A 121896-nucleotide genomic window follows, 5' to 3' on the forward strand; every position below is an offset into this window, starting at 1 on the left:
AACCTTACCACCCTTCTCTCAGCCATTTCACTTTGACTGAAGCCACACTCGGAGTGGTGGGATCTCAGGGCTGTGCCACAAACACGAAAAGCTATAAACATCAACTATATGAGTGGTGCAGGGAAAGGAAATCAATTATTTACAGCTCCCTATGTCCTTCCCATTAATGGATGTTATTGTGGGCATCACAGGGACTTGATGATAAAAACTTGATCACGATGCTATGCTTAAACTTAAAGGCAGTGCTGCAAGTCTGGATATGAGCTGAGCTGTAAGTCCCCATGGCTTTCTGAAAAATATTTGAATTACTTCTTACTCATTGTAACGCCAGCGCCAAGGCTTGGTAGTTTGGCCTGGGAGCAATAGAGGTGTGAAGGTTTTTTTTTTTTTTTCAGGATACATGTTGTCTTCAAGCAATTTGTTGTAGCCTTGACAATCCTGTGCCAAACGTATGAAGGCCAAGGGAAATGGTTAGCTCTCCACTGTAGAAAACTAACAATGTTGCATGTAGAATTTTTTGCCCCCATCATCATCAACCCCATAATAGAACAGTGTTTCGCGACTCCTAACCACTTCCAACACAGGTGCTGTTTTTCTGGACTGGGAAACTCTCTGTTATCGGGAGTTGCATGTCTATGACATCGTAATGACCATTTAGGCCATTATTTAGTATATAGTAATAGACAGCAGAATATGAAGTGCACACTCCGTGGGTGACATCATCAGTTTGAAAATGTACATACTGCATTAAAGAGTTATTATAATGAGAATGAAGAAAGGATACAAACCCATTCAGATAAGGGGGTCAGTATGCATGTAAAAACCCAACCGCAATGTTGGCCCAGAAGTTGGTCTGGAGGTAAAAGAAGATGAGGGGGACATCCAGGAACAGCAGGAGAGGTCAGGGGGGGCCACACTGAAGGAAACTCCTGGTGGGAGTTAAGGAATCCGGCCAAAGTGTTAGGAGCCAAGGTTAAGGCCCTGGGACCAGATGCCAGTGAGGCGGGAGTAAGTGCTGTTTTTTATTTAAGGTTTTAATGTCAGTGAAATATTGATCAAAAGAAGAATGAATGAATGTACCTGAAATCCTTTGAGCTGAATTTAACTAAAATGTTCTCAGTCAAACTACATGCCTGCATTTGAAACGCTTACATTAAATTATTTATTTTTGCAACTGTCTTTTTTGTTTTTTTTCCATTTGGCACATCTGTTGCAGATTTTAGGGACCCAGGGGTAGGAGGGAGGGCTGCTTAGAAACCTGCATTTGAACTTCTTGAATATTTCAACATTGCTGTTGCCGGGGGAACCTCACCAAGTCTAAAGAGAAAGAGTAAAATCGCTGCCCTTCAACAATGGCCAAATCCACAGGCTACAGAAATGTGATTCAGAAATGTGATGATTGTTGCCAAACCATGATCAGTCTGGGTATGACACAGAGTTTCATACAATAATTCCGTCTTCATATTTTACTGACTAAGCTCAGAGCTTAGTAGAAAAAAGGATTTTAAAAAATTTGATAAATCTAAGCAGAGTTCTCACATCCTTAAACATTCCTAAACCTGCCATGTTCAAGAAGTGTTCCCTATGACAGGAATATAGGACCTGGCCTAACATGGAGCCAGCAACAGAGCTCCAGGGATCTTCCAGTTGGTGAGTTGTGGGAGGGGTTGAGGTGCATCATGGGATACACATGAAAAAACATTGCATGTAATTTGAGTGACATGGAAGTCCTCTGTCAGTCACTCAAATTGAAAACAAGACTTGCTACATGCACCTCAATAGTTGTAATTCACATATATATTTGTTTTGACATTATTTATTTGTTTTAATGCCATATTTGAACGTATGTCAATGGAATTGTAACAAGGGGAGGGGTCACATTAAATTAATTTACTTATTAAGTGGGTCATGAGCTTAGAAGGTTCGGGACCACTGTTTTACCATGTGTCCCTCTACTAGACAAATCAACCAGCCTTATACATGAATAGCCATCAAACTGTACTAACAATATTCATAAAGAGGTCTGTGCATTCATTAATTGCTTTGGACAGATTGTGCTTTCTGTTAGAGGTCCATTTACACTAAATTAGTGCAGTTGGAATTCTAGTTATAATTGAAAATAAATTTCATTAAATTCAGAAAATGTCATCCAGAACATTAGCGGCATGCAGAGAGCAATTATTCCACATCAACGTGGGGCTTGACTGTCAAAACTGTCTTCAAAAAATGGTATCATTTCTTCAGCAGACACACTTTCTTAACTAGGACAACGTACAGAACATTCATAAACACAGAGCAAAGAGCAGCACAAAGCATACAGCAATAGTAACATCATTAACAACTCCTGTCATTTTCACAAAACTGCAGTGTTGTAATGTATAATAGAACAACCAGTGGTCATTAAAGTTTTCATAAAAGAGGAAGAACTATAATAAGAGGTATTTTTTCACTCTAAAAGTATTACAATTCTGAACTATTTTCCTTCTTTTTTTCTTTTTTATTCTGACCTCTGTCACCCTGAGCAAGAAATAAAAAAGAATGTACTTCACAAAGTTTGTGAATCACACCAAACACAGTACTTTGTGCTTTAGAAAATGTGTATGTGGGGAATGAGCCCATTTTAGCATCTCACCTCTGGGTGTAACTGGCTCCTTTGAGTCTGAAGTTCACAAACAGACTGCAGCCACAAATGCCACTCAGCATTGTTTTATTACAGATTCCCAGCTGTTTTTGTGGCTCTAGTTCTGGACTAGCCTAGCTAGGTGTATACTGTATACATTACTCTTACCACTACAGTACCTTGCAAGTAGGCTTTTAACCTCCCCATCAAGAGTATTTGCAATGTCAGCTTCTGGAGGGTGAAATTTTGCGGTGCTACAGACACATATCTGCTTACCCGAGTACCTGTTACAAAACTACAAAAGGGACGCTGAGGTATGTACTTCCTGGTCAGAAAACAAAATTAACATGCATATTCAGTTTCCATCTTCTCAGTCAACAGAGAGAAGGGCTCTTCCAGACAGTTAATTACCAACCATCACACATCACCTGAAGCCTAATCAACAACATTGCGAGGGTTCTTTTGTTTGTTTTCATTCTGAGCTGGTTGTTTTGGAACACCAGGTCATGATGGAGCACCCTCTAGAGAAAGTCAGGAAGTAAATAATTCACAGATCTAATGCAAGTGTGCCTTGATTTTTGATTAGTTTTTTTTTAAAGTGCTCTGCTGATGCTTAGAATTAATTGCTGCAGTAGCAGAGATAGATGTGTACAAAGGCCAGGGTCAACCAGAGAAATTTCATTGTTTCTTTATTACAAAAGCAACTTGTCTACTGGGCTTCTATTTCAGTCCAACTCATTTACAGTACATTCGTATACTCTCTTTTCAGGGTAATTCTCATTCAAGTGTAAACATTGCATGCAATGCAGTTGCAGTGAATTTCAGATACATGCCACCAAGAAAGGTGGCCTGGTTTTGGCTTCAGACAACGTGCACAAGCTCTTCTTCTCACAGTTCAATGGAAACAAAGCATTTTAATTGAGTTGTACTACATATGTAATGTGCCGTTTTACCTGAAGTAATAGTGCTCTTTCATGGAGTATGCTCACGATAGCGGTGTGATCCTGTAAGAAAGAAGGAGAGAATGCTCTTGGTGTTCCAGGCAGACCTGGGTCAAATACGAATTTGTTTTGAATTCAAATACTTTTTTATATTTTACTGATCTTGTCTGGTGTATTGGAACCAATGAAATACTCTCAAAAAGTGCAAACCCTGCCTTCTGGTTGTATTGGCAGCATCAATTACACCAGGCAAAATCAATAGAGCACAGAAAAGTATTTGAATCCAAAACAAATATGTATTTGACCCAGATTTGGTTCCAGGTGATCAAACCACTCTGCACGAGCATAGGTTTGGCCTGCGCCTCATTTCTGGCTATGTCACTGGCTGACAATGATTGGGCATACTGTACATAGTAGCAGGGGTTTCATCCCAAAGTTGGTTTAAGATGGTTACTGCTACATTAGTTCCTCAAAAAGGGCCCACACAAGCCACCAGCCACCACCAGGCTAATGAGAGAGAAAATGCATCTCTCCTCGAACTGCCACTACATTACAGGCATTACTGTCATAGTTCTCTACTGTTGTAAAACAGCCACTTGCTCACAGGTAGTTGCAGAAGATAAAATTCATTCAGCAAACACAGGTACTTCAGCAGCCAATAGTTCAACCCTAGAACCCCAAGCAGAAGGCCCAATTCATTTCTTTGGTGTTGTAATGCTAAATAAATCCATGGAAGTTCGATTTGGAGAAAAAGTGGTGTATCCCTATTATTATTTTGACAGTTGGATTGAGGGCTCTTTCAGTGGTAAATTTCTTTCTTCTGTAGCACAGAAAAAGATGTGTATTTTCCAGTTTGAAGTGGACTTCTGGCACCACTACTAACCCTACCTCAAGTGGTGGGTTGGGGTGCTGGTCTTGGGGTATACTCATATGAAGATGTATAGCGGTCCAAAACTCCCAGACAAAAAGCATTACAATTATTACTCTACACAATAAAGAACTGTTATAATCATATGAAAACAGATCCTTTTTGTTTGAGTTTCGAACCACTTTATGTCTTCATATGTATATTTTGCAGGTCACAGAAAATCTTTTTTCGATCTATTTTTTTCTAATCAACTTTTTAAGGAAATATTAGTCATAAGAGTGACTGATACACTGTTAACCACGTAACATTTAGATTTTTTTTTTGAGCAACACCGATCACTGTAAAAGACAACACTGACACAACCAGACAATATAAAATATACAATATATAAATATATAAAAGTTTTAAAAAGGTTTTAAAAAGCACAAAGTAGCACTAAGAGCAAAGGAGTGATCAGACAAGCGTCCAAAGATTTATGCGATTTAACAGATCCTTTCTTGCAAATGTTCTCATCTTTGAAATTCTGACTTGTGTAGAATAACTTCAGTTTAATTTAGTATTAGGAAGGGAAGGTGGCATACTTGCAGGTACTGTACGTGTAAACCACTTCAAAGCTACGGTACGTTGGAGTGCACCATCGTCTGGAAGCCCATTTTAAGCAGTTTTCCACTGAAGCGGAACCACTGAAAGAAATCTCAGCCATAAGAACAGCTAAACCTGTACTCCCAGGTTACTAAAAGCAATGCATTGCTATTCATGCTGCCGCTTTGAATCCGGATGATCTAGTTTTCCCTAAACAAAAAAAAGAAAGCTCCCTTCTGGGAATGTTTCATTTTATACTGTAACTCTGCTTATTCACCCACCAATATAGGTAATTGTCACTCTAAGTCTGTTCCACCCCACAGGCCTGCAGTGATGTTTTTTCATATTGACAAGTGTCTTGTCTCTGTCACTTGCACAAACTCTAATCAGGCTGTAACAGGGTGTGATTTATTTTCTTTGTCCACAAGTGACACATTAGCATCTTTGACATGTCTGGTGCACCGTTTCCTTCTTGTTTCGATATTTTACACAAAGTCTTTGACTGAACTTCAGTTCTCGATGGCATTACATTGTTTTCTCTGAGATGTTTTCGTTTACATTTTTCTGCATAGATAGACACACAAACGGGAAGAACGGGCAACACACAATGATTACAAAGAATTAGATTGCGTATCCGTCAAATAAAACATCAAATTAAAAAAGATAGCAAGAGAGGATTATGGGAGTCTGCACTGCACAATATGGGTGTCCTGATGGGGGGATAGCTTCTCAGAAAGACGTGAAATAATGAGTGTGTGTATAAGAGGGAATATGTTTTCTTTCATGAAACTCAGGATCACTGCACCACAGACACTGTATTTTGCTGTGAAGGGTTCCAAGCCTGTCTGGACTGTAGGCTAGACACACCTTGTGGTCCAAACCTCCATGAGGGAACATGATCAATCCCAGAGCCAGAATAACCCAGGTCCCGGCACAAGTTGCTGACAGTGGGACAGCGAGAGCGGAGTGGCAGGGAAGAGCGATTGATTCCGCGGAGCCGGGTGTGAAAGAGCAAACTGCTGACACCGACGCAAGGACGGATGAAGAGCTCGCCGGGAGTGTGCGTGTCATTCAAGGCAGCGCGCGCAAAAGCCTGTTCATCTTGCGCCGGCGAGGACAGACAGGAGCACACTAGCGTGAAGCCCCTTATACGGGCTCCCCATTGATATTTATCCCGGCAGCAAAGTCGACTGACAGGAGGCACGGAAGCCATCTCGTCTGAAACTGTGTCAAAGTCATCTGCGGGCGAGAGGGAGCGCGCCCGTTTCAACAGCGACTTTTTACGACTTCACAGACGACGACTCCGCGCAATAATGGGCGGCACAGCACCTCTTTCAGACAACTGTTCACTTTTAATGACGACAAGTGATAGAAGCGTGCCTGTGCTACCGCTGGGTATCGAATCAACTCACCCCCCATTGAAAGGGCCATTGCAATTTGGTGGTTGGCACCAACTAGGCCAACAGGGGTTTGCATTTCTGAAAGAAAATGTACACAAACAGCATGAGGCTCTGGCTTATTCAATAGAATCTCTACGGGCTCCTTACTCTAATGCCTGCCACTAGTAGGCAAGTAAAATTGCACCTTCGTGGAAAAAAACAGTGATTATTTTCCAGGGAAGAACACAGCACGATTTTGAAAATAGTTTCCTCAGTTCCTGCAAACTGCTATTTTGATTTCTTACATAAACAGAACGTCGAAATGAGATGAAAAGAAGAAACTTTATTTCCTTAACGATTTTCCACCACTGAGTCATCCGTACTTACAATAACACTGGCCCCGAATGTCAGCAGAGGTGCCCGGTAGAACATGAAGATCAGTTTGGTGTCACTCACACAGCTAGCACTTACTCACACAAAAACTCAGCTTTAGGAAGCACAACAAAGGTCCTACCCTCAAAAGCTGGTGTCACAAAATGACAGTCATGCAAGGGAAATGTAAACAAGCTGAGCCAGTCGCTCAGAGACACGCTTGGCCTGAATTTGAAGCGCGTTTCTGTTTGGCCCCTCGGCCGTTAGCTCCTCGCATATGTAGAGTATCCTCCGGTTTGAGCCGGGCTGTCAGATTGTTGGCCTGCGCCGCTCGGCTCGTGGCTGAAGGCTGAGCTAAGCAGAACGCGCTAGCGTGCGTGACCCCCGCCCGTACGATTTCTCACCATGTGGGCCCCATCCATCACGCCGGCCCCAGCAGAGCCTCGAAATACACCGCATTTCCACGCCCGCTAGCAAGTTTGCTCTCCGCACCACCCTGGGACCAAGGAGTAAGGTCAAGTCAAACCATTAGAAGGATAAATATGGACAGAGGATGTGTGTGTGTGTGTGTGTGGGGGGGGGGGGGTTGGTGTGTGTGTGTTTGTGTGTTTGTGTATTTGTGTGTGTGTGTGTGTGTGCGTATTCTGCATTCATACACTGCCTCATTCACTTAACTGATGGCATTCCTCTTTACCGCTCAGGTGCATTAAAATTCCAATATGCAGGACATAAATATAAAAAGCCTGACACCTTTATGCAGTCCGTAATTCTGTCATATTGCGTCTGTTATCCAGGCTTAAACTTCCACATATATAAATGCAGTATACCCATTTAGTTGTATACAAATTCAATCGGTGCTGCAGTACCTCCTCTCAGATGTCCATTCATTTTTAATCGAGAAAAGAAATCAAAGTCTGTCTGTACTACAGCCTGGTTAATATCAAAGCGCGCTGCTCTCCTTTTGAATAAACCATTGCAGTCGGCTGTTGTCTAAAACCTTGAGTCTTATAATAATATAATATAAGTGGGATTTTCTAGAAATAACTTCAAAGTATCAAGACCCCCCCCCGCCCAAACCTCCATTTCTGCCTGTCAGTGTTCTGTTTTTACCTTCTGCCTGATAAATGATGCCCCAAGGCATAAGAAACACTGATGGATGATGGGGTCAAGGGCGCTGTTTTTCTCCCCTTTGTTGTTGCGTTTCCAACTCGATGGAATGCAACTTGTCATCATGCTAAGCAATTAAATCCCTCTGTTTAATTTAACATGCCAGCTTTTCCTCTTTACCGTGTCGCGCAGCCATTTTTCACAATAATGAAAGCAATTCCCTTTTTTAAATGGCTGCACAAAGACGTTTCGTCTGGCTTCCATAACAAATCGGCGATGCGAAGGCACCGCGGCTGCCGGGCGACGGCGGTTTGTTCTCGTGGCACGTTTACGCGGGGTTTCCCGTTCTGAGAGAGCCAATCCTGGGAGTTGAAGAAACGGCTATCGTTATTGCCCATCATCGCGACTGTATCGGAATATGAAGTGCACATTCACGTTCCGAAAACATATGCATTTAGTGTTTAAAGCTTTTTTCAGGTTTTTCATGTTTTTTTTACCTCTTCGCTTTGTTTGTTCTCTTTTTAAAATGGCCACTCCATTGTCGCGGAATAGGGAAAGTGTGTTTTAAAAAAAATGAACATCTCTCGGAAAAGACAGACATTCGATCCTCCGACACACGGCTAATGAACTGTCTGAGGCCTTCCTCTCTCCATTAAAGAAAATGGCAGCCCTGAGCAGGCCGGGGAGATTGCATTATTTGTTACATCTTTTAATGTTGTTTTGGGCCTGCCATTGTTTAGCTTGAAAATAAAGTCTGTGTTTTCACCAGAGAGGTTCGGACTGGGGGCAGAGAGAAGACAGACAGACTAGGGTTTTTTTTTTTTGTTTTTTTTTTTTTTGGAGTGCACTAGGAGGGAGGGGAGGACTGGTGTGTTCAAACCCTGATAAGGCCTCCTATTGCTCTGGGACTCTTGAGTGAAACCATATCCAGATAGCAGGCCATGGTACTGTTTACCAGGACCAGGCCAGAGCTAGACTGGACTGGAGTGGAAAGATATGATTCATATCACCGGATTAGTTACACACACCCCACCCGCTGATACCCACACATCTACACAGACACCAAGGCCCCATACCTTGACATGCATACAGTACATCCACTCATGTTTATGCAAAGATGCACACACTCACTTGTGCACACATAATCTCACATGCCCAAATAGCTTTTATATTCATACAGGACTGAAATGTCGCAAGAGTCAATATTAGCAACGGGTCTTATTGATAGTGGTTTATTGTGCACAAAGAAAATGAAGAAAAGTTCCTTTTAACAAGGATCCCATATGAAGATAAAATAAATAATTTACAGTGTGTGTATATATATATATATATATATATATATATATATATATATATATACATATATGCATATATATATATATAATTTTTGAGTATTGCTGAACTGTTTAAAAATAAAAGAAATACAGCAGTGTTTTGTTCATCAAAAATCATAGCTGACAGAAGCACTCAGCAAATGAAATTCATTCGAAGCTGTCCAATGTCAAGTAAACCTTTTGCCATACATGAAGGTAAGCCTTGTCAGCAAATCATTTAAAAAAATATCTATTACAGCATATCTCTGTAGTAAATTCCACGGGGGAAGCCAGCTTACATTAAAGGTCATCTTTTAGATATGTGTGCACTGTGGATAATGTCAAAATCATTTGACATTTTAAAAGTCAGATGGCTGGAATTTGAAATAATATTCCTCCATTCATTTCCAGCACAATCAATTGGCCAATCAGTCATTTAATTATTCATGTGATTTTGCCTGATGTACTGTAGCATTCTTTCCAAATGATCTGCCAACCAGGAAAACGGAGAAAATGTGAGGTGTTTTATAACTGAAAACTCATAGCTCGATAAGCAAGTGCTGGGATAAAAACAGCATACAGGATCAGGCTCTTTTTGGCACTCTCACAAACACATTTGTATTGTAGCTTGCTCTCTAACGATAAATAGCTCATTCAGAGCAGGGGTAATAGCTTGTCTAAATTTACACTCATTAATTTTGTTGTATTCCTCTTTAAACATGCGCTGTTGCGTCTGAACAAAAAAAAGCCTCTGTCTCTAAAGCATCTCTCCAAGTTGCTTTACAGTATGTTTTATACATCTTTAGTCCATCCTTATCATAATGAACTGTAACCTGGAAACTATAGGTATATAGATAGTTATAGTTGTATATAGTTGTATAAGAACCGCCCTTGATGCAGTGAGGTCCCCATTGAGCTTTCCAGCACCCTTAAGCACCCTTGATGGGGTGACATGCCTACGGATGATGTCAGTGCCAGTTGTGGCCAGGAGCCTTATGGGTACAATGACTAATTGGCTTTGGTGGCACATAGGGAGGGAGGTTTTCGGGTAATATAGGTTGGATACTACCTGCAGTTTGCCCTCAGAAGCGTAGTGCTCCAGTGCAATGGCTGTGAATCATTTTGATTGATATGCTATAGTGTCTTCAAATCCCAGTGTCAAAAACTATGAGGTAACAAGTCATCATTTTCCAAACTTCTGATGTAAATTAATTTGACAGAGCTGATGTCAGGCATTGTATATACACTGTGGTAACTATAGTTCACATCAGGGCATAACAGACACTGCAAACTGTCCAAGAGAATTAATTTAGTTTGAAGCTAATGTGTCTGCAACAATATGGTAATCCAGAATTGAATGCCCTCTAACATAGATATCTACTCCATCAAAGAGGCTGTGTGCCTATTATGAAAATAACCTACATCAACATGAAAGTCTTCATATTTTGTTTTATTGAACACTAGTGCCTGGAGGAGAACAGATGACTATTCATCTTATGCCCGACAAATTCACATCAGCAACACCAATATTCCATCATTCCTGTTTTCGTGAAATCAATTGCTTCAGTCAATAGAACCCGCTTTGAAGAACTACGATTTTTTGAAAACGATAACTAATTTCTTTTCTACTTTTTCAGCACAAAGAGCCTTTGGATCATTCATCTTCACCCATGCCTGTACGCTCGGGCCTTTCATCAACAAAGTCAATTACTGAGAGAATCTATGAAAGGGTCAATGACTTCTAATTAAAAAGATATGTCAGCTCAGTGCAGATGGTGTGATGTCACCTAGATTTGTGCACTGGACACAGCTGAACCAGTGCACAATTCCTCTCTAGTTGTCAATAACAACAATGTCTGCACCATCAGGTCATGTTTTATGGCTCTTCACAATTGGTGTTTTTCCATAAATTTTGCTGTGATGCCCTTTAAGATACCTGCATTCTTTTTTTAAATAGCATAGTTAGGATCATTTGGTCATGATAATTTCTTAGGAAATGTAATTACATCATACATGTTAGATCTGGGACTACAGGGGTTTCAGAACTGGAAGAGGATAAGGGCCATGGTCATGGGTTGGCATTAAGGGTCAAGGGTCATTCAGATGAACCCGATAAAAGTTAAAAACACGTACTCCTAATAAGACTGATCCAACGTAATGAAAGTTATACAAATAATTTCTACACTGAAGAGACAATGTAATCATTTATGTTAATTACCTACAGAGTAAAATATATCTTACATAAAATACATTGCAATATTAGCTAAAGAAATTTTTAAAAGTTACCAGTATTTTTTAATAAGAGGGAGGAAATGGCTGAAGCAAGCAAAATAATGAACAATATGTTTTTTAAAATGAGAACGCCAATGCAGAGACAGGGAAAGACAGTATCTCAGTTACATGTATTTGAGTGTTTTATCATTTCTATTTTATGTGCTTTGAAAGACCCCAATGTAATTTGTATCATGATACTTCACAAAGAAGCATTTCTGTATTTTCAAAGATTCACAAAAACATTGTATATCTTTGAAATTATTTTCACATCACAGTAGTACTTTATCTTTGATCAGGGTGGGGTGAAAACAGATGTATTTTATTTCATTTATATTGTATGTAGTAATTATAATCTTTATTGCATGTGGATGGCTGTAAGGGTAACGTGATTTCAGAGACCATATGTTTGAAAATAACAAACGAAAGCTTTGCACAGTGAACACCACTGTGGCTAATGATGCCGCCCATGAGTGTGGAGGCTGGCTGACTGCAGGGAAGACCTGCTACATCAGAAGAGCTGTCAATTAAGAGACCAGCTGCCTGTTAGGGACTGCCATCCCTCTCCTCTGGAACCCCACAGCACATGGGCAACGACTGTCACGCGACGCCACTTTCCCCAAATGACTCCCCACTTCTGTCCCCTCAGGATGCGGCGATCCCTCTGCACGTGTGAAAGCATCCATTTTGTGTCACGGTTCAGGAAGTTTTGGCAGCTGTGTTCCACTGCAAATTATGACGAAGCTGGCAGGGCCTTAAGGCCTACGTGAGATGGTGTCCAAGGGTGTCACTGTGAAAAGTAAACTTCCATCGCCGAGATGGAAACATATGTGAGAATGCAAAAGGGTGGAAAAAGTAATAAATAGGAATTTGTTTATAGGAAAGTGGACAGTCCTTCCTTCTCCTTTCATTTTTTTTTTTTTTACTTTATGCAGACAGGGGAAAGCAGGGAGGGTTACAGAGGGAGGGTGAATCACAGTGCAGAAAATGCCTAGTGGGGGAATCAAAACCCCCAACATCACAGGGGGATTTGTACATGGTTTGAAAGTCATCCACCCTACGGACTGCATCAGACATCTTGGAAAAATATAAGATTTAATTTAATATATTTAATCTAAATATATTTTTTACATCAGTATACCTCATGCACATTTGTAAAAATGTATTTATCAACATACAGTAAATTTGCAGTAGGCTATATCACATATGGTTAGAGAATATTAAAAAACCAAAGGAAATATATTTTATGTATTTTGCCTTAGTTTTAGGTGTTTTACCATAAGGGTGTAGAAAATTGCGTAATTTCCCATCTAAGTGGGGAAAAAAGTGTTTCCCAGACATTATTCTACACAGAAGAATAGAATGTCTTTGCATGGGTACCAAGAAAATATAAATATTTTCATGGACCTGAGCGTACAGTTAGATCTGCCTTGTCATGCAAAATTACAGTATCCAAACATGGGCACAATAATTTTATGAACACCGCAGTGGTAACTGCGATAATGAAAAATGTTCTGCGGAAAAAGAGAAGCGCAGCAAAAACACTGCGTAAAAAACCATAAACAAGCGCGAGGTCGAGAGCAGAGAGGATCGGCGGAGGTGTATTTATAGCGATGAGATGAGACCCGAATCGAGCCGATCAGCGGGGGAGCCGGGCCGGCTGGGGCGAAGATAAGTCCTATCTGCCTCTCCATTCATCTTCAGCGATGGGAACAGCCTCGCTGGGACATTAATGCATTGCTCTTATTAAATTTATTTTTTCAAGATTATCATTTTATCCCACGCTCGCAAAATGGAGGTCCGAATGCAGAACGGTCCTCACCTCAAACTTCCCCGCGGCCGCCAGACGCGGTTTTCGGAGCAACTCTTCAACGACGACGTTTAATCCATACACCTGATTCCGGCTCAAGTGCTGTAATTTATTCATTGTCCCCGTAGTGCTCTCTTGGCAAGAGGGGTGTGACATCACCGCTTGCAGGCCGTTTCTTTGGCGATGCAGAGATTCAAGCGTAAGAAGAATCAACTGTCCAAAGCTGGGAGCTCATTTGAACTGACAGGCAGATCAAAGGTCAAATCAGTATGAGCTGTGCCAGTTCATGTGCATCACATCAATTTTGACATCATTAACATCATTCCTATGGCCACCGGCAACATGTAAGACCTCCAGGTGTTTTGCAACATGCATTGTGAAATAGCCACATACAGAAATATATGAAGATATACAATTTCAGTGCATTTCACAGGCCACACACATTTTATCCAAGTTCACAGTAGACGTTTGGGGAAAACTTGAGCAGTCAGCATATTGGATGCCTCTCCCTCTCTCTCTCTCTCTCTCTCTCTCTCTCTCTCTCTCTCTCTCTCTCTCTCTCTCTCTCTCTCTTTCTCTTTCTCTCTCTCTCCACACGCACACACACAAGCACATACACATTATCATTCACACCTTGTAACTTGCTAATTGGGTCTGTCAAGTAAATGGTGGGCTCTGAGGAGTCCCCGAGAATGGTCCAGCAGTGAGAAATTCAATTGTAAAAACTGCCTACAGTGTATAAGTTTCAACGTGTGTGGTTGAGCCATTACTTCTCTCTCTCTCTCGCTCTCTCTCTCTCTCTCTCAAACATGTAAGACTGCTTTCACTGTTCATTTTTAACATCTTGAACATCATTTCATGCAGCTCATGTGTTGCTGGAATACCACAAGATGACTTTTCTTTTATGAGGCCAGATAACACTCTAGTCGTGGTAGTAGCCTAGTCTTTCCTAAAAGATTGGTTTCATTTCTTGGTGAATTTCCTATTATCTTGAGTGTTTATTTTCTGGCAGATGTACACACAAACGCATGCATACACACACGCACATACACACAGGCACACACACGCAGACATGCACGCACACACACACACAAACACACACACACATACACACACACGCACACACACACACACACACACACACACACACACACATTCCAATTGCCCTTTTAATGGTATCCAGCACAAATAATTACTTCCGCTGTAATAGTCTACCAGCCTCGCTCATTATAACCTGCTTGCGCACATCCTGAGAGATATTAGCTTGATGGATGCCTTTTGAAATTATTATTATTATTTTTCTTTCCGCATCGATTATCACCGGCATGGTGAGGAAATCACTTTTTAGAAAAATCAAAGAAAGTCTAAAAGGTTTTTTTACTTGCCTAAATGTTAAAAAAAAATCTCCCTTCATTTTCCACTAAAGCCAAGCAATAGAGGAAGTAACATAACACTGACCTAAAAACTAACATTGGTTTTGAATATTTTAACCATTGCATGAAGTTGTTTTTATAGATTCTAGCTGCTCTGTGCACAGTAATAAATAGTATCTCTGCTAGAGTCTCTTTTCTAAATTATGACTAAGGAAACTCATTCTTAAACTTAAACTATGAACTTAAAGACTCATTTATTTAAAAATAGACCATGGCCTAGATTCAATCAACATTTGTCATTTGTTTTTATTTTAATAAATTAGACCATTTTACTTCACAAACCCAGATTGTGAAGTTTGTTTATTGCTGTGTTTCTGAAGAAAAAATATATAAAACCTGAATTACATTGAAAGTACAATTTCAGGAAAAATGTTGATTGACTGTAGGCCCTGGCTTGATTTTTAAAAGATGCAGGATTGCTTTTATTCTCATTTCCCAAACATCAGCAGTGCCTCCACCCATAACCCTTATCCTTCATTAGATTACAAAATGTGGTTGGAACACACCACTTACTTCTTTAATAACTGTTTCCACATTCTTCCTCATTCCCCAGTCTGGAATGCTTGTCTAATACATTCTTACATAGTCTCAATCTTAGGCACATCCTATCACTGTAACTTCCTGCTTAAATTAATCAGCCAGCACATTGGCACACATATGTTCCAATGCTCCAAAACATATGCAGCCAACTAACCATTTATTTCACTCTGTAAACCATCAGCTGAGCTACACTGTTACAATACAGGAGGGCTACGCTACACTATGCATGCAAGCTGGTGAAGGCAGACCACACCGCAGGCGTCCAGTCAAGCAGAGGAATTGCCATTGAGCGATAAGGTGAATACCCTTGTCTGAAGCCAGCCCCACCTTGAGCAGTGCTGTAGCTAATTATGCATCATGCTGCAGTTCTCTCAGCCACAGTCAGTCAGGATTAAATCCAAAACTCTCAGCACTTAGGGTCCCTCACTACAACAGTATCCATGCAGCATTAATGATACGACAGTGGCATACTGTGTGTTAATAAGCCTTGACCAAGTATGGCATCTTGTCAAGTACGCAGTTTATGTGAGTACTGTGCACTTGACTAGGACTGATTTTAAGCTGATCTAGGGCAGGGTATCTGGTAAATTAGTAAATATTTATAACAATTCAAAAGCATTACGTTTTACATGGTGCCCTTTCAAATAAACTGTAATATCTCAAAATAAAAACACAATAAAGTAAAGACCGGGAACTGGCATTGCAGAAAGAATACACGGAATGTCATGAGTGAAACTAAATTATCCTAAAGACTTTGTACTGTGTACAAAAAACCTATGCAATATCATACTCACAGATTATATACACCCTTCTAACTCCCTGGTTCCTGACTAAATATGAATCATTCTTAGTCAGAGAATATTCCAGGCTTAAATGTCCAATGACATCTTCAACAATGCCTTACCTTTAATTTGAACCTTGATTTCATTTGACTGTGAATATGTGAAATTTTTTTTTCATCTTGATCTTTAGAATAATGTGCTGTCTTATCTATTAATTGACTGAAATTAACCTTCCTTGATTGGCATGAGGTGACTACATAGCTTAAGTATGTGAGAAGGTACATAGAGAAATTGAGAAAGCACATTGATAAATGAAATAAATGAAATAAAGCAGATCCATATGTTTGTGCATTTTATACATTGCCACTTTGTTCTGTGTCCTGTCTGGAGAGAGCTGTCATTTCATTCCGTGCCTGCAAGTTTTGCTGCTGTGATTGACTTTTATGGTGGATCACAAAACAAAATGATAAAACTTTACTGACTCGGGGACAGATTTATCGAAGTGACAAAACAAAAATATATGGGTTCAATATTTCAGTTTATGATATCAGTTTTAAAAGCCAGAGCCAACTGGGGGGGGAGGGGGGGGGGGGGGAATACAGTTGGATCCCAGCCAACACAAAAGTCACAGAAAACATTCTGTGCTGATCACGTACAGAGGCACCAGTAAGACCTCTTGACGGTGAAAATATGATGTATTTGGGGGAAAAAAATTACATTAAATGTATATACAGATAATCAGACACATTTATCCTATTGTGACTATTTAACCCATCTTCCCAGGAACCAAAATTTGACAATGAGGATACGGAGGAGGTAGGGGTGTCCTGTACTACTAAGAGCAGGTCCTCACCACACAGTGAGGAGATCGTCTCCGGCCTCAACATTAACATTCCAAATGATTATCTTACGTGCCACAACACAGGAAGTCATTCAATATTTTAAAAAAGCCAATAAATGTAACGACGTAGGAAAAAAATGATACTCAAACAACTTTGTTCCTGGCTTCCAGTTCATGTGTGGTTTACTGACTTGGTGATAACTTATTGTGACGTGTAGGAATTCTAATACAATTAAGCCACTGATAATGCTTATAATGCTGAAACACCTAAACATAAACATCTAAATATGAAAATATAGTAATGTAATTGAAACTGTAACGTGTGTTGCTTACAGGTTTATAATGTAAACCTGATGTAAATGCACTGGTCAGCCAAAGCTGAGCATGTTCTCATGGCACTGTACGAATGGAAACTCAGTCAAAAGTCATTGTCATCAATGTTGCAGTAATTCATGTGAAGTGTTTTGGAGGCTTCCATGACAATTTGGAGGAGGCTCAGTCTTTCAGAGGAAATAAGTCACAGTCACTACGTCAATCAGCTGCTTCCTCAATGATGCAGCCACTATGTTTGCTTGTACCTTGTTATGGTTTCCATGGAAAAAATAAACATGTGGATTGTTCACATGCTTATTCTATCATGTTATTTTTATTGGGAATGTTAGCATTATTCATCAAATAATTTCAATATTTACATTCGGATGATTATTTCTTATACAGATGCATATTCTCAAGGTTTTTTTCATGACGAAAATAATAAACATTTTTAGGGAACTCTCTGGGGAACATTCTCAGCATAACATTATCTCACAACCAAATGGGAATGTAAACAAAATGTTTGTCAAAATTATTGAAATATTTAGTGTTAGCTTGGTTTTTATGGGGTTAAGAGCTCCCATAATTAAGGGAACATAATTCCTTTCAAACTTTATGGGTTAACAGTAGCATTTGTTTATTCCAGAGGGAATTTTAAGAAACCACCAAACCACTTGTGCATGTAAAATATTGCCATTCAGGCCCAGCAGTTATCTGGCCACTATTAAGAAATAATGCATGCACAAATTGCAATTTGCATACACAAAACCGTTCTTCGCTATGAAATAGTCGGTAATATCAGGTAAATGCAGCAAGAACATTTCCGTTTTGCCTAATCAGAGAGGGGCCCTGTTCAATGGCCAGATTAGCTAAAGGACTGTGGCAACAGCATAGATGTGCACTTTTTATATGCAATTCTTCATATGCATATGTATTAGTGGGGTGACCATGTCAAAAGTGGGAAAGGGTTTTTTTTAAAAGTTGGTCATTAAATTTGCCTTTTAGTTAATATAAGTGTGAGCATCCTGTTTGTGCGGAGACTAAAAAGCAGAGCTTTGTATTTGCATTTTGAGCCCAAAATGCATAAATTGATCACCAGTAAAGAGCTTCATAAATATTTTGTTTGGAACTCCAATTGGCCATTGACCAACCACGACTGAACAGGGGGTTCTTTAAGTTATTAACCAGAGGTAAAATAGCCACAGTCTCAAGAGACAAGGGAAAGGAAAACAATACTCCTTAGGGAGAGTATCCCAAAGAAAAGCTCTACACAACCCACGTACTGGGTAAAAAAGAACTAAGGCTTAAGGAGTATGAAAATAAAACTGCCGGAGCAGAAAACGGGGCAACTCAAAGAAAACAGACCTCGAACCGAGGCTGAAAAAGTAAAACCCTAAAGAAAGAATACTGAGCTTAGATTGTGGCACTAACTTGTTGCCAACAATCTAAAAAATCTAAAGACTGTTGTGCTAATTTTATAGCCACAACAATCCAATATCGCAGCTCAGTCCTTTACCTTTACCTTTACCTTTACCTTTACCTTTACCTTTACCTTTACCTTTACCTTTACCTTTACCTTTACCTTTACCTTTACCTTTACCTTTACCTTTACCTTTACCTTTACCTTTACCTTTACCTTTACCTTTACCTTTACCTTTACCTTTACAGAATACCAGCTCTCGTGCAACATAAGTGACACTGAAGCAAAGCTTATCGGCTTGCTCAGGGTTTAAATAGAACACCAACAGGTGCAAATTGTAAAAGGAAATTTGCAGGTGTATAATTCAATCAACTCAATGGCTGTAATAACTGAAGAAAAGGTGCATGAAAAAACCAATGGCCGTAATAACTGAAGAAAAGGCGCAGGAAGGAAAAGAAATGGTGGCATCAGCCAAAACCATGACACTGCGTGCATAGTCTGAAAGACATTCAAACATTAAAAAGGATGTAGATGTAGATACAATATAGAGAGGTAGATCTTCTCTATTGTCTGCATATGAGCAGAAAGGTTAGGACGTGAAGCTGTACAGCAGGTGTACTGTGTCATACTCCTGTCGACACTCAAGTGCTGTTCTAGAATCAAACATATCTACAAGTACTTTCTATTGGACGGGCCCTATTAGACAAGTCCTACAGAGCAGGAATTCCCAACCCGTGGATCAGAAATAATAAAAACAAAAATCACTTGCCATATAACATACATGTATCGTATGGCAGCCACTGTATTTTTTATTATTTTATTTTTTCCATTGGTTCTTTTTGTGTCCTGTGTTCTCATGAATCTGCCTTAGCTTGGCTGCAAATAAAGTTGCTTCCTGGAGACAATACAGATTTATTGTATTGTATACACTGGCCAATGACATTCACAGTTAAACAGTGAATGTGGAGGGTTGCTGAGTGACCTGTCTTGTTAATGCACTGTTCTAGTGGATGGATGGGTATCTAATCCGGACTGGGATGGGAGGGATTCTGTCAGCTGGGATGACAGCACCTTGTCACACAACAGTGACCCTCACTGGTACAATGAGAAATGTTTGTCCATTGAGCTGTACACAGTGTCTTCCTCTGACTCGTGTTTGTGCGAGCCTGACTTACAGTACAAACTGTGATGTGACAAGAGCCTGACATCCCATGCATTGGAGGGGGTTGCATAGGTAGCATGCAGCAATGGGTGGTGGGACATGAGTACGGTTTGCACTCCAAATTCAGGCGAAAGGGAAGAAGAAAGCACAAAACACCCTGCGCATGCAATGCACACTTTTAGATGAGGCGCTGAACCAAAGTCTTGACATATGCTGTTAAAGATCCTTGTGACTTTTTAAAAGGGTAGGGGTGAAAGTCGCACTAAAACTGGCTCCCTACTTCTGGCCAGCTAATCATTCCTCTACATCTGGCTACACAACCCCTTGAAATCTCTTACATGGACAAATGTACCAAAACTGGTGAAGGTTTACTTGTAACGTATCATCATGTCAATATCAATAATTTGGTATGCAGACAGATTGTAGGAGTTGGGTTTTTGCAGATGTATAGAGATGCATAGAGTATCTGTGTATGGTAGAGTATTTGTATGTAAGCTTTTTCAACATTGAAATGTTTTCGCTGAGTGATAAAAATGTTATTTGCAATGCTAGTTGGACATACGGCTTAAAATAACTATGATGAATAACTGATATGGCTGTTGCTCTGTTTTTCACTGCTAAGTATGGGAAAAATATTGTATAAAAAATACTGTAACCTCCATTGTGAACTCAAGGTGTCATAAAGAGAGCAAATGGCGTTATGATGAACACGATTTATGGCTGGAGGGACTGTACATGCATAACAAGCAATCGCATTTTGAAAGCTTTAAGAACATTAACACATATTGATATACAGTGGCACCTTGTATCAAAGCCCACATTATGAGAGCTGTCATGCGTGGCGTCTTTTCCATTATACGGAAGCCTGTGTGCCCCGTGATTCACCTGCGGCCGAGCCTTCCCCTCTCCACCAATGAGCCGCGCGCGGTTCTGAGCTGTCGAGAAATTATTTCGCACTTCGTTTCTGAAGGACATCCATCTGCTCAGCCCCGCTCCCACAAGAGCGCCGGTCTCAGCCTGTTCCTCGCAGAGACACTCATGCCATCCTTCAGCTGGAGTTTTCCGCAGGGGAACTGAACGCGGTTGCGTGCGAGTCCGTGGGTGTGTGTGTGTGTGTGTGTGTGTGTGTGTGTGTGTCTCTCTCTCTCTCTCTCTCTGTGCGCATTTGATATGAAACACATTTTGTACCAATTTACCTCACAGCTCAACGAAAATGGAGCCTGCCCACGGACGGCGGTTGCTCATACGTGTAAATATATCCTCGAGACAGATTATGACTGAACAAGTAATGTGGTGTCAGATTAGATTTGTATGCATCAGAGGGGAAGGAAAACACGGCCCAGAGGAGAGAGCGTCGATCAGGAGGGACATCAGGGGTTAACGTCGTCTCGGAGGTGTTCGAAGGGGATAGGGTCAAGGTTACGACGAAGGAAAATTAAATAACTGTCAATGGGGCATAATTCTCTGTGAGGGCAAAATGCCGAGCCTTGCAGTAAAGGAGGGGTAAATCAGAACTGCCACCTTGGCTTTCCGTGACCTCCACAGCTCTGCAAAGGGTCATCTGTATGCAGGTGGCAGGTGTGTGTGTGTGCACAATGCACACCGCGGAGAGGTGTGTGTAGGAATGACATGGGCCAAGTTTGACCACCCACCCTCTGTGGTGAAACGACCTTAACTTTTGAGGCTGAGGGCTTCTGGAAAGTTCCTGAGTTTCTGGCTCCCACGTCAACAGCTGCTGTTCGACCCAATGCTTTTCAGAAAAGATACGCACAGCTTCAGTAAACCTTTCATAACATTCCTTACAAACATGTTAGCGCCCCCCCCCCCCCCCCCCCCCCCCTCGTTTGCCCCTCGCACGCTCCCTAGGTCCAGGGGTAAGGCATTCAGAGCATTAACCATGCTCTGAAAAGCCTGGAACATGCTGTGGCAAAGCATTCCAGGTTTGTGTGTAATCACATGCTGTAGACGAACGGTCTTGAAAGAAGAAATCTAATGGAGCAGAAGTGGGAATACAATGGAGCAAAATAACCTCGCTGAGTGTAATTGCAGGGCACGGAGCTTCCACAATAGTCCCCTTATTACTTCCTGTCTTGTTCCCCGCAGACAAGCTCTGCCGAACAGAGCATGAGCAATTCAACCTGAACCCCCACCCACCCCACCCCTTGAACTGCAAGCAAAGCAAAAAAACATTTAAAAAATCATTGATCCCAAAAAGCAATATCCTTTGTCCCTCAATGTCACCTGAAAAAGAAAAACGCAGATACTCAACGTGTAACCTACGGACGACTGCTTAGGGAGGGTGGGAAAAGACACTTTACAGGGAAATCGAAGAATTTTTCACTCCAGTAAAAAAAAAAAAAAAAATCTGCAGGCTGTAGCTGTACTTCGCATGACCCCCCCACCCCCCCATTCGCGGCCCCCTTCGGAAGCGGCGCTAATATCGCGCACAGTCAGGGGCTCCGGGAGCCCGCGTGCCTCGCTCTCCCCCTCTTCCAGAGCCATCCCTCATATCGTCTGAAGGATTCCCAGGGCAGGCCACATGGTCGGAGCCATGTATCAATTTTATAAGCCTCTCCCTCAGTGTCCCCGGGCGAGCTCTCGCGCAGTACATCATCCCGGATGCGCGGCCAGCCGGCCGCCCGCTCGCGTGCCCGCCCGGGCGCAGGCGCCACCAGGAAAGGCGTCGCCAACCAGGCGCCACGCGCCCGCACAGACGCTGGCGAAAGTGTGTTTCACACTGCGGCGCTCGCCGTTGCGTGCAGGGGAATGCAAAGAAGCCTTTAATGGAAGGGGGGGGGAGGAAAGGGGGGGAGAATGGAAAAGGGGCCATGGCAGTAAGGATCTTCTCCTGCATCCTTCACCAAGCCTGATTTATGTTTAGGTGTTATTCAACCTGTTAGATGCAAGTAGCTCGTGCGGGTGTGTGCGCGAGTGAGAGAGAGAGGATGTGCGTGGATGATGTGTCTGACTTAACTGATTTAACACAATATTTCCGTCTATGAACACAACTATGTGAGATGTGTGGCGCACGCAGGGGTTTGATCCTGCTGAGCTGTGATCCCTTCTCTGTCACCATCTCTGTTTTCTCCCTGTGAATAATGAAAAAAAGGATGTTTTTTGTTAACGAACTAACCTTTCATTCCCCTTTATTTCACGGGTTTGGAAGCAAGAACCTTTGAAGACTGATATGACTGCAACTGTGTACGTGTAACTCTTATGGTTTTTGCATACCATGTGACGTGCGCATTTGTGTAAAAACAGAAAAGTTGTGAATGCATATGTGTGAGCATCTGAGTACAGTGTGTGTGTGTGTGCATGTGTCTGTGTGTGTCTGCATGTGTGTGCGTGTGTGTGTGTGTGTGTGTGTGTATGTGTGTGTGCATGTGTGTTTATGTGCGTGTGTGTGTGTTGCAAATGTATGCCGATGCAAATGTGTGGTATTTCTACATCATATTATAGAGGTTGATATTCTTACATCACATTGTATTTATACATGCCATTGTAGAAGTAGCCCTACAGAGACATGGGTAAAAAAAAAAAATAGCCTAGCGCAGGTGTAAGATGCTAGTTCACACATGACGACTGACCCGGCTGTCTTCTAAAGGCACTCTGAGGTTCCTAATTAGATGCTGCCTGAAGTTCAAGGCCCTCTTATCTTGTACCCCATCTGTCTTCCTGGCACCTGGTGGTTCCACACCATCCACGCAGTCCATTTTATGGCAGTTCTCCCTTTCACAAAAAATCTTTCACAGTTGCCCTAAATTATGAGTAATGGCGAAAGCAAGGTTGGGTGTATTCCTAATTAGGTCTAATTAGAAGCTCTTCTAAAGGGAACCGACTAATTATTTATGATAATCACCGTAATATTCAAATTCGAGGTATATACAGTATGCCACCTTCAATATGGAGTGAAAAAAAACAAATATACAGTAATGCTATAACAATGCATTACTATACAGTATTTTACGGTGCAATAATAATGCTCCTCCATAGTGTTTTTCAACCTGATATTTAAGACTGGATTTTCAACTTCATATGAAAAATCAAGACAATGTGTTAAGACTCTAATATTCAAAAATGCTGACATGCCATGTTCCAGATTTCTTGGGAGTTCATATTAAATTTCTCTCAGTCCTATACCCAGGAAAATACAAAAAGACAGACAGATGTGCTAGACAATATGTCCAATATAGCATGGTCAAGCCTTCATATAGAAATCGTTCCAGAAAGTAACCTTCGGAGTGAACATTCAGAACCGTGCCAAGAAACGATTTAGGTTCTTGAGTCCTCTCTCCATTTCCATGAGTGTAATTCTGCCATTTGTGTTTTAAAAATGCATTAAACTTGAATAACTAGAATGTGTTTTTAACATATTCGGGGAAAATCTTTTACCATACAAATGGTTTAATTTAATTATTGGGTAAAAGGAGATTGCCAATACCTCGGTATAGTAAAATAGATGACAAGAATTACAACATAACCCATAACCATATTACATATTACATGAGACATTTAACTGAATCAAATCATAGAGAGGAAGTGGGTGTGTATTAGTGCAGACATTCTCCCACTATAAGTAACCGATGACCTGATCACGAAAAAAGTCATTTCCATCAGTGAAGACAGTTGAGAACACACAGGAATCTATTCAGGTCTATTCCCTGTACACATGACATGACATCATTAATCGAAGGTCCAACTTCCAGTGAGTGAGTTTCCCCTGCCAGTACCCATCCCCTTGAAATGACATGCATTAATGTCATTGTGTGACATTTAAGACATTATTAAAAGTCTTTTCCATTAGACAATGAGGTTTTTATGCTCCTCTCATCAACCCCCCCACCCCCCCAGTGGCCTCCAGAATATTACAGTTGCTAAAAGTGGCTGGGCCTCAGTGTAGACTCAGTGCAGAGTTTCCCGAATAGGAATACATTTAAAGAGCTGGGAGAGCCGTCAGGATAATAAAGGTTGAGTTATATGGGTCAGTCTGAGCGTCGGTAATTTTAAGTCGCGGAGCTCTGAATTGGCCTTCACATTCCTAAGCGACTAACGCTTGAAGACGGAAGACAATTAAGGCCCGGGCCGCAGGGGCCAAGGACAGCATTAAAAAACGCAAATGCGTTGGAGAGAGGTGTGGCGCAGTCCGCAGGGCAGCCGACTCCAGGACACGTGCGATCCCAAGCCATGGCTCGTCCTCAGTCGTGGTCCCCTCTTGGTGTTTCCCTCAGCAATCCACCTGCCTAAATGACATCAAAAGTAAAAAAAGGAGAGCGGGCTATCCTGCTTTCCTTTTCTGAAAGTTTATACAAACTCAGCTAGCCTATCTTGGGAAATATTTGCTTCCTTTATACATTTACTAGAAGTGGTTAAACATTCTGGACATTTACAGTGATTCACAATGCGTTTCAAGACCGGGGCTTTCATGTCATTGTCATTTACGTATACGTTTATTTTGCTAGGCTTATATCCAGATGTAGTTTTATTTTCTTTTTTTTCTTTTGTTTTGCTCAAAATCACACATTTATATCTTTAGTTACTGACTGGCGATGTAATACAACACTTAAACGTGTTTGTCACGTGAATTCATCAAATCTAATATTACATAGTTTCTTTGATTTTTCGGTCACAGCTGAGCCACTGATTACATTTAATTAATACATCAAACACACTAATTATGGTATTTGATTGTGAAGCACTCTAAACATATTACTCAATACCTTTTTCAGATATATAACTGCAGAGACATTAACTCATTGTGAAGTCAATATCCTCCAAAATAAAATAAAAAAAATCATTAAGTATTATAAGTAATGGGCTGCCTAATGACAACTCATTAATCACGATAGTCGTTCACAATTATGAAAAAGTGATCTGTTTTTGGTCCCCTAAAGACAATTACTACTGTTCTCACTGTTGGTACATACCGTAGGCTATGTTATAAACACCACCGTAATACATGGACATCATTACAGTTTGCATTTACGGTCCTGAGAACCTTAGCAATGGTAAGGGAGGCCAGGCGTATTAGCTACGTATTTCAAAAGAAAGCCTGTCTGCAGGAATGAATTTGCACAGTTATCTGCACAACGCGTCAACAGCATAGGCTAATCATGCAAAAACACACTCATCCGTTTCTGAAGTGGGTCCATGAGACGCCTCATAGATTTATAATCTTGTAACGTAGAAATAAACACGAGGACTGCCAACAAGCAACCGAAGTGGGACAATCGCGTAAGCAGGTGGAGGAACATGTGAAGACTTGCAGTCTCGCAGAGGCATAGGAATCCATAATTTAGCGGGTTATCTGGCTAAATAGAATGCAAAACAAAATATTCCAGCGTACTGCCATTATGCACCCGCGGGACTTGTTTAATTTAGTCTGCGAACAGTGGCTGCGTTTCCAGCATTCTTCGTCAGGTAAGCTTTTACTGTCACCGCACATGGATTAAATTAAATAAATCCCTTGTGAGCGGTGTGCTGGTATTCATTTCTTATTTTTCGGAAGAGAACGGGAAGGCAGTTTTTAATGCAAGAAAAATAGAGCTGCTGGTGCCGAAAGCTCTGTTGGTGTCTGCGGTTGCTCCTGACTGCTACGTGACCTTTAAGCGCAGCTGTATTCTCGGCTCCCAAGTGAAACGGACATTTTGATCTTTCCAGCAACGCAGTAATTTGTGTTGTGCTACCGTGCGCCTAGTTGCACCGAGGATCGTTATCTCCGTCATGCGCTTTAGTCACCAGAAACCTAAACATAATGACCATTTAAACCTGGTTTGCTTCATTCTTTCACTGCCTTTAATAGAATCCCAATTTTAATTCAATTCAATTAAGCCTTTAATCAGTCGTGGAGAGGACCTTGTGTCGTTGATTGACGAATTATACCTAAAGTATCTCAAATTAATTTATTAAAATGTGCATGGAGATGGAAATCAATTTACATTACCTCGGGAAAAGGAAAGTATGAATCCGATTATTCAAAGAGTTTGTACAGCCGCCTTTTAGCAATCATTAACACGGTGTGTGGTTATCAAAGTCAGACGTCCTAATAGGAAGACTGCTTTGACTATCAATCGATACCTCTAAAAAGAACATGCCCATTAAAGCCCTCTTCACATGTCTTTTTTATTTTCTTTAGAAACACAGACATCAAATGGCTTGAAAGGTACATTTCAAACAGATTGCAGCATGTCTGTAATTTTGGATGAGCATTTCATCCATTTTACGGATTATACGCGCACCACACACGGGTTTTAATTGGCCCTGGCGGGGCTGCTAGCAGCACATCCACGGTAGCTCGCGACAGCAGTGCCTGACTCGAGCTCGGTGCTGAAATATCCCCCTTCGGTGAAGGCGACAGACCGTCCGGCGGCTGCCCGCTGTTTGATGAATAGTTCCCAAATTAATGTGGATGGGTTTTGACTGCAGGGGCTCTGGTTTAATCAATCCTCCCCTCCGTCCCCCTCTCTCCCACCCACCTCCCAGGCCCATAAGTGCCCTAACTCCTCCTGACAGAGACCAGGAGACCGGAGGCCCGGTGACTCCTCACTGCCAGTTAAGGTTGTTTCATAAGCACTCATATAATAAGAATACACCCGCAGTGGCTCCACATGCGTGCCAATTATGTTTATAAATGTGCTCTCGAAATGTGTGCGAAAATTAATTTATGTTAAATTGCTTAAGGACACGAAAACAGTGCCGCGCTTGGGAACTGAACCTTCTGGTTTCAGGGTCAGGCACTTAACGGCTCTGCCGTGCCCCTGAAAGAATTAATGACTTAAATGTATGTTTGCGCCTGTGTGCGTGCGTGTGTGTGTGTGCGTGTGTGTGTGTGTGTGCGTGTTTGTCTGTGTATGTGTGTGGACTGGAATGACATGCCCATGACACTGAGGTTAGTTGGACACCTGTGACTATGGCGACCAGCGCTGGCTCTGTCAGCAAACAACTCACACTTAGCCCAACGCCCAGTTAAAGCCCTTAACAGCCCTAACCTTGAGGAAAAACAGCACCAGAGGGCATCCTCCTGTCTGCCCTCTCTGGAAGGCAAAGAGGACGTCCTGCTTGGATACAGTTGCCAGGGGTGATAAAAGGCGGGGGGGGGGGGGGGGTTCGCCTGCCTCTGTGGAAATTTGCAATCAAAGATGAAAAACACCTGACTGATGGCAGAGCAATGCCATTTGGTTCCCGGGGTGAAATGCCAGCAGTTCTCTCTCTCGGCGCCGGAAAGAAAATACCGAATCTACAGACTCTCAGTGGCAGTCCGTACATTCTCCATATTGCAATTTTCATGACCATGATTTTCATGAAATGAGGAAAATCTTAAAAATAAATAAATAAATTACAAACCTGCAATCCAACCCCCCACCCATGAAGGATACCCAAATGTTGAAATTTCATTTTAATTTTGTTTCTCACTGCTTTCAATGCTACTGTTTTATACATGTGTGTCATTGTGTGAAACTAAGTTTCCAAGCATGCAAATACTAAATACTGTACATTTCACCACGATTCATCATTTTATATATAAGTAAACAAATAACAAGGCTTGCTTTATTTTAAAGTACTCCACACAATAAAAGCCATTGACAGATCTGTGTGCAAGACCATTTTGAATTACTGTCACGTATTTTTACTGTTACTGAGGAGTGAATTCTCATGTGAAAGGAGAGGATTCCTGAAAGTGGCAAATGTAGTATAAAATAATTCAGTATACAGCATTATATAATGCAGGATTTTAAAGTAAGCGATTGCTCTTTTAGTTAAGCCCAGTCATTAGTTTTATACTGTAACTGGGCTTGCATTAAAAGTAACCATTTAATGCAAAGCCTGGAATGCTCAGTGTATCAAAAGGTTTTGATTTTCAGTGAACAACACAATGATTGCTTAAGATCAATGACCACTGATGGTATAAGTGCACAACCATTCTCAATAGCGTAAAAATGTTTTTAGCTTGCTGAGTTTGGATGAGTCATTTCATATGAAAAAACAATCAGACATGGGTGAAAAGGGCCAGAAACTTCTCTTGCCGCTTTCTCTTAGCCACAAAATCACACAGCTTTTGAAGGGCTTCCTGTTGTTTCAACGTTACTCTAATTCAGGACTGGCCAACCCTGTTCCTGGAGATCTACTGTCCTGTAGGTTTTCATTTTTTTAACTATAATTTGGCACCTCAAAAATTTCAAGCTGTTGTGTGGTGAGGTGTGCTTTGTTAGGGTTGGAGTGAAACCCAACAGGACAGCAGATCTCCAGGAACAGACAGCTCTAATTAATAATGTATATCCATCCATTATCTATACCCACTTATTCCTGGTCAGGATGCTGGAGCCTATCACTGCATGCATTGGGCAAGAGGAAGGAATACACCCTGGACAGGTTGCCAGTCTATCACAGGGCACACACACCATTCACTAACACTCATACCTATGGGCAATTTACAGTCTGATAAAACAGTCTCCAATTAGCCTACCTGCATGTCTTTGGACTGTGGGAGGAAACTGGAGTGTTGGGAGGAAACCCACGCGGACAAGGGGAGAACATGCAAACTCCACGCAGAAACGTGCAGGTCGGGCTCCAAACCCAGGACCTTCTTGCTGTGAGGCGACAGTGCTACCCACTGCACCACCGTACCGCCCTTAATAACGTATATTCCCTTACAATCATGGCAGTCGTGCATGCACATTTCTTTTTGTACCACGAGTGGCGCGATTCAAAGAATTTTGTCGACGATTAAAAAGAGCTGAAAAAAAACAGAAATGCGCGGTGACCTTCAACGGGACACCGAGCCCAGGATCGGTGCCTGGGGGGGCGTCCCAGAGCCCCGACCTCATCACTAACCGAAACGACGGGGTGGCCTGCCTCATTAGGCACCGCCGCGCGTTCCGGGCGCCTCTTCCACTCCCGCCAGCCTGAAGGCCGAGTGGCGAGAGGCACTGCGGACCGCTGGGGGCGGGAGGAAGTGGATACGAACTACTCCCCGTCTAATCCTGATAGAGCCGCAAAAAATTAAGCGCGATGAGGAAATCTGGATTAGTGACACCCGGCCGTCCTCATTACTAGTGGGAGTATTTTTTAAAATGATCCCCTCCAGTTCTTACAGGGAAAGTAATTATGAATGACCTTTTAATGAAAGGCTATCGGTGAACTCCAGACTAATGTCAGGGGTTCGGAGGTAGGTGAAATGACTAAGACTTGCATAAGTTCAGTGAAAAGCAGCGTAATTATTCTTATTAGATTTCTTCTTGCAATGTCCCATTTCATGTTTTGGGCAGTGGATGATATCTCTATTCTCTTAGCGGGTTCTAAGAACGGAATGCTCTCAGGCTGGAGCTACATTAACATGTCTACTGAGATCAACATTATATCTGGGGAAGATTCCAGAACAGTTAATCTGTTTTGCCATTCTAACCAAGAAAACACAGCTGTTACATATTTTGTAAATAAACAAGTTCGATATCTGTGCAGATTCTGTTCCAAGTTCAATCTTGTACAGCATATCAGTATGTTTTCAGTTTCACTTTTGGAATATAATAAATGCAAATAATTTTCTTAACAACAGAAATAAATATATGTTTCAATTTGTTTCACAGTGGAAATAAATTAGGTCCAGGCCTAGGTGTCCAGGCCAATAGCTTTGAAAATGATTATTCAGTGACAAAATGCTAATACACATTTTGTTGCCATGCCATACATAACATATATTTTCTATTCTCCATCTGTCTCTTCGGTCTTTTATTTATATAAAAATAAAATTTCAATTAATTCCTTACACATTATAAATAATAATTGATCACATTTGTTTCAGCCCTTTAGATTAAAGACAGTTCCATGGTTGCGCAGTTTGAAGAATTTCTACATTCATACTTTATGTTTTTCAGCTATATTATGTTCTGATAGTAGTCTTATATTCTTATATAGTTAGCTAAGGCTTCAGCATAGGCAAGCACATGCACAAATAGACACCAACATATAATGAAGTGTATGCCTCCTGCCCTGAGACAACAGAAGTGCTCTTTTTGGCTGCATTAGTGAGCTCGGGCACTGATTGGGCATTAGGCCTGGCTCGCAGTTGGCTTTCCAATTGATCGCAAAGGTGTTGGATGGGGTTGAGGTCAGGGCTCTGTGCAGGTCAGTCAAGTTCTTCCACACCATTCTCAACAAAACAATTTCTATATGGACTTACTGTGTGTAGGAAAGGACCTTCCCCAAACTGAATCTTTTAGAATCTTCTAGAAGCGATTGTATGCTGTAGCATTAAGATTAGCCTTTTTGCCAAAATAATAACATAGAGGTAAAAATGAGGCTATCAATTAAATTTTTGTGATTGATGTACTGCACTTTTTTTCTTGCTCTCTCACAATTATACTCATAGTCACACCACACCCCCTAGTAGAACCAACAAATTATAGCTTATCACAGCCCACCCTAAGAAAGCTTGTCTTTGCCACAAAAAAACAGGCACTGAGCTTGAAGGTATAGGGTATTGCATGCAGCATGCAAGCTGGCAGTTGGAAAATTCTAGGGAGATATTGACATTTTCTATGCCCCCCACCCATCCCCACCCCACCCCCCCCGCCCCCCATTATAGAGCATATAGTATAGGAATAGCTACATACTAGTTTGTAGAACACATATATGTCTATTGCCAAGATTAGGTTTCAGAGCAGCAGAAACTGAAAGAATTTTGCTGGCTGAAACCAGTGTGATTTGGATTTTCCCCAATTATTGTTTATTTAGGATTATTAGGATCCCATTACAGAGTGGCAGCTTTTCCAATGTTAAAAAATTAATATTTTTGCTCAAATTCTGATTCTCAATCTTCAGTCATAATTTTATATTTGATGCTGGTGGAATTGAATGTATTTCTGGTGTGTTTATGCTGTGTTTTTCCAAGTCCATTCTCTATGATCGCCAGGTCACTTTCTCTTGAACTGGCAGTCTTCTATTAGCATCATTCTATATACGCTGATCCCCTCCCGCAGGGATGTGTGATCAACGTTCAAGAAAATCTGAATGTGTGAAAGGCAGTTATAAAAAGCAACTGTATCACAAAATTTAAAGTGATGATATGGCTTTGAAGGTGGGGCCTGACTAAAATGTTTATTGTTATTTCACAGCAGTGAAATTCTGGTGGACTTAGGAGTAAACAATGCCCAAACATTTTATATGCCTACCAACAATGTCATTCCCTATCCACTTTAATTCCCCAGGTTTCCACAGTAAAAAAAAAAAAACTGTACTGAACCTTCATTTGACCTTCCTGGATAAATAAGGGTTAAACTAACTAAAATACCCCTGCCTCTAGTGGAATTGGGTTTATATGGGCCTGCAGAAGTGGCAACCTGTAACCTCTGGCCGGTGGGAAAATGAAGATTGGTGCCGAGGGCTAGCGGGGCGCTGGAAATTACGCGGCCTTCCGGGGCTTTCGAATCACCTGCGCTACGTCGCCTTTTTTTTTTTTTGCCCTTGAGCAAGGTACTCTGCCGCCGCAAACGCTGTGATCCTACCCTGGAAATGGGTTATGGAATGCGCGTGATTCTCCTGACAAAACCCGCAGCCAAAGATTTATGCGCGAACTCCCAACTTCTCCGTGTCCTCCACTCATTACCAGAAGACAGGTGTACACTCTGGATGGTGATGAATGCTTTACGAATACAGCTCTTTTGTCTCCCGGCTACGAAACGAGGAAAGTCAGCGTTTGCCCACAGATTGAGGTCCGGGTGATTAAATAGTCCTGTTAGTCCACAAAGTCGTTAAAAACATTAAGTGTTGGGTAATTAATCAGATGCGCCAGCAAATGAGTAATTGATTTGCCATTAAAAAAAATCCTTTCTTCAGTGGTTTGCTCGAGTCGCTATCATTTACTGAGAACTCTTGGAGCGAGCCCCCTTATTTTAGCATACTAATTCCATATCAATTAAACCCTCCATCATTTGGATAAATATTAAGTCATTAATGAGTAATTAGAACAGAGCCAACTCTTATGAACAGGACTCCCTACTGGCTGTTGTTTGCTTTTCATAAAATGAATGGAAAAGGTGTTTCTGTGTGTATGGAGTCTCCCAAATTGTGTTGCTTGCCAACTGTACTGTCTGTCAATCTGCAAAAAAACAATGTTTCGATTCAACTGAAATGTCTTGGTGTTTTATTTTGTATATAGTGCATTGCAAACATGGAGACAGTTGGGGCAGCGCCTGTAATTAAAATTTTCTGGAAGGGTAAAAAATGGACCTCAATGCCCGACTTGATCCATTGAATGAGTCTGCTCCTTAGAGAAAACAAAGCTGTTGTGTAGACAGGAACTAATTGATTTGAAAATGTGATTGTTAATGATCATCCGTCACTCAGATAAGAGTAAGGAAACAGCATGGCTGAATGCTGAGACCTGACATAATCCAGCTGCAAATCTTTCCAGAGAAAATGTGAAAGGTATCAATGGTGAACAGTGAGATAACCCCATCAAACATGTTTCTGTTTTTTTAATAGAATTTACCTTCTTTTTTCCCCTCTTCAGATGACGACTTGTTATGTCGCACATTGGTCATTCCAGGTAATTAATGTTAATAACAAATAAATATTGAATAAAAATATGTAATTATGTCTTCAATTTGATCTGGATTTGCTATAACTTTAATATTTTTGGATCATGACAGGCACAACCCTGGAATACTGGAAGACTATGTGTGATTTCCTTTGGCATGAGTGATGATACTTTTAGTTAGATATGTAAAAAATTCCGAAGTCCAAAATTATTATGAAAATTAATTAAGTAGCATGGTTAGTCGTGCAGGTAAATTTCTTTCGTTGTCACTGTATACTAAAAATTGAACAATAGCTAGAAAGTGACGTTATCATATGAGTTAATAAGGAAACGAGAATGAAATTCTGTATAAGACAAAATGGTATATGACTTCCCCGGCTGAGAGTGACTGATACAGATATTTTATAAGCAGCCTAATGCTCGAGGTACCTAAATAGGTATAAAAATGAGGGAGGGTCAAAAAGATTAAACAAGTAAATATCAAAATGTATTTATATTTTTAATGAATCTAGAACAAAGTTCTGTCATGCTCACAGGACATCATATGCAAACGTAGATAGCCAACAGTGCTTTACCAGAATACAAACAATTCATAATAATAAACTTATTATTACGCTCTAGCAACGACTTGATAATTTGTTGAAATTAATTGGTGAACAAAGTGGTTGTGACACATGTAATGTTTAATGACTATTTGTCTAGATTTTTTCCAAATGTAACCCGCATTGGAAATGAAAACAGTTAAATCCACAGAATGAGCCAATACACGACAGCGCAGATGGTGTGTCAACTTAATGCGCTAGGGAGCATAGCTCATAGACTAACATTAGAAGCACCGTCATTTGCAAATTATTGAATGTCAGGAATATGTTGATAATGCTTTTATTGATGATATAATTGCAATTAATGGAGTCCTGCAAAAGTTTAACATGTCCTGTATTATTAAAACTAAATGGAAAAGAAAATCCATTTGGTGGTCATGTGCGGATTCTAAACAGTGTACTTTCTCCATGCCAGAACATTCAGGGGTCTGAGAGGAAGCTCCAGTAACATGGTCCAAGAAGATGAGAGCAGTGTGACGGTGGAGCTTGAGGACTATTGAAACACTAGAGGGCGTGCTTGCACAAAAACCACATATTGTTGTGCTTACCCTTTGATTTTCAGCGAAGTTCAATGATGATCCGGTTGATTCGCTAGCCAAATGCATCATTCTCTACTTTAGATATCTGGTCGCATTGCAATACACTACTGCCATTTAGCAGACACTCCAAAGTGAAACCAAGACAATCCAAAGTGAATTAGAACACAACAAAAAGTATAGTCCCATATATAAGGTGCAGTACCAAGACAGACAGTAAGAAGTACAGTCTTGATAGACAACATGTCAATTAATCTACTGAGCATTAAAACATACAAACAAGAATAACAGGCTCTTGAAACAGTAAAAAATGTGATCAGGGGTAGGTAAAAGGGCAAGTGAAGGGGTGTTTGGGGCGGAGAAGCAGTATGAAGATGTGGGTGTTCAGTACACATCCGAAGATAGCCAACATTTGTGCTGTTCTGACTATTGTGAGGAGCTCATTCCACCACCAAGGCACAAGAACAGAGACATGACAAATGTGTCTGATTTACTTGCCCTAGTAACTAACCAATGGTCTAATATTTTCAAGATTATTGCAAGAAAGCCGTCTATCCAATTATCCAATTAAGGTGATCAATCTGTATACAATACTGTAGGTCTATTGACCAACTGTGGGAAAATATATTTTATTATGAAGGCTGTAGGAATACCTGATCACATTGTGCATTCAGTAACTTCTACCTAATTAGCGAACAAGCTGGTCAGTCATGTATGGTTATAGCCAGCAATGAACAGTACCCTTATTTTTAATATGCTAGCAAGGAAGCTCTCTATAATGCTAGGTACATGATCTTGGGTATATGATGATATCTATCTTAGGAGTATGATACCTGCCCTGATCACCAACCACTATTATGAACTAGGGAGGAAACTAGCAACAATGATGTGTTTATATTATCTTGCTAAGAAACTACCTAATCAGTACTATTTTACAGACTGTCATCTTAATGTCAATGATAAAATTATGTCTGTGCAATACCCAGACATTTTCTTCACTAGAGGCTGCTGATAGCCTACTGCATGTTGGCCATTGTGTTTTCTCTTGTATGTGTCTTGAGTGTCACAGCTTAAGTGGATTAGGGTTAAGTTATGGGACTTCTATAACGAAAAAGGAGTAAGATTTTCCTATAATTTTTTTTTAAATTATATTAAATTAAAAATTAAAATTATTAAACAAAAAAACATAGATTCTTACACTGTTGCAATTACTGATTCATAAGTAACATATGGCAACATCAGCAATTAGCCATGGTATATTATATAATTACATTTTATCATGATGTAGACCTATGTTTGTCATATACTAAATATGTATTTATGTTATAGATTGTGAGAAATATGAATGCATGTTCTGGGTATATGAAAACTCAATATGATGTTGGCCCGGCTGTTTGCATTTGCTGAATGAATAAGCAGTAAGAAGAAGGGCCGGGTTTATGAAAATAGAACTGACTGTTCTTGGAAGTAGTTTGCAGAAGAGATAGCTGTGGAAAATGCAGCCACGGGGGGCTTATCACAAAGAGATGAGATCGGGTGAGCCCCCCATCTCCGCACATTTTTCAGAGAATGACGCTGGCCTTGCCGAACAGTCACAAGTCCCTCAATGGGTTGGGCCAATGGCATGCTTGATTTGCGACATGCTTGGTGTGCAGTAATCATGTTCAACGACTGCGGTCCGAGTGTACTTATTGATTCTTCTGTTTGGTCGAGCGCATCGTTCATTGATCGCGGCAGCGTTTTTACCTGCCTGAGACTCGCCTCGTCAATATTTTACCCCGATAAGCTTTGGCATAAAACACCAAGTGGGCCTGTTTTATGATAAAAATGTTTTAAATAACTTTACTCACATGATAAGTAGAGAAATGATTGGTATGATACTTTATGTTACTTTTGGTAACAGAATACTGGAGCTTCATAGTAATTAACTGTGTGTGTGTGTGTGTGTGTGTGTGTGTGTGTGATTGACTGTGTGCATCAGTGTAGACCTGGGTCTGTGTGTTTTGTGTGTGCACATGTATGTGTGTGTGTGTGTCACCCCAGGTTTTGATTTTCTCATTTTTCATTTTGAATTGGTAAAACCCAGGTTTAAAATATAAAACTGCAAGAGGGTTTGGCCAGTCAAGTAGGCATGGTGATAAACAAACAGCTAAATTTATGGAGACGTGAATTCACAAATGCAAGGCGTTCTGGGGAGATCCAATGTTTCTGTCATCTTCTTTGATGCTGCTCCATAATGGGGTCCAGGGAGTGACTCTAACAATCTCATTCTTCACCTACCTCAGTTTGGGGCATAGTCCATGTCACCAGTAATGAGGGAGCTCCACTGACTGGCTTTTTGTGCAGTCTTTGTGTGCACTGTGACCTGAGCATTGTTTTTGCTATTCAGTGGGAGCAATTTGTAGTGCTTTCTTTCCAGATTGTGGTATTCTTCGGTAGCGTTGCGCTTTGAAGGGTTTTCTCCTCTTTACTGAGTGCTGAGCTCTCACCCTTCCTTGCTCACGCTCCTATCATTTTTCAAAACTTTTGTTTTATTAATGAGAGAGGAAAACTGTTGTGTTGTTGTCCCCCACCCGATTTAGCTGAGAAACAGCAGGGACAGAAAGACGAGCTATGACTGCATATATTGGATTCAGCAGTACGTCTGCAAATGTCTGTGACATGTAACATAATTAGGCCCCTGTTGAGAGAGGCCGGTATCTGTCATATTGTTCGAAGTAGAGTGGCGATAGATCGCCATCTTGTGGCAAAGGCATGGTTGCACATCAGACTTTTTTCTAATGGGTAGTCGAACATATGTTGCTTAATTATTGCATTTAGATTTTACATTAGACAGTCAGTACAAATAAACTGCAAATAAAATGAAACAGAATGTAGGATGATTTGTACAATAGTATACTGACAGACTTTGATTTTGAGGATAATTGTACTGTTGATGTGCTCCTTTTAAACCAAATTAATCCATGGCTGATTACATTTTAAATAATATCCTAGGTGTCAGGTATCATTTGCTTACGTTAATGTTTAAGCAAAACTTTAATGCCACCAGGTATGTCTACCGGAATGGTTTACTGTAGCCTACGATGCCTTTCTGTTTGCACTGTTCAGACGAGAGGCTGCCGTCGGTGTCGCTGTGTCTATCTATTTGAAAATTCATCCTGGCAGCTACAGACCTTAATCTTGTTTTGAAGGGGAGGGAGATACATGCTTTTCATGCACGCTTGATGTTCTAACGTCCTAGATTCATCGTGATAGAAGAGCGGTGGATTCAAAAGCAATCAGGCATTCTGTCGATGATGCACATATCTTTTTTATCATCTGGGGCACTGAGTCCAGACGGAGAACGAAAGGGGGAGGGAACTGGATGTTGTTGGATTTGGCCTCAGTGCACCAGACCGTAAGAAACTGGATTGTCTCACAGAAAAAAAAAAAAAAACATAAGAACTGGTAACGATGTTGCAGCGATTAATAGCGCAGAGAGATTTTTTGACCAATGTCAGTAGCAAATATGTCGTGCAAATAAAAATAAAAAATGCAAGGAAATGATAGAAAAAATCTAAATTGGTATATCACAAAATGTAAGCTTCAGTCACGTTTAGAAGGCCTGCACGAGGCTCCCAATTCTTTGCGGGAGTAGCTGCAGTAATTAGAAAAAACATGAACTACTATTTAATGTGAGGCATGCTGCAGTACATAAATGACAATGCCTTAGGGTGTATTCAAACCAGTCTTGGTTAGTCCATTAGAATCGAACCCTGTGATTTGGGTCGTTTGGGGAGGTTTAATCGAACCCTGGTACTGACCAAACAACCACTCTCTGGGCCGCTTCGAAGAGATTGTCTCTGGTCGCTTCCGAACTTTGGGGCAGTTCATTTGGCGAGAAGACCGTTCGAACCAATTACAGGAAGCGTACTGCTTACACTGCATATTATTGGTTTAAAACTATATCTTCACTTCCAATTTTGGTGACTGATGAAACTAGCGCTGTACACCTGTACAGCATCTTTCTCTGAATTCCTGAATTCAAAGTGTGACACTGTATACAGATTTTGGAATGTACTGAGATCAAGATTCTTGTCCTTTGTTGTCAGTTGTTGCAATCAGATGTTTGACGGCCCCTGTCAACAGTGTTGATGCCCAGCATTCCTTCTCCCCATTAGCTAACATCACTGACAGGCACTCATCAAAGACTCAAACCTCACAATGTACAACACATTGTACCAAAACAAACTGAAGAAATAAAAGTGGACACATGGCAACCATTTTTTTTTTAGCCCTACTAAAAAAAGCATGCTGCCGGTTGATTTTTTTGAAATGTCAAGCACGTGTTACTGTTGCTACAGTTGCGCTTCTTATTTCAATCATTTCCCTCTGCTACACACAATGTTTAAATGCAAAACTCTTCTTTCTTTTGTAATTTAGTTCGCTTTTTTCAGTTTTCAGTCATTTTTAACATCTGCCCCCCAATATTCAAAATAAAAGTTATGCCTTTGAACCTTACGGAGCTCCATGATGATATAGTGCAGAAACTGCAAAGGCTTTGTTGTTTTTTTACTCACCAACTGTCTGACCAATAACAGAATGACATTTCCAGCCACCTGGCTTTGTTTACAAGCTCTGGTCCACTTGATTTTTTGCCTTGGTGAAAGGAGACCAGACCAATTGAAAAACAAAACAATGTATCATTCTCGCATTAGGTTTGATTAAGGAAATAAACCTTTAGGTGTGAAAGCACCCTTAATGTCCATTCTACATAGGGATGCACATGGAAGTGCATACATAATGTTCAACTGTGGTTTCAGCTTTGCTGCACAGTCCTATTTTGTGGTTTATTAATAAAATATGGCATTTTCTTTCTCTCTCTCTCCCTCTCTCAATCTCTTTCTCCCTCTCTCTCTTCGAGCCTGAACCAACTTGTCTGGAAATGGAAACGAGGTGTTGCACTGGCCTGTGGGTGCTGGCTTCCCAATGTAAATATTTGTGTGGTGAAAATCAAATCTCCAGAGTGTGGTGGGTAGATGGAGCTCGGACCCAGCCACTCAGCACATCTCCTGGATCTGGCCCAGGGATATTGTTTCTCCCTCCGTGGCGGGGGATTCAGCTGCCCTCTTTCACACAACACCACCCACGTCTCCTCCGCCCTTGTGCCTGTTTTCTTTCCCAATACCAGCCAAGATTGCAGTAGCCTATAAGATGGTTTCCAGCTCCCTTTTAAAATGGTGTCAGCGCTTGGAGGAGTGGCTTGTTTGGCTCAATTACAGTAGGTCTCTGATTGGTTAAATTAAGTATGTAAGTGATCAGGTGGAGGGTACGCAACCAGGACCATTGCTTTCTGTAACTCGGACATGTTAATCTGTGTGAAAATGTACTTCCACCCTCAATTCTCACATCCAATAATTCACAACTTCAGAATAGTTTTTGAGGGTTTCATTTGTCATTTTGGTAAACAAAAACAGGCACAAGGGTGGAGCAGCCATGTCTTTCCTTTTTATTGGTCCACTTCATAACTGCAGTACCTGTGGAAATTCTTGAATGTTTTTGCACTATTTTTCTTTTTTACTTTTTTTTACTGTCAGTCTTGGTTCACTGCTCAAGGCAAGAGGAAACACAATGAACATGTCTAACTGCAATGTCAATATGTCAAACCTGTGTCTCACATCAAAATTTGAAGTAGGATTCAGAAGGGGTGGCCAGGAGTTTTGGAGGAATGGTTGCAAGTTCCGTAATTAATATTTTCTAAGATGAAGGGAAAAGGCATTTAGACATGCCCATACAAGGAAAAGCACACGTAGACACATGCGCACGTGACATGCAGACACGCATGCACACACACGTACGTGCACACACATGAATATACATGGAGCTTAAAACATTTGCTCAGGTATTTTCCTCTGAGCTGTAGTATCAGGCATGCATGCAGAACAACTCCCTGTGTGGCCTGGTTCTATATTTCATTCAGGTCAGTACTTAAAGACTGCGCGCTGACTGCAGGCTCTGAATTTCCTCTACTAACAGCACTGTAGCAGGCAATTGATGGATGGCCTTCTTGCAGGATGCTGTCACCTGCCAATTGGCATCCCAGTGCATAGTTAATAGGTGTGGACAAAGACAAGGTACTTTTTCAGAATGGTATATGCGGATATTTCCATACTGATATTTTGCTCCCTTAAATGGGTAGACTGTGTGTAAAAAGGGCTGTATTTCTTGCGCAGATCACAGATGTGGATATATATACCCTCAAATTAAAGCTGACAGTCTGCACTTTAATCTCATATTCATTGTTTTAGGTCAATATTACGAATCTAATGTGCTGAAGTACAGAGCCAAAACAGCAAAAATTGTGTCATTGCCTCAATATACGTATATATGAGTGCTACTGCAGTGCAGCATGTGAGTACTGGTTCCAACCACCTCTTAACAACTGAATGAATGAAGTCACTTTCCTATAGTAGTCTAACAGAAGACATAGATGACACTGCTTCCATGCTTCAGCAGGATGAAACTTTTAAAGAATTTTAATGAGCTGTTATTATTTCTTAATTAGGTCTGCTTTAACATTTAGAGGGATTATTTACCCTCTTAAGCCACATTATGCCAGAAATAGCCATGCATGCCATAAAGAACACAATTTCCATGTTCATATCTGTGCCTATTATCTTATATTGTAAACAATTGCATAAAGAGAGGTAAAACAAATTAAAGACTCAAGAAGTGAATTAATAGGCTCCTAATTGGTGAAAGTGTGGACACCTGGCCACTAAAACAAACCATCTGGAAGATAATGAAAATAATGAAATAATGAATTCAAAGACAAAAGAAATGATTAGGAGTCAAACCTGCATTGTGTTTGTAAGTTTAAGGAAATAATTCTGAAAGAAATTAAACATGTGTTCAACAACCTATTTGGGAGCTTGGTGATTAACCTCTGTCTTTCCTTTCAACAGATATGTTAAATATGTGGTACTGTATAGTTGGTCATAAACATGAGGGAATTATTTCGTGCAAAGTAAGGTACAGTGTGGTCAATTAGTGCAATAGTTATATTTGTGGCAGTTGTTCATATTAACTTTTGGTTTGGGCAATGTACATCAGATAGCGTTGATGATGGCAGGCATACCTACAAGAAAAGCCAAGCACGACTGGCTGTAGTGTCACCAGGGAAACGGAGGGACTTCAGTTGTTGAGCCACCCGTGTCTCCTTATGTACCAGTCACCGGTTCCCTGTTAGGAATAACCAGAGCTGGCCCCAGGGTTTTCGGTGGCACTAAACAAGAATATGTTGTTGTGGCCCCAAAAGCACTCAGACATCACTCCCACCACTTAGCAACTGAATGAATGATGTCACTTGCTTATAGCAGTCCAACAAAAAGCAAATATGACGCTGCTTCCATGCTTCAGCAGGATGAAACTCTTAATGTTGCTTGCATGTGCCTTTACAGGTGAACATGCAGGCCAAGTGGACACACACACACACACACACACACAAAACCCTAACCCTAACACAAACACACACAGGCCCAGTATAGAGTTTATGCCAGTTGCCGGCTCTGCCAAGTATCTTTAGATTCTGGATAATAGAGAAGTAGGTAAATGTAGTCGCTAACACCGATACCACAAATGTGAATTCAGACACTTTTCAGATCTGTGTGTGCGTGCATTGAGTAAATATTCCCTGATGAAGGTCAGTCAAACCTGTAGCTCTGGGATCCAGACTCGTGACCCTTGTGACCCCCAAGCCACGCACGTCCAAGCCTAACCCCAGACGCAGTTATCCAGCCCTGCGATTCGAACCCGTCTCTCTGGGCGAGCCGACGCCGTGTCCCCGTCTCACTCAGACGCACTCTGGCTCCGCCGCCGGTAATCTCCGGCCCGGCGAAACGATCGGCGGGTCTTAGTGTCGGCTTCGGCGATGGAGCGCGGCCGAGAGCCCCGAGCGGGTAAGCGATACGGCCCGGCGCACAAGAAGCCCTTTCATAAAACGGAGGGGGCTCGGTTCGCCCGCCGCGCCAGGAGAGGGGGCCGAAACCAAGCCCGGGTCACTCACGTTTTAAGCTCGCATGTACCCCCCCCTATGCCGCATTACTTCTGCGGGAAACGATCTGTGAAAGGAAGACCGGGCGGGAGAGCGAGACAGAGAGAGAGAGAGAGAGAGAGGAAGGGAGAGAGGGAGGGAGGGAGGGAGGGAGGGAAAGAGAAAGAGACAGGGAGACAGTCAGGGGAGAGAGGGAGAAGGGGATTGAAAGTGAGAATGAGACTGGCAGAAAAGAAGAAGAAGGGGGGGGGGAGAGACGGTGGGGTGAGAGAGTGATTGAGAGGGAAGGAGCGGGAGAGATATATCTGTATCACCTTTTAATGGCGGGGCGCGTGTCATCCAGCGAAAAGCCGCAGGGGGAGATGCTCCGGCAGGCCGGGCCCGCGGCGCAGTGGGCCGTCTGTAATCGTAACCCGCAGGGGCGTGAGTCTATATTGATTGCGCTCATGCAGGGGTAGGGGGTGGGAGGGGTGGGGGGGGGGGGGAGATTGAAAGAGCCGCTAAGCTAAGCGCACGGTCCGCTGAGCAAGGTCCCGGGCTAAGCTCTCGGAGCTGCCCATCTGATACAGGCCTCCTCCTTGTTTAAATGGCCCGAGCCCTTAAGAACAGCTTACTGGGTAGCACTGGAAGGTTCACAGGAGGATGAGTGCAAAATGAGTAATGACACTTGAGCCCCTGACGGATTGCTTGTCACCTCGGTGTTCCCAGTCCCTCCATCACTGTCACCCCAGGCTTTTTTTTTTTTTTTTTTTGTATCTCAGCGAACCCTTTCCTTGTTATATATATATGTATTTTTTTATCATTTTATCCACAGGAAATGTGTTCAGTATGGATGTGAAGGAGGTGGGCTCGGATACAGGAAGTGAGTGCTTTGCAAAGCAGCACATTGTTTCATTACCTGGCTGCCTTTGTTATTCGATCCAAGTCTTTTCTAGGTCACTGGCAAGGGGGGAAATTGGGAGGCAGTGGTGTTTTGTCACCGTTGGCCATCGGTGCCTGAGAACCAGACCTTGACATGTACTGTGATAATGGTAGGGTTTATACTATTTATTTTTAATTTCCCTTATTGAAATCTAGGCCTGTCTTGATGACTGTCTCCTAAAATGGTGTACTGACAAAAGATTACAATGCGATAGCATGTCTTTGTTTTTGTTTAGGCCCAGAAGCCCAATTATTTTAATTTTCTTTATAGGCTATTAATGGAGTAATTTAAATTCATTTTACAAAGGTTGTAGGTAGAAAGTGTGTTGATGTCTTTATTGAGAATTCTGTTCTCTGTGACTGTGCTTTCTGTTTTCTGAATTCAATAAAAGGCGTATTCCTTATGAAACATCAATGTTCCATATGCTTAAGCAGTAACCACACTCGCCACCAGGTCATAATACCATGTACCACAGTGACTTGGCTTCATTTTAAAATTGTGACAGCCATATTTAAATTGAAACTTTTTAAGTATTTGCTAAGCTATCAATTAGGACATCTGTTCCACCTGCTGCCTCCTATAATAAACAGCAAAATGTTTCCACACTTACAAGCCATTGTAAGAATCAGTTAGTATTTGACATGACAATATTCCCTCAAAAGTTCATCATTCACAGCAGATATGGCTTCCTGTCACTCTTGTGTGTGCTTTTGTACATACTGTTTTTCTCATTCAGTGTCATTCTCTGTCATGAGACATGCATGTAAGCATAAGAATTTATGTCCCTAGAATGGTGACAGCTGCCTCCTCAGCCAAGGACCTGTGGCATAGACCGTGTAAAATTCTGATTGATTTGATTTTTTATCACTTATATCATTTACATGCTCTCCTTCTCCTCCACAAGCCTGCACTATGCATTTCAATATGGGACAGAGAGGCTGTTCAGTGGTTTATCAGAGTTTATCAGTTGGCCAATGAATGCTTTTTTGGTTTCGGAATTTTGTGAAAACATTGAAAATCATGATTTTGTAGGGTTGTGAACAGGTCCTTAAAAAGTTTTCCAATGTGGAAAGAAAAAATATTTCTTCAACATTGTTATTCCTGTTCCTGGAAAACCCCTGGAAATGTATGTTTTTGTTCAAGAGAAATTTCCATTCCTGGAGTATAAAGCCCCTTACAAAAAAATCATGTTTTTAAAAACCACAACTGATTAACCACAACCACAACTTGTGAAGAGTACATTATGTGAAATATAAAAATAATCCCACTTATAAGAGGGAAAAGGTAACCTATGCTATTTCAAGTCACATGTTTGTTTTCACATGTGAAAGTTGTAGTTCACATTGGAATAAGTCAGGCATGTGAAAATGTGGAATTTCTAGTAATTTCATCCCTCCTATTTTGTTCTCGCGTGTGGGAATTTTCATTCACAGTTACATTTTGTTTTTAAACTGTCACATGTGAAAACGTCCAGTTGACGTTTCTTTGCACATGTGAATGTTTTAATTCATGTGAAACTGTGAAATTCATGTACGAAAAGGCAGAAGAGGAGCTGTTAATGGTTTTTCTTAGACACTTTGTATGGGATGGTTTATACTGTTAATGCTATAAATTGTTGACAAATAGTTATTACAGCAAAACCATTTTTGGAGAATGGGTTAAAAAAAACAGTGCAAGTGGTAATGAGCCAAAATGCATTTTGTTAAAATCTGTTTAAGCCCCTGTTAGAACGAAACCAGTGGAATCAAAAAAATGTTTTTTGGAATGAAAACCAGCATACATCAGGATTCTCCGAGACTAGGGTTGGGAACCTCAGGGTTAGACTAAGGTCAGACAAGCTAACTCAGTACTTTTCATATGTGCAACATTGTGCCTCAGAAAAGTCACAAGACTGCCTTGTTGTCCAGGGGATACATTTTCTCTGACCTGAAAAAAATTAGGTCAGTCAATTACACTGAGTAAAATTAGTCATGCTTCATTTACCAGTTGACACACATTTGGTTCAGTACAGTAAACTGCACATGGGGTAGAAGTAGAAAGGGATCTGTTGTGTATAGAAATAACAGCAGATGGTTACACGTTCATTGCATGATGACTGAATGATCAGATTGTGCTTGCATGACTATTGGTTACCTTAGTCATCTCTGATTGGTCATTTGAGGTTGCCCCCAATACTGCTGGCAAGCATAGAGCATGCCTGACCAGAGTGGATGTTCACAAGTGACTGTTCTGGTTCTCATGTTGATGAAATAAAGCCATGATATTCGATAGGTACAAACTAGTGTCAGGCATCTCTTAGAAATTGAACCATACTAATCCCTCCTGTGGGTATATAGCAGCATTGTTAACAATTTACCCAGAAGTCCATCTCTGTTTAAGAACATTTATATGAGCATAGAACAGGAAGAGGACTTTGCTAGATGACATAAGGAATGGACCAGTTTAAACTTAAGGTGGTAAAGTACTTCAACCAGGAGCGTCCTGTGCTGCGCTGCTTCATCTCTATATGTATTAGTGCAATATACTTGATAATGTTTCTTTTTACAGTCAGCCCTAAGTACAAGATATTTACCAGGTATTTACCAGAAAGTAAGGTATAATTTCCTTGGAAGTACACATTTACGCTCAGGCTATAACCAAGCTAAACCTTTGATAACTACAAGATAGTCAATTGAATTGATATCTAATAGGAGGGGTTTCTAAGTATTTCAGTTTCTGAGTATTTAACAATTGTTTTAACCATCGGTACTTACCCAATTATGTACTATTCTTACCAGATATTTACCCTGTAAGTACTTAGTACTTAGGGGACTGTAAAAGGAAGCATTACCATAAACTTCAGAACATAAGAACTGGGGATGTTACCTTGACTCCACCTTCAACTCTGTGTAATAGTGTGTAGAAATGACATACAATTCATTCAAAAATGTAGAAAGCACAATTCATTTGGAAGCACCATCTTGTTTCAGAGCAGAGAAGAATACCAGTGAAGGATGGGAAAACCTTGCACCAACCTTCGGGAAACAGACCATGAATGCAGGGTAAAAGCTAAAATCCACTGGGACAAATCCCTGCCTCCACTTAGCGTGCCAGGAGAGGTGAGCCGAGAAGGAGCTCGGCTTTGGAGACTGGTCGTGCCTGGGTGACCACGGCTACTCTGTGACAGTATCGTGTGTTGCCGTCGCCAACAGCTAGCCCCTCCCCCTTCAAACACCTGACTGTCAAGCAAAAAATGTGATGGGGGATGGGAGGACTTGAGGCACTCGTATATGTGCCCCCCAACAAGGACTGGGGTGGGGTTGGCTGATCAGACCCGTTGGTTCTCAGGTTGCCAGCCGAGCACTTGGGTCTAATCCAAAAGGATATGGAGCGTGGCAGCGGGGGACAATGCCCACGGCGGGAATGATCCTCACCCATGGGGTCATGTCCCTATGTGCTTGGGGTTGGAATGTGGGGGGGGGGGGGGGTCATCATTTCCCTGCCTTTTTGAAGTCAAATATAGATGTTATTCTTGCTATATACATTACTTCAGGCATTCAGATTTGAGATCAAAAGATGAATGTGAGACAAAATTAAAGACAATCAGCTTTTATTTCATGATATTTACATGTGTATATGTTTCATCATTTTACAAGAACCAGCTATTTTTGTGTCTCATTCATCTTTTGGTCACAATTCCAAATGCCATAAGTATGTAGCAAAAATGACTAATTTCACTCTACTGTTAAATTGTGTCATGATTTCCAATCAGAGCTGAAACAATAACATAATTTAAGATTTTAATCACAATGGGCCTCATTCACCAATCGTTCTTAAGAATAATTTTCTTCTTAAACCCCACCTACGCAGCTTTCAGGAAGATTCTGACATTCACCAATGTTTTCTTATTTGGGATTTGTTCTTAGGTAAGAACAGAATCTACGCACACTCAAGAGCACACTTGCGCACATTTGAGTGCTGACATGTTTGTGCAAAATAATTGGTTATGGCGTTTTCTTCAGTTTTTCAGTTGTAGAATATTATAGGATTTAAATTACAATAATATTTTTATCATTTATAATATTTTTTAATTATTATTTTCATTATTTTACAATGCATTAAGGTGCCAGGTTCCGCCTCAGAGGGTGGTTGCCTCAGCGGGAGTAAATGATAAAAATCAAACCATTGTAGTGACCTTTTATTTTGGGGGGTTTCAATTATGCGATGTTTGGTCTATACTGCAAAAGCAAATTTTTAAATTTTGAATACAAACTAAGCACTTAAGTAACACCTTTTAAACACATGGACATGTTGAAGAAGAGAACGTCACTAAGGGGGTGACACCAAAATGACTGGCAATAAATTTTTTGTGCAATGTTTTGTGCAGTGACGGGTTTACTCCAATGCAGTTTACTGCCGGTTGATTTAATTAGCGGTATTAATGTGATGAGAAGTGCTTTGTCGTTTGAATGCATAACACGCAATTCCTTGCACCCACTCCCACCAGTATTTTTTTTATTTTTATTTTTTTGCCTCAGATTTGACATCAAACCATTTTTTTACTTCATCAGTTGTGCGCCCTTCTCCGGATACAGCGTTCACTGAACGTGTAATATCATTCCATGCATCTTTTTTGTGTTGTTTTATATCTACTACTAATGCTACTAAATATGACAGGTCGTTTGCTGTTCACTTCCCGCAGCAAAACCTCCACTTCAGAACTACTGAAGTTTTTCTTACGTTTGGAGTCCGGTGCTCCACCTTCTTTAGATTTTCATTTGGGCATTATTGACTTTGTTCGCTCTCAACTTTTCTTTTCGATTTCTGTGTGTGATTTTTGTGTGTGCACACGGCCCTGCAGTCTCATGCCCTTTTATGGGGATTGGCGGGGCGTTTACCTATGCTCATGAGGAACAACTGGCACGTGCTTTACACTTACGAAGACAATGGGATTCATCATTTTAAGAACACATGTGTGAACAATTCTGCGGTTTAAGAACACATCGTGAATCTGACGTAGACGTTTCTTAGGAATTTTCTCAAGAACAAATTTAAGAAAAAACTTATTGGTGAATGAGGCCCAATGTTATCATGTTTAATATGTTTGACTGAGGCATAGAACACTGTGATTGACCCACTTTTCAATGACTCACCATGAACTGACTTGAATATAACGCCTTTTCTCATGGTGACTCACTACCTTGTTATGCATAACTGTTGCTTTGCAGAGAATTCTACATCTCAGTCCAAATGGACTATATTTTGGTCCAAGGAAGTTGCTGAGAAGGATAGGCCCCTTATTTGTAGTATTGAACATCTACTTGGATCTACTGGTTCGGTCTGACATGAAAATGCAAAATCCACTCAGTATCGCTTTTCTGTTTCATGGAATTGTTGAAAGTGTTGAGACTAGATATTTACTGATTAAAGTTCAATGAGGCAAATCTTTGCAACTGCGATTTACTGTCAACTTGTGATAATTGCATATTCCCAAAACTGTTATGATGTTATGCACCCAGCTTAAGCAACACTGAAATTAAATTAGGGCCTGCTACACTATGTGTCAACCTGGACTAAACGTTTGGAGTTACAGACAGTATACACCACACCAAGTTTTAAATAGGTTGTAAATGGTAATAGCCCACATCAAAATCTCTATGATATATGACTGAGTGAGCATGCGTGCTGTTTTACATTAAAGCCATGTTATTGCCCCCCCCCCCCCCCCCAAAAAAAAAACATAAGGTAATGAGAACATTTTATATGTTTGTGTATAAAGGTACGGTAATGGAGTGGTGTTGTCTTTTAGCACTGGAGAAAGCATCCAAGGTTATTAGAAAATAAATCCATGAGGCTGGGGAAATGAACATTTAATTGGAACCACTAATGTCCATTATCTCTGTCATCACTGAGTAATCAGAACATTACTTATTCACATTAGATAAAAATTTGCATTCATTATAACTGACTTATAAAGATTTGTGCTTGTGTTCTAAGCATGTATGCACGTCCCTGCATGAGACTGTGTACTGTAGGCTACATGCCTTTGCACTTGGGCTGTCCATTGTCCACAAATTGTCTTTTGAATGTTCTTCCATTTAAAAATGTTAATTAGAACAGTTTTTCCCAAGTTGGGCCATGGGGCCCCAATGTATGCTTGTTTTTGTTACAGACAATGTCTTGCTCAGTTGAGGTTATTGAACAGGCATTTAAGTTATTTCAATGATTTGGTATCATTTGCTTTGTATTTTAATTCTTCATTATCTACCAGATAATTAGTTGTAGTGGCAAGGTGTCCATACTTTCATGATGAGGAGTCTATTGATTTTATCATCAATTAGGAGGCTATTGAGACCTCAGTCTTCTAATTTGATCAAAAGTTTTTTTTTTAATCTCTTGTTTGTAATATAGCACAATATGCACACTGACTTTTATTCTTTTTGACAAGCATTGCTATTTTGGATATAATGTGGCTTCAGAGGGTTAATAAAGAATAATAATGAATTATAATGAAGAATTAAAAAAAATAATCAAGAAAAATAAACAGCTCGTTAAATGTTTGGGATTTCAATTGTGGTTGGAGCAAAACCAGTATACACATGGATCACCAGGACCAAGTTTGATAACCACTGCATTAGAATATATTTAAAAATACTTCTACATAATTAAAGGCACTATCACCAGGATACACATTTACCAGGATTGTAATGCACAAATCTTGTGCTCTGCAGGAATGCATATGTGGATGAGATGAAGAAAACATGCTCATGCAGAGAGTACACTGGATTCTTTAACTTAGTTATGTCTGTAAACACATGCAAAGTTTCCAAGTGAGTGGTTTCCTGGCTTGGTGGCATATTTACTGCTCATGACAGGTGTTCCCCAAGGCTCTGTACTTGGCCCCCTTTTTCACTTTAAATCCAATTTCTTGGGTCTGTCATCTCCTTCCATTGTTTCTCCTTCCATTTTTATGCTGAAGATACCAAGCATTTCCCTCCATCCAACACTCAGGTCCCACTTTGCATCTCAGCTTGCCTGAAAGATACCTGATTCTGGATGGATGATTGACCATAATCCAAAGCTGAATCAAGACTGATGTGCTCTACATTACCAACCAGTCCTCTCAATTGCAAAACTTATTTCTCAATCTAAATGTTAGATGAGAGTTCACTCAGAGTTCTTCTACTTCAAGAAGCCTTGGGGTAACCTTGACCAAACCTATAACCAGCTTTCTTCTCAGGGGTGCAGATTTTATCTTTGCAACATTTATAGAATCTGCCTCTCCTCATCACTGAAGAACTACCTCTTCAGAATGCATTGTGGTTTCCCACCCAACGCTACCCCATAGCACTCTCATCTTTTTTAGTAATTCATGTGTTGGCATTTCATGGCTTTAGGTCATTTTTTAAATAGTTTTATGGATCTCTTCTTAGGGCTTGTCATGGTTGTAATCTGTATATATTGAGAATTCTTGGTTAGCATACTTTTAGTTAACACACACCAGTGCTTTAGTGATGTTGCATGCATATATTATATATAGTCAAAAAAAACTGTAACAACGGCCAGTAAACTGTTAGGGATCAAGTTACCATGTATGGAATGCATCTACAGAGACAGAACGGTGAATAAGGCAAACAACATTGTGGGTGACCAGAGGCACCCTCTTGCCTCCTCATTTGAATTGTTGCCATCTGGGCGACGATATCGCTCCCCTCTATTTACTAGAAATAGATCCAAGTTCTCATTTGTTCCACAAGCCATTAAGCTTCTAAACGGGTAATGCACTAGCACTTTTTTGTCCCCCATGCACTTTGACCACTCCTTCCTAGTCATAAAGGATGTCCAGCTGGTCTGGGCAGGAGTTACCCCCATCTTAACTATTTATTTTATTTCTATTTTTTACATATTTTACACCTAATTTATTGCAATGTGTGAAATATGTGTATGAGTATGTCTATTAGTGTTTTTTGTAATGTTATGATGAAATGCCTTGTGATTATGCTGCAAACCAATTTCCCCATGGGGACAAATAAAAGTATCTATCGATCTATCTATCTATCTATCTATCTATCTATCTATCTATCTATCTATCTATATACATGCTGGTCTGGGAATGCTATTAGCCAGAATTGGCACTATTAATATTAATCAGGTGAATGCATTTATGTTTCTATACATTTAAAAAATCACTGTGGATAAGCATCAGCTAAATTAATGTAGTTTATATGAAAATGCAAAGGGCCCTCAACTACTTTTCTGTGACATCTGAGCTCCATTTTCCAAATTCTGCAAACCACTGTGTCCTTCTGTGGTATCTTTCCATGAGTTTCACAAAATCCAAATACGTTCCAAACTTTACTTCGATGTTCAGGAGAGGTAATCTAATCATTAATGGTTGGTTCACAGCTTTCAGCCATGATGCTGCAGCTTTAGTGTAGGTTGGATAATTTGCAAACAAATAACTACAACAGAGGAAGAAATTTATTCTGACAATGAGATTATGTGAGGATGACAAGGGACGCGTTCAGCAGGTAAAAATGTTTGAAGGCGACGCAAATTAAAATAAACCACTGTTTGCTTACACCTTTGAATGCTAATTTTTCCATTCAAATGAAACTAATTCTTTTGATGTTAGAATTGTGTTCAAACTGTGAAATTAATTCTGGCAGCCGTAGTGTGCACATTCCATTACATGAAGTGAAAAAATCATTTTTTCGCCAGCAGGTTTACTCAAGGACAAGAAAGAGACAGCTTTGTGTGTTAACGCTGCTTTTATTTACTTGATGCAACCCTGCTACACTTTTAAGCAGAATATGATTATTTACACATAGCTTTTTATTTAAATCATTTGTCATAGACACTTAATTTCTTTCCTTAGACACTTTGAGACTTGAGAATTTTCAGCACCTTTTGAAGCACCAATATTAATACATTAAAAATGTAAAGGTCTCACGCTTTTGCATAACACAGAGAACATTTTCCAAAAAAAAAAAAAAATCCCGTACAGCCAGGTTAAGCTTCTCAGGCACCTAGCATGGCATTTTAGTTTTGAAACAATCAGGTAAAAAGTTTTCCTGGTAAAACATTACCGTGAAACCTCTCTGACCACTTTGTGCTTTAATTGCGTATTACCCTTGTGCAGCATGTAAAACACCTAATAAGCGATATGTGTTAATTTCATATATATATATATATATATATATATAGCAGCACCATTACAAAGGTTCAACCCCATAATCCGATTCTTTTAAATCCACCTTTTCTTCTTAGTTGCCAAAGTGTTTCTGCAGCCAGTTCCACATATTAAATTGCAGGGAGAGGGATGGAAACGAGCGAGGGAGAGCAGAGCTAATCCACTGGCGGTGTTCAGTGACTCCCAGGCGGGCATGGTGGTCCCATACCAACCGTGAGAACTGACAGCAGGAAAGCACCGTGTAAATGCAGCTACTTCATTACAACGAGCCAAAGCAGGAGAATACATGAGCAGAAAGAAAACCGCAGGGCTTGGGAGTGGAGACCCCTAACTGCCACCACACCACGCAGAGGCTGGAGGATACCGGGGTAGCTGGGGTGGGGGTGTCGGGCGCTAGGTCCTCCAATCCCATCAACACAAACCTGGGAAGAGAATGCAGGATAACCGTGTGAGAACTGAGAAAGAAAATAAGTGTTTTTATAGTCCATTTTTTAATTCAGTGAATGCGGCTAACAGCTAGCCCATTGCGTATAATGGATATGCCGGACAATGGCCAACTGTGTCCTCTCAGTCTGAGAGTGACTTAATTACTTAAATGGATTAAGTAGTTTTTTGCCTTTCATGTTGGCATCTGGCCAATTGACCTTGTCAAATAAACCGGTCATTCGTTCATTCACTCACTGAGTCATGAACTCCGTTATTCTCGGATCTGTGTCGAAAGAGCCAGGTAACTAGTGTCACCCGCAAGACAACCTGAACAGTAATGCACCGTTAAAACGCCAGCATCTTCTCCTATAAAAAACTAATCCAACCATCATCTTATCCTCAGCCTTCCTTTAAAAAAAAAAGCACAGAAACTGATCCAGGGTCAGTGGCTCACCTTCACATTCGAAGGCCTGCAGCACGCTGGTGTAGCTGGGCCCCAGCCAGGAGGTGTAACTTCCCATCACCCTCAGCAGCTTCTTGGTCGCGTCATTGAACATGACGTCCGTGTCCCCGTAGGCCGCCGAGCTGAAGAGGGAGAATCCCTGTGTGGCGTTACCGAACGCCGTCTGGTGGAGAGACGGAAAGAGAGGGGGGAATAAAGGGAAGGGGGGAATTAAGGGGGAGAAATGAGGGAGGCAATTGAAGGAGACGTAAAGAGAGAGAGAGCGAGTTAGGGAGATGGAGAGGATTATTGTGAGGACAGATTGGAAGGTAGCGATGGAGAGAATGGAGGAAAAAAGAAAAGAGAAGGGAAGGTTGAGGGAAAGAGAAGTAGAGGGAAACAGAATGCATGGAAAAGGGTGGAATTGGAAAAGAAGGCGGAGAAAGAGGTGAACCGCAACACGGATGGACCCCATGTTCAGCTATCAAATCCTGACCATACCAGTCGCAAAATGTGTCCTGGAATCCCTTTGGGCGTGGCACTGTCGGACACAGTGTTTCCCAATGAGAGAGGGCTGCAGTCGGCAGGGTATCCCCTGCTTTATCACACAGCAGTGATGCATCTGATGGATTGAACACCCGCAGCCCCTGCCTATGCTAGCTACCTGAGTACTTCAATGACTGTGCAACACAGCTGGTGAACAGCAGGATTAAATAAATATATTTGAGGACGTGCACGCTCCGGTGAACTCTCCTGAACTGACAGACATTGCAGCGGTTGGACAGGACTACAAATATGATTGGGCATTCCAATTTCTGAGGGTAAAAATGTAAAATAGAGAATAAGCTGTATATTTAATATTCATTCCTTTCAAATAAGGCAGAGTCAAACAAGCATTAACTGCTGCTTGTGTTGCTATGGGCAACATTCATTCTCAAAGGCTCTCATCTTGCAGTGACTTAGTAACAGTAATGAAAGCCCTGGGATATAGTCAGAATCAATGAGCAACTAAGGCTGTGGATGGTTTGACTTTATAGCCCATTCTGACACATTGTGTAAGAAGATGGAAGCTGAAGATGAGGCAGAAATACACAAAGCAGGTCCTTAGGCTATTGTACTCTGTCCTTCATTGTGAGGATCTATGCAAGTAATTTATTATCTTTTATAAATTCTCACCAAATGTTTAAATTAATTTCAGTGAGGTCAGACTGTTGCTCAACTGCTTAGCTACGCACTGACCTGCACACGCTCCGCCTGCCCCCTGCTCAGCTACGCACTGACCTGCACACACACTATCAGCCCCCTGCTCAGCTACACACTGACCTGCACACACACTATCAGCCCCCTAATCAGCTACGCACTGACCTGCACACGCTCCATCAGCCCCCTGCTGAGCTACGCACTGACCTGCACACACTCCATCAGCCCCCTGCTCAGCTACGCACTGACCTGCACATACACTATCAGCCCCCTGCTCAGCTACACACTGACCTGCACACACACTATCAGCCCCCTGCTCAGCTACACACTGACCTGCACACACACTATCAGCCCCCTAATCAGCTACGCACTGACCTGCACACGCTCCATCAGCCCCCTGCTGAGCTACGCACTGACCTGCACACACTCCATCAGCCCCCTAATCAGCTACGCACTGACCTGCACACACACTATCAGCCCCCTAATCAGCTACACACTGACCTGCACACACACTATCAGCCCCCTAATCAGCTACACACTGACCTGCACACGCTCCAGGAACTTGTAGACCCGGCACTTGTCCTGCAGGCGCACGACCACAGCGTTGGCGGGCACGGTGGCCAGGTGGCAGGTCTTGTGGTCGAAGAGGGACGCCTCCATCCCGTCCGTGCACAGCAGCTTCAGGTCCTCCAGCTCCAGGTCCATTGCCCAGGATTCCTGGTTTTTACCTGCGAAAAGGCCACAGAGACCAAGAAGGTTGAAGGCAGGTAAAAGAAGAGGAAGAGGAAAACATGACAGAGGAGGATTGAAATCATGTCAAATCATTAAAGCGGCAACATGACAGAGTACTACACTAACGAGGGTGAAAAACACGATTTCTTATATGAGCATAAAAAGAACACAATGTCCAAGTCTGCCATTTCACATCCTCTCACATGAGTGGTAAGTCCTGTTATGATAAATCAATAAATGGTAGGCGATTGTGTGTGTGTGTGTGTGTGTGTGTGTCCGTGTGTCTTACTGGCTGACTGCCTGTCTGCCTGTCTGTTTGTCTTTTTGGTGAACAGTAGTTAAAAGTTACATATGTTTAGCGAAGCTCATATAGGTGATGATCTATGGGTCCAAAAAATACCAGTTCCATTCTGTCGCTGTCTGTTAAGCCTAAACATTTAAAGCCTGGGAAAATGGCTTTCACAAAGGAACTGTGGTCCCGCTTTGAATAATTATTGATTCAGACCCCCAGGGTGCCCCCAACTGACACAAGACAAAACCCACAATACCGAAGCACAGAACCACCGGCCTGACTCCAGAATCTATATTAGGATGCAGTCCTTACTTCAACGTGGACAGCGGAATAATCCTCGTTAATGTCGGACGTGACTTCAGGCACAAAACGGGGCACAGGGAGAAACAAAGCCGCTTCTGTGGAACTTACCATTTGTTATATAAGCTGAATAGGACAGATCGTATTAATCAAAACACTCTGAGGCAAAAGGAGCCTTGCATGAACCACTGCTGTCACGGCCGTTGACTCACATTACCAGCACAGGCAATACCAACCGTTCTTGCTCTGTCCGACAAAACAGCAAAAGGCTGCCATCTTGTGTCGTCGAAAGGTACAGCGGGTTTTTTTATCACTTGTGTGGGGTCAGGCACGACTATACTTTTGATGGTTTCCAGCTCAGGACTGACACAAATTGCAGGTTTTTTGTAGCCTATGGGGTTTCCAACTAAGGGGTGACAGAGATCACATTGAAAATGGCATGACTTTTACCATATTGCTGGATTGCACAACCATTCAGGGATAGTATTGCAAAATGAAGAAGGTTTTCAGCCATACATTGATATATTAATATAATCTTGTTCCATAAATACTACTAATATATGAAAACTTTTGAAGGCCAGAAAAGAAAAGCTTGACTTTTTACATTTGAATACAATTTCTCCCCATTTTTCCAAATGTAATTACATTTTTCAGAGATTATTTCCTTACGCAGGAGGCACAGGCAAGTCCAATGTTCATGACTGTGATCAATTTCAATGAACCGCACTTATCAGACAGACAGATTGTCAATGAGCAAAGTCATGTATTCACTGCTGTGTAACATAAGAAATGGTGTTATTTTGTGAATTAAGCAATACAAAAACATGGCAGCACAAATGGCAAAACAAAACTTCTGCTGCACTTGAATCTTTTTTTCTCTCTGGAGGCAATTATGAACCAATGCATTCAGTGTGATTCAAGACCAAGCTCGAAATCGAGGACAGTGTGGTTTTCTTCCACAAGGACCATTCATCAGCAGTGTTTCTTACCTCTAGATTAGGCTGGCAGTGTAGTATAATGGGGAAGGAAGGTTGCAGGCTTGATTCCCAAATAGGACACTGCCGCTGTACCCTTGAGCAAGGTACTTAACCAGCATTATCCAGCTACAGTATGTGAAAATGTTGGACGAGAGCATCTGCTAAATGCCTGTAATGGAATTGATTATGGATTGACAACAGTGGCCCGTGATTATGGATTGTTTTGTGGCCCACAGTACAAAACAACAGGTACATACAGTGGATGTACATGAATTAATACATGTATGAATGTGTACCCACTTTGAGGAAGAACAGTCCACACAACCAAGCGTTGCACGTATGCTTCCGCACACGCGTGACCTGGAGCCACACGAGGGACTCCGGCGCGCACACTCACCCTGCATGTTGTCGAAGACCGTCGTGTGTTTGACGAAGGCCACGTCGCCCAGATTTTCCGCCACGCACCTGCAAGGCAAACGCATCTCATCAGGACCCCGGCGAAGCGCGGCTCCGGGACCTTTTCCCTGCGCGTTTTCTTCCGGGCGTCGAACTAGCGGGCCGCCCTCAAGCCTCCGTCTGAAAGCCGCCGCCCCCCGACGCGGTCGGTCAGGCGGAATGGCGCGACGTCACCAGACCCCCCGGGGGGTTAGGCTGATGAAGCTGACTTTGAACCAGATGTCTGAGTATGGAAGTGTGGATTTGCATTCTTTTCTGTATTTATTTATGGATATTTGCGGATGCCGAGGCAGATGGGGGAAGGTGAGTCACCACGCTTAGCTTAGCCAGGCACCCCTCTGCTGTGGATTTGAAGTGAAACAGCAGAGGACCTGGTCATCTGCCCTTTGACCATCTGTCTCGGCTGAGACAGGCTCCTGTCAAACTAAGCAGCTCGTCGGGGGAGAAGTGCCGTTGCCCCAGCGTACCCGACTCCCCTCGCATTGTCCCTCATGCCCAAAAATCATCCCATGACCCTACCTTTCTTTTTGCTTTTACTTTTCCATGCTTTTCACCCAGATTTAAAATGCTTATTCAGTGTGGACCCGTCCAGTCCCCGCACCTTATTAAGGAAGAGCATCCTCTGAAATGCCAACAGCCTGATGATTGTTTCTTTTCCGCTCTGCAGGCTGACATCTTGTGCAGCCCGAAGGCAGCATTCTGATTGGCCCGTGAGTTGGGGATGCCCTGCTGAGTGCTGACTTAAACCCAGCCTGCCCTTCCTTGGCAGTAGCAATGGCTTTAGAGGGCATTTCTTAAATCTACCCCAACCATGGGTGGCAGTGAAGCAAAAAGTTAGGGAACTTAGCTTGTAACCTTCAAAGGATGTGGGTTAGATTCCCAGCTGGGGTGCTGCTGTTGTACCCTTGAGCAAGCTTACTTGAGTAAAAAATAGTATCCAGCTGTATAAACGGATTGCATGCAATGCAATCAATATAAGTCACTCTGCATAAGAACGTCTGCTAAATGCTGTACGTAATGACTAGCCCTGGGCCTGTAGCAGTTTACACATTTGTACATGATGATGAGCAGAAATGCGATTGGGAAGAACTCAGTTATCTCATCGTTGCAGATTCTGCATATCACCAGTATTCAAACAGTGTTGAACCAATGGTCACAAACAACATAGTCGATACCTCCAGCAATTTTTTCAAATTTCTTAGGGCAAAATGCCAAAGGCAACAAAATGACATAGTTAGCTTTGTCATTTCTTAACAACGTTTAAAAGTGTGGTTTGCTTACAGGAGATGTGAAACTAGCTGTGGAAAAGGGTGCATTCACTCTTATCAGTCATAGGTCTGGCCTTCCAGAGAAGTTAATAACAATTTTTACAAATATTAAAAGAATTCCTTTCACCACCTCAAAGCCCCTGCCTCCCCAAAGTGTCGCTCCCGGTGGTTGTTGGCGCAGATGTGGCGATCGTTCTCGTCCCCGATGCAGGCTTCGCAAAGGTTCTTGGGATTTTTCCCTCTAGGGTCATGTTCTGGGTCCTTTACTCCAGGTACGCAACTATAACCAAAGAATTCCCCCACCACTGCCATCCACAGTGGGCAGGGAGGGGCAGGGGAGAAGCATTACCTCACACAGGTTAAACATCAGCAATGTCCTTCTTCAAACAGATTGCATTTGTGAGTGTATAATTGCTGAAAAACTGTGGGCATATACTGCATGAGAATGTAGAATGGAGCATGGTGTGGTGATGAGGGAATTGTGACTGGAAGGTTGTAAGGTCACATCACGGGGTAAGCACTATTGCTGTAATTTTGAGCAAGGGACCTGGTCTTGAATTTCACCTGCTAAATATCCAGTTGTAAGAAGATAATTAAGTGCTAATGAATTGATGTAATTCATACTAAATAAAGGCATCGCCCAAGCATATGGGTGCGAGAATGATGTGCCTTTTCTACATATGATTTCAAGTTTCCATTTTCTTAACAGATCATCCTCTGGGGCACCAGAGAATATTTCAACTTAGACCTTGCATGTCAGAATCTTTCTCATGGGCATGACAGCATCATCCCAAATGCTGGGATTTTAAACCTGCAGTCCAACAGAGTTCAGCGATATGACCACTACTACCCTGCACTGGCCTCAGGAGAGGAGGGAGGAGGTAAGACAGGGAGGTGGGGGAGAAGGGGGGGTGCTTAAGTTACTTACCTTGGGGGAAGTTGCACTGCTCGTCCACACTGATCTGCGAGGAGTTGACCAGGAATCCGATGGGCACGGTCCAGCCCACGGTGGTGCGGATTCCGGGGTGGCAGGAGCTGCGCTCATGCATCTCCAGCAGGGAGAGGTCACTGGAGGACCTCCTGGCCAGAGCAACCACGTAGTAACTGATGCCATCTGAGAGACAGACAGCGAGGGGAGGGGGAGGGGTGAGAGAGTCTCTGGAATGCACAGGCGATAGTGCGCACTGCACATGGGTGCAAAAATAAAATGTGTCGCACCCTCCTTTATGTCGGCACTAAAAGGTTGAACGTGCTAGAGAAACATATGGGTGACTCTTCATATTTGCCACCTGATTTCCTCTGTTATTTCATATTTGTCACACTGAATGGTTTCAGATCTTTAGACATAATGTGATTTAATAGCAGACAAAGGGAAACTGAGTAAACACAAAACACATTTTAAAAATTATTATTTCATTTATTTAATGAAAAACATTATCAAACATCCATATCACTCGTGAGAGAGTAATTGCCCTCTCAGTTATTCAATCAACTAATTAACCAAATTTAATTGATAATTAGGTATAGCTTATTGATCACAGCCAGGCTTGATTGCACCCAGCCCTATTGATTCTAAGCCTCCCTCATAATAAACCTTACCATCAGAGTGAAGTTGTCAGCACAGAGTTTCTACAAGGACACTATGACATGATCAAAGGAAATACCAGAAGAGATGAGAAAAAAAAGCTGCTGAAATATATCAGTCAGGAAAGGGTTACAAAGCCATTTCTAAGGTTATGGGACTCCAACAAACCACAGAGAGAGCCATTATCTCCAAATGGGGAACACTTGGAACAGTGGTGAATCTTCCCAGGAGTGGCCGGCCTGCCAAAAGTTCTCCAAGGGCACAGCGACAACTCATCCAGGAAGTCACAAAAGATCCCAGAAGAACATCCAAAGAACCGCAGGCCTCTCCAGCCTCAGCTAAGGCCAGTGTTCATGACTCCACAATAAGAAAGAGACTGGGCAAAAACAGGATTCATGAGAGATCAGCCAGGTGGAAACCATTGGTAACTAGGAGCAACATCAATGCTCGTGTCATATTTGTAAAAAAAAAAAAGCACCTGGATTATCCCCATGTCTTTTGGAAACATGTTCCAAGGTCAAAAGTGGAACTTTTCGAACGACATGGTTCCCATTATGTCCCTATTATGTCCATTATGTCATAATGTTGCAAATACAACATTTTACAATAAGAACATCATAGCAATAGTCAAATATGGTGGTGGTAGTGTGATGGTGTGGGGATGCTCTGCTGCATTGGGTCCTGGATGACTTGCCATTATTGAAGGAACCATGAATTGTGCTTTGTACCAGAAAGGAGAATGTCTGGTCATCTCTCCGTGAGCTGAAGCTGAGGTATAATTGGGTCATGCAACAAGACAATGATCCAAAAACACAAAAGCAAGTCCACATCTGAATGGCTGAAAAGAAACTAAATTAAGGTTTTGGCCTAGTCAAAGTCTTGACATGAACCCAATAGAGGTGCTGTGGCAAGACCTGAAACAAGCAGTTCATACTCGAAAACATACCAATTTGTCTGAATTAAAGTAGTTCTGCAAAGAAGAGCAGGCTGAAATTCATCCACAGCGATGTGAAAGACTGATATCAATTTCTAGGAAGCATTTGTTTGCAGTTATTGTTACTGGTGGTGAAACCAGTTATTATGTTTACTAGGGCAATTACTTTCTCACATGGGTGATATGGTCGTTTGATAAGTATTTTCATTAAAAATGAAATTATAATTTAAAATGTGAGTTTTGTGTTTAGTCAGGTTCCCTTTATGAAATATTACATTTTGCCTAAAGATCTGAAACCATTCAGTGTGGCAAGTATGCAATAATAGAGGAAATCAGACAGGAGAAAATACTTTTTCACAGCAAGACAATGCTCCATATGAAAACATGGCCTTATAAGGACAGCATATTTTGTAACAAACAAAAGTGTCATGTTTTACATGCACAGGAGGTTGTGGGACCTGGGCCAGCTGGAACACAGGTTGGCTTGTTTGTGACTGATGGGGGGCGGGGTTGTGGTTCACACAGGGTCACGTCCTGTTCTCTGTACTCTCTTGTTTGCTGCAGTTCTAGCTTTCTGCCAAAACTCACCCTGTCCGTTGTAGGACTCCCCAGCCGCCAACTCCAGCCCATGGCACCAGCCGGCGGTGTAGATGTCGTCAGGGTTCATAGAGGCAGCGTCCGCTGTGCCGTTCTCCAGAAAAGGTAGACAAAGCACCATGACCCTCAATTGCACAATATGAAGCACCCGACTTGCACTCGCCATTGTTCCTGGCTCAATTTCTGCTACAGGTGTTATTCACTCCCACAAAACAACATTTGTTCACACTCAATATACAGTGCTTTGAGGTGGAACAGTGGAAAATAGTTTTATTAGTGTGGATGTTGAAAGAGGGGCAGATGGATAAAGCACTGAATCTGAATCAACTCAAGTCTTCTGCAAAATAGTATCAGGTGGGGTTATGGGTGGTTTACCTATTCATTGAGGTAGCAACCATACCAGGTAGCAAACAGAAATGCAGCTACTCTACTGACAAATTACATATTTCAAATAAGTCCTGCTGTCATGTCCACATTTATCGATATTCAAACCAAGGACATGTCAATTTTGCTGTACCTTAATTTTCACCATGCAGTCTATAGCATCATTGCCCCTGGTGCACTGAAGTTTGCCACGGATGTTTCTGGCTGTGGCATTGCTGGCAAGGTCCTGACATTTCTGCTGTTCCGCATCAGATACTACACACCATGTAACTAAACAAATGGAAGAAAAAATATTTAAAATTAAATAGATCTCAGAAGCCTTCCACTAATAGCTATCTGCTTTTTTCGACCAGACTTCACTTGGCCAAGTAAAAACTTTTTTGGGTTTCTTGTGGAATTTTTACTGAAGAGAATAATATAGACTTGGTTACATTAGATTGATCGGTTGGTCTGGCTTACATTTCATGCAATATCTGTTCATGCCATTTGATATTGCATGCTGTGGTTCAGATTAAGAGACACACTAAAGCAGGGGTGGCCAACCCAGGTCCTGGAGAGCCGCAGGGTCTTCTCGTTTTTGTTTTTACTTGGCTCCTAATTGATCAATTAAAGCAGTTGATTACACAGTTAGCTCTCCTCACATTTTTCTTTGATCTAAATAATTGTTATATTTAAGGTGAAAAAAAAACCAGCAGACCCTGTGGCTCCCCAGGACCAGGGTTGGCCACCCCTGCACTAAAGAAGGATACAACAACTGTTCCCCACATAGGATTCAAACTCACAAAGCACCATGTCCCTAAGCACTATGCCATACTGACATCCAGTAATATATATATATATATATATATATATATTTATGTTATATATTAATATATATATATAAGTTATTATTAATGCAAATAAAAACATCTATGTTACATTATTTTACATTACATTCATTTGGCAGACGCTTTTATCCAAAGCGACGTACAAATGTGCTAACATAGGAAATGTTATTTACTCTTGTATAGGACTAATTAATATCCATGATTGTTCTATGTTAACTGGGTTAACTATTGACATTAATAATTAAGGGACAATTAATTAACTACTAAGGGAAGAATTATTTTGTCAGAATCTATTAAGGGAACTATTAAGGGAACTGGTCAATTAACCAATAAATATCACATTGTTCATTTACTTCAAAGGGGCAAGACAACTTTTAGAATAGTTTATAAAAGTTCTGATTGTTAATTTAATGAAACACGATTACATTAATTCATTATAATTGTTTAATGCATCAATTTTTATATTATATAAATGAAATGTATAAACTCTTCAGCCTTTTCTAAGCTTGTTCAAAGAATCATCAGACTCAGTCAGTAGCAATCTGGCCTGTTGTTCAAAATTATATTTTCCAGAAATTAATATATAATCTCCATGGGTTATAATTATGTTATGATCATGCTTCCATAATTTTTTTAACTTTACAAATGATATAGAAAATAAATCGACATATTTTACAGCTCTTTGTTTACATACCAAATCTGTGGATACTTTAATATAATTTATTATAAGGTGCTCAGATTTACACACATACATTAGTTACACAGAGGATAAATCCATTATTGGGAAGAAAAACTGAAAACTTACTGGTATTGGCTTGACGGGACACACGGACAAGAACAAGAATGAGGAATGCAAGTTCCCTTGCCGGTCGGTCCATTTTAACCTCAGAGATTCTCTCAAATCCCTTTCGAACTCAAAGACTCCTGGTGGGAAATGAAGAAACTAAAAAAAAGCCATGAAGCTCAAATTCCCCCTCTCTTATAGCCACATTACCCAGAAAGCCCTTGGAGGCAGGACCAACAAGAAGAAAACTTCTCTTTATTCAATGCTTTTTCATCAACTAAAATAGTGGGTGTTTTTTCCCCAGTTTTTTTAATCTGAGCAAGATAGCCGTCTAGCGTTACTCTTTCAATTACTCTTAAGATTTGATGACATGCAGCTCTTGCACACTCCACCTAACCTGGCACCAAGCAGGTCAGATCATTTCTAAGCTTTATAATTAAGTCAGAGACAATGTCCTTTTTTGTTAAGTAACTAATGCCCACGGAGAATAAGCTTCTTGCATGCCTTGGAACAACCCTGGCTTTGATTAACGACAGAGACAGGTATGACAACAACACATTCAATTGTTCTAACATCTCTGAGTATACTTAAAGGAAAACTGATACCTGATACTTACTCCCTTTCTCTTCCCATTGCAAGAATAAGAAATTAATTTACAAAAAAAGGTGGGATCTAAAAGGATTAAAGGAAAATCCAATTCACAATGACTCCAGTACATGAGAGATTATTACAAATTCAAAAACCTGTATTATTTATCTCCATTAGTTAAAATTAAAGACATAAAATCCATTAACATTTTTTTAAAGAAAAGATAAGTCTATATAAATAGAATTACTCAGATCTTGTTATACAATACCTTCTCCAAAGGACCACCCCCTACCAAGATCCTGAATGCAGGGTTAGAGATGATTTACCTGCACAAAAGGAAATCAAAATCAAAACTGTGTCATAAGGAATGCGTGTACAAAAGGTTTGTTCTGCAGACTTAAATTCAATGGCCAAGCATTCATAATTAAAACACAAAGAAAAACAAAGAGGCTGATGTAAATTGCAGTTCTTCATAAAATTGCATCCTTCCAGCATTGATACTTGAGTACCGCTTCCATTCCAGATTTGTAAGAACAAATTCATTTTTGTGGATTAAATGAGGATATTTGCAATTTTGGCTTATTTTTTTAGCAGTGGGCAGACAGTATTATTTTCTCTTGAGTAATATCTACTGTGAGCACCATGCTCCTGTACCTAATATCCAAAGTAATATCTACAAATCTTTAGCATGGTAGTCTTCCTCACCTTTCTAAGGAGAAATTCAGTCAGGACTGGCATGATCTATAATTTAACTATAGTACAGAGTTATTATAAAAAGCCAAAGCAAAAATACATGCTGAAAGCTCATGAAAGCTACAACACTCATGTAACCTTTGACTTTATTTGAATCCATGTTATTGGAGCAAAAACTCTGACTACAACAAAGTACAAGTAGCCTACACTTAAATTAGGCTAATCATCAGACAGCATTTTATCTTATAAAAGAACATTTCATTTAAAAAATAAAAAAAGCACTTAATCTTAATAAGTCACTGAAAACCTTTTTTTATTTGGTTAAAGGAGAGCAGACATTCCATCCACCTTTCGTATTTTTTGTTTTTCATTCAGACAGGGAAGAAGCAGAAAGGGAAACTAGACGGGATGTCAACTGTATCCCATCAATGCTGATTCTAACAACGTAGCTTAGTCTTGAATAAATGATGTCTATATTATAGGGCTGAGCCAGCAATCATTGCAAGGAACTTCATTAAAATACTTGCGAGCTCAGCTTTAATCCCTTTTTAAAAAAGATTTACTAGAAATTAGCCTCACTAAACTCATAACTTGGTATGCCCGGCCAAGTTGACGCTCTGATGGCAAACTCAAATTCTGCTATGTCTCCTGCTAATAAACCAATGGTCGGTTGCTTATTTTGATGAATCATGATCTAATGGAGGTAGGACTCAAAATAATAATATATTTTATATAATATATTTAACCACAGAAACAGTTGGAGGACTTGCAGTGCCCATAATGCTGTCCTTCGCAAGAGTTTGGCGTTTGTCGTTAGTAATGACGTAATACAATCGCTCCTCTTATCACAACTCCGGTGTTTCTGTGGGTGAGGAGGCGGTCATGTTGTGTAGTCAATCAGTTATTGGAAATTCAGTGTTTTTCTGAATTAATCGGGAATAATTCCTTGAAAACGTCATAGGAAATGTACAAATATAATTGATTAAGGTAAGAAATGATGCTCATCGTTTGACAGTTTGTGGGGGTGCTGTTTCTCAGAAATTGGAGGACGCAGTGCAGATTAGCTTGCTGGCTAATATATTATTAGTTATAAAGGTAAGCAAACATTGTGCTATGACTGTCATCGTTTAGTTATCGATAGCTTATTAACGTTGGCCAAATAGCTAGTACGTGGCTACGTGGCAAAGCTAAATAAGTTAGTTTTCAGGCTCACTGTTTAGCTTCTTAGCAGTAATCAGAAGCTACCCAGCCAGACAGCGGGGTTAAATAAACGAGCAGTGCTAGCGAACATTGGGATTATTATTAGCTCAGAATCTTGATAGCTAGATAGCCTAGACTAACATTACTGACAGTGTCTGTGCCGGAGTGCTACCCATGCTGCCTGTCTGGCTAGTTAGCTGCACGTTTTCAAATGGAAAAGTGGTGATATTTCAAATGGGCTTATTAATAGTTAGCTGGTGTATATCTATAATTAGCAAAGCTAACGTTAGTATTTGACGGCTCCGATTGGCTTGCTTGTTGCTGTATTAGCTAGCCAACAGCTACGCTTACGATAGAGCGCATATGTGTTCCATGGTAAATCACTATCCACAGTACTACCGCTCGCATGCGTTTTATTTCTCATTTTTGGTAGCTTGTCGATTAGCAAAATAATAAGTCAAGGGATAGATACAACACTGATGCGAACAGAGCGCTTGTATTGTGGGGCAGGTGACGCGCAGGATCCAGCGCAGATCCAGCGCCTGCTGCTGTAGCTATATCATCAGGACAGCAGACAGGCGCCAGCCTGAACCAATTTGTTGTGGTGCCATGTCGTCTGTCGCAGTTATGCTTCTCAGTGAGTACGGCGGAGACAAATTAAAGACGCGCACTTGCGCTAGCTTGCTGCTACAGACAGGCGTAGGCCCCCAGGACGCAACGTTTTGTTATTGGGTGGGCGTTTTGTGTAGCGTTTCTACTGTAACGGACCACAAGCGTTTGCAATTATGGCAAGAACAATCAGTGACCGTCTGGATATTTCTGTCGTGCTGACTAATGCTCTTCTTAAATTGATGCAAATTTTGGGTTAGTGAGTGGCTAAAGTTGGTAGATCTGTGCCGTCTGTTGTCTATTTAGATGGCAAATGTAAAAAAAAGCTAGCTTGATACTTCCCTGGTCTATATTAGAAGCAACATTAGAAATACTGTTTTGTTTACAGCTGGCTTTGTTAATTTATCTTGTCTGGAAGCTGAGAGTGGGAGGTATTGATTAACAAACGGATTATTAAAAAAAAAGATCTGACCGTCACCACCCGTGGAATGACCCAGTGAGCAAAAGCCAGAATCCAGACGTCTAAAGGGATGGAAATCTAGGTTGAGAGACGTTTTGACGTAAACGGGTTAGGTCAACCCAAATATAGCTAGGTTTTACCAGTATATAGTCTGGCTTCGTCATAGTCTGCTAGAAACTTTTCAACCAAATGTAGACGGCATTTCACCGACTTTCGGTCACTTTTCACCTCTAAAATATTCACTGGGGAGTTTTAATCATTGAAGTAGCTAGCTAGGTAGCCAACATCAAAGCTGTGACAGTAAGGACTGTCTGAATTAGGCAGTGGTGAAGGAATACTGTGCATGATTATTTCAGCCTTGATGTGGTCCTGTGTTTACAATAATATAAGTCTCCTCCTCCATCTTCAACCCTGCCCACTTCCCCGAGTACCCCTTTGGTCATCTAGCTACCTAAAATAGCTAGCTGGATAGCTAGAGGTAGTCTTAATTGCTTGTCCAACAGAAAACACGCCAACTCCGAGTCCCTTTTCGTCCTCCATTGTGAACTTAAGCTGTCCTCATCCAGAAAATGAAATTCCAAGGTTGACTTTGATTTTTTAACAAGCCCTGTCGGCTTGTCATTTCGCTTTGCTGTACTTGTGCTTCCTCCTCCACTGCTGTAGCTAGCTACGAACGCCATGCTGAAACCTGATCCCACCCCGCAGGCTCTGTAGCCACACCCACCCCTGCCCAGACAGAAAAGAGCGTCCGGCCTCCAAGGCCTTTTTGAAGGAGCAAGGATTCCGCAAGTGTCCAAAAAGACAGTACATCATAGATTTGACTGAACATGGTTATTTTGTATTATTTTCAAGGTATAAAAGCTGAGATAATGTGGTTTAGATTTTTCATCTGATCTGATCAAATTTCTATATGTTTCCAAGGCTCCTCTTGTGTCATTAAACCAAATATGGCAAATGTTGGACAATATGAAAGTTGCCTAGTTTACATGTAGACCTTAGTTTGACGAACTGTAGCAGTATCACTTTTTTCAATGATGGTGTCGTACCTATGACGTGTAATCATCTTGAGCTAGCATGTTTCTGATGGATGGTTCAAATGAGCCAGGGATGCTATATGCTAATGTCAATGGTGGCATCTGGTAAAACCCCTAATGGAGTGCATTTTGAAGCACTCTTCTTGTCTTTTTGTGATCTTAATGTTCCGCCCTCCACTCCAGTCACTTTTGATATCATTCTGGTAATGGGCCTCTTTTTCTGGGGTTGCCATGGCAATGACCCACGCATGCTCACACTCACACCAAAATACATGCAGTCTTCCTCCCTCCCTTCCGAAAGTGAATCAAGTGCTCAGCTGTGAAATATCGGATGTTGCATCCTGTTGCATGCAGGGAAACGGAATGATTCTTTTCTGCCTGAAATGAATAGTTCCTATTTTTCCTGCTTTCATTAGAACAATTATTTTGTTCGCTTCTGTGCCAGTGATGCCTAACTGAAACCAAAAGTCTTCAATTCTGCGCAGAGCAGTTGGAACATGATCACGATTATACAGGTTTATCAGAGATTTATCCAGTCTGAACTGGTATATGCTCCCTCTGCATTTAGATGTTCTGAGTGAGGTTCAGTAGACCCTGTGCAGTGTTTGCAAACACTATCTGTGCATGCAGATGGTTTGTAACGCAAATGTTGGTGTAATGTTAAGAAGAATTAGTGACCGTCTCTCAAAAAACAGCTTCCTATTACACCTGTTCCTGGGATAAATCGGTGGGAAAAACTACCTGACTACTGTAGAATCCGGGAAGATAAAAGAGTCTAAGAACTTGTAAGAACTGGGCTGTCAAAGCACCTTCATAGCTGTGGAAAATGTCCTAAACTGTGTTTCTGGAAATGCCTACCCTGTGGTTAAACTGCCTGCTTTATCATTGCAGTGACCCTGATGGCTCAGTGCAGCATGCAAGTGCTTCTGCTGTTGGTCCTGAAGATCCTACAGACATCAGCTGAAGGTATGGTTAGCGACCGCTAACCAGGGAGTCTGCACATTCTGTGTTCCTGTACTTAAAATGTACAGCTAGCACAGTGCTCTGCAGTTCTGTACGACCAAATCATATCTCTGGTACACATTTGTTCCAGAATTTTCTGCAGACAGACAGGATAATGTGTTTCATGCCAAACAGTGTTTTGGCGTTTTGTGACCAAACATCAGGTAGCATTGGTTTTCAATGAAATGTATAAAGAGCTTGTGTTTTTCTAACAAGGGCTTTCAATAGAGAGCCACTGGTCTGTTGTTTTTCAGCACGTGTATATACATTTATGCACGTGCATGTTTATCTGCATAGGCTGTCTGTGTAACTAGTTTGTCACGCGTTGGCCTCCAGGTGGCGCCATCGATTGCCTCTGCGATGGCAGCGCGTGCATCCTGAAGCTCTGCCAGGGCAGGCAGTGCTTCTCCTCGGTGACGCTGAGTGGCGACACGCCGCACTTCAAACGCGGCTGCCTCAACGAGTCCGAGAAGATCCTCCTGACCTGCTCCACGCTGCCCAGCGCCAGCTACGCCGTCCAGTGCTGCTCCCACCACCTGTGCAACTCCAACGACAGCAGCGACACACTGACGCCCCTACTGCTCAAGGGTGGGTACTGCAGCATTGTTGGGGAGGGTAGTTCAACATGAGATTTAATGGCTTTATGTTTATGCCTGGTGGCATGGCGGTGCAGCAGGTAGCCCATAGCTGTGAGTGTGTGAGTGAATGGTGTGTGCACCCTGTGATAGATTGGCGGCCTGTCCTGGGTGTATTCCTGCCTCTCGCTCAGTGCACGCTGGGATAGGCTCCAGCACCCCCCTCAACCCTGCCCAGGATAAGCGGGTATAGATAATTTCTGGATGGATGGATGTTTGTGCCTTTGGTTGGGGTTTCATCATTTAGAACGTCATAAACTGAAATCCCATTACATCGCAGGAAATAAATGCCCACACAAATGGGGGAGTCTCTGCTACTGCTTGGATATCTAGGATTATATAAGGATTATGGAAAGAAGGCCCTGGTATCAATTTTAAAGCACAGGGCTGCAGGTTATTTAACAGATGTTATTTCTGGTGATAGTGGGTAGGCAGCACTTTACACAACCCCTACACCCATCTGGAGCCATTGAAGCCGATTCTACCCATCTTCAGCAATGGTACTTTGGGACTGGTTGAAATGTTTAATGGAATGATTCACTAAAACGGTTACATCTAGATTAAATGTGCAAAGCTTTCGCACTCCTTGTTAACCATAGAACATATGGGTATGTGTCATGTAGAAACATCTGTGAATGTTCTTAAATGTTGTCTCTATAGTGTCTTATAAGTATGTGTAGTCAGTGCAAATTTGTGTGGAAGACACTTGCAGGTAATGTAAAGTCAAAATAAAAATTTGTGAAAGAAAATGTATATAGTATACAGTGTTAATCGATTGTTTCATGTTTTCTTTTTTGTGAACCAGTGCCCCCAGCAGAACCGACCCGATACAGAGTGGAGACCCTGGTAGTCTTCGTGGTCACGCCGTTCGTAGTGCTCACCCTCCTGGCCATCCTCGGCGTCCTGGCGTGCCGTCGGCTCCGCCACGGCCGCCTGGAGAGGCTGCACGAGCTGGACGCCGAGCAGGGCGCCATCGACGGCCTGATGGCGTCCAACGTGGGCGACAGCACGCTGGCGGTGAGCCAGGCCTCCCTCCCCGCCCCCGCTAACCCTCGCAGCTGGTCCGGCCCGCGCTTCAAACGAACGAGACGGCGCTTCCCCGCCCGTCGCTGGCCAAAACCGCATATCAGACGAAAGCGACTTTAGCGTCTAGCGGTTTGGAAAGGTTGTCGATGCATCACAGGCTTGCGGTGGCCAACTGATTGGAATTTATGTTGCGCGATCACGCCAGTGAAAGCCTGCCAATTTTTAGGAGGTCAGCTAGCTGACTGAAGCCAGAAAACACGAGCGCTTATGCAGATTAAACACTGCATTTGAGAGCTTTTGTTTAAATCAAGCCAGCCAGGGCGTTGGGTAGCCAGCGGCTAAGGCAACGTTTTCAAGCTGTGTCTGTCTGTCTGTCTGTCTGTCTGTCCTTTCAGGCCATGTCCTGGGGTCTTGGACAAAGCCGTCCTTTAATGTGCCTTATTTTTGCCTAATTTGAGGAGTAGGATATAATGACAGGGTGTGCCTTAAATTTGTAACCAATGCATCCTTTGCTAGCGAGGATAAGTCATAAATGTTTGATTAAATGCATTGTTTCAACATAAATGTTCACCCTAATTGAACCCCCTTGTGCCCCTATACCAGCTAATGGAAAGCCCTACAGGTCATCAGAAACTTCTGGAAATATCTTCAATATCTTTTCTAGCAAAAACCATCTGGGCTAGTCATAAATCATCAGTAAAACTGAAAGTATATCAAAAAACCCAGAAAGTGAACTGTCCCTTTAAGCCACTCATTCCTCTGACTCAGGTCTGTGACTTGCGAACAGCAGGGTGATGAGATGCAGCCGCTAACATTGCTCGGTTCAGAGGAGAGCACACGCTCGTCTGTACTCTCCCAAATTAATACTGCAGGTTGCAGCAATGAGTGCACATAAATATGACTGAGAAATCCAAACTGGAGAGGAAAAAAAGAGTAATAGATACATACATAAATTAAGAAATGAAAGATTTGCTTCTTGTTAGCTGTGTATCTGTCAGTGTATTTGTTAGCCCTCAGCTCTCTCAGCCCTTAACTCATGTATTCCTGTTGCTTGTTCTACAGGATCTGTTGAGTCACTCCTGCACCTCGGGCAGTGGCTCTGGTCTGCCTTTCCTGGTCCAGAGGACGGTGGCTCGACAGATTAGCCTGGTGGAGTGTGTCGGTAGGGTCCTCACTAGTCATTATTTTGTGTGTGCGCTTTTGCATTTGTGTAACCGGTCCCTGATGTGCCAGATGTCCTGAAAGAAAAGTTTGGCCCTCGGAAGGCCGCAGTGAATAATTATGACCACAAGCGTGATCGCAGGGGTGGAGTAGACGGGTTGATGACCAATGTCCCTGTCGACTGTCCCAAGGAAAGGGGCGCTACGGCGAGGTGTGGAGAGGACAATGGCAGGGGGAGAACGTGGCGGTGAAAATCTTCTCTTCGAGGGACGAGAAGTCCTGGTTCCGGGAGACTGAGATCTACAACACCGTTCTCCTCCGGCACGAAAACATACTAGGTGGGGATACAGTACGGCTCTGATCCTGGGCTATCACGCACCGTTCATCAGAGTTCAGGGCCTGTATTCAGAAAGCCGGAAAGCTGATCTAGGATCAGTTTAGCCTTTTAGCTCATGATGGATAAGGTTAGGATATGACTGGGAGTATCCTGATTCCACAACTTTTTCTCTGAGATGCTTTGTAAATATGGAGCCAGAACCCTAGGTTTTGGTTGAAAAGCAGGACAACATTTGTCCTTAACTTTGACTTAAAAATAAATGCGAGTGTTAGTTCCTTTCTTCACACATTTTGGCAAATTTGAACTGTGTTGGAGGAGATAAAATTAACACTTGTATTTAATTGTGAGTTTGGGACAGTTGCTTTTTGAATCCAAGACATTGTCTTGTCAAATTAATGTGCTGTATCCTTTTTTGTTCAGTGTGAGGAAAAACGTGGTAGCAGGATAAGAGGGTAACTACGTAGCTGAGCTCCTTTGCCTTTCATTGTTCTATAAATTGGACAGACTAATTTTTGGGGGTTGTGCGTTTCCCCGGGCAGGGTTCATGGCATCAGACATGACATCACGGAACTCCAGCACCCAGCTGTGGCTCATCACCCATTACCACGAGAATGGCTCCCTCTACGACTACCTGCAGCGCGTCGCCGTGGAGACGGTGGACGGGCTGCACATGGCCGCCTCGGTGGCGAACGGACTGGTGCACCTGCACACGGAGATCTTCGGCACCGAGGGCAAGCCCGCCATCGCCCACCGCGACCTCAAGAGCAAGAACATCCTGGTGAAGAAAGACCTGCGCTGCTGCATCGCCGACCTGGGTGAGAGGCGCCCCCTCCTGTCACAGCCTTGCCACTGCATGGAGTCAGTTACTCCTCCAGAGGCTCCATAGAAATGAAAGTCTATAATATGTTTATCACTCAGGATTTTTTTTGTTTCCTTCCAAATGGATAGAATGCACTCCCTTGAAGTGGGTTTGATGTGTTGGTTTTAACATATTGAGTCAATTAGTAGTTACAGTTGACATGTTTATATTTGTTTCTGCTATATAAAAACTGCAGAGACCCGTTAAACTTTCTGCACTGCACCTTGAAAGATACAAGTCAAAGACTCCACTCACCCACCTTATCATGGACTCTTTGTGCCGGTCGAAGTTGACAAAATGCTCTTTTTTTCTTTCTTTTTTTGCTGTGGTCCAGGTCTGGCCGTCACACACTCTCAGTCGGACAATCGGCTGGAGGTGGGCAACAACCCCAAGGTGGGCACCAAGAGGTACATGGCTCCCGAGGTGCTGGACGAGTCCATCCAGACGGACTGCTTCGACGCCTACAAGCGCGTGGACATGTGGGCCTTCGGGCTGGTGCTGTGGGAGATCGCCCGCCGGACGTACAGCAACGGTGAGGGTGGCGAACGCTCCCCAGCGCTCGCTCGCTCGAGCTTCAAGTGCGCGAGGAAGGGGTGCAGATTTCTCTGTGTTCACACCTCAAAGAACTATCATCTTATGGCAGACGGTACCCTTCAACCTTTTGAAGCTAAGTTTGATAGCTGACCGCCCTGGCTTTGTAATATTTTTTAATCGATTTGCGTAACTTCTGTCTTTTGATGAATTGTTTGAACAGAGTTGTAGGCAAAAGGTTGACGCACCCACTTCCCGAAACGTATGTTTCAGGTATCGTTGAAGAGTACAAGCCTCCGTTTTACGACCTCGTGCCGAACGACCCCAGCTTCGATGACATGCGCAAAGTGGTCTGCGTGGAGCAGCAGAGACCCTTCATCCCAAACCGGTGGTTTTCTGACCCAGTGAGTGCAAGAAGGCCACTGACCTCATTTCTGCCAGTGGCCTGCCTGTAATTCGTTTAAAATGTATTTTAACATTGTGCAGCTTATCGAAGATCTTACTAAATAATTAAAAACAAGGAAACTTGACTGTCAAAATTTGGATGTCAAGAGAACAGGCTTTGTACAGTTTCAGTGTTGAGTCCTATCTTATCCATGATCAACCAAAAAGAGATACATTTTTTTATAAAGACCCAACTTTATAAAATAACCCCTAACCCTTATGTTACAGCTAAGTAAGAACATCTTAGCATAGTGATACACAATCAAGGCCGGTATGTTTACATGTCCATGTATTTGGTAGAATAAGGCCACACACAAGTTTTAAAATCCTATTTGAATATTTCAGGGGTAGTAGGTTTTGTACTGTGTGTCAGCATGAAAGGTATGAGTTGCTTAAATACAGGATTCCAAGTGAATATGAAAGGACATAAGCTCAGTGCAGTATTAATGGTCCAAGGCCTGCTTGTGCAGACACAGCCGTTTGGGAAGCCCATTGGCAGTCACAGAGTCAGACAGAGTGAGGTAGCGGATGGTGATGCTTTTTGGTGCGATTGTTCCACAGACCTTGTCGGCTCTGGTGAAGCTGATGAAGGAGTGCTGGTATCAGAACCCCTCGGCCAGACTCACCGCCCTGCGCATCAAAAAGACTCTGGACAAAATCCACAGCTCCCTGGAGAAGGGCAAGGCAGACTGCTGAGGGGGCATGGGGTGTAGAACGATGGGGTGGGGGGGATGTAAGGGGCTCTGCTTCTCTGAAGCAGGACGAAGCCTCCATGCTGGTGGTGGGTTTGGGGTGGCGTAGGAAGGTCCTATTTCTCCCACAAACTGGCATGCATTACAAACACTAAAGCGCTTTCCAAGAAGAAAAAAAGGATTTTTTTTTTCTTCTCGTCGTAGTCTTTTCATTTTTTTCATGGTTGGTTTTGCCGTTGGGGTTTTTTTGTTTTGTTTTGTTTTTTCGCTTGTTTTTTTGACATTCACATAACCTCTGGCTTGTTCCTTAACAATGTGGTGCATGTGTGTTTGTTCAGCAAAGCGAGTTTTTTTTTTCCCCCAGTGAGGGAGGGCAGCTATCGGTATTTGTGTAGAAGCACCCTGCAGTGAACTGGGATCCTACGACTTACTCGAGGGAGACCCCAGAGGAAATGGGCCTCTCGTCGGCCAATCAGCTTTGCCCAGCCCCCCCACCCCCCTATCCCCTCAAACCCCTCCCCTCAAAATGTCTCCCCGCATTCAGTATCCCCCCGGGCTACGTGTGTGAACGCTCGGGATTTCTGGGCAGAAGGGGGAGGGGGTGGAAGCGTTGAGCATAATGGTAGGGTGCCTTAGATTTTCCTTTTCCTTTTCCCTTCCTCCCTTGTCCGTTTATCGAGGCGCTTCCATCGTCCAATCGATTGCCGCCGCGAACGAAACTGCCGAAAGAGCATCGTTTTGGACCGGAGTCGCAACCACTGAATACTGCTCTGTGAAACGTTACAATGCTGTCTGCAAAACAAATTGGAAAAAAGTGCCATAGGCCATCATGTCACCTCTCTTTATGAATGAATATTAAGCGGGTTATTCTCATTGCCCAGAATCATGTGTCTCACAGTTGTGAATTCAGTTAAGAGCATGAGGCTATCTTGTCTCAGCTGTGGCAAATGTTGTGGCAAATGTTGAACAGCCTCATCAATGCTAATGGTTACCGCTTTATAGAGATGGCTGCATGCTTTTCACACCTGCCTTGTCTGCCCTGACCATGCAGGCAAAAGGATGTTATTGTAGACAAAATGGTTGCCCTTGTTGTCTGTATGAGGGCTATGTGGCTGTCACCAAACGTTTTTACTATGCCAATGCAAAGGCAGCTGCCCATAAGATGTATGTGGTTGATGATTGGTTGATTACAAAGGTTGCGAAGGTCTTTAGGAGAGCAGGTTCTTCCTCTGCTAAATCAGAAAATGGGCAGCTTACATTTATTTTGTTTCACAGAAATACAACTTTTTGTTATTAGCTTCGCCCAAGCTAGCTAAATGCATCATTCTTTTAATAAGCTGCTAGTTAACGTAAGTTTAAATTACACTGCAGTGAAGACTACTGCTACCTAGGTGGTTTGACAAGTGTTACATTCGCTAAATAGTTCAGCAAAAGCTTTTGTAGCTAGCTGGACGCCTAATGCTGCTTGTCTGCAGGGTCTGTAATGTTAAACTCCTTGTGCAATTAAAATTATTTTATTGTATTTATATATGAAGAACCAATGAAGAAAACTGTCATATTAAGCTTTATTTTTATTTTATTTTAGGAGTTTTTTTATGCTGAAAGGAACAAAGTTCTTGCGCTGCCCACTACAGGAGCATTGGTATTGGTCTTTTGGAAACCTTGCCAGTTTAGTGGGCCAATCAGTAGAGAACTTGTGAATGAATGAATATAATAATTACAGACTGGGCATGTAATGTCACATCTCTAGTTGTCCTGTTTAGAAATTACTTATTTAAGATCAGAATGATACATTATAATTTTACTGTTTAATTATCCTGTTTAAGTTGGAAAAAGTAAATATACAGCTTTATCTCGTGGCTTATTAAAAATTTTAAATGGCACGGAGTCTTTAATAGAAAATGCCAACAGAGCTAATTGGCTGACTAGCTAGGTTGCTAACAAGAAGGCAGGGCTAATGTTCACTTGTTTTTGGGTGGCTAATTAGTATCTACTCATAAATATTAATATAAAACTTGCTTTGTGGAAAACTGGCTGGCTAAGCAGCTCCTTGTGGAAATGCTGTAAGATGGTAGTAATTTGGAGGAGAGACTTGCTGTTCATACTTAAAGTGGACTTAAAGTGGAAGTATGAATAGCAAAAAAAAAAAGTCTGCTTTAAGTTTGAATGCTCTGAACTCATTGAGTGCGTGTTTGCGTCCACAGGGGTGACAGGCATGCAAGTTTATGCATGCAGAGCCCTTACTGCTTTGTCCAATTTCCGAACGAGTGCTGTCAGAGGCGACCATTTTATGCGTCTGCTTCTGGTTTGATGCTTTGAGAGATGCTTAAATGGCAGTGCATTGTTACACGGGGACTGAGGGCGATGCCAGTCTTGTACATCCACTCTGCTAGCTTCCATCTGCACTGAAACAGAGCCACAGCCGCTGTTCTGCTGCAAGCCACCCTCAGCCCTCCTCAAATGCAAAAATCCTGCTCGAAGCAGGGCAGGGGGGTGGGGTTGTTTCAGCCTGAATGCGTCGACTGGCATGTACAATTATTACTTCCTGAAAAAGACAAATCGCGTGCTTCATATTTAATGTGAGTCTTTGAGTCCATTTCTCTTGTGTGTTTGCATGGTTTCTTTAATGTGAGTTGGCCATTCTGGTACAAGTTCAAACGGCTGCTTGTATGCTGGTTTTGTTTTTGTGTGAGTCAAGCAGTTAGCAGAAAAGCTAAGGTACCAAGCCAAGAGGAACAAAAAATACTATGGTTTATAAACATTTTTACATCACCAAGGTCTTGTATTTATTATCTTTTTATATCCTTGAAGGATCAAAAATATGAAGTAACAACAATGAATCTTGACATTGTTTTCCTTTTTTAATAAATTTGCTTACCAAACATAATCAGATACACAATTTAGGAAAAATGGCTATTGTAAGTTTGCCATTGTGAACTCTGAATGCTGTGAATACTCTGAATGCATAAGCATTTGAGTTAAAAACACTGAAAGATACACACTAAAAAATATTGAAAGATACAAACACTAAAGTTGTTTTTATAAGAGTACTGTCCTTATAAAAATGTTAAGAACTTAAGAATTACAAACACATGAGAGTAGAAATTTATAAAACTGTGAAGTACACTAAATAGCTAATATTTAATAAACTGTATGTAACTAAGTAGCCCCTATATACACTGCAGAAAACCTACTGGTTATGTGAACAAAAAGCTGTTTTTCTTAATTTGCTTAATTCATTTATATTTGCTTTCACAGTAACTGCATATCTGACAAGTTAACACTAAGGCTAAACACATGGCACCCTTACTGAGTGGATGACTTGCATAACTGCTCTGAAGCGTATTATTAATATTAGAATGTGTTGTACGATTTGTCATTTCTGAGCTTATTTATCTAGATATCTAAAGTTGCAAACTTGCACAAACAAATTGAGATGGCTGCACACTGCTGCAAACCTACAAATAATCACTTGAGTCAGTCAAGGGTGTGGACAACCAGCCTATGAGAATGCTATGCTGAACACTTCCTGGTCCAGAGCAGGGATTATGGAGGCAGGGATACTTAAGGTTCACTTTACTACAAAACCCAATCTATAACCACTTAAACCCAAAGAAAGTACAAAGATATCTGTGTGAGATCAGCTTCTGTTCGCACATTTGGGGTCTTTCTGGTTTGGGGCCTGTGATGTACTGTCCCATTTCTCTCTGTAGAATCCCGGCTGGTGCCTAGAAAACTGCATTTCTTATATTGGTGTCGTCTGTGGCTCCACTGTCGTGGTGAGTTGCTAGCTACCAATCAAACATCAACACCTGATGTTACAGGGCCACGATTGGACTGGCCGAGGTCCCAGTGCTCCATGGTGTGGGACTGGATGAATGAACTTTGCAAGGAGACTGTGCACCTACCTTTTAATGGCTTGGTCATAACAGCTGTTGGCAGGAAAACCTTTTTGATGCTACTCTCAGGTTTTACAGTAGCACATGCAGCAATGGTGGCTACAATACACATGCTGACTAATCGTGACTAAACAGCACACTATATTTGAACAATTTATTAAATTACCCCAGGTGGAGTTTAAAAGCCTCCTCAGAATTTGTGTCAGTCTTTCTATGGACACACATTACACAACTGCAAAGGAAAAGTGCTTACTGTATACAAGCAGCGGCACCATGAAGAGATAGTTGTTCATTTTAAAATGTCACATTTGTTTAAATACTTTTTTTTAATGTTGCTTATTGTTTTGTTTTTTTGTACATGCAATAAAAACCATGTTCACAGCAGCTTTACTGAATCAATTTTTTTTTCATTCAAACAAGATGCAAGGCAGTTTTCACTGTATTGATTGAGAATTTATTTGGAAATCCAAAAGTATTTGAACTTTCAATAGCTTATAAATTACAAATATCAATTAGCATTGCTGCTTAATACTTAATAATACTCAATACTTAGTGATTCAATTTTGAGATGCCTGAGCAACCCAGATCTAGAAGGGCAATGTATTCAATTATTTCTTTGCTCAGCAAATCACTGTACCTATCTTTACTTAGAGGAAACATACATAAATATAATTGTACATAACCCTTCCCATTTAATCAACTGGATTGCTACTGGAGTAAAATAACTACTAAATCATATACAGTCATGGTGTGGTGAGGCTGGGGAGTTATGAGTTGAACAAAATGCACCCAAAAATGCATTCACTGTGAATGACTCACTGTATTATGCAATGCTGTCACTGACTTTATTGTGGGGGCAGCCCCAATGGCAGTGTTATGAGACGCCTCACCGTCCCCTTGATACTCATAGAGTCATAGTCATTCATTTGTACTGTCCAACAAGGTATTCTCACGAGCCAGTGTCTCCTGCTTTGTATTATTACCCTGCGACACTTTGATCCAAGAGCTCACAGCAGTGGTCAAACACAAGGCGGTCGGTGGAAATGTTTTGAGGGCCTAGGCGGGCCAGAACGACCCCCCTTCAGCGAAGGCAGTCCGGAAGGGTCTTGTAGGGGTTAAGGATGCCGCGGGGGTCCAGCATGCTCTTGATGTTTCCCATGAGGGCCACAGCTTCGGGAGGCTTGCTGAAGTGGATGTAGTTCTTCTTCTTCAGGCCCAGCCCGTGCTCGGCGCTGATGCTGCCCTGGAACCTGGCCGTCCACTCGTAGACGTAGGGCTCGATGGCCGCCAGGAGGGCGGGGTCTTTGGCGGGGGAGGTGATGTTCAGGTGGAGGTTCCCGTCGCCTAAGCAGGGAGAGAGGCGCATGGGGTCACCCATACCTGCTGCTGCTAAAGCCACACAGTTCGGCTGAACTACGGGAGTCAGGCTCATGCAGAAACTGCAGTTTTTCATTATGCTGCATGGTATGCTAGCATTATTTAGAGAGCAATACCAATTTATCTGGTTGTGGGAATAGTATAATGCTTGGGCTTTTTTTCACAGGGGAACTGGACAGTCAGTCTTCCTTTTGTATTTTTTGCTTCATTCAGGAGAGTAAGAGACGGAAGGAACCGCAGCTGAGAAAGTGCCATGGTGGAGGTCGAACCCCCACCCACACGGGGGAATTGCTTAGGGCCGAGGGTCAGCTGTCCTCCGGACTGCCATGCTTAAGACTATTTTTACACTCTCCTCCAAAGCATGCAAAGTTGCCAGCTGCTTCTTTTCATACCGCAGCCCAATCGAGCTCACGCAGCCATGAGTCGGGGGGGGGAAGACACTTCATGTGTAGCTTTAACAAGCGGACCGAGGGTGTCCGATTGACCCGCAGGGCTCGTTAGAGAGAAACGAGGCACAGATACCGACCAACTTAGCCCTCCGTGACCCTGGGCGACGCTACCATCAATTAGGCGTTGCCCCATGGGGCTACGGAACACAGTCGGCAATGACACGGTCGGGACTGGTCTTACCTACGTGTCCGTAGCCAACCACGTTCTTTGCTCTGTCTCCAAGGTGTTCACGCATGTCGGTCACAAGCTGGTAGATCTTCTCCACGGGCAGAGAAATGTCGTATTTGTAGGTATAGCCATCGTGCGTTAGGGCCTCAGTGATGCGTTCTCGCATTGCCCACAGTGCCTACATGCAATAACCGGTTTAAACAAATATTCACTTCCAGTATCACTGGTAGCATGTTCAGTTATGTCCACAATCATTAATGAAAATGAGGATAAAAAGGCTGTATAAAATAGAATACACAACACAGATAACTAGCTATATTATATGCTCAAACAAATGGGAAAACTATATACTTTTAATCTACTACAATTAGTTTTTTTTTTTATTGAGTAACTATTCAACTGCAGTTCAGTTGTATCCCCAACTCTCACAATCAACCATCAAACACCAACTCCATACCAACAGGCTCTTTGGAAGGGTTGCACAAAGAAAGCCATTACTGAGAGCAACTAAGCATCAGGACTCTGCCAAATGTCATTGGAATGAAGTCTGGAACCGGTTGCTATGGTCATGGGACCAAAATGTAACTTACTGGCCAGTTGTATGGGATGTATACTTAATCTTGTTTCTTGTTTTCTAGTCAGAATAATAGTACCAGTTGATCTATTTCACAGACAAAAAAGGGACCCGACCTTAATTTTTGCTTGCTCTGTCGCAACCGTCCCATCATCCACCAGTGATGATGACATGACCGTCTCCAGGAAGCTGTGAAGTTTCTCCTCATCATGGGTGGCGTTAGACCCAGCTGTTTCTATTAAGATGTAGAATGGGCTCTCTGCAAGATGACGTAATATCACGTAGAAACAAACACAAACGGGGACAGAAACATTCATCATATTTTTTTGAATCAAAGGCTCTTTATGCTTTTTTAGTTCCTTCCAGAAATGGAATTGTACCCGTCAAATAAGAGTACTGTTATGCATTTGACCACCAAATTCAGGGACTGACAACCTTGTGTAAATTACATCTTCAAAGTTGAGATTGTCCAGAGAACAGGGTCAGCAGAAAAAAAAAGCAACTGCAAAAATTCATGAGAGAACAAGCAGCTATTTTATTGTCGTAGTGCTCCCACATCAAAAGCTTTGCAATGCCCACGGTAATAGCCCTGGCACTTGAACAATTACGTGACTGAAGGTTAGCAGTCTGCAGTCCACTTTACCTGTAATGGGATTGACCAGTTTCAGATGCGTTTCAAGAAGTTTCATACAAGAACTGTCCAAGAACTCAAAAGCAGAGAGGATCTCTCCCAGCATGCCCCTGCAGCACTGAAAGGTCTCCAGAAGCTGCTGGAAGCTAGAACACCCTGCAAGCAGACAGAAAAATACCCTTCTTCATACCGTGCAAGAAAGGTAACGCCATCAACCAACCGAACACTTGAATTACTGAAACCAGCATTCAAGAGTGCTGTCCTAAACAAGTGCTGTCCTAGAGACTGACTAATCACTATTTTAGAAATGGCAGGAATTGAAATTAATAAAACCATTGGGTTATTGAGCATGTGTCATACCCAAAAAGGCCACGTTGACTGCATTAGGTTTGTGTGGGCACAGAATAGAAACTGCTGTGATGACCCCCAGCGTCCCTTCAGAGCCAATGAACAGCTGCTTCAGGTCGTAGCCTGTGTTGTCCTTCCTCAGACCCGCCAGGCAGTTCAAAACCTGCCCGTCAGCCAGCACCTGCATATACCAGCAAGGGGGAAAGATGTGTGAGACTAAATTCTACATATTTTCAAGAAAAGTGTATGAATGAACTGATTTTTTTTGACAAAGCAGATAATATTTTAAAATCCAAGCTTATTTACAGGAATGGTAGGCACTTTTAATTCCTGACAAAGACTATTTCTGTTGCCGACTTATATGTACTGGGTACTTTTATACAGTGTACAGTTATACAGTGTATGGTAGGTGTATAAGAATTGCCAGCAGAACAATGCTGATGAAGGCATGTATGTGCAGATTTTTCATAGCCCATAATTTAATTATCAGACCCAGGAGGCATTAACACGGTAGCACTGTTACAAAAACACCTTTGTGCAACCCATAACTGTAAACATAAACTAAGCCAATAAACACAATAGCGTAACATAACAAGACAGGGCCTTCCACTCAAGGCAAGAGTAGAAAGCACACGATGCTGCGTACCATAATGCTGCCACCCGCATGACTTTGCTTACCACCTCTAAGCCCAGCACCGTGCCATGCAGGGACCCGTAGCGCAGCAGCCTCAGGCCCCCGGCGTTGGTCGCCACGTTCCCCCCGATGTGGCAGCTGCCCTTGGCCCCCAGGTCCAGGGGCATGATGAAGTCACGCTCCTCCAGGTAGTCGGAGAGCTTCTCCAGCACGCAGCCAGCCTGGCACGTGAGGATGCCTGAAAGGAAGGGGGGAAAACTTTACAGGCCCAGCCAAACTACAGCATAGGAATGGACATTTCTGTGCATCATTCTGTGGGATTGCAAAATGCTCGATCCAGGGACAGACGATCTTTGTAGTGCACAAGCTGCTGGTTTACATTGCTTGGGTTTAGTTTTAAACACATGGGGAAGGTTTCCATCCAGCTCTACGTATCGTAAATGACTCATAATCCAAGGAGGAGGTTTTTGTGAAACTATATATAAATGCCGAAGCAGTTCAGGACAAGCACCCTGCATGCGATTACATCTGCAGTGCACTTCTGGTAAATCAAGGTGAAGAACCCTAGTACTGCTCTACACAGACCGCTAGATGTTGGATGTCAACAGACAAAGAATGACACCAGCAAACATGAAGCAAACTGACCAGACACGCGGTCGAAGCTCAGGACGCGGTTCATGAGGGCGGTGGAGAGGATGATCTCATCAAAGACGGGCACGCTCCCACCTACCAAACCTGTGTTCCCGCCCTGAGGGTTCACTGCTAGCCGCCGCTCATTGCAGTACCTTCAAGAATACCGTAGGGTAGAAGACAAGCCTTCAAAGCCACACTTTTTTTTCGTCTGTTTCAGAAGACTTTACACTTAAAAGGCAAATCGAAGCCAAATAACCTTTCTTGTGCAAAGACGGGAGCAATACCTGAGAATCTGAGAAACCTCCTCCGTACTCTCTGGTCTCAGCAACACTTCACTGGATCCTGTGAAAATGGTGGAAATAAACAAAGGCTTCACAAGTACAAGTTTCAGTTCCTGTGCTTTTATTACTTTCAGATAAAGGGTTATAGCCCCTAATAAAAAACCAGCTAAGAAGAATGAGAGATAAAGAGCTAAATTCAGCATTTTGCAATGCCACAGATGGTAGGTGTAAGTCCATACTTAGAGGAGGCTGTGGAATGCTTTTGCAATTAAATCTAGACTTCACCTGCAATTATAACCTTGGTGACTCCTTGCTAAACTTCCAAGTTACACTAATTGTTTTCAAGGAATAAGTCTAGATACAGAAAATATTAATCAGTATTTATATTACATGAATGCACTCATCTGACGATCACTGTCCACCACTATTAAAAATTATATATTGTGGCCTCTACACATCACATTATTATAACATACAACTGGCCTCCATAGTGCCCAGGTCAAAACAGAACCCTGTGAACAAGCAGACAATACAACGCGATAATAAATGACAGATATTCCTTCCACCCAAAAAGGGAGCTGTGTGTGGAGTCTGCACCACTTCTAACCGAGGCAGGCAAGTGTTACACGCACCCTTCACCGAATTCAGCCAGTCCCTGTTGCTGGACTCCAGCAGATCCGGGTCAGTGATGGTTCTGCTGTGCAGCAGCTTGTTGAAGAACTCCAGGTCCTGCTGGGAAACGGTAGCAAAAGGTAGCCTGCCTGGCACCGTGCCGGTGGCTGGGCTGGACCGGCCTCCAGTCACGTGGACATGCCGAATTTGTTTACGCGATGCACACCCCGATAAGATACCTGTCATCACAGGGAACCGGCCTCCAATCACCGCTAAAGGTGAAGACGATTGTGTCTGTAACCACCTGACCGTTGCAAGTCCCAGTCTAACTCCCGGAAAGCCGGCTGCCATGGCTGGAAGTAACTGCAAACAACAGAGAACAAAACTTCTATTATAGGTGTATTCTCTTCTAAAGCAGCCAGGCAGTCAAATTGACTTTAACATATAATGTGCACTACTACATACTGAATGAGGCAGTTCAGGTTAAATGCTTTGCTCCAATGCAGTGACAGCATATCAGCATATACCTCTGGGCTAATAGTACCCTTGTCACTGAGACCCAAGTAGCTCTCTAACCATTATGCTACTGGTATTACAAAGTGCATGGGTAGCTGATTCTTGATTCTTTAAATACAATCAGACATGTTGGTCAGCTAAATTACAGCAATTAAAAACAGCTGTGCAAAGTCATGTAGCTTGCTGAGCTATCTGGTTCCAGATACTGGGTACCTGCATCTAGTCACACCTGTAGCTCAGGGGTGTCAGGGGCAGGTTTTTATTTTAGGCCAACACTAAGACACCAATTACTACTTACCAAGGTCTTGACTGAAGACGACAATAATTTAAATAGTTAAATCAGGTGTTTAAGTGTTGGGCTAAAACAAAACCCGGTACACATACCGGCACTTTTCGGGTACGACTGGACACCCCTGCTGTAGCTAGTCCTTACCTTCATACAACTGTCCATTTTTGTTTACAATGTTTCGAGCACGTCGGACAAGGGTCCGAGCACAAGATTTTCATGGTTTCTGAGTTAGCTAGATAGCTAATGTGAAAGAGCAAGCTTATTTAATTTTTGGATAAGACATGGTAACTAGTCAGTAGCGCAAGTAGTATGAAGCTACAGTAACAAGTTAGCAACAGACCTAGCTGGCAAACAATAGTATTTCTAGTACTGTAACGACTTAGGTATCTCCCTACTGTTTAAACAGATGTGCTATGGTGTTGTGACCGACCAGATTTGCCAATTACTTTTATATGGTATATTGTCAGGGGATTGCGTACCGCAATGAGGTCAAACGCTGCAGCTACCTTCTGGTTTTCCAAGAGCACTGCGGACTCCAGACGAGTTCAGATTTGACCAATGACAATTCAGTTCCTTTTCGGCTCCTTTGAGCCAATGGCAGACGAGGAAGTCATGAATAATTAATCGAGTACTACGCTTCGAGTTCACGCGGGCTGGATTAAAAATATATGTTTATACAGAAAAGTGACGATGGCAACGGCAATATATTTGGAACATTATTTGGACAGTAAGTAACAAACATATATGTATATGCTTCTGCAATGAAATCACTGGTATAACATTAATTTAGAAGTGTCGCTACCTTTCCGAAGCAACACGAGGAATGGAAATAGATGGCTAAGTAGCTTGCTACTAGCCAGGTCTGACGAAGCGTACGGTTTGTTTTTTGGTAGTTAGTAAGCCAAACGTTTTCTGTAAATATACAACGATGTAGAACACTTTAAACGTTCTGTTTCTGTGGTGGAAAGTGACTTGTATTTTAATCAGAATAAAACGGAATATATCTGTGACTGATGAAGGTTATTAGCTATCAGCCGTGAATTATTTTTTGCGCTGGCCAGGCATAAACAGGAAGCACTGCGCTTCATGGCGGAAGTTGGTTATTAAGTTGTTTTTCGAAGCCCGTAGAAGGTCAAACATTTACAGTCTTTTCTTGAATGTATCCCAGACGTTGTCGTCGCAGACCTCATACTTGAACGTTGTATACGGAGAACAATCCATTTCTTAACAGTGTCATTTCGTGGAAAGGACAGAACTAACTCCCTTCCTTGTCAGAGCGGGACGTTTGATTTTTTTAAGTGCGTCACACTGACACACACAGACCGCAGCACCACCGCGGAATACGTGTTCCCTCCACGTCTGTGGTAGGTTGGTTTACACTAATCCTGTTTTCGGCAAACCCAGCCATGTAAAATGTCACTAGTAAGAAAATATGAATGGTATTTTGTTCTCATTTCGTTATGTAAATCCATACAGCTTGTTAACATTCAGGTTACTCAAGTTTCATCAACTACTCATTTAGGCGCTGGCGTATGCAGTAAGGTAACACACTTTTCTCTTTTGCATCATTGGGATGTTATGTTTTTTTCTCTTAACTGCCTTACTAACTCATGGTTGACGTTTCTCTCAGGTATCGAAAACCTACCCTGTGAACTGCAAAGAAACTTCACTCTCATGCGAGAATTGGACAGTAGAACAGAAGGTGGGAAATCACTGCACACCCACATTGCTGCCACCAGAAGTTTAAATTTGCTTAAAATAGGCATTCTTACATAGCCTTGACAGCACATACCTGCAGTTCTCTTTGGTTGGCAAGGCATTTGACATTGTATATATTTTAAGTATTATGTGAGCATTACAGTGCTTTGAGTGATGCACTTTAAAGGGAAAGTTCACTTTTTTTATATACATTTCAGTTATTGTGTATGTTTTCAGTTGTCCCAGGCAGGTTTTGTGTGCAATTAACAATGATTTAGATATGTTGTTTCTGATGTCTTGCTGGCTTTACAGTGGCTGCCACATTCTGTTCATTTTGTACGTGTACATTTCTGTGTTATTTCAGAAAAGAAGGGAGAGATCGATAAACTTGCTGCAGAATACATCGCTAACGTGAAGAACCTGGCTTCTGAGCAGCGGGTTGAGCACCTGCAGAAGATCGAGAATGCTTACAGCAAGTGCAAGGAGTACAGCGATGACAAAGTGCAGCTTGCTATGCAGACATATGAAATGGTCAGTGCACTGTTTAGAGTATGTCTCACCTTTTGTTTCATTATTGTTTTGATTTATGACATTGATAAAAATGTCTGGTCTTGACCCATGAGTAGGGCCACCGGTTTGTCTCCACCCTGTGACCTGGAGGGTTTTAAACATGTAGTTCAATGGTTATCCTCCAGAGGTCCCCATAGGCATTCCTACGGCACAGTCAAGTGACAAAATGTACAGCTCAGTTTCTAATTGAGACATTGATAAAAATAAAAACGTTAGCTGAGCTAATATGGGGAAAGTCAGGAAGGAAAGTGAACACAGATGGAAGTTTAAATGCTACGAAAAGCATGTCTTTGAGCCAGTGGTCCTCACTTCCGGTCATGGAAAGCCACAGGGTCTGCTGGTTTTTGTTGTTACTCAGAACTTGAGTAGCACAGTAATCGATCAGTTAAAGCAGTTGATTACTAGTCTTGATTGAAGTTAATGGCTTGAATCATGAATGCATTTTTTTATTTAACAACTTTGTGCGAGTAGATGGTGTATAAATGTTCTCATTTTTAATATGGGTGTTTCCCACTGCTGTTGACAAAACCGCTCTTGATCATACCCCGGTACAACGCTTAAACATAGCGTGTCCACGGAAGTAAGTAATCAAACTGAATTTAGCATGAGAGTGTCGCATGTAAACATCGCTGTCAATCATTAGTGCCAATTACCTTATCAACTTAAATTATTGAGGTGGTGGAAATGGGTCAATTGTTTGAGAAGAGGTTTAACAAAGAGGTTATCACAGCGTCTAGCTGGCAGAGAACTGAAGTACCATGTTGGAAAATGAGGGGACAACCTGGTGGCCCTACCCACGAGTGGACTTTATTCAATTTGTCTGAGTTTGTGATTGTGTGCACTTTCCCGGTCTTCTTTTGAAAGCGCAACCTTTTCTTGAGCTTTGCAGACCGGAGAAGCACTCTTGCATTGATCTGCAACACAAAAACTGATTGTTGACCCCTTTTTTTAAGTCTCTTCCTCTTGTCGTGCTATTATTACAAACCGCAAAATTCCGAAGCAAAAAAAGCACAGTCGAGCAAAGTGTTTGCATGTATTTAATGGTTACGTTGGTTCCCAGGTGGACAAGCACATCCGGAGGCTGGACGCGGACCTGGCCCGCTTCGAGAACGAGCTGAAGGAGAAGCTGGAAGTGAGCGGCTACGAGAGCCCCGACGGGAGGGCCCTGAAGAGTAAGGACCGCGCCGACGCCCGTCCCGTCCCCGCTAAACACGGCCCGTCCCTCAGCGGCCTCCCCAGGGAGAAGCCCCGCCAGCGCTAGATTTCGGGTGGAAGTTTGTGATCAGCAGTGCGGTTTTAAGTTTAGTTGTCATCGTTGATGGATAAATGCGGGTTAAACCGTTTTAATGCTGTATGAGGTGCACAGAGACCGTCATCCCTCTAAGCTTCGTATATATCTTTTTTTCCAGAAGCCAGGGGTATCAGGGAAAAGAGAAGCTCCAGAGGTAGAGGCAAGAAAGGCTCCGATGAAGATTCGCCCCGGAAGAAGAAAATGAAAAACAGGTAAGGGTCCGCACGTGGGCGAGCTCTTACTGACAGTGAAGAATTTGCGTGCCTTAAATGATGCAGTTAAAAACAAACTCAGAATGTGTGTTTCTCTTTTCACCTTGACCTTTCTGTCTCCCTCAGCCCCGAGTTCAGCGACTCCATTTTAGCCGTCCATCCGTCCGATGTGCTGGACATGCCCGTCGACCCCAACGAGCCCACGTATTGTCTCTGCCATCAGGTGTCCTACGGGGAGATGATTGGTTGTGATAACCCTGATGTAAGTATCCCGCATATTTAATGATTTTATATATGGGCAGTCAAGATCTCATACTGAAGCTTTAATGTCCTGACGTTTCCTCAGGGAAAAATGCATTTATTCTATGCTATTCATAAATGTGTGGAATACTTGGGTGGTTTATAATACGTGTGTATGTATACAATACAAATTACTAATGTATACTCACATACATATTTTCAATGAATTTGAATTTGAAATGAATTTCTCCCGTGTCCTGGCAAAACTCTCAAACGGGCTTTCTCAACCTGGCCACCTAATCTTTCCTGAGTTTAATTGGCTCAATAAAATACTCCATCTTCAACCAGTCTAATTTGGGGTGTGCACTCTGCTGCAAAATGTCTGTCATGCCCCAACCTAACAGGTGCTGCACATGTCTGTAACATACTTTGTCAGTTTTTTTGTCATATTATAGAAAAACTTTGAATTTCTGTGTATTTAATTTTGCTAATTGAAAATGCTTTTTGGAATAACAATGTGTTTTTCTCCCTTACAGTGTCCAATAGAGTGGTTTCATTTCGCTTGTGTTGACCTTACTACGAAACCCAAAGGGAAATGGTAAAAACTGTATACATGTAGATGTACACATACTTCAGACCCAGACTAAATTGCTCTTTTTCTGTTAGAGTTGTTGGCACCTCTGTTTGACTTAACTGCTGTTCCGTCTTGTGTTTTCAGGTACTGTCCACGCTGTATCCAGGACAGAAAGAAAAAATGAGGTGCAGATTACCATCGCTTTAAAGTATACATAAATATATATATATAATGTATTTTGTTTATGCAGTAAAACAGTGTAATATATACATATATAAATATTTTCCCATTTATATATTGGCCATGGCCTTCACAACTATGGTCTGTCAAAGCTTTTTCTTTTAAAAATGCTGTTAATACTTGAAATATCGACATCCTCATCTGTTCTGAGTTTTAGTATTTCGCACGCGGGCTCGCCGATGTGAGATCAGCGTCGTTTGAAATGACGGCGCGGTCGGAGCTTGCCCGTTTGCTCGCCCCTCCCTGTACGGTTGCGGATGTAGGCGCTAGCCCGAGAGCGAACGTCTCGCAGTGTTTCCCCTGAATGTTTTCCGTTGACCTACCTCACCGGTCAAGCTCTCGCGGCGCCGTAACCTCGGCCTCTGCCCCGAAACGCTGGGAGGGAAGAAGGGAGATTGACGCCTGAATCCAGTATGTAAGCCAATGGCAATGGCAGTGCTTAAACCTGTGCGTGTAGAGACCGCCTCTGTCAAAGATCTTTTGAAAAAGTTTTCAGTGTCCTGGCAGGTGTTAAAAAGTTTGTAGGTTTTTGGCGGTGAACGCTTCTGATATGATCGTCTCAGCCAAATGGACGGCTTTTTTGGCCCCCCAGGAGTTGAATTATTCTCATAGCAAAATAATTGTGACCATGACAGTCAGGCTTATTCTGAGAGGTTCTTATTTTGCTTCAGGCATGACAGGACTAAGGGCATTTTTTTTGCACCATTGAATGAAATCTGAGAAACGCCATTTGTACTTCTCTTACGTTAACAATGTTTTTTTGTTTGTTTTTCCTTCTTTCTGGGAATAGTATCTCAGTTGCGATTCCTGACAATCTTGACACGTTTCTCTGAATACCTTGTTTTGTTAGATTGTTTGACGGTGTGGTACAGACAGTTGCATTCGGACATTTGTAAGATTTGGTTCTCACCGAATTATTTTTAAACCGATTTCACGCGAGGCATTTGCTTTCAAGTCCGTTCAGAAATCCCCCTTTTCACCTGCTGTCTAAACATACCATAGACCAGTCTAGTTTCAGCTCTTAAAAAAAAGAAAAAGCTAGCAAATTAACTCCTAAGTTTTAAATATGACTGCGTATCGAATTACGGTGGCAAGACATGAACCAAGCAGACACTGATAATATGGGCTTTGACCACTCTTTGGGTTTTTCACATTTTAGTCTCTGTGACGGTGAAGCATCTTTACTCCAAGACAGGGCTGCACAAGTCCAGGCCCTGAGGTCCTGCAGGTATTTCCTCCAGCCATGTGCTACACCACCTGATTTCAGTAATGAGCTTACTACCTGAACCAAGGAGGTAAAGTAATTAATCAAATCGGGTGGTGCAGTGCATGGCTGGCCAACTATCTGCTGGTACTGCAGCCCTCAGGACCTGGAGTTGAGTAGCGTTGCTTCAAGTGCTGCTCAGTCAGCTAGCGTGAGGTGAACACTGATGTTTCAGTACTGACTTTCAAAAGTCGCATTCTCTGATAATTATAGGTGAAGAGGAAGACCCTGTGTACGGGCTGATAACTTATTGCACCTTTGCGTTTGTTTCACGCAAGAAAAGTTCTGTTATGCTATTCCCACTGTTTTATATTGAATCTAATGAAAACTGATTTGCACTGACTAATTGATGCCATAAATTTCTGGTGGACACCAATCATATAAAACCTTCATTTAGAATGCTTCATGTGGTTTTGTGTGTGGACATAAGCTTAAATTAATTTAACTGTGAATTTTTTACTCGGCATGAAAATAAGGGATGCTATCCATGTTATTAAATGTTCCGTTCTCAATGTTCAGACAAGTGTAGCTTCTCTTGTTGCGTGAGCTGTCAACAACAAATAAACCCTGCTCCAGTGTTTCACGTTAACCCTCTGTGTCCGTATTAGGTGATGCTTGGTAAACTGGTGTCTGCAGGAATATTATGAACTGAGTTTTCAGTTTCAGAGTGCTGTGTATTATTTATTAGTATATTTAGTATTGGCTAAAGAAACTGAGATGCAAGCACCCTCTGTGTGTAAAATGAATCATGAAGTTCCACTCTCTTTTAGGATGAAAATAGTGATGGTGAAAACAAAATCTCAAAATCTTATTGTTTCCCCTGAAATGCATTGATTAATATTGTTTGATCAGTGTGTATATTGTTCAAAACGTTTCAATGTGCATGCAAAGCGGAAAATGCAATGCTGTTTGTTTATTTTATTTTATTTTTTGTGGCTGGAAAGATTTCCCTTATCAGAAAAGGTCCCGTTGAAGTCCTCTTTTTGGAGTTAAAATGCAATACTAGGCAGAGATTATAATTACATATACATATGCTCAGAATGTTCACATTCAAGATTAGAGGTTAAGGGCTGGATTAACATCTGCTGGGAATGTGTGTCGGGACACCAGTCTACAGTGCAAAATTTACAAACGAAAGGCATACATGGAATAAATTCTTAAGCAAGCAAGCAGTCTAATGAGGTCCTGCATTTGCACAATGTTGGAGTAACTGATCTTCACAGCAATTTTGACAGCCTCTGTGCAACATCCGAACCTATGTGATGCATTGTTTTGTATATGAATGGACAGATTGTCCTTGGGACCATTTTTTAAAAGCTGAATAAATGTAATCGTACAATGAATATGGGAAAAAAAATCCTGTTGCTTCTTCATGATTGTTGCAGGTCCCCCAAAGAGTTTAGCCTTCTTGTTGACTTTGTAAAACAACATTGTTGTACATCTTTTATATAAAACTTTATTGTATATCTGTATTTTTGACCATGCTGTAGACAATGTTTTATTCTTATAAATAAAGTATATTTGGGGACTATTCTCCTGTTGTTGTTCATGTTTTTGTCCATTTCATGTGATTATAGATCCCTTGTATAATTAAGGTTGTAAGTAAGTTGGTGATCACATTCATTGTTTTTTGTTATGGGATTCTCACATTTAGAGTTAGTGTTATGGAATGTCCATCACATGCAACTGTTTTGCTCATTTCATTACACAGTGCATTGGGCAGCTGTTATCACTGAAAAATTATGCTTTTTGCATTGTGCCTGTGGAACCCCTAGAGGGCACTACCAGTTCGATGGACTCTGAATATGGATGCCTGTATGCACAACATGGGACAGAGCTTTGGGCTTGCTCGGAGAAAGAGGCTGCCTGCGGGCAGAATGCTGGCAAAATGCAATAATTATGGACAAATGGCACAAGAAATACTCCCCTTGTGCTGAAACGATGGGAACTTGTTTGTAACTTAGTTGATGGATTCAGTTGGAGTTGGTGCAATAACTGTAACACTCCCAATTAATGCCTGCAGTACAAATGGGTCCCCAAACCTCCAGATGAATCATCAGATTTCATGTATGTCCAATTAGTGTGTTCATCCACAGTGTTATTCAATCCATCAACAAAGTTTCAGGTCATTTAATCCATCAACTGGGTATCTACCCCAGGGGTGCACAGGAAGGTCTGATCCCTTTGTTTTTTTTTTTTTTTTTTGTTCTTTTTGTGCAAATTTCTGCTCTTAATTATTGCATTAGTTCAATCATATTTTGATCTGACATTTGTTTTAGCACCAGCTACAGACACTGCTACAAACTGTTTCATAAAGACTTTGCGGTGCTCAAGTACATGAGTGAGCTAGTTCAGTTTATTGATCTGTCTGAAAACCGAAACTAATGTAATTGGAACAAAAACAGATTTGCCCTCTCGGAGTGGGGTTGTGCACACCTGATCTACCTCTTGGGGTGAATTCATAACTTTTGAGACAAATACTATTGGAGTCAGATGTATATTGGAATGATTTGTTTAGGTTTATACTTCTGCTCAAGTTCAATGCTTCTATTCTGTATAAGTGGCCTGTAGGTTCCTGCTTGTATACTGGTGTGTCCTGTCTGGTTTCTGTTTCATTCCAATTGAGGGATTTTTGCTAAGCCAGATGTCCCCAAAACCTGGTCCTGGAGAGCCGTAGGATTTATCTGGTTTTTTTATCTGGCAACCAGTTCACAGTCCCAAAGAAACAGGAGAGGCAAGTTAATTTTGTAATCAATTGATTTGATTGATCACTGAAGTGTATGTCTGTCTGTCTCTCTCACGGTCTCAGTCTGTTTGTCTGTCAAAGGATAAACCAACCACTTCTGGTACTCTCATGATAACAGTTTTTGGTACAACCAAGGCAGTCAGTAGTAATTATAAGGTTAACTGAATGGAACGATGAGCTGTATTTACTTATACGTGTTTGGTGACAGTGATTCATGTCCCTTTTATTTTTTTACGACACTCGCTTGTCTCCAGTTTACACAAAGCTGCATTTCCTACGAACAGTCGCGTCGACCCTCTGACGCCCAAGCGCTCTTGGGAATTGTAGTTTTGGATCCTTTCAATTTGATTGTCTTGTATTTTGCTGAAGGTAAAATTGAACTACTTTACCCATACAGCATCTACTACAACAGAATAGTGATGTTCTTTATAAATACTAATTTAATTTATTGAATAAAATCAGGGGCATGTTCTAGAGCCACGATTTAACATGCGAGTATTTCATGGCGCATTTTAAAACACATTAGTGTAGAATAAATATAAAATTTGTTTTTGGACATGTTTCTAACGTGGGGCTGCGGTTGGGTTGGGCCAGTACTTCCGCTTCCCCTCCGCCATTGCCTATCCCGGTCTCAGTAGATAAAAAGAATACAACGAAGACAAGAAAACAACATATTTCGTTTAGTTTCATTCAAATATCCAGTTCAGGTAGGAACTATTAAAATAATATTGAATAGCATACAAGGCCGAGCTAACTTTTAGGAGTTTTGTGGGAGTTTGCTGCAGTTTTGCTGGTGAGTACTCCAGCTAACTATTAATGTTAGATACTATTCTGAAGTTAAGCACCGATTCCTATCAGGTTAGCAATACAGTAAGATGGTTTTCGTTTGTACCAGCAGTTGGATGATAAGAGAGGCGCGGTGTTTGATTTGTAACTTAACGTAATATTTGTAGGCTATTAATACACTTGCATTATTAGAATGTCTTGATCTCTTGCAAGCCTATTAAAATCAGTGTCAAGTTAAGATAACTAAAACCCATAGTAAGCATACACGCTTGCTAACTGTAAGCTTTGGTTTTAAAAAATGACTTGCGTATAAAAGTGTTTTATTTGGGATGGTTCGTTCGCTTTACAGGCATGTTGTCTAACAACATGCCACCTTGTTTAACGCTAGGCTGGCAAATTGACAGTACGAATTTTCCTTTCGACGGCAGCTAACATAGCATCCTTATTCGGAAAGAGATGGGCAAATTTGATTAGAAATGAAATCTAGTCTTCGTATATGAACATCAAACCAAATGCTAAATGTAGTGATCTTCATCAGCCTGGAAATTAGGCTTTATCTAGTGGAATATCCAAAATATTTGGTCAAAGTATTCTGTTAAACTATGCAAATTCATGCCATTTATTCATGCAATAGTGCTAAAATTAACAGCAAGGTATACCAGTTTTCCCATTCAAGTCTAGTTTAAGAAGCCAGGACACGGTTTGGTTCTCGGAAGACGTTAAAATGTAAACTACGATTCGGCATTCGTCTCAAATGCTTGTTTTTTTATACTGTCCTGTCAGTGTCTCATCTTGCATTTTTCCGCTTTTAAAAGTCATTTTCCTTTGTTAGAGAGGGTTTTGTGTTGGGAAGAGATTAAATAGGCTCTCATTTGCATTTGCTTGCAGAAAGCACTTGCAGAAATATTGTATCAATTCCCAGTCCTGGTACTATGAAGCAAACGAGACTCGGATACTAACGTTTTTCCCTATCCTCATTAAACTGTCCTCATAACTGAATTATGTCAAGTTTGAATGAAGACCAGAGAAAAGGACCACACAGTAGCCTACTCTGAAACCATGACTTGTTGGGCGAGGTGTCAACCAAGCCTGTGATGATGTCACTGAGTTAATGTCTATCTAGCTGTTTATGAGAGGAAGTAGAGGAAATTGCATGTGGAATTTGCAGAACAGCATCCTAGTTGTGTGTGTGTGTGTGTGTGTGTGTGTGTGCGCATTAGCTGTTGTGAAATGCATAGGTACTTGTTGTTGAAGGATTTTTGGGTTATAGAGGGCAAATATGTACAGTCCCAAAAGGCCTATTTCACCAGGCTCCAAGGGGAAACAGGACTCAGAAAGGGTGTTGTGAAAGAGGGGGAGGGCCAGTTGCTTCACACCAGGAAGCCCTGTTCAGAACTTCCTTTTATAGACGCTGAAAATACAAAAGGCTCCCGGTACGTCTTCCTGTAAACAGTTCCTCTGCACACCAGTCTGTCGCAGTCCTTCTTGAGGACCATCTAGCAAATCCACAGTCACATGCCCCCTTGTTACTGGAGAATGCTGACTGGAAGGAACTTTTTTCTGCTAACGCTGTAACCCAGCCAAACGTTGCAGGTGCAGATGAGGGCCGCCTAGATCACCAGAGAACTTTGGTTCTGCTCATTACCTACACAACTTTCTCCTCAGTCTTGTAACTTTGATCCAAAGCTGTATTTTAATACGCTCTGTACTAATTCAACCATGCCCACACAGCAGTGCTTCTGCTGATAACTTGTATTAGGCCAAGTCGTGGCTTGTATTTGTATAGGCAAGGTTTTTTTCTTTTGTACGCTTTCATACACTGGACCCTAGTCCCTGGGTTACCAGAGAAATCACCCCCTGCTGCAAACCGAGCCCCAGCTCAGGGGCCTGTGGGGTCTGCGTTGCCAAGTTTGCTGTGAGGTTTCTGATATACTAGCTGGCGGCTGCACAGAGTAGTCGGTTTCAACCTGTGAACTGCCAGCGGGTCATAAAGTGCATGTCATTAAGTTTCAGTGTGACTGTCCTTGCTATTTAGCGTTGACGCAGGTTGGAGGAACAGGAGGAACAGCTCTGTTCTCCAGTTCAATTTCAGAGATCTTATAAACGTCTTATTTACGTTTTATTTACTTCTGATATTTCTCAAGGTAGGTCACCTGAAAATGCTACCTCAGCTGATAGATGACCTTATCAAAGTGTGTAGGGAATGCAAGGCATTGCATTGTGTAGCCATTCAGATGTAGCAGGAATTGGGTGGTCAGATGACAAAAGTCAGTTTTGTTGAAATTTGATCAGGACACAGGAGCTAACTCCAAGCCTCTGAAAAGAGACGCGGGATCTTTAAAGGCAACAGCGAGCCAGGGTCATGGTTTAAAATTTTGTCCAATGGAGGTATTGTACAGAGGTGTTGGGAATGCGGACGTGGACACTGTGGACCATTTAAACGTAGTGCTTCCACGGGCTGGATCATCAGAGGTGCGAAGGAGAAGTTGTGGGCGCTGTCGGGGCCTGGTGGCACGTGGCGAGGGCGGTTGGCACGGGAACAGCTCCGCCCTCCCATCCCAGGGTGACCTCATTGTTTACATTTCCCTGGCCAAGCTGTAATTGCGGGAAATGAACATGTTTGCGCCCTCCCCCGAGCCACTAGAGGCCGAAAGATGGGAGCACTTCTCCCCCGGCGGGAGGGGTTAGTATGCTTCCTGTTAGACCACCCCTTGTTTTCACTTCCTTACTGTCCATGGAAGATGCAGGGAAAATGGCGTGTGCATCGCTCTGCCTCTCTCCCAGTCTGCGGTTTTACACGTGCGACGTAAGTCGGTCTCGGGACATCGCCGTGGCGGAATGGCCTGCAATTATCAAGGCGGGGACCTCTAGTCAGCGTCTGCGTCGGTGGGAGGGGAAATGGCTCAGCCCAAAAACAGTCTGGCGGTGATTGTATGATGCGACGTTGGCCAGAGTGACTCATTGTGTAAAGATAGTGGGAGGGCGAGTGAAGAGTGTTGCATATTATTGATAAAGTGGGTGTGGCTGAATTAGTGGAAATTTATCACGTGCAACAAAAAGTGTCAGTTTAGAGCAGGGGTGTGAAACTGAATCCCAAGGGGGCCACAGTGCCTGCGGGTTTTTGTGTTTTCCTTTCGATCGGCCACTAATTAAGGCCTTGAGGATTCCTTAGCCAATCAATGACTTAAATGAACCACTGGTGCTGAGAAACCCCCCAAAAACCAGGAGACGCTGCTGCCCTCCAGGACTGAAGTTTGACACCTGTGGTTTAGAGCTTCTGATTGCAGGCCTGTGTACTAGGGGGTGACACTGGGGCATATGAGGGGGAAGTGCAGATGTTCTGCTCTTATGTTTGTCGTCTCCTCCAGGTCTCCCTGGATGGGTATGACTGTGGGGCGTTTGAAATGACCCAGCCTGCAGGGTGGTCTGAAGAGATGCTATCTTGTGAAGTGGGAGACATTTCCAGGTGGAAAAAGTATGACGTGACACATAGGCTGGAGGCTTTAGAAGGCCCATTGAGAAGACAGGCCTGCTATTCCACAATGCATTGCTTACCCCACCTGAGATATATGAACAGGAAAGGTGTGTGTGTGTGTTTGTCTGTGTGTGCGGGATGCACACACTCATTCAGTCACTCCCAGGGTAATTCCAGGCAATTTCCAATTTCTGCACTTTCTCTCACCGCTTGTGACTGACACGGGTACACTCCCACACCTGTGGCTCTGGGGCTCCAGACGATCGTGTTGAAACTAGGCCCTCTCGTTGTTGTCTTGGATACTGCTGGGCAGAAATATGCCTTTGTGTCGAAAGTTGCCATAGGATGCTAAATGATTTATAAAAATAATTTAGGCATGTGTTGGCACATCCCTGCAGTTCTAAATCAGAACCCAAATGCCCAAATGTCTATCATAACGTACATCATATATAGAGGTTCCTTCAAACAGTGGCTAATACAGTGGCTGTGTGATGAAGGACAGATTTATACTGTACACCAGAATCTAATGGATTCTTAGTGGACACAGATAAAGATGTAGAGAGTGCATGCTGGGAAAAGAGTGAAATCATTCTTCATATTAAAGGTGAGGTTACAGGGCTTCCTTAAGCTTCCTTGCACACTGATGTTCAGTCTCTTCAGTCTGCTATACGTGAGCCAGTAGGTGTTTCCACCGCAAACTGACTTGGGCCAATCATGGCTCATCAGCCAACCCTCGGCGCTATACAAGGCTATCTATCTACCCAGATGAGTCATGCCAGATTAAGTTGCAGACATGTTTATTCCTGTGTGCAGTGCCACAACGCAGAAGTGTTTTACGATGCTTAGCCAAATATTGACGAGGCGAAGCAGTACTGTTCACATATTGACTGATCAAACTTGATGACAGACATCACATCCCGAGTTGAAGTGCAAACGGCAGCACCGGGTTGCATTGGAACGGTGCATGCAGAAAATGCAGGTCGGTGTTGCCCAGGCTCTGTAGATGCATTGCAATGGTCCCAGGACCCGGTCCGGCCGCGGTGAGGACCTGCCACAGCGGGGCAGTGGCCCCGCCCCCTTCGTGACTGTTAATCACAGCATCTTACCCTGAGGAATGAGGTCCACCTGCCTGCCTGGACTTGCTCTTGTCTCCTCTCATTCTCTCCCTCCCTTACTCTCTCTCTTTCTCTCGCTCCCCCTCCCTCCCAATTTTTTTCGCTATCTCTCTCTCGTTCTCTATCTGATGTTCTCTCTCTCTCTCGCTGTAGGAGTGAGACGGACTGCGAAGAGGGACCTGCCCACAAAGTCTTTCCCGAAGAGCGTGCAGTCAGGCAGAGGAAAAACAGCTCTGGGATTCTGCTGGGGCATTCAGGGTGAGACGAGACTTCTGTGAGGCTTAAATGCACTTTACGTTTGTGCTTTTTCTGTTGTGGTTTTTATTATTGTATTTGGCATGTCGAGCGTTTCAGCATTTCATTCTTCCACGATTGATTTTACATGAAATGCTTGGTGGAGGCTCGATTTGAGCCTTACGCGAGCAATACTGCGAGAAATGACAGGATATCATGGCCAGGTATTGACGACCTGCACAATGCCAGTCAAATACAGTGTAGCCTGCACCCTAGAGAGAGGCTACCTGTTCATTCAGTGAAATCTTTAAGTCACTGGGAATTGTAAAGGAGCTTATTGGGGTTTGTGACACTGAAGCAGGTTTTATGTGCACAGTGAGGACATGATCCATCTCGGTCGTCTGAAATATTGCTCTGACTTACCGAAGGGCAGGTGTTACTTCAGGGCCCTGTTCACCCTGCAGGGTCAGGACTGGTTTGAACAGGAACATGCCAGATTGTAGAGTCAGTGGGGAAACCTCAAATCACTTGGCATAAGTCTTAGTTGTACCAAGCTTCATATCCTTGTTCATTAATCAAAGTACAACAATGTTGAATTGACATTAATAACTTGTTCTGTAAAAAAAAAAAATTTCAAAATACATTTTTCCCCAAGTTGTCACATCCGTGTATTGCCAACAGGTTCTTGCTCCATAGATTTAATTCAGTCCGTTGGTTTCAAATGAACTGAATTCCTCCGTTGAGGGTTGAAAGACACTGAATTCCTCCGTTGAGGGTTGAAAGGCTGCATGTGGCACACGCACATTATTCTCAGAGAGTGAGACGCTGACCACTTTCTTCTGTAGAACTGGTCGCTGTCACACGAAGAACGGCCTTTTAAAAAGCGGCTGTGACGCGTTTCACTTCGGTTTTTACCTTTCTGTACCATGAAGTGACTCTAACTCTCTCATTCTCTTTCTACTTGCAGTTGTCAACTTTCTTCCTCTGCCTTTCCCGCTTTCTCAATTTCAGTGTTCCCCTCTCTTTTTAACCTCTTCTTCTCTCTCTTCCCTTCGTTTCTTGTTGCTGTCCCTCTACCGTTCTATTTTTCCTCTCAGTGCCACAAGCCTTGACAGGCATATGGATGGCCTGTGCTGTGGGCCAATGCAGTCTGTCTTCTGCAGGTTGGTCTTTGACAACAGGCGCCCACGATTGGGTGGAAAGGTGTGTCTCGGTGGCTGAGCGTTCTTCTTCATTGGTCAGAAAGTGAGCTGTGATTGGCGCAGATTAACGCACGGTTGTATTTTTACATCGTTGGCAGTGGTTTCCTGCTTCCTGCTTCAAAGCGGAGAAGTGTTTGTGCGTGTGCGTGTCAGTGTGTGTGTGTGTGTCTGTCTGTGTCTGTCTGTGTGTGTTTGTGAGCAAACAATTGTCCTGAGTGAGAGAGTGACTGCAAGTTCTGCTTTTAGACACCTACTAAGAGATGAGCCAATAAGTTCATGCATGGGGTTTTTTTTGTTACGTCTTGGGTTCGGTTTGGAGAGGTCTGCTGGGGGAAAGTTAGACCCCAAACCTGAACAAAAACAACTGAAATTCTGCCCACAGATTTTATAACCTAAATATAACCGCAATGAAACAAGCATTTCTTTTACACAATAAGAAGTGTCTGTTTGTCTAAATGCCTGAATATGTAGGCTATGTATGTATGTGTGTGTGTGTGTGTGTGTGTGTGTGTGTGTGTGTGTATGTATGTATGTATGTGTATATATGTCTGCATGCATGTGTGTATTAAAGGGTGTATTTGTGTATCAGACAGGTCTAGTCAACCCTGTAATTATGCTGAAAGCAGTTCTTGTTGTTGACTTCGCAGTTATGCCTCATTCCTCTTTGTTAGCTGTTAATTGGCGCGCTTTGTGCATGAATGCTCAGTATCTACGTGACAGGACTGTTGCCCTGCTAACATAAATGCTGCACTCACTCTTTATCTGGACCCAATTTTTCAGAAGCTTTAGATTTGAGACCTAATGTTCAGGACTTAAAATACTGGCACTACACCTACTGTAATCAGTGGGGAAATAGTGGAACAATTGAATATTTGGTCTCATTTGTGGAATATTGTGGAATGTTTAGCATCAGGTGAGGGAAAATCAGGCGGTTGAACCACTGCTAAGGCGCTCCCTGTCTGGAATGCTTTGAAGTTGATCGCATGTTTCCTTGCAGCTTATGAGGAGGGCACGGTTTTCCATGTCAGAATTGTCTTACGTCATCTTCTGCATTGTGTGCTGCGTGAATTCACATAGGCGCGCCGCGTGTGCACTGAGGACAGGTTTCCTGCTCTCAACCCCCCAGCGCGCTTCGCCGCTGATCGATGCTAAAAGGCGCTTCGAGATCCGTGCATCTTAAATGAAATTAGTGGCCGTCGTGTCTAAAGGCTGTCGGATGCTTCATATAGTGGAGGAGCGTCTTTGTGTTGTACAGAAGGAGGTGTTGGCTCTCCCTGGCCTTCTGCCTGTCCTCTAGTCGAAATAACCTCTTCAGTAAGGACCGCTGACATCAGAAGGAGAAGGACTGAGACATGGCATATATTAGCTACTTTATATGAGTTAGGCCTATATACAAGGTATCTTTCTAATTCAGTGTGATATTTATATTTGACCTGCCAATCTAATTTAAAGTTAAATACTCTCTTTGTTGCCTGTACTTGACATTGTGTGATACCGTGTTTTCTATTGTGTGATATTTTGTGGTGTTGCGCATTTATGGTTCTGCAGCAGGGACGTATGTATTTCACGGCGGTAAAGCATTGCGTCGAGAGCGAGAGAGAGATTCGCCGGAGATAGGAGGAAGAGAAAGCGGATCGAGCTGTGGTCAGGGGCACGTGTGCGAGCCGAGGCGAACGCAAGGCATCGCCTTATTAGGGCATGTGGGGAGCGCGGGCGGCCGGGCGCCTCTCTCCCACGCGGCCGCACCCCTCGACAACCCTTGACGACCCCTCAGGGGGGAGGCCCCGCCCGCCGGGAACCCTAGAAACCCCAGCTCGCATCGTCGCCACCACCCCCCCCTCCACGCGTGTCACCTGAGAAAATCACTGTTCGTCGGCCAGGTCACCACACTTTCACCTCAAGGCCTACGAAAATGATCGCCCCTCAGCTCGAAACCCCCCCCCCCCTCAAGATAAATTTTTTTTTTGTTTCGCCGTTTTTAACACGCTGACAGACTGACACCCTCCCCGCGATGCGCGGTCCTGCGTCAAGCTTGCCACATCCTCGGGTTTGTGAGCCGTTCAGGCTGAGGTATAATTCTTAGCTAATGGATTGAGGTGGTAGTGATGAGTATGGTCAATTAAAAGAACAGACTGTCTTGTTGCATGTATAATCGCATGGCAATGACTTCCTTTTAATGGATTTAAATATGACTGAGACTGAGGGGTTTTACCGTTGCTACGATGCTGTAGGCCTACATCGTCACTGTCCTCCTCACAGTTGGTTCATTTTTGGGGTGACTGCAGATTTTGGATTTTGTGTAGATGTACACCGTGGAGGTTTTGAACTTTCAAACAGAATATTGCGTTATTTCACCATGCGACCCCTGATTGTTTGCTTGGACATAAAATCTTTTAATTTGTCTCTGTTTGAAATCATCAGAAGCCTAAGAACCCTGTGTAAAGTGGCTGATAATTCCTTGAAATGATTCATTTTAGAAATATGAACTGAATACAAATGTCTCTCTGCAGTGAATCTTTATTCACCCAAAGTGCTGGCATTTCGTATGGTGCTGGGGGGTAAGGTTTGATTATTCCAATAATCAAAGTCCATAGAGTGCACGTATATCGGAGTAATACAATAACACATATCCCTAGTGCATGCTGTTTCCTCATCTTCATCTGTCTGTCTGCCCGCCACTTATTGCTTCTTGCAAAGATGTTCTCTAGGTCACGGTTTACCGTCACCGAAATGACTGTCACCTGCCCACCACTTCCTGCCACACGACAGAGACAGGAGTGGGAGAATGACAGCTTCCTGTCTGAGCTTATGTTTTCAGCATTTTCTGCTGTGAAATGTAGATGAGTGAGCAGAATTTCTGCATGGCTTTTGAGGGGCCCTCGCATGAAAGCATGAGCTAAGAGGGCGGCTCTGACTTGGCCCTCAGCCCAGCCCCGGCCAAACGACAATCACACTAGTCGATCGAGCCGTCTGGCCAACTGACTGACCGAGCCGGTCTGTGGGCACGGCCTAAAATGAGTGTGGCTACTGTCGACCCCCACGCCAGTTTCTTAAACCGCTCTTCCGTTTTCTTTCCCACAGGACGGTCTCTGCACCCCTCTCTGTCCCCCCCCCTCCCCCTCCCTCCTCCGGCGCACCCCTGTCATGTCTGATAACGGAGAGCTGGAGGACAAGCCCCCCGCCCCGCCCGTCAGGATGAGCAGCGCCAGCTTCAGCAGTAGCAAGGACACGATGTCGGCCAATCACAGCTCCAAGCCCCTGCCCTCTGTGCCCGAGGAGAGGAAACCCCGCAACAAGATCATCTCCATCTTTTCTGGAGCCGAGAAAGGTGGGAGTGGGAGTGGGGGTGGGAGTGGAGGAGGGGTGGGGTGTGCTTGGTTAGCGTCCAACAGGTCCAGGTAGAAGTCTCCCATTCTGGGGTACCTCTTATGTACTACTATTTGGATTAACTCCGTGCAGCGGGGAGCATATCCATCCCTTCAGAAGGATAACTCCACCCTGTCCGACCGGCTCACCGGGATCCGCCCATCGTCTGACTGGTGCTGTTTATCCACAGGGGGCAGGAAGAAGGACAAGGACAAGGAACGCCCCGAAATCTCGCCCCCCTCAGACTTCGAACACACCATCCACGTCGGCTTTGATGCCGTGACCGGAGAATTCACTGTGAGTAGTGCAAGTGGCGCCCCCTCTGGACACACACTGCACTGCATTCCACCACAGAAGCCCAGTTTATCTCTCCCCCTTGTCCCAGTTCTGTACTTTTTTGTACTTTTCTGCAATTGGCTTAAAAGGTTGTAACTTTCATTGTGAGGTTCAATGATGTGTAGCTTCAGCCAGCACAGATTTACAAAATGAGTTAAATGTAGGTCCTTTATGGCCCCTTGCTCCTGGGTCCTGGCCCTTCCCCCCCTCATCCCCATGGAAACTCAAGCCCTCCCCTTCCCCCTGCCAAACAGGGCATGCCAGAGCAGTGGGCTCGGCTGCTGCAGACCTCCAACATCACCAAGTCGGAGCAGAAGAAGAACCCGCAAGCCGTTCTGGACGTCCTCAAGTTCTACGACTCCACCGGCAACGGCAGGCAGAAATACCTCAGCTTCTCATCTTCAGGTGTGTAGACGTCTGTGTGTGCGTTCAACATTCAGTTAGGCATACTAGTTTTGGCTTCTTCTGTCTGTGCAGATGTGCGTTTTGTGTAGGTGTGGGTCTGTCAGAAACGCCTCAGGACTTCCATTGCAGGTTTTGGCATGAGGGTGTGTCGATTCAACAAGTCGGGCAGACAGAAACTGGCAACTGTTGCCAACCTCATTAGAAGCACTGAGGAGTCTCTTATAATCAGCAGTGAGCTGGCTTAGTCCTTGAAGCTCTCCATTAATGCTCTCCTCTCTCCTCCCACAGATAAAGACGCACAGCTGGTGAGTGAAGCATGGATTTTCTTATTCTCCTCTCAATGGTTCATCACACCGGCTCTTGACATTCAGAGCTCCCAGTGTGAGTCTTATTGAGCAAATCCACAAACCAAAGGTTCGTAACCCAGGTAACCTAGTGATGGGGCAGCGAGACTAAAAACTTTTGTGGAGCTACCATACGCCATGCGACTCTAAATGATCTTTCTGTTTCAGCTGGGGAAGAAGGGCACGGAACCCTCGCCAGCTAACATCAAGGACATCGACGACGATGAGGATGACGAAGCCCCGCCCCCCATTGTGGCGCCCCGTCCGGAACACACCAAATCTGTGAGCTCCGCCTCCACAAAGTAGACCCAGTGGCATTCAGAAGTCAAACTGTCAATCACCGTAGCTATTCAGTAGCATAACGAACAACTCAACACAGACTTTAACACAAAAATGGTCAGCAAATAGCCAATGATACTAAAATTGTTTTTTTAATGTAATTTTATACTGTTATTATTAAATATCCAAGCTCAAGTTGTGTTTAAAACGGGGACTTCCTGTAGAACACACTCCCAGGTTGGCCCACTTCCGGAAAAGTAATAGCTTTTCGACGGCATTGAGGGGGGTGTTCGCTGCACCACGTGGGGTCCTCACCTTCTTGACGTTCCCTGCAGGTGTACACCCGCTCCGTTATCGACCCACTCCCCTCGCCACCGCCCTGTGCAGATGCAGATTCCGCCTCGAAGGGTGTTGACAGGCAAAAGAAGAAGGGCACCGGCAGCAAAATGACAGACGAGGAGATCATGGAGAAACTCAGTAGGTCGATTTAGTCTCTGGTAGGGGAGTGAAATTTTGGTTTAACAATGTACAGCACATGCATCGGCGCATTAGTGCCACACAATGTATGTTTATGTGGATAAAATGTTTATAGTTTAGCCTCTGTTTTGAATATAATTCAGTAGTTCACTAGATGGCTATCTGTGGTAACATACATGCTGTGAGATCATTTTGACCTAAAACCAAACTGAATTTTAATATTAGGTTACCCGGTTGAGAGGGGGATGCTAAAGAAACATTCATTGTTATGTGGCTTAGGTTATGGGAAATTTGCTGGAATACTTAAGTAATGTTTCCTTTGCGATAAAATTGCATATTTTTGACGTTTTGATTACAATTATACTTCTTGTTGGTAAGCCATTTTATAAGCTGGATAATGACCGAGGGGTTTGGTGTTATGCCATTTGAATGCCTGACGATAATTTCCCTCAGCGAGGGGCTTTCAAACTGCGTAATGGCCAGCCCCTGGGTTATTATCCTCTTTATACAACATCTTACCAACAAAAAGCATCATTGTGTTTTTAAAAAAGCATAATCAAAACATGCGTTTCAAAATATATATTTGCTTTATTCTGTTCATATTAGATGAAGAAATATCGGCTATTTTGCATTTCTTTTTTTTTTACACGTTAAATTAATAAATAGAGCCAACACATCCGACAAGTAATCAGTTGATACATTACTTGTACCCATTCCTAGTACAAGTGCACCGCACACAGGACATAAAGACGACGACGTGCTTTGTTTCTGTTGCTTGTAGGAACCATAGTCAGCGTAGGCGACCCCAAGAAGAAGTACACCCGATACGAGAAAATCGGACAGGGGTGAGTGCCAGTTCCCGCAGCTGCCTTCACTCCTAATCTACCCATGGGGAAGGCAGACTCCACCCCCTCCATCCTGTTTGTTTCATATGCCTTACACCTCTACGGGAAAGACGGAAAGGAGCCTTTTTTCCAGTCCTGTGATGACTGCAAATTCAGGGAAAGAAGAGCTTCCTCACGCACAAATAACTGGCAGGGGGTTTCAGTCAGCGGGCGTTGATCAGTTGATCAGTCTGTCCATTACGACCTCCGCCTACGTGTGGGTGGAGACGAGGTTATGAGATCAGTGCTGTCCATCTGCCTGTCGATGTGCTTTCTGAAGGCAGGCTGATGGTGTTAATGGCTGATTTGGGTGCATCCCGGTGAATATATATCCTGTGAGATGAAGAAATCTATTTTAGGGCTGATGTTTAGACTTTCATAAATTCTGCAGATATCGTTCAGTGTGATCAGCTGTGTGTCTTATGCTGTATGCTTTAATCTTGGCTATATGTAAAAATCAGTTTTAATACTCAGTTTGTGTCTGAGCTGCTAGAGGTTTTTTCAAACCTTGCCTTTTATGTGAGTCATTCTTGATGATCTGAAGTCTCCCAGTGTGGGATTGGATGAATGAGCTTTCTGTTCTCACCCCCCAGGGCTTCAGGCACAGTGTACACAGCCATCGATGTTGCCACGGGACAGGAGGTAAGCTAACACTCACACGTCAGGCCCTCTGGTTGTCGCTAATGAATGCAGCCTGTCCCACCGTGTGGCATTGCATACTGCCTGTCAATCATGCCAGTGCAAGACCTTGAAGAGAACTCTCCATCTGACAAAGAAACAGACTTAAGACTGTGTTGCAGATTCTGTAGACCTACCAGATGTTTAGATGGCACTTATGATTTGTTTAATTATTAGCTGTTCACTTATAAAAGATCTATAGCGACAAAGTAAGAGCCAATCAAAAACTAGGCTAGAGTAATGCACATAACGATTTTAGTAAATGATTTACCTTTGTATTAGTGCATTTTATCTTTACATTGTAAGTTGTGAACATTTCACCTGAACCACCATTTCTTTACCTGAATATCTATGTCCAAAATGATGTGTCATTTATAGGGTCACCTCTTGGAATTGTAAATAAGGTTTGAACAAAAATAAGCATACACAGGGGACCAGGGTTGCATACCACTGTCCTAGAGTAAGGAAGTAGAGTGCAAGCAGGAAATGCAGGAGCTGATCTATGTGCAGATTGATTGGCAGTAATGCACCCTAGGCTGTGACTTATTTTTTTTAGCCCCCCCCCCCCCCCCCCCTCCGCCCTGTGAGGATGACTGCAAAGGTTTTCTGACTCGGTCTGATCATGATGTGGGTGTGTTCACAGGTAGCCATCAAACAGATAAACCTGCAAAAGCAGCCCAAGAAGGAACTAATCATCAACGAGATCCTGGTGATGAAGGAGTTAAAGAACCCCAACATCGTCAACTTCGTGGACAGGTAATTTGCATCATTACAACGGCGATTACGATGATGATGAAAATGATGATGGTGGTGGTGAAGATAATTGTGTTGAGGATGGTGGGGTTGACGTGATGCTTACAGTATTGATTATGGTTATAATAAAGATAGTAGTTGGGAGCTGAGAGTCTACTCATCTTCACTATTGAGTTACCAGACAGGGTCTGACTCGCTCTTTTCAGAATGGTTCAAGGCATTATGAAGACAGTAATACACTTAATTGAATCTAGAAAGAGGATGTATCGCATACATTTCTCAGGAAGTAACGGCTGATTCTCTCCGGATCTCTCTGTGCCCCCACAGCTTCCTGGTGGGGGAGGAACTCTTTGTGGTGATGGAATACCTGGCTGGCGGCTCACTCACAGACGTCGTGACGGAGACCTGCATGGACGAGGCTCAGATCGCCGCTGTCTGCAGAGAGGTTAGACGGACAGCAGCCTCTTACAGACTTGGGCTTCTCTGGCTCAAAATCTGTGGAACAGTTTTGTCCCGGTTGACCAGGCAGTCTAGCTAGCTAGCTGGCTGGGCTGTCTAGCTAACTGGCTAGGTAACCAGGCACAACAAAGCACAACTTTGCTGAAACGGATTTAGGTAACTATTACTAGTTTGTTTGAGTGTTTCTTTTTAGGAGTTCCATTATGTCAATGAAAGCCATTCAATAAATGTTTTCAAGCTTCTTATTGGCTATGGAAAACATTTTGATTAGTTCAGAGGAGCACAAATTCATTTCCTATTTTTAAATGCCGCCTACCCTTCAATAATTTCTTCATCCGAATATCAGCTTTTTCTTGGATCAGCACTTTGCCTCCACAAATATATGCTGTAGCTATAGGCTGACTGTGGCCCCTTCTCATTGCCTATTGGCCAACTGGATTGTTGTTGGTCTCCTCTTGTATCCACTGTGACCACTCTTGCATTCCCCCTGCACAGTGTTTGCAAGCCCTGGAGTTCCTGCACGCTAACCAGGTGATCCACCGTGACATCAAGAGCGACAACGTGCTCCTGGGGATGGACGGGTCTGTGAAACTCAGTGAGTGTCACAACACTCCTGTATCTTTCAGGATGCATTAAGATACTGCTTGACTTTGTACCTTTTGCATTTGATTGCATTTTATTCTTGACCAGTTCCAATTTGCACTTTTATTTTGTGGCCATCATTGGACTGACATGTTCTCTCTCTCTCACACACAGCTGATTTTGGGTTCTGCGCCCAGATCACCCCCGAGCAGATCAAGCGTTACACCATGGTGGGCACGCCCTACTGGATGGCCCCGGAGGTAGTGACCCGCAAGGCCTATGGGCCCAAAGTGGACATCTGGTCCCTGGGCATCATGGCCATCGAGATGGTGGAGGGAGAGCCCCCCTACCTCAACGAGAACCCCCTGAGGGTGAGTATGGGTTGCGCTTCTGAGTCAGAGGATCCTGTTATCGCCATAAACACTGTAGAATTCTTTCAAGAGTTTAAAATATTGGGAATTGTAGCTTTCGAGGGTTTAAGATGGCAAGTGCTTTACCTTCTAATGGATTTAAGACGTGGCATCTTTAAGGGTGCCAGATTTCTTGTTGCCACTAACTGGTTTCCTGTAAAGGAAACTTTTTAGTTGCTTTTGATGTGCTAAAATCCAACCTCTCAGAATTCACCCAACTAAAATGCATTGACTTTGAAAGCGGGGTGATTCCATAAATGTCCTAATTTAGAGGACTAATCCAGTAGCTGTATAACTCAGCATTAATGGGTTTCCCTCTTTGCTCCCTACAACTCCCCCACCACCCAACTAGGCATTATACCTGATTGCCACCAATGGCACCCCGGAGCTCCAAAACCCGGAAAAACTGTCGCCTACCTTCCGGGACTTCCTGAACCGCTGCCTGGAGATGGACGTGGAGAAAAGGGGCGGGGGCAAGGAGCTGCTGCAAGTGAGTCCCTCCTTCCTGTTCCTCCACACCTTGTCATGGACACATTATTATGAAGGGGCCAAGCACTTCTGAAGCTATGAAAGAATTTGGCCCAGTCCAACTGCTGTGAAATGCACAAACAGAACTGCAATTAGACGTCATGTTTTTGTTTGAACCAGCAACAAAATTCTTTGTTGTTAAAACTTGACAAAAAAGACATTTTTAATTTCCAATTTTCTAAGGGTGTTTCACACGTAATAGTGATTTGCATGTAAAGACCGACGCAGAGTTAACTAGGTTGTTGCATTGTATTGGTCATAATATCAAGCGCACTGTTTGGACAGATTTTGGCAGGGGTACAAAAAATTTCTGTTATTTATTTATTTTATTTTTTTAAAGAAATCTGAGCAAGGCAGACAACATGGAGCATCACTGGTCTTTAAACATGTCCTTTTAGTTTATGGTTTTCCTTTGGTATTCCACTCAGCAACACTATGCGGAAATAAATTGTCGTGAACATTTATCAAGACTACTCGCACTTAAAAACCTGATGCATGTACTTGGGAATCTATGCTGCTGTCTTCAGAGCCAGAAGGAGGCGAGCAATGTTATATCACATATATTGACTCTGGAAGAGTATTGTGGCAGGGTACTCGGGTAGGCGTTCTTTATTACAATGCCACATGGAGTAAAAATGTTTGCCTAGCTGGCAACAGCAACTCTGATACAGCATCAGAGCTGCACATTAACTTGCTAGCTAGGTTGATATGCCGAAGACACACAGACAGACACACACACGACTCATTTGTAGCTAGCAAGCTGTAAACTTTGCTCTTGCTGTAATTTGGCTAAAAACAACCAAACAACCTGGTGTAAGCCTACAATACATTTGCGCATGTCCTCATTTCCTCCATTTGGTTTAGACTTTACTGAAAATGTTTTCATACCAGGAATGATTTGAACCACGGTCAGAGTGAAGAGGGCCGTGGCCACCATTGTTTTTCAAATCTTTAGTACTTTTTTAGTCCAGACCAAAGTCCACATGTAGAGTTCACACCAGTCAAAAAGATCAAAACTAGGCAAAAAGTTAGGAAAGTCCAGGCCAAATAACGCCAGTGTGAAAGCAACCCTAAATATCGATTTTGTGCTGTAAATACATAAATGTACGCTGTTTTTCTGTCATATTTTCAGACTGCAACCATAACTTTTTAGCCATAAAAGAAATCTGACAGTTATTTGGGACCAGTAAAATGTTAGACTGCTTGCATTAATTTATTTCAACCTTTAGTGTTCACAGTGCAGTAGTAAAAACAATAACTCAACTTGTTCAAAAATCTTTGACAAATTTTTCTTGAAGAGAAGGCACAGGAATACACAGAGGAAATATGTATTACTGGGTATAAAATATGTACTTGTTTACTTGGGATCACTGACTTATCCATTTCTCCCTTCACCTGTAGCACCCCTTCCTGAAGATGGCAAAGCCCCTTTCAAGCTTGACACCTCTCATCCTCGCTTCCAAGGAGGCAATGAAGAGCAACCGCTAGTCTTGCCTGCCACAACTGAGCTGTGCCAACCCCACCCTCCAATCACCCTGACCTGCAAAGGGCACAAGCCCCAACCACAGGGCTCTGCTCCTACAAACCACACCCCCTCCCCATGCCTGAAAGGATAGCTCCGCCCGCCAGGGACAGGGCCGCTCCACTCCAGGGCCTCATGAACTCTTGTGGTCCGATCTGTCAGTCAAGATCTGAGAACACTGCCCCCCCCCCCCCATGTTATCACTGATGCCTTGACCTGGTCAGACCAGTATTCACAGTTTATGTGAACTGCTTTTTGTACAATTTGTGGTGTTTTTTCTTTTTCTTTTCTCAAACTATCTCGAACTTAGTCAGCTGTTCCAGCTCATTGTGTTATCATGTCTACCAGTCCCCTTGGCATCGTGAAACTTGAATCTCATATCTCTGAAGCCCTGTTGTCTCTCAAGAAATGTCCTTGTACTCTCGATACTCTTGTACTCTGTCACATGTGCCTGTCTCATTTTTTAAAAAAGAGAATTATTGTTTACTGTATAAGTTGAACTATTTCTTTAATTCACAGGGATTTAGGAGTCTAAACTTTTAATATTAAGAAAAATGTTGAATTACGTTTTGTATATTATGTACTTAAAAGAAAGAGGAAGTGGAAACCACAGATCAGAGATCAGGACATTCTGACTGTTTCATACGTATATGTATACTGTTCATTTTTTATTTCCGACTAACAATCTGACAGTTTACCATAAATTTAAGTATTTGCAATTATCTTAGTTTTTAATGTGATTAATAATTAATTGTATTTCCATGTATGTGGAGTATTCATGCGTTCTGCAAGTAAAAGTCACATTTTTGAAAAATCAAGAAATTTTTTGAATAAAATTGTGCTTTTTAATTTATTTTCCCATGATTTATATAAAAATTGCTAAACCATTTCCAGAAAACTTCAAGATATATATCTTCACAGCAAAGATATTAATTGGGATGTGTATTTGTATTGTTGTACACCACAGATTGCATATCAATAGCAGGTTCTCTCAACATCCTTCCTGCTAGCCACAAAATGTGGAGAAACCATTTTTATACCCCTATGGCATCTGGACATTAACAAAGCGAGGCTTCAGCCAACAAATACAAGACTAAGTCTTGCATGCTGTTATTTGGAACAGAGCATTATTAAATGTTCTATAAGAAATGACTGTATAGACTCCTATCAGACCTGGGCCAAATACAAATACATATTTGTATTTGAAAATGTAGTTAAATACATATTTGAAGTATTTTAAAATACATTTACACATGAAATACTTTGTGTTTATTTTAATTATTTTCATGGAAAACCAAATACTTTTTCAAATAGTATTTAGAGCCTTTTAAAAATACATTAAAATACAAATACAATTTTAAAATATTTTGAAATATTTCTGTGATGGACAAGAGAAATGACTGAGCCAGCAACAATGTAGGCTTCATACTGAAGGGGGTACCCCAGAGTTCTTTGTACCATCTTTGTGAGTGGCTCTTGATGTGATGTCAGTGAGTTATAATACTGAGGGCAACTCCAGGGGAACTAATAGGAGCTATGGGTTGAATTTGGATTATGGGCAAGGGGCCGCCTGACAATTTGACAATTTTTACGCTGACAATTTTAAACAACCCATGCACTGCCTTGAACAGACAGTAGCCTAAATGTCCATACATGTCCTTGCATGGCGGGGATGGCAAACTCAGACTTCTTGATAAGCTACTTGCCAGTTTATTTGTACTCATGCAGTCTTTTTAAGGTTAGTGGCCTTTTACTGTATTTCCTCTTTTTTCTGTTTTCAGTGTTCAACAACCGTATGTATAGTTACATCTTTTACATTTTGTTAGATTCGACACTGATAAAATAGACTTCATCCATGCATATTCATTACCCATTAACAATGGAAATCAGTGACGTCAGCAGTCACTTGACACATTCTAATTAGTCAAAATGCATATCCAGTGCTTTTCAAGTCTTTCAACAGCTCGGTGCAATTGCATGTTGCACCACTGACCTTATGTTGTGAAAGTATTTTCAAATAATTCCATTCAATCAAACACTTTTTATTTGAAAATTCAGTATTTGAAACGTTTTTTAAGATGTTTTTTAAAGTAACTGAAAATTCATGCAAATGCTCCTTAAATGTATTTTCAAATACATTTTGTAATTTAAATACTCTATATCTGTCAATTCTGAATTTCAAATGATTTCTAAATAAGTATTTAAAGTAATTAAAGTAATAGTAGTAAAGTAAATAAAATACTTTAAATATGTATTTGACCCAGGTCTGACTCCTATATGGTAAATATATTTTACCTGATACAGATTAAAAGCTAACTACAACTTAAGTGACTGATTTTATGATGATGATGATGATGATTAAATTAATTCCTCCTGCTCTTATGTGCCTTTTATCGAGGACACTGTTATCATGCAAACTACAAGATTTAATGAACACCCGTCAGTTATTTGTAATCATATTTTTGAATCATGGCAGCTGTGATTAACTACCCATGCTTCTGATCTCACCTGTGAAATGGCCAGGGGAGCTTTTGAGAAGTAGTAGTAATATTTGTTAAAATAAAGTCATATTGTACACTATTTCACCTATCATACAGTATTCATATTTGCCGTTGTTGTGTGAGCATGTGTGTGAATGGGTGAATGTGAGGCATTAATTATAAAGCGCTTTGTGCAGCCTTAGTTGCTGGGAAAAAGTGCAATACGAATGCAGTCCATTCACCACATTTTTTGCAGAAAGCGCAACATGGGATAAGAAATGGAACCAAATACAATATGAAAACACTGGGCCTCATTTATCAAACATGAGCCAAAATAATTTGATCATAAATCGTTCATAAACGCATTTGCCCAAACAGTGGGCCTCATTTATCAATATTTTCGTACAGCAGTGTGTAAATTTATGAGTAACAAATACCACCAGTTTCATCAAACACGTAACAACAGCTTTTTCATGTTCACATACGTATGTGGATACTGTCGATACAGTAAATACATAAATTTTTGCAATGGAAAACACGTTCACAGAACTTGTGATTAGCATAAATGGACACCCCTAAAATACCATAAGGAGTTTGGAATTCTATTGCAGGTCATTTAAAGAGATGCCAGAGAAAAGACAAAAGAACAATAACATCTCTAAAGCGGAGATTGAAATGCTGTTAATGGAAGTACAAGCCAAAAAACATATTTTATTCACTAGTGTAAGCAGTTCAGTGCCAGGGCCAGGGAAACTATGAAGGGCAAGATATAGCTGTTGTAAACTCTGTCTCTCTATTTCCGCATACTATGCAATCGGTGAAGCAAAAAAGGTTTGACATGAAACTGGAGGTAAAAAAGAAAATCCTAGCCCACATAGCACATCAGCCTCAGGGGGAGATCAGAGTTTGGTGCCGTTGTCTACACTGGAGGAACCCACTGGCAAAATGAATACACAGAGACGTTGCTATCTGAAGTAGCCGGGGGAAAAAGATACTTCTCCCCGTCGGGGAATCGAACCCCGGTCTCCCGCGTGACAGGCGGGGATACTCACCACTATACTAACGAGGAGTGAAGTCCCATTTTGGGTAGCGACGTCTTAAACTGACGCTATCCCTCATGAGTTACCTACTGAGAAAGCTAGGTTGGAGCACCTCCTTGTGTTAGTACAGAAAATAACCATGCAACAAAAGCACTTTGTTGAATACAATCACATATGTAGGCCACATCTAGATGTCTCATTAGCAATATTTCTTTTAATATGATGCCTACTCAGCTCATTGTATTCTGTATCTATTGAAATTATGAACCTGTATAAATATTATGTTATTTGATGTGGCTTAAATGTTTTATGTCTGGTGTAGGCAATTTTACCTGTACTGGAGACCTTTTTCTGGCAAAATGTCAACTGCCTGAAATATAAAACATGGCGTTCATTTTCATGAAATCACACAAGAAAAAAAACAAAAAAAGAGGGCTCGTCCGGGATTTGAACCCGGGACCTCTCGCACCCAAAGCGAGAATCATACCCCTAGACCAACGAGCCATTCACATGCTATGACACCACAATTATTAATAAACCATGATTCTTATTACTGAAGCAATGCATGACTCCAGTGACTACACCTTACATTGCATAGGTTAGCAGAGAAAGTAATATGCATGGAAGGCTGTTTGCACATGTTTGGAATTCCAGGCCTGGTATTCCACCTCATAGAACTGGCTTGTAACTCACTCACACGCACACTCACTCACTCACTCACGTTTAGCAAGCTGAAGATTCTCCACAAGGGGGAGCTATTAGCATTCATTGTGCTTCACATCGGTGACACAGCGCACAACACACGTACAGCATGTACTGGCACAAATTGTGGAAACGCTATGCTTGAAGTAGTTTAGTACTCATAAAACTTTTATCTGTGCCCTTTCTTTGGTTGTCGTTTCTCAGCCATTTTTTGTCTGTAAACATGGGTTTGAAACAAAACCATTCTTGACCACGAGTGGTAACAAGTTCATGTGATACGTAAAAGTTTGAATAACCACACTCTTCAGATGGTAAAATGAAAAAAATAACACAGAGCCAAGTTACTTGAAATAATTTAAGACACACTGTGTAGCACTGCTTTGGAATACAGCTTGTTCAATTTGTGTGAGCTAAGATATGTTTCTTCTAATTTATCCAAAGCTTGATTGCAATACATTTAATACCATTTCGCAGGTTCAAATGAATGACTAATAGACCGTGCTATGTATGTGTGAGTAACTTCTCTGTACATGGAAAACACTATTTTCTTCAGATATCAGTATAGTGATGAATAGGCATCATCCACCTGTCACATAGGAGACCAGTTTGATTCCCCGACAGACTTGGCAAACACTACGGACAAGCCCGTTTTTTGTCAGGTTTGATCTCCAACATCCTTCCCATAATCCATGAGCCCTGGGGAGCTGTGGCATCAATGACTAAAATGATATCCACTGACATGAAATTTCTTTGTATATGGGACCACTGTTGACATTCCTGCATTAGCGGCAAATACGCTCTTTTCCAAAACAGTTCAGCGCGGTATTGAACCCATTTCCATCTCCGTCTTGAGTACACATCTTTTTCCTCAAACAGCCCTGGTGGCAGGATTGGTTTGGACTTTAACAAAAGTAAGCGATTCGGTGTGAGGGCTTCTAAATCATTAGGGTCTTCTGACACCCATCATTTAAAATATCTTCCAACTTAACTTAAAATTGTTTGCGGCCCTTCATCATCAAGGGTTTGTTGTAGTAAAACAGAGTCGAGTACCTTTCTGATTACACGAATAAGCCTCTCCCACACCGCACCATAGTGAAAACTACTCGGAGAATTGAAATCCCATTTTATTCCATTTTCCAAGTGGCTCGCATTTTCTGGTGATTAAAAGCACTCATAGCTTATCTCAGCTCACGTTCCGCACTGACAAAATTTGTTTTGTTGTCAGATTTCATTTTGGACACAGGACCTCTCCTGCAAATGAAGTGGCGAGCTGCATCTGTGCACAAGTCTGTGTCTGAAGTACAGGCAAACTCAAGTTGCACTGCTCGACTAGCTGAACATGTAAAGAAAATGCCGTACCTCTTAAGGAGGCTGTGACCTCTAAAGATGACTCGGCGATAACTTGTCGAGATTCTGCATCTATTTCATTAATCTTACCTGTTGCTGCCGCCATCCCAGTTTCTAGTTGCAATTCCTCCATCATTTTCTTCAAAGCATGCTGCTCCTCCTAAAAGTTCTTCTTGCTCAGCCTCTGCACAAATATGTACTAAACTGGTACAAGAAGAACTACAGTGTGATCTCACACATGGAGAACCATTCCTACTGATGCTACAGAGACACTGAATTCCTCCAGTATCACATCAACCTGATTGCTATTCCTGGCTGGCATGATGGTGAGCTTCACATAACCATCTTTCTACCTCAACAGGGAATTCCCGATAGTAAGTCATTTTTGGCAAATACCAATCAAATCACTCAATTTCCTCCTCAGGCAATAAGAGTTGCACACTACCATGACTCTCCTAAAAATCTTTGTGCAGTTTGTGGAAGGCAGCCTTGTGAAATTTCACATCCTGGCTATGCTGACAATATTGCATGAGAGCTTTAATGTCATTCAACTTACTAGTAAGTGGGCCTAGCTTTGCTCTCCTTGACTGCTTTACTGTGATTTATTTAGCCTACTTCTCAATATTTAGCAGTAGCCTAAGCTTAACCGTCCTTTTCCTGACTTTTTCAGGTAGGCCTACTGCTGTGCCATTTTGATTTCAGCAAGTTTTCATTAAAAGTGAACGATTTCCTTTTGAATGGTTTAAACAACTCATGTAATACTTTTTCCTCTAATTCAGCCATTTGGACTCCATTTGGCAATTTTTGCAAGTAAGGTCCACAGCAGAAGCACGTGCTCCTCCTCCATTTAGCAAAGGTAACCAGGTTCCATTCTTCCCATCTATCATTCAGCTTTAATAGTTTCTTCGTCCAGAAGACGGTTTCGGATAATAGCCTAGTTCGTCTAATCTTTATGATTCTTCGGCAATTTCGGAATTTAAATCCACAGTGTTTTAATATATCAAGTTCCTTTTATTGTGCACAATGCATCCGCCATTTCATGAAGTTAGCAAACCATGCGAGCCCGCTAACCTAACCAGCGAAGCATTCCAGACGAGCGAGTTTTTTGACTTAATGTTATGGCTTCCTTGTTCGATACCTTTCCCTTTGTTGTAATAAACCATCTAAATCTAGTCACTTTTTCTTTGGCACACTTCAACGTCGAAATACTCAGTCCAATACTGTTGCAGACTGTTTTTATTACTTACGCTCTTGTCTTCCACAGCAACAAGACATGCAGCAGTTAGCTAGTTTCCTGTTCCTTATATAGCTAGCATCCACATCTCGATTAATACACATCTTCCGTGAGAATAAACCTACGCACACATAACGTACTCCACTTGATATGAAATGGTATGAAATAAAATGGCCAAAACCCGTACTGATCCCAGCCTAAATTAGCTCCTTACTTTAGCTTGTACTTTTTCCCAATGTCGACCCACAGCACTCCCTATCCTATTAAGTAGCAAACTAGTCCACTAGAGGGAGCTTTAACACAAAATGTGAGCTATAGATATCAGACTGCAGCGCATTCTAGCTTATAAGAGTATTAGGCTCTATCTTACATTACAAAGGAATGTCTTTGGCTACTTTCTGGGAAACCCAAGCCAGAACGTTTTTGAAATTGTTGTTGGATGAATTAATGAAAAGAATGTAATTAGCTTAGAAAACTTTTCCAATAAGGTGCAAAGACTTTTTACTTGTAGTATTTTCTGATGTGGTAGCAAAGATCGATAGATATGACTAAATTTGCGCTGCCGGAAGGACGTTTCACAAGGTAAAGTTGGTTCCCAATTCACAGCTTCCGATATGACATTTCTGGTCCATTGAGCATTTCAGACCTTGCATTGAGGGGCTCCACGTTGCCATAGTCAGACACCACAGCAGCGTGAAGTCTTGATGTCTCGTCCTAAGCCCTCAGGTTGAATCGCAAGGTGGTGCCTTCACCTCCAAGATTTAGATTTTGATGTGGTGCTCAAGCCTGGGTTGTATAACAAAGTGCCAGATACACTATCCTGAAAACTCATTACCAAGCAACTACGACCCAACAGATCTGCTGCCCAATTACACCATTGTAGCGGGTCTGGACCTGCACACAAAGCCCTTGGTAACCGGACAGGACTGGCTGCAGTCACATCAGCTGCAGTTGGAAGACCCTGTTACTGGGGGTCTGCTTCATGGGTTGGAGAGAGTTTTGGATGTGGTGGAAGATGAGACTGACCTTCCTGAATTCACTGTCAATAATGTCTGTTTTACTACAGAGATCCCAAAGGAAGCTGCGGTCTGCACCCACTGAAAAACTTGAGGCTGCATGGGCCAGACTCTCTCAAGGGCCAGTTGCTCAGTTACTATCAAGACCACCCCACTGCTGGATATTTGGGGTCCACAAAGATGCTGTCCAAGGTTAAGGTCTCTCTGGCCGAGAATGAGGATGGAGGCCTATGTGGTTTCGCAACCTGTCTGTTAACTAACCAAACTGAGGCAGAGGAAACAAGCAGGCCTCATGGTGCTCATTGATGCATACATTATTGTGTTCCTGGATTATTTCACTAAGTCGATAGAGGTGTAGGTAGTGAGACAGGCTACGGCAGGTTTCCTCTGACAGTTTGCTGGAGAATGTTTATGTCCGGCATGGTGCCTTAAGATTCCTGATATCAAACAGAGGCTCTCAGTTTGTGAGTGACATTTTTAACTGTGCTGTCAGCACATTAGGGATAGAGCACCGGCTCACCACAGCCTACCATCTGCAGACAAATGCGACAGAACGGGTGAACCAGAGGGCTCTTGGAAACTGTTGATCAATGATCATGACAAATGTTCCATTCTTGAGGTCCTTTGCAGTATCAGGCTTCCACTTGCAGCAGGTTTTTAGACTAGGTGAATACATCTTCATCAAGTATGCCCAGAAGTGGTCAGCCTGACTACGTCTCCAGCATTTTAACTTATCATCTCAAACTCAGGGTGCAGAACTTGTGGCAGGGAAGAGTCAGGCCACACCATCAGCAGACTGTTAGGAGTGACTGGGTCAATGTCCACTATGTCAGAGGACACATAGCCAAGAGGCCTAGAGTTCAAGATCCCCTCTAGCCCTATGAGAGCTGTTATCAACATCCCTGTCTGGGCCCAAGGATCACATGACACACTTCTTTTAGAGACCTAATCTCTCTATCCCATGTGCCATAAAAGTGGGGGTGCCTGATGGGTTGAAGTGGAACCAAATTTGCTAGTTTGCAAGCTCCTTATCTCCTCCTCTGCAATATGTCCCCTGATAAGACAAAAGCCTTTTGAGGTTTTCCTCAGCAAGCAGTGAATCTACAGAGTGCCATCAGTTAGGAGTTAGTGTCTGTACTGGTGAGGAAATCCACATGAACACCTCTAGTGGTTAACAGTACCCCACTTTTTCTCACTGCACCTACTCACTTTAATAAGGAAAGGCTCAGAGCATTCACCAGGTGAATAAAATGAAGGCTGGAACAGCTGAATTATGCAGGGGGCATATCAGCCATTTTTGGGACTTCTGGTTTTCCTAGCCATTTTTTACACTCTGTACAACTGTGTTGGTGATTAATATAAACACCATTGCTCAAAAGGTCCTGTATTTCTGGCAGACTTTTGAAAACAAAAACATTTTCTGGTCTAGGGTGATGTAAATCATTGTGAAAGTGTTGAATTAGGAGCTGGCTGAGGGGGTGCTTTGGATCCAGAATGATAAGGTGAATTGTCTCTTGATCCGGTAAAACACTATGATGCAGACGCCCACCAACACTAATGACTCCACTAGTGCCATAGGACTTGAGTTGAAAGAGTGATTAGTCTCCTCGTATAAGGCACTGGTTTCCCAGCTGCTTATGTATTGACTTAATCCTGTGAGCGTGGCTCTCCTGTCTGATTTCCCACCCCGTGAAGTTCCTTAACTGTCACTTCAACTAATTCCTTGAAACTGCAAAACTGAGATAAATCTAGTACTAGTGGGGAGTGATCTGTTGATGTGTGGCCACGGAAGCTGGATTTCCATTCCTGCTCTGAATGACATGTGGCAACTATCTCTGGTTCAGGGGGCCACATGACTGGATGTTGCCACAAAAAGCACGGTCCCTGGTTCCAGCAGGTTTTCTCTGAGAGTTGCCAGTGTTCTGCCGCATGTTATATCTGCAGGGATGTCCTCAGACCTCACGTAATTCCA

The 121896-nt window shown here is 42.3% G+C and overlaps 5 protein-coding genes, 4 long non-coding RNA genes and 2 other non-coding genes across 24 annotated transcripts; 5 read left to right on the forward strand and 6 right to left on the reverse strand.

Annotated features, from left to right (window-relative positions):
• Positions 1–25944: 25944 nt before the first annotated feature.
• LOC118229289 lies at positions 25945–35529 on the forward strand. Its single transcript, XR_004765637.1, has 3 exons — positions 25945–26170; positions 33258–33293; positions 34302–35529. It is a non-coding gene; the product is annotated as an uncharacterized LOC118229289 (long non-coding RNA).
• A 16578-nt stretch (positions 35530–52107) lies between these two features.
• Positions 52108–64382, reverse strand: otomp (otolith matrix protein). Of its 2 annotated transcripts, XM_035420609.1 has the most exons (10): positions 64369–64382; positions 63774–63892; positions 62275–62411; positions 61749–61851; positions 59570–59755; positions 58772–58946; positions 57315–57382; positions 55160–55344; positions 53429–53600; positions 52108–52970 (listed from the first exon to the last, which is right to left on the reverse strand). In XM_035420609.1, exons 2-10 carry the CDS (start codon positions 63844–63846, stop codon positions 52960–52962), a joined length of 1110 nt encoding a protein of 369 aa, XP_035276500.1. In that variant the 5' UTR covers positions 63847–63892; positions 64369–64382; the 3' UTR covers positions 52108–52959. The 2 variants fall into 2 exon arrangements, with proteins under 2 accessions (XP_035276500.1, XP_035276499.1); XM_035420608.1 differs by lacking the exon at positions 64369–64382 and having other exon boundaries at positions 63774–64094.
• A 1475-nt stretch (positions 64383–65857) lies between these two features.
• Positions 65858–76545, forward strand: acvr1l (activin A receptor, type 1 like). 4 transcript variants are annotated; one of them, XM_035420606.1, is made up of 10 exons: positions 65858–66020; positions 69228–69302; positions 69675–69926; positions 70779–70990; positions 72062–72161; positions 72352–72498; positions 73037–73312; positions 73691–73888; positions 74161–74291; positions 74893–76545. In XM_035420606.1, the coding sequence occupies exons 2-10, from the start codon at positions 69236–69238 to the stop codon at positions 75025–75027; spliced, it is 1518 nt and encodes a 505-aa protein (XP_035276497.1). In that variant the 5' UTR covers positions 65858–66020; positions 69228–69235; the 3' UTR covers positions 75028–76545. The 4 variants fall into 4 exon arrangements, with proteins under 4 accessions (XP_035276497.1, XP_035276498.1, XP_035276495.1 ...); XM_035420607.1 differs by lacking the exon at positions 65858–66020 and adding an exon at positions 66077–66128; XM_035420604.1 differs by lacking the exon at positions 65858–66020 and adding an exon at positions 66206–66870.
• A 2684-nt stretch (positions 76546–79229) lies between these two features.
• d2hgdh (D-2-hydroxyglutarate dehydrogenase) lies at positions 79230–86051 on the reverse strand. 4 transcript variants are annotated; one of them, XM_035420602.1, is made up of 10 exons: positions 85942–86051; positions 84651–84993; positions 84022–84079; positions 83750–83889; positions 83149–83342; positions 82483–82651; positions 82135–82278; positions 81608–81750; positions 80930–81095; positions 79230–80266 (listed from the first exon to the last, which is right to left on the reverse strand). In XM_035420602.1, exons 2-10 carry the CDS (start codon positions 84979–84981, stop codon positions 80004–80006), a joined length of 1608 nt encoding a protein of 535 aa, XP_035276493.1. In that variant the 5' UTR covers positions 84982–84993; positions 85942–86051; the 3' UTR covers positions 79230–80003. The 4 variants fall into 4 exon arrangements, with proteins under 4 accessions (XP_035276493.1, XP_035276491.1, XP_035276490.1 ...); XM_035420600.1 differs by having other exon boundaries at positions 85915–86048; XM_035420599.1 differs by lacking the exon at positions 85942–86051 and adding an exon at positions 85580–85868.
• On the forward strand, positions 86033–93057 carry LOC118229000 (inhibitor of growth protein 5-like). 3 transcript variants are annotated; one of them, XM_035420610.1, is made up of 8 exons: positions 86033–86162; positions 87066–87137; positions 87498–87664; positions 88764–88875; positions 89113–89206; positions 89333–89468; positions 89983–90044; positions 90165–93057. In XM_035420610.1, exons 1-8 carry the CDS (start codon positions 86126–86128, stop codon positions 90202–90204), a joined length of 720 nt encoding a protein of 239 aa, XP_035276501.1. In that variant the 5' UTR covers positions 86033–86125; the 3' UTR covers positions 90205–93057. The 3 variants fall into 3 exon arrangements, with proteins under 3 accessions (XP_035276501.1, XP_035276503.1, XP_035276502.1); XM_035420612.1 differs by lacking the exon at positions 86033–86162 and adding an exon at positions 86666–86799; XM_035420611.1 differs by lacking the exon at positions 86033–86162 and adding an exon at positions 86836–86977.
• Positions 93058–94855: 1798 nt separating this feature from the next.
• LOC118230308 (serine/threonine-protein kinase PAK 2-like) lies at positions 94856–112954 on the forward strand. Of its 4 annotated transcripts, XM_035423191.1 has the most exons (17): positions 94856–94977; positions 98072–98074; positions 99800–99904; positions 104164–104410; positions 104639–104745; positions 105039–105189; positions 105478–105494; positions 105702–105815; positions 106148–106289; positions 107071–107134; positions 107767–107815; positions 108495–108607; positions 108932–109049; positions 109559–109658; positions 109820–110016; positions 110408–110545; positions 111985–112954. In XM_035423191.1, exons 4-17 carry the CDS (start codon positions 104227–104229, stop codon positions 112069–112071), a joined length of 1581 nt encoding a protein of 526 aa, XP_035279082.1. In that variant the 5' UTR covers positions 94856–94977; positions 98072–98074; positions 99800–99904; positions 104164–104226; the 3' UTR covers positions 112072–112954. The 4 variants fall into 4 exon arrangements, with proteins under 4 accessions (XP_035279082.1, XP_035279080.1, XP_035279081.1 ...); XM_035423189.1 differs by lacking the exon at positions 98072–98074 and having other exon boundaries at positions 94861–94977; XM_035423190.1 differs by lacking the exon at positions 98072–98074 and having other exon boundaries at positions 94868–95063.
• LOC118230310 lies at positions 107426–108964 on the reverse strand. Its single transcript, XR_004765822.1, has 3 exons — positions 108879–108964; positions 107832–107939; positions 107426–107506 (listed from the first exon to the last, which is right to left on the reverse strand). It is a non-coding gene; the product is annotated as an uncharacterized LOC118230310 (long non-coding RNA).
• On the reverse strand, positions 110552–118050 carry LOC118230311. The gene is made up of 3 exons (XR_004765823.1): positions 117765–118050; positions 115958–115995; positions 110552–110648 (listed from the first exon to the last, which is right to left on the reverse strand). It is a non-coding gene; the product is annotated as an uncharacterized LOC118230311 (long non-coding RNA).
• Positions 115583–115654, reverse strand: trnad-guc. The gene has a single exon. It is a non-coding gene; the product is annotated as a tRNA-Asp (tRNA).
• On the reverse strand, positions 116058–116129 carry trnap-ugg. Its single transcript has one exon. It is a non-coding gene; the product is annotated as a tRNA-Pro (tRNA).
• Positions 118051–121302, forward strand: LOC118230312. 2 transcript variants are annotated; one of them, XR_004765825.1, is made up of 3 exons: positions 118051–118232; positions 118454–118530; positions 119975–121302. It is a non-coding gene; the product is annotated as an uncharacterized LOC118230312 (long non-coding RNA). The 2 variants fall into 2 exon arrangements; XR_004765824.1 differs by having other exon boundaries at positions 118051–118530.
• Positions 121303–121896: the final 594 nt, after the last annotated feature.

This window comes from Anguilla anguilla, chromosome 6, assembly GCF_013347855.1.
Source record: "Anguilla anguilla isolate fAngAng1 chromosome 6, fAngAng1.pri, whole genome shotgun sequence".
In the NCBI taxonomy this organism is placed as follows: Eukaryota; Metazoa; Chordata; class Actinopteri; order Anguilliformes; family Anguillidae; genus Anguilla; species Anguilla anguilla.

Excerpts from the sequence above, each read along its gene's own strand:
- otomp (XM_035420609.1), bottom strand. The coding sequence starts at position 63,846 with ATGGACCGACCGGCAAGGGAACTTGCATTCCTCATTCTTGTTCTTGTC. Across the intron at positions 61,852-62,274 it reads ACTGCATGGTGAAAATTAAG|AACGGCACAGCGGACGCTGC; the intron begins GTACAGCAAAAT and ends CCTTTTCTGGAG. Across the intron at positions 59,756-61,748 it reads GGAGTCCTACAACGGACAGG|ATGGCATCAGTTACTACGTG; the intron begins GTGAGTTTTGGC and ends TCTGTCTCTCAG.
- acvr1l (XM_035420604.1), top strand. The coding sequence starts at position 66,843 with ATGTCGTCTGTCGCAGTTATGCTTCTCA. Across the intron at positions 72,162-72,351 it reads TAGCCTGGTGGAGTGTGTCG|GAAAGGGGCGCTACGGCGAG; the intron begins GTAGGGTCCTCA and ends GACTGTCCCAAG. Across the intron at positions 74,292-74,892 it reads ACCGGTGGTTTTCTGACCCA|ACCTTGTCGGCTCTGGTGAA; the intron begins GTGAGTGCAAGA and ends ATTGTTCCACAG.
- d2hgdh (XM_035420599.1), bottom strand. Across the intron at positions 82,652-83,148 it reads CGGTGCTGGGCTTAGAGGTG|GTGCTGGCTGACGGGCAGGT; the intron begins GTAAGCAAAGTC and ends TGGTATATGCAG. Across the intron at positions 81,751-82,134 it reads ACTGGTCAATCCCATTACAG|AGAGCCCATTCTACATCTTA; the intron begins GTAAAGTGGACT and ends GTCATCTTGCAG.
- LOC118229000 (XM_035420610.1), top strand. The coding sequence starts at position 86,126 with ATGGCAACGGCAATATATTTGGAACATTATTTGGACA. Across the intron at positions 87,665-88,763 it reads CTATGCAGACATATGAAATG|GTGGACAAGCACATCCGGAG; the intron begins GTCAGTGCACTG and ends GTTGGTTCCCAG. Across the intron at positions 89,469-89,982 it reads TTGGTTGTGATAACCCTGAT|TGTCCAATAGAGTGGTTTCA; the intron begins GTAAGTATCCCG and ends TCTCCCTTACAG.
- LOC118230308 (XM_035423188.1), top strand. The coding sequence starts at position 101,000 with ATGGATGGCCTGTGCTGTGGGCCAATGCAGTCTGTCTTCTGCAGGTTG. Across the intron at positions 104,411-104,638 it reads CTTTTCTGGAGCCGAGAAAG|GGGGCAGGAAGAAGGACAAG; the intron begins GTGGGAGTGGGA and ends GTTTATCCACAG. Across the intron at positions 110,546-111,984 it reads GGGGCAAGGAGCTGCTGCAA|CACCCCTTCCTGAAGATGGC; the intron begins GTGAGTCCCTCC and ends CTTCACCTGTAG.